Source organism: Mycena indigotica, assembly GCF_014461135.1.
Source record: "Mycena indigotica strain 171206Taipei chromosome Unknown Mind.scaff0019, whole genome shotgun sequence".
NCBI classification, from domain to species: Eukaryota; Fungi; Basidiomycota; class Agaricomycetes; order Agaricales; family Mycenaceae; genus Mycena; species Mycena indigotica.
Window position 1 is genome coordinate 87270 of NW_023503018.1, and position 138097 is coordinate 225366.

General features: G+C 54.0%; 18 protein-coding genes across 18 annotated transcripts; 11 read left to right on the top strand and 7 right to left on the bottom strand.

Moving 5' to 3' along the window:
- Positions 1-3287: 3287 nt before the first annotated feature.
- MIND_01419000 (Fe2OG dioxygenase domain-containing protein) lies at positions 3288-4522 on the top strand (the record flags this gene model as incomplete). The annotated part of the gene is made up of 4 exons (XM_037370581.1): positions 3288-3421; positions 3462-3724; positions 3857-4262; positions 4339-4522. 4 exons carry the CDS (start codon positions 3288-3290, stop codon positions 4520-4522), a joined length of 987 nt encoding a protein of 328 aa, XP_037212962.1.
- Positions 4523-18412: 13890 nt separating this feature from the next.
- Positions 18413-18830, bottom strand: MIND_01419300 (uncharacterized protein; the record flags this gene model as incomplete). Its single annotated transcript, XM_037370582.1, has 3 exons — positions 18728-18830; positions 18552-18677; positions 18413-18495 (listed from the first exon to the last, which is right to left on the bottom strand). Exons 1-3 carry the CDS (start codon positions 18807-18809, stop codon positions 18413-18415), a joined length of 291 nt encoding a protein of 96 aa, XP_037212963.1. The 5' UTR covers positions 18810-18830.
- Positions 18831-19926: 1096 nt separating this feature from the next.
- Positions 19927-21636, bottom strand: MIND_01419400 (uncharacterized protein; the record flags this gene model as incomplete). Its single annotated transcript, XM_037370583.1, has 7 exons — positions 19927-20146; positions 20197-20297; positions 20346-20493; positions 20542-20677; positions 20725-20889; positions 20942-21231; positions 21287-21636. The coding sequence occupies 7 exons, from the start codon at positions 21634-21636 to the stop codon at positions 19927-19929; spliced, it is 1410 nt and encodes a 469-aa protein (XP_037212964.1).
- A 5099-nt stretch (positions 21637-26735) lies between these two features.
- Positions 26736-29124, top strand: MIND_01419500 (Glycoside hydrolase family 76 protein; the record flags this gene model as incomplete). Its single annotated transcript, XM_037370584.1, has 12 exons — positions 26736-26810; positions 26859-26967; positions 27014-27174; positions 27286-27299; positions 27344-27516; positions 27567-27592; positions 27645-27688; positions 27740-27751; positions 27810-28055; positions 28109-28182; positions 28235-28344; positions 28390-29124. 12 exons carry the CDS (start codon positions 26736-26738, stop codon positions 29122-29124), a joined length of 1779 nt encoding a protein of 592 aa, XP_037212965.1.
- A 10362-nt stretch (positions 29125-39486) lies between these two features.
- MIND_01419600 (uncharacterized protein) lies at positions 39487-40442 on the top strand (the record flags this gene model as incomplete). The annotated part of the gene is made up of 4 exons (XM_037370585.1): positions 39487-39507; positions 39561-39735; positions 39853-40048; positions 40100-40442. 4 exons carry the CDS (start codon positions 39487-39489, stop codon positions 40440-40442), a joined length of 735 nt encoding a protein of 244 aa, XP_037212966.1.
- Positions 40443-49530: 9088 nt separating this feature from the next.
- Positions 49531-50145, bottom strand: MIND_01419800 (uncharacterized protein; the record flags this gene model as incomplete). The annotated part of the gene is made up of 2 exons (XM_037370586.1): positions 49531-49713; positions 49768-50145. The coding sequence occupies 2 exons, from the start codon at positions 50143-50145 to the stop codon at positions 49531-49533; spliced, it is 561 nt and encodes a 186-aa protein (XP_037212967.1).
- A 3217-nt stretch (positions 50146-53362) lies between these two features.
- Positions 53363-54991, top strand: MIND_01419900 (uncharacterized protein; the record flags this gene model as incomplete). The annotated part of the gene is made up of 2 exons (XM_037370587.1): positions 53363-53614; positions 53675-54991. 2 exons carry the CDS (start codon positions 53363-53365, stop codon positions 54989-54991), a joined length of 1569 nt encoding a protein of 522 aa, XP_037212968.1.
- Positions 54992-63164: 8173 nt separating this feature from the next.
- On the bottom strand, positions 63165-64491 carry MIND_01420100 (uncharacterized protein; the record flags this gene model as incomplete). The annotated part of the gene is made up of 2 exons (XM_037370588.1): positions 63165-64045; positions 64092-64491. The coding sequence occupies 2 exons, from the start codon at positions 64489-64491 to the stop codon at positions 63165-63167; spliced, it is 1281 nt and encodes a 426-aa protein (XP_037212969.1).
- A 10407-nt stretch (positions 64492-74898) lies between these two features.
- On the bottom strand, positions 74899-75337 carry MIND_01420200 (uncharacterized protein; the record flags this gene model as incomplete). The annotated part of the gene is made up of 3 exons (XM_037370589.1): positions 74899-75068; positions 75125-75250; positions 75306-75337. The coding sequence occupies 3 exons, from the start codon at positions 75335-75337 to the stop codon at positions 74954-74956; spliced, it is 273 nt and encodes a 90-aa protein (XP_037212970.1). The 3' UTR covers positions 74899-74953.
- Positions 75338-81134: 5797 nt separating this feature from the next.
- Positions 81135-81584, bottom strand: MIND_01420300 (uncharacterized protein; the record flags this gene model as incomplete). Its single annotated transcript, XM_037370590.1, has 2 exons — positions 81135-81396; positions 81454-81584. The coding sequence occupies 2 exons, from the start codon at positions 81582-81584 to the stop codon at positions 81135-81137; spliced, it is 393 nt and encodes a 130-aa protein (XP_037212971.1).
- A 413-nt stretch (positions 81585-81997) lies between these two features.
- On the top strand, positions 81998-83424 carry MIND_01420400 (uncharacterized protein; the record flags this gene model as incomplete). Its single annotated transcript, XM_037370591.1, has 2 exons — positions 81998-82832; positions 82889-83424. 2 exons carry the CDS (start codon positions 81998-82000, stop codon positions 83422-83424), a joined length of 1371 nt encoding a protein of 456 aa, XP_037212972.1.
- Positions 83425-85632: 2208 nt separating this feature from the next.
- MIND_01420500 (DLH domain-containing protein) lies at positions 85633-86722 on the top strand (the record flags this gene model as incomplete). The annotated part of the gene is made up of 5 exons (XM_037370592.1): positions 85633-85845; positions 85902-86135; positions 86182-86234; positions 86280-86425; positions 86478-86722. The coding sequence occupies exons 1-5, from the start codon at positions 85678-85680 to the stop codon at positions 86720-86722; spliced, it is 846 nt and encodes a 281-aa protein (XP_037212973.1). The 5' UTR covers positions 85633-85677.
- A 2398-nt stretch (positions 86723-89120) lies between these two features.
- Positions 89121-91477, top strand: MIND_01420600 (MFS domain-containing protein; the record flags this gene model as incomplete). The annotated part of the gene is made up of 14 exons (XM_037370593.1): positions 89121-89123; positions 89169-89429; positions 89483-89555; positions 89602-89697; positions 89745-89975; positions 90024-90205; positions 90249-90432; positions 90458-90613; positions 90664-90684; positions 90730-90780; positions 90825-91073; positions 91119-91164; positions 91214-91364; positions 91415-91477. 14 exons carry the CDS (start codon positions 89121-89123, stop codon positions 91475-91477), a joined length of 1767 nt encoding a protein of 588 aa, XP_037212974.1.
- A 1132-nt stretch (positions 91478-92609) lies between these two features.
- On the bottom strand, positions 92610-94029 carry MIND_01420700 (uncharacterized protein; the record flags this gene model as incomplete). The annotated part of the gene is made up of 8 exons (XM_037370594.1): positions 92610-92752; positions 92800-93005; positions 93052-93121; positions 93178-93300; positions 93348-93434; positions 93486-93505; positions 93562-93960; positions 94019-94029. The coding sequence occupies 8 exons, from the start codon at positions 94027-94029 to the stop codon at positions 92610-92612; spliced, it is 1059 nt and encodes a 352-aa protein (XP_037212975.1).
- Positions 94030-105830: 11801 nt separating this feature from the next.
- On the top strand, positions 105831-108167 carry MIND_01420800 (Glycoside hydrolase family 76 protein; the record flags this gene model as incomplete). Its single annotated transcript, XM_037370595.1, has 10 exons — positions 105831-106166; positions 106272-106285; positions 106339-106511; positions 106563-106588; positions 106636-106679; positions 106732-106743; positions 106791-107036; positions 107089-107162; positions 107212-107321; positions 107379-108167. The coding sequence occupies 10 exons, from the start codon at positions 105831-105833 to the stop codon at positions 108165-108167; spliced, it is 1824 nt and encodes a 607-aa protein (XP_037212976.1).
- A 1802-nt stretch (positions 108168-109969) lies between these two features.
- On the top strand, positions 109970-110509 carry MIND_01420900 (uncharacterized protein; the record flags this gene model as incomplete). The annotated part of the gene is made up of 1 exon (XM_037370596.1): positions 109970-110509. One exon carries the CDS (start codon positions 109970-109972, stop codon positions 110507-110509), a length of 540 nt encoding a protein of 179 aa, XP_037212977.1.
- A 2378-nt stretch (positions 110510-112887) lies between these two features.
- Positions 112888-113934, top strand: MIND_01421000 (uncharacterized protein; the record flags this gene model as incomplete). The annotated part of the gene is made up of 3 exons (XM_037370597.1): positions 112888-112997; positions 113044-113792; positions 113843-113934. The coding sequence occupies 3 exons, from the start codon at positions 112888-112890 to the stop codon at positions 113932-113934; spliced, it is 951 nt and encodes a 316-aa protein (XP_037212978.1).
- A 21714-nt stretch (positions 113935-135648) lies between these two features.
- On the top strand, positions 135649-136719 carry MIND_01421100 (uncharacterized protein; the record flags this gene model as incomplete). The annotated part of the gene is made up of 4 exons (XM_037370598.1): positions 135649-135705; positions 135766-135976; positions 136041-136665; positions 136713-136719. 4 exons carry the CDS (start codon positions 135649-135651, stop codon positions 136717-136719), a joined length of 900 nt encoding a protein of 299 aa, XP_037212979.1.
- Positions 136720-138097: the final 1378 nt, after the last annotated feature.

Below are 138097 nucleotides of genomic sequence, written 5' to 3' on the forward strand. Positions count from 1 at the left end.
TATCACAACCGCCGCTACCACATGTGCTTGGGACACCGCCACTGGCAAGCGTGTGCAATGCATATTGGTATCTCCTGAGAACATTTCAATTCCAATTTCTGAACGAAACTTGGGGGAATTCAAGTTGACGTACCTGTCTTTCTACTAGTGTACTGTCAGATTTTATTCAATTCGAATGGCCCGGGGGGCTGTGACACATTGATGTCCGAAAACATTCGTATGATGTTCCCCATTTGGCAATTTGGCGCGCCGAAGGTGCTGGAATTGTGAGAAATTACCATTTTGGGAAGCCAAAATCCACTTTTTGCTGTGACATACGAAAAAATTTCGTATAACATCGGTCGTGTGACATGTGACATACGAATTGAATAAAATCTTACAGTATCGCTCTGAGTCGTCTCGCTGTGAGACAAGGGTTTGAAGCAAAATGGAAGAGAGGAACGATCTCTGGGTTGCCGTGCTTGAAACGATATTGACGCGACACTGGGGCGGCGTCAGACCCTTGTTTGGCCCTTGTTAATCCTACCCATCAAGTCAGTCTCCTGTATTTTCTCAGCACCAATACGGCATACGCACCACCGCAAGACATAAATCCTCCACCGGCTGACTTTGAGTGGGACACTTGAAGACATTGCGCCGTTGTGGTGGGTGACGGTGACGCCGTTTCCGTGTAGTAGATACTGTAGAAAAAGACCAATAAACGCCAAAGAGATGAACTTGAAGCAGAGATACTGGGGAGATAATTAGCGTTACAAATGGAGACAACGCAGCACGATGAGTGCCTCCTCAAGCTATGAATGCGAGCTCTATCTGCCATGTTTTGGTGCCCACAGAATCCAGAGTCGGTGAGCCAAGCAGAGTATTAGTGACGCGCGCATGTGAGTAGGTAGAAGCCACGGTATTAGTCCATCATGGGCCCCTGGCCCACTTGAGCAATATTGGCTGACGAAAGGTGGGAGGGGAAGGAAGCAGTCGCAGGCGTCACCCATAGCTGTAAGATCTAGGCAGCCCTTCTAGTAGCTGCTAGAACCCCCATTGCCTAGAAGGCTAGATCCTGCTAGTCTAGCTACTGCTAGCAGAACTAGGCTAGATAGTGCTTACAAAGTCATCAAAAATCAGTATTGATACATCAAATTAATTGATATGACTAAGATATTACTATATATGGAAGTTTAACTCCTTTTCTTCAGGCCGATGACCCGGTATATAGTGAGGAAGGCCTGTATCAATTACTATCCTAATTGGGACAGAAATGACGTGGTATCATAGAGCCATCAAAATCAGTGATGGCTATCAAAATTGGTTCCACAATCAAAATAATACTCAGATAGCATCACTCCCATCACTAATATAATGCTAGATAAGGAATAATAATATTAATAAATAATAGTCACACATGTCACAATAAGTCACGGTGGGCTCTAGTAAGAGCCAGCAACATGCTAGCTAAAGGCTGGCTGGCAGAAGCTAGACATTTAGGCAATGGAGGTGCTAGCAGGCTGCTAGCAGATTTAGCCTAGATTTTACCACTACGGCTCCAGGCGTTGCGGAAGACAGAGATCGGCCCGAGCACGTGATCTCACCCATCTTCTTCTCCACTTCCACACGACAACCATGGCCGACTCCTTCGCCTGCAATGACTGTAGCTGCGCCTGGGGGTCTGCCCGCGATAGGCAGCGCCCTAACGTAGTGTGCTATTGGGGGAGGCAGGAGGATGGGAGATCGGGAGCGCTGGTGGGAGGCACTGGGAGCAGAAGGTGTGTCTCCATTTCCTCGTAAACGAGCTCTCGAAGCTCACAAGTAGCTAGTACCTCCGCCCTAGCTTTTGGGAGCATATGCGACTGCGCCTGGCTGCCCGCTTTCCTATTTCGACCTCACGCCATGATTGTCGATCCCTCTCCCTGGCCACTGTGCGGAGCTACACCAGGCGTGGAGACGACGGTGTTTCGAGCCCGCTGCTGCCAGAGCGGACGATTTTGGACGAGTTACGCTCGCGGTCATATGGGAACTTCGTGTGAGTTGTCTTTCTATATATTCCTGTTGACAACCCGGTTTTGACCTGCTCCTCCAAAGTCCTGCTTCCCACCGCCCCATTTTCTTGCTCCTTCATCATCTTCGTCGTCGCCGCAGGCTTATTGCGCACTTCTAACGGACCCGCCATATCCTCCCAGCCTGGCTCGCCCAACAATTCGGCACGATACAATGGACACTACAACGACTTCCGCGTTGTCGTATCTGCATGCAGCAGAACCTTCTCGGCATGCAAGTAATGCTCGCCATCAAGGTTGGCGACCTTCCCAACTTGTCTCCTTGTTTGCGGAGTCCGGACGATTCCTGTTTGCTATTGCCTACTACACAAGACCAGCCCGCCCTTGAATTCGGTCGTGATTTCCTTCTGCTTGCCACTCGTCACCCTTCGAAGACCACATATCTCGCTCCACCCAGCGTATCCAGCGTGGTACATCTCCACACTCCTATGTACACCACCATCTCCTTCTGTCGATTCGAGGAGCAAAGCCGCCGCTTTCATTGTCGGGAGCAAATAGCAGCACAAATCTTCATCCATCGCTGCGACATCATATCCGCTGACTGCGCCTGTAGTCTTGGGGCTGAATACTCGTATCCGACCGATGTCGACTGACTTTGACAGTGGGCAATTTGGGTCCAGCTTGTGGACCATTGTAGCTTCTTCTTCAAGTGTGCCTATACACCCTGACTATGACTCCCTGCTCCCCTCCGATCCCTCCCCCGTCCTCCCCGCTCACGCCTGCACCCTGGACAAGCAATCAGCGTCGACTTCCCAAAATGGCAAGTCACGTGCTTCTCCGCCGACCAAAAGACGGCGACATATCTCGCACGATGCGGCACTGGCAGCTGGCGCTCTATCGAGTGTATCTCGTTGTGCGCCATACTCTTCCGCTCCTACCTAATTCTTTCCCCACCATTCAAGGGGCAAGGTCGCTGTCGAGCGCCTTTTGTCTTGCAGCCATGTGGGAGTGGTGCGTTTTCTCCTCCTCCTTGTTCTCTCGGCATCCGTGCTGACACACTTGTTATTTCCAGTGTCGATCTGGCGACTTTCGAAGGCTGCGGGGGCGGGAGAGGTCGTTCGGGACACATAGGCGCAGGTCGGCAAGCGCTGGACATAGTAGTTGGCAGTCTAGCATCTGTAGACAAATTTCGGCGCCTTGGGGAAGGCGGGAAATGGGTTGGTAAGCGACACGTGTTACGGGCACGTGTCAATGACTCGACACGAAAAGGGGCAGTCCCTATTTTCCTCAACGACGACAATGGCGGAAGCGCACCTCTCGGCGCTGCGCGACGCGATGAAGCAGTCTACGCCATGGACATGCGGTGTGCTTGATGTCCGGCGTGAGGACTTGATGCTGTTCTACAAGCACGCTGGCGATGAACGGTGGGCTTTGTGCGTTGCTGCTGCTCCAACAATGACCATTTTTTTGAAGACTCGCGATGCTCAACTTTGGAGAGGCAACGGAGGCACAGCTGCAGGACCTCGCTGCTGCGTGTCGGCTTGTGACATTTGGGCGGGGGACGGAAGACGTGCTTGACGAGGGCTACCGCAAGGCAGGGAAACTCGACTGCAGCGACTTTGCGGCCTCACTCGATATCGGGACGCTTAATATCCTTGATGAAATCACGCCGGATTTGCTCGAGGGACGTGGGGACGCAGTTATCACGGCGGAGCTGTATAAGCTGAACGTGTATGGTGAGTTCAATGCTTGAAAAGTTCTGCCTTTTATTGAATGTCCTCTGGGCCCTGGCTCTTTCTTCAAGTCTCACAAGGACACGCCCCGTGGAAGAAGCATGGTCGGCTCGCTCGTCATTGTTCTTCCCACAGAGCACCGAGGCGGACAACTTAACTTATCACACGGCAAAAACTCGTTTACCTTTGACTCTGTGGTGCGAGTGGCCGGTGGAAGCGGGTCAATCGCATACGTCGCCTTCTTCAGCGACGTCACTCATGCTGTTGAGCCCGTTGTCTCCGGCCATCACGTCACACTCACCTACAATCTGCTCATCTCGCCAAAATCGTCCTCGCTGCATCTGAACACAAGACAGCCGCTGTTTGAGGTTGAGGTCGCCTGCCAGAGTGCATTGGCTGCGCTGCTTGCCGACCCCGCTTTCCTGCCCGATGGCGGTCTTCTCAGCTTTGGGCTCGAGCACGAGTACCCTGTCCCGCGCACGATTTCCGACCCAACCACCCTCGGCAATGTGCTCTATATGCTCAAGGGGGCGGATGCAGCGTGCGGCAGCCCGGGCCGGGCTCAAGACGACGCTCAAGCTTGTGTATATCACGCCGGGCAACATGGACTACGATAGTGGTGAGGGCGTGCGCATGGCGCTCGACAGCGTGCTCGATTTGCGGAGGGTCTGGTTGGCGGAGGACAGCGAGGTCGATGACGAGCTGAGACGTGCGGGGCAGCCGATTGTGCGCACAACCGCGGCGGGGCGCCAGGCGTGGACTAAGCTGTACGATGACGAGCAGCTGGTGTCGGTGTGTTAGGTGACGGAACCGCAAGAAGAGAGGAATAGGGCCGAGTCGGCGTATATTGCAATGGGGAACGAGCCAGTGGTGGACTATGTGTATGGGCGGGCGGTACTTTTGGTGGAGATACCGCATGCAGAGCATCCGCAGCGGGCATAGACTCGGTCGGACCAGATATTAGTTGCTATGTTAGCGCAATTGCGTTTATAATGATCCATTTTGTACGGTGTTAGTGAATCAGATTAGGATGCAGGATTAAAATACCTAGACATTTACATCCTGTTTTTAATACCTGGGGCATTTAAAAACCAATTTCAAAACAGGGATGTATTAAATTGCCTAAAAAGGCAATTTTGGGCTCTCAAACTACATCACCAATTACTGATATTGTATAACCCTCATTGGTACCTCTGAATATTTAAATTTGTATGTTATCCTTTCATAGATAATATATTTTCCCCTTTTGAAAATCTGTCAGGGGAAGCCCCCTTTCGGCCCCTCGGAGATCCGTCTGATTCCGGTCTGACTCTGGTGACGAGATGTTAGCGGAGTTGATCGCCCGCTACACGGACACAGCTGCCCTGTCGGAGACAGCAGCGGAGTCAATGGCCAGAGAGGATTTTGTCCTCCGCGACGAGTGACTGGTGTGCCCTCGTTCGCGTCCATAAATCGTTTTGCCTCCTTGTATGATGAATGCAGTTCTGTGCCCTACAATGAGCCCGAAACAAAAAAAACACACCCTCTCCTGCCCCCGCCTCGACTCCGTCTCTGACTCGTGACTCCGGTCATCGTCCTTTGCCGCCCCCCGTCACTCACCTTGGCAAACAAGACCTCATCTTGAGTTACTCCTCGCTGTGGGCTGCTCCACTTGCCGCGAGGAAGAACGCGCTGAATGGACCAAGCTGCGGCGACTCCGGTTACTTCAGAAGCGACTCCGCTCCGCCCCGTTCCCCTCGATCTACGCCATGGACCTGTCGGGCCCGACGACAGAGACAATTCCGATTCTGGACTTGACTCCGGCCTGCCAGATTTGACACCGTACTCGGACTCGGACTCGGACGACGATGACGACCAACTTGAAGATGGTGACTGCATCTTCTACACCTCGTTCCATCCCTCAGAGGAGATATGTGCTGGCAGTACCGTCTCGCAACGCCTGGGCGAAGCCTTTGCTAGGAACTCTACCCCTCTGCCCTCTGACATCCCGGACTGGGCTAAGCCGTTCCAGGACGTCTTCAACAAGGAGCCCTTCAACACGCTACCGGGGCGGAGAGCTTGGGACCACGCCATTGAACTCGTCCCCGACCCTAAGCCCACCAACTGCAAGGTATACCCCCATCTCGCCCCTCGAGCAACGTGAGCTTGACGTGTTCATCCAGGAAAGGCTGTCAATGGGCCGGATTTGTCCCTCCAATTCTCCGATGGCATCTCCGGTCTTCTTTGTCAAACAGAAGGATGGCGGACTCCGCTTTGTCCAGGACTACCAGGCTCTCAACACAATGACCATCAAAACCGGTATCCCCTCCCGTTGATCAATGACCTCATCAACCGGCTCAAAGGCACTCATTACTTCACCCAACTCAACGTTTATTGGAGTTTCAACAACGTCCGAATCAAAGAAGGCGATGAGTGGAAAGCAGCTTTCCGGACTAACCGAGGCCTGTTTGAGCCCTTGGTGATGTATTTCGGCCTGACAAACTCTCCCGTGATGTTTCAAACGATGATGAAGGACATTTTCCAGGACCTCATCCTCTCCGGAGACGTCATGATCTACCTTGACGACATCCTGATCACCCATTCCGACCTCCGGAAACACCGGCAGATTGTTCAGAAGGTCTTACGGCGACTCCGAGAGCACAAGTTGTACCTTCGAGCGGAGAAGTGCAACTTTGAAAAATCGTCAATCGAGTACCTCGGAGTTATCATCTCCCACAACCACATTGAAATGGACCCCGTCAAGGTCGCATGCGTCTCCACTTGGCCGACTCTGGAAAACAAGAAGGACATTCAGCAGTTCCTTGGGTTCGCTAGTTTCTACCGCAGGTTCATTCAGGACTTTTCCGCCCTCGCGCGTCCTCTCTTCGCGCTCACCAAGAAGGACCAGTGTTAAGTGCCGTGCAAGAACCGAAAGGAAGTAACGGAAAGTCCGAAGCAGAACCGAGTGGCTATCACAACACTATATCGGAGTGAGCGACTACACGTCTTGCAGGCCGAAAGCAAGTCTGAACAAATACGTGAACTCCTGCGGATACGTTCGGAGAAGCCGAAGGCGATAAGGCTTAGCACGCCGGGAGGAGTCAGACGAGAGCGGAGAGCGAGGCAAGAAACGTTAATAACAAAACTGAAGTACAGGACTGTAGAGTACGAGTATTTATACTAAGTGGTAAGCATAAGGCATATGACCTCGCAGGGAGATCCGATGTGGTCCGCAGGATCTCCCTGTGGGTTAAGTACAAAGGCATAGTAAGTAAGGGGAACGAGAAGACATACACGAGGCAAAGGAAAGAAGGCGAACACCTAAAGGATATAAGTAAACAAACGCAAGTCCAAATGGGTAAAGATCCGAGTTGATGGTCGGAGGGTCCAAACAGGTCCGAGGGAGTCTGCGCGCAGATTAACTGTTTGAAGGGAAACACTCGGATACCTTCATTGCGTAAAAACCCTGTTGTGCTCCTAGGATAACCTCGGAGCGTCCGAAGATGCACGGGATATAACAACCAGCAATGGACTTGGGGCGATGTGGAGGCCTCCGCGTTCCAAGCAATCAAGGACGCAGTCACCTCGGAACCGGTTCTGGCGATTCCGGATGACAGCTTAAATGATGTCCAGCACAACTACGAAATCCACGACAAGGAGATCCTTGCGATCATCCGCGCACTCAAGGAGTATAGACATTTCCTCGAGGGCGCCACCCTGTCGAGATTTGGACTGACCATAAGAATTTGGAGTACTTCAGGAAGACGCAGCACCTCAACGGGAGACAGGCCCGGTGGTCCCTGTACCTCTCCCGGTTTGACTTCACGCTGCACCACAAGCCTGGCTGCGACATGGGTCGACCTGACGCCCTCTCCCGGAGACCCGACCACGGAGTCGATTCCGACAACTCCGATGTCGTCGTCCTTCTGCGGCCTGAACTCTTCCACTTCCGTTTCCGGTCCCGGCTCTGAACTCCTCCGCAACATCCGTGATGCCCTCTCCGGTGAGCCTGACTTGGAGGAGCCCGTCGCACTAGCGGCCCGGCAACTTCTTAAGGTTCAAGGTCAAGCTCGAGGCCCCCGCTCATCATGTTCCGATGAGTCGGCCGTCTCCGGTGGTCTTCTCCATTTCCACTGGAAGATTGTGGTACCCAAGGACAAGGACCTTTGGAGACCCATCATCGAGCTCTGCCATGACACTCGAGTCGCCGGACATACCAGTCGCTTTAAGACCTTGGAGTTGGTCTCCCGGAACTACTGGTGGCCCCAGATGTCTCGCCATATTGGCCGGTACGTCGCAACCTGTGACCTGTGCTGTCGCACCAAGGCACTACGGAGATTGCCCTACGGAGAGCTCCACCCATAGGTTGAAAGCTGCACCCGATGGAAACGCCCCTGGAACGCTGGCATACCGTTTCCGTCAACTTCATCGTCGAACTCCCCAAGGCCCATGGGTATGACGCAATCATGGTCGTCATCAACACCCTCGGAAAGCACGCCCACTTCTCGGAGTGTCATACGACCATTGACACGGTAGGAGCAGCCCGTTTCTACTATCAGAATGTCTGGCGATACTACGGGACCCCGGAGAAGTACGTTTCTGACCGTGGGTCGCAGTTTATCGCGCACTTCATCCAAGAGCTCTGGCGTCTAATCAGCATCAAGGCTGCCACGTCCACCGCGTACCATCCCCAGATGGACGGTGTCAGACTGCGGATCGGGCCGTGCAAGGACCTCTCCTAAGAACGCGTGCCCGGAACAGAACAGACGGATAGTCGGGCCCGCAGGTACAGCGGGCGGGGTAGATCGAAACCGAAAGGGCCCGTGAACTCGGTCCCTTGCCGTGGTCGGTGGTCGAAGGTTCGAATCGGGTCGTGTCGGGCCCGATAAGTCGATAACGTCTCCTTGCACGGAGTAAGGTAGTTCTTCAGACGATCTAAGCGATAGGGTACAGGGTACACTATCGCTCCGTATATACGGGCCTGCAAAGGGGGGTGATCGGACACCGTGGCCTCTCCTTCTCCTCCTCGCTCGCGTTCCTGGCCGCAGAGGGGACGATCGTACATCCCTTGTGGGCCAGGCGCTACTCCTAACCTCCTAGCACTCCTCCCCAGTCCCCTTGTGTCGAGTTGGGCTCGGCAACGGCTCGACGCGTCGTTCTCGGTCACGTGCTTCCCACGTGTGCGTTCCTCCTACTGGGGCGCATGTTCCCCGTCGTCACGTGCTGCGTGCTACGGGCCCGCGATGGCCCGACACCAGCGCCCGGAGCGGACGGGCCAGGTCTTATCCGTGACAGACGGTCAGACAGAGCGCGTCAGTCAGGAGTTGGAGCAGTACCTGCGGATCTCACCAACTATCAGCAGGACGACCACCCGGGAATCCGGATGACTGGGACAAGCTGATTCCGGCCGCGGAGTTCGCCTACAATAACGTTCACTCCTCCATGCAGCAAGTCCCCTTTATGATGGACACAGGACGACTACCACGCATGGGCTTCCAACCTGGAGTCTGCTCCGCTATGGAGTCTGTGAACGAGTTCCGCGACCGGATTGCCGCTGGTTGTCAGGGGAACCCCCCTTTCAGCCCCTTGGAGACACGTTTGACTCTGGTCCGATTCCGGTTCCGACTCCGGTCCAGCCCTCCATCTCGCCCGCACAATCACCGATCCGTCAACGCCCTCCCGATGGTCACCCTGGGACCTCACCTGCGACGCCGCCCAAGCCTTCTGTGCCTGACAGCGGCAGCTACGGACAAGCAGTATATAGTCAGCTACCTAGCAGGTGGACCCTCAGAGTTTCTTCTCTTTGGATCCTCCCCTGCTAGGTCAGCTTCATTTGTATTCGCTTACCAATGTTCACGCTTTGAATCCTCCCCTGCTAGGACCTTGATCTCAGGCCTCCGGGGTTGCCCTTGCACTGGTGTTGCCGAGGCCAAGGCCGCGCTCACTAAGGCCAAAGAGGAGTACAAGCGCTACTACGACCGGAGACGCACTCCGTCTCCGGAGTTCAAGGTTGGCGACCATCTTTGGCTGGATGCCTCTGACATCAGGATGACTCGCCCCTCGGAAAGAGCCATAGTGGTAAGATTTAGGCTAAAACCAGTAGGTACGGCTAGGGAACCCTTTGCCTAGAGGATTAGCCCTACCTAGGCAGCCCTTTACTGGCCTCTGTTAGAGCCAAATGTGATGCTTTGTAACATGTGTGACATGTGTGACACTTATTTAAAAAAATATTATTATTCCTTATCTGGTATCCTAGCACCTGTGGCAATGCACCTATCTAGATAATGATTTTATTGTGGAACCATTTTTGATTGCCATCAGTACTTTTGATGGTTATCTCATGATACATCATTTTGTCCTAATTAGGAAAGTTGTTGATACAGGCCTTCCCAACTATATACCGGGTCATCGGCCTGAAGAAAACGAGTTTAAAGTATTATATTACATAATTATTAACTTATATATATTATATAATAATTTATTCCATCATTGATATTATTGAATCAATAGCCTAAATCCCTAGGTACAGCTAGCCCTAGGTGGAAATAACCGTGTAGGCAAGCACCTGTTTAGCTGTACATAGGGCTTTAGCCTAAAACTTACAGCTACGGGTGTCGGAAAAGTTCTCCCACCACCGCCTTGGACCTTTCAAGATAGTCGCAGAGATCAGCAAAGGGGCCTACAAGCTCAATCTCCCTCCGCGCTACTCGAAGCTCTACCCGGGAGCTTGATCTCAGGTCTCCAGGGTTGCCCTTACAAATACTATGAGGACAAGAATAGAAGTAATACTAGTTAGTATACAAGCTGGTTTTGTGTGAGCTGGAAACAAACAGAAACCCTTTGTTTCTGTGTAACCGGAGCGCCGGAGTCGCCGCAACTCGGTCCGTTTGACACGCTCCTCCTTGCGGCAGGTCGAGCAATTGCGGGGACACCGTGTCATCTTGACCTCCTTGGTTTCCCAATTGATCTCTGGGTTGTGTTTCCGCAACCAGGAGTACCCCAGGATGAGGTCTTGCTTGCCAAGATGGGTGACGGCCAGTTGAACTCGTTCGGCATGGCCTCTGTAGCGCAAGTCCGTGATCTGTCTCATGGAGCCGGCATCATTAGGGGTGCTGTCGACATTGAAGACCGGGATCGGCTGATCAAGAGTGCGGACCAGAATGCCATTCCGAGCGACATAGTTTGTGTCAATGAAGTCGGAGGTGGCACCACAGTCGACAAGCCCAGAGAGCGAGAGCTTCAACGCACTGGTGGTGGACTCTAGCTCCAACGGGAGGTGGAGGGAGTTTGCCCCAGGGGCAGCGGCATCTCCGGCAGGGCAGCTGTGTCCATGTAGCGGGCGATCAACTCCGCTAACATCTCGTCACCGAGTTGTTGGATCACCTCGTCGAGGATGTCCATCGAGCGGACATCGGCGGGGAGGGGGCAATCCCGGGCGAGATGGTTTGGGTCGCCGCACCTGAAGCAGGCGCGACGAGGGGCACCCCGAGCCCTGGTGCGATTCAACTCCATAGGGACGGGAGCTGGAGGCGCCGGAGCGGGGGGCGCAGGCCGTAGGTGGCACGACCGGAGCCACCGGGCGGAAGGGGGCCGGAGCCGGGATGCGGTTGACCAGAAACGGAGTCCGAATCAAACCGCCAGGCGTCTTGGGGGCGGCTGACTTGATCAGCTTGGCCCGGACCAGGGCCTCGCATTGACGGAAGGCCCGGGTGCGCCAGCTAAGGTAGTTCCGGAGGTCCGGGGGGGTCGTTCGAGGACGTGATTCCGTTGTTGATCAAGGGATCAAGTCCATGGCAGAACTTGGTGACCTTGACCAACGCGTCTTCGAATCCGGCGAGGTCCATCAGGTCCTCGAAGTCGTCAGTGTACTGGTAGACATCCTTTGTGCCCATGTGATAGGCGGAAGTCTCCAGCTTGGAGAGAGCGTGATCTTGCTCGTTCTCCTCGACGAACTGGAGTCGAAACTCGGAAACGAACGAGCCCCAGGACGGAAACGGAAACAGGGCTTTGCTTCCGTGGCGCTCCGCCCATTGCTGAGCGGGTCCTTCTGCCATAAACGACATGGCATAGCGGACGGCCTTTTCCTAGCTCGCCTCTCCGTTGACCACAAAGGCCTCAGGGGCAAGGCGGGCGTAGGTGCGGACCGCGTAGAGGAACGCGCGGCCGCGTTTCCGGTCGCCGTTGAAGGTGAACGGGGGGTTTGGTCGCAAGACTAATTTTGAGGCGAGGTTGATGTCACCAGAAAGGGCTTCGGAGTCGCCCTGGACCAGAGTCGGAGTCGGAATCGACGTCTCCGGCGATGGTGTTTGGGGTCCGCCAGCATTATTAGCGGCGGCAGTGGCAGCGGAAGCCTGGTTGGTGAGTAAAGCAAGGGCCTCGGTTAGGCTATGGATTTTCGCCTCAAGTGAGTCCAGCCGGGCGTCTGCGGTAGGAGTGACTCCGGACGGCATGACGGGTGCGGGGACCACAGGAGTAGAGGAGGAGGGAACAAGTGGCAGGGGCGGTGACGAGGGCGGAACGGACTTGTACTCCGAGCCTGAGTCAGCGCCGAACCTGGCAATCTTGTCCGGTTGATCCCGTAGAGAGTTTCTTCTGCTGTAAGGGCAACCCCGGAGGCCTGAGATCAAGGTCCTAGCAGGGGAGGATTCAAAGCGTGAACATTGGTAAGCGAATACAAATGAAGCTGACCTAGCAGGGGAGGATCCAAAGAGAAGAAACTCTGAGGGTCCACCTGCTAGGTAGCTGACTATATACTGCTTGTCCGTAGCTGCCGCTGTCAGGCACAGAAGGCTTGGGCGGCGTCGCAGGCAAGGTCCCAGGGCGACCGTCGGGAGGGCGTTGATGGATCGGTGATTGTGCGGGCGAGATGGAGGGCCGGATCAGAGTCGGAACCGGAATCGGACCGGAATCGGGCGCGTCTCCGGGCCGAAAGGGAGGTTCCCCTGACAATGATAATAGATAATATAATAATAACCAGCACTACTTACTACTAGGAATGGTATATGGTGGTTACTTTGAGCAAAAAATAAATCTGGCCACTCTGCTCCACCCCTTCCAGCCACTCCAATCTCTGGGCCTTCAGGGTTGCCTTTATATTTGTTAGAGGTGATCAAGGCACTTAAAGGAGCTTACCACTCCATGCATGTGTAGCCAAATAAAATCCCTTCAATCATCTAATTTCCATACTCTTGGACTGGTTATCTAACTTATTAAGCACTAGGCAATGGCACGGGTAAGGTATACCCGCGCGGGTACACGGGTTTTACCCGCGCGGGTACGGGTATAGATCGGAAAATCCTTACCCGCCGACCCATGGGTGCATAACCCATGGGTAGATCAGATGAAATCAGAGGATGTCTTGAATATGGTTGAGGATGAGGATGTACCAGAGGGTGAGGATGAGCCTGAGTTAGCGGATGGATGGGATAAAATTGAGTTGAACTAGGAAATATATCAGTCTTTTGGGGTTCAGAATGGACAATACCCATGAGTAAAACCCATACCCATACTCATGACTACTCATACCCATACCCATACTCATGACTACTCATACCCATACCCATGGGTATGGGTATGGTGGCTGTGCAGGTACGAGTATGAGTAAGGCTCTGGATACCCAGGGGTTTACTCATGCCATTGCCTATTAAGCACTAGGACTTGCTTTATCATCCAGGTCATCTTGAGCAGAGTGGACAGTCAGCTCCAAAGTAGACCTAGACCTGACTATTGTTTTGTTTGTGCAACTACACTTCTCCAAAAAAAGGCAATCCCTACTGGTAATAAATGCGACACACATCTGATGATGCATTTTTTTTTGAATGTAAATATTTTATACAGGTAGTGCATATAATTATGTACTATTCTTGTCAGTTACAGCCAAATCCGTCGAGAAATGCTTATGCAACGCCCTATGGTACTGTTCAAACAGTTAATCAAGTTGTCTGCAATATAGAAGGCTTGTGCTCGATTAAAACAGGCTTGCAAAATTGAATGTCAAAGGCAAGAGTCGCCAGAACGACCCAACTCTCCACATCAACGGCGGTTGATCCTGGCAAATTTCAAGATTTGGTCCAAAATGTTTGCGAGACAGTAAATGTCTTGCGATTTATTTTTTTGCTTCAAGTAACCGCCATAGGAATAGTGCCTGCTCTCTCTAACCTAAAATTCTAGAATCTAGACTCTAAAGGATTATGCATCAAAGACATCATCCCAGACTTGCACCTGTACATAATCTCTCCATGTCCTTACCCTACGCCCTAGACAATTTCCAAGCTGAACGGCGTCTTCAGTGTAGTCTAAAAAGACGCATCAGCATATTCGGCGTTTGCACAAGAAGAAAAGCCTACACCCAAACTCTCCAATGGCAGCGAATAGCTCGTCGAAGGCCACGGCCAGATGAACTGGCATACCAGCGGCGGTCATCCCAGCTACAAAGGCCGCGGATGTGATTTGATTGAAGACAACCTTCTTGCCTGTCGCTGAGAAACACAAAAGGTGAGGAAACCAAACGGAAAGGAAGCTAGTTATCTCCACTCACCCTCAGAAAGCTGTCGGACCTGGTCCTCGCTGCTCAGCATCTCTGCAAACACCGCCCACGTCTGCCTATCAGGGAAGACGGTCGCTTCGATTGCCCTGCGCACAAAGAGCCCATAGTCATGGTGGACATCGATGAGTGGTATTGGCGCCGACGGTGCGATGGGGAGGCTCACTGCCCAGACATCTGGCGCGACCTTCCGCGGGCGCATTATCGTACGCATATTGCTCGCATAGCCTCCTGCTTGGAGGACAACGAAGGGGACGCCCGATGCCCGGCCGTATTCCGACACGCGAACCTTGCTTTCGAAATGGCAAACTTGTGTGTACTTGCCGTGCGACAGAGAGGCCATGCTGGGAAGACCTGACCAGACGATGCCCTTGACTCCGGCAGCCTTCGCTGCGTCGATCATGAGTTCGCCTTCCGCCGTTTCCTGTGAAAGTGTCAACAGTTGTCTGCCGCAAAAGATTACAACTCACCCGACCCGGATCGAAGTGCTCCGCCCAATTGGTGAGCAACTAGCAAGACATATGTAAGTACACTTTGCCAGAGGAAAAAGTAGCTGTTAGTACAAAGACATAGGCAGCGCCTTCAAAGGCCGCAAAGACCGCCTCCTTGTTGTTAGCTGTCAAAGACAGGCCGACGGCTTGGACGCCACGCTCGGAGAGCACGATAGCGGAGGGTTTGGCGGTGTTGCGAGTGAATGTGCGAATGCGGTATGACTTGTCGGATTCCGAAAGGGCAAGCACAACACTGCCGCCTTGAGTCCCGGTCCCACCCACGACCACAACAAGTGGAGAGTTGGTGTCTTTCACGATGGTCATTGGCGGAAAGGTAAGCTGAGCGATAACACATACCCGTCTTCTTATATTTCGGCGTTCATCGCCCCGTAACAGCGCAATGGAGCTTCCACATGAGGAGCGCGAGCCCAAACTGATAGTTGTCGAAGACGATTGTCGTGGGGTTTATATCGGATATGGTGATGGAATCCTCTCCGGCGCCGCAGGTTGTTCCCTCGTTCGGAGGGCACGAGCCAAAAAGGGTGGGGGTATCCCGTTATAGAGCGGATGCCAATTGAATACCGGCGCAAAGTCACAGAGCCGGTATACAGAAGGAATGTCGAGTTTGCGCGGTACATAAGTCGTATTGTGCAATTGAGGTGGGTCTATTCATTCGGAGCTCATTCCCGAAGTCGTCCTCGCAGCAACCGGACCCGAGTTGTGCCGTGGTTCGTTGGGAAAGACAGGCAGAGAAGAGAAAGTATGACCACGATATTGACGCCAAGTTGGCATAGCGATGATCTAGCGGTTCGAGATGGAGAAGGGCACACCAAAAATAGACCAGTGAAGCACATACCGAGAGTCGTATGCCACTGGCATAAAAATAGCCCAGCAAAATCACCGAGGGATTCCATTCAGTGAGAATGCGCCATCTGGTTCTTCGTTTTTGCCATGAGGATTGTGCCAGTGCGTGAAACGATGCGACCGATATGAGCGTCGCTGCAGACCACACGGGAGAACCACATCGTTGGTTTCATGCAAGAGGAAGAGCCCAAGACGACGGACTCGGATTTGGAACAAGGAATTTGACTTAGATAAAATCGACTGGGAAGATGGGCGTGGAACACGTTGATAAGAAATAGAGATGAGCTGACGGTAGAGCGTTGGGGGCGAGTGTTATCGGTTGTGCAAGCCTAAGACCAGGTCATTCAGCTTGCATGTCGGAGAAGACAGAAAACAGGCACGCACCTGCGGTAGACCAGCGCTCCAGGTTCTTTCTCTTCTCCCTCGGTTGGGCGTTGCTAACTCAGAGGCGATTGAGAGTGTGGGAGGGAAAGCCTCGGATAACTTGGTGGGAGAAGGCAAATGATTCTCCGACCATTGCGTGAGGAGGTTACTCGGAGTCTTGATTCGAAGAACTAACCAAAATGCAAGTATTCCACTCTGAAGCAAGGCAGACGGGGCTCGCTATCCGTTGTGCGAGCTGTAAGCATCGTTGGTGGTCAGAAAAAGAAATGATGCGCCGTGCCAATTCCCGATCACACCGTGCTTTGCTGACTACCTCGACGAGTCGACAACTCAGCCCACTTATCGCTGCCTGCGGACATCTCTCAAACATGTTCCGGTTACCCGTCTCTCATCCAGTCTCATCGGGCATTACACAGCGGGCGGAGAGTGACGCGTCATCATCATCGGCTTTGGCCTCGATTTGAAAACGAATCCTACGTATACCCTCCGGCACGACGACTCATTGCACACTACGAGGAGGGTGGAAGGCGCGGGCGCCACCAGCGGCGCCGTCAACGCGTGTACTCGTGGTTAGTAGTCTGACGTTTTGCTTATAAAAAGCCAGCTTACTGAGCCTTACAGAGCCACCGATATCCTGACCATGACCATCACCAAGGACCCTGCTGCCCCTCTTGTCGCTGTTGTAGGCGCTACTGGGACCCAAGGCGGCAGCGTTGTCCTCGCCCTCACCGAATCCGACAAACCATATCGAATTCGCGCCTTCACCCGCGATGTCTCAAAACCTGCAGCGAAAGCATTGGCGGAGAAGGGCCTCGAGGTGGTCGCGGTGACGTTGTCGGTGGAGAATAGAGGAGCCGTATTCAAGGCGTTTGAAGGGGCGGACTATGCTTTCGTGTGTGCTACTTTCTCTCAGTCAGATTCGTCCTTATGCGTCCCGTAGCTTGTCACCAACTGGGCGGAACACGGAGACCCACCACGAGTGAGTCATTACGGTCCTTGATTCATTGCCTCAACTCTCTCTCAAGGAAACCATCGAAGGCAAGCTTATGATCGACGCTGCAAAAGCCGCAGGTCTCAAGGGCATCGTCTGGTCCGGGCTGCCTAGCATCGACGCTCTGTCCGGCGGCAAATACAAGAACGTGGGCCACTTCGAAAGCAAAGCACGCGTCTCCGACTACGGCCGCGCTTCTGGGGTCCCTTTTGTCGACATCCAGGCGGGCGGGTACGCGAGCAACATGCGCACCTTCATGCGGCCAGTCAAAGTCTCCGAGGACACTTGGGCCGAGTCTGCGCGAGCCTGAAGCGTAATGTGTCCACGCACGCGCCGCGTCCTAAGCCGCCGCCGCCTCGCACAACGCGCTGCGGCCACGCGGGTTCCTGTCCGCCGCCGCCGCACGGCGGACGTCCTCCTGCTCCACCACGTCCTCTTCCGAACGAGTACAACGTCTCTGCGGATACATTCAAAATATATACTCGCAAACGACTTCGTGCAAACCCTGCCGCTCCCCTCGCCCAGAACCGCTCCCGCGCCAGCGACGCCATCGTTAGAGCCACAGCGCGAGTACATAGACTACTGGCTGTCAGGGATGGATGACGCCGCGCCGACGACGACGAACCTCAGAGCAGTCTAGAGCCGGATACTCCGTCATCACCATGCTCCTCCTCTGTCAATGGCTCACAACACAGTCGTCGTCCCAGACGGCATAGAATGCAGCGGCGCAAATGCCCTCGTCCTCGCGCTGCAATGTCCTCCGAGAGAGGAACGCCCAAGAGGCGAGGGTTCTGACTTGCGAATAGGGAAAGGGTTGCGGAAGGGTTGGACAACAACGTCGCTCCCCTCCGCGCCGATATTCGCCCTAGCAGCAACTTCAGCACCCCGCCAGTCGCTATAACAACTTCAATACGCACCACTAAGCTTCCCCGCCCGCTCTGTTCCGGCTGCCGAGAACGCACACACAGAAGCATGCCTAGCATGCGCAGATGAGCACACGCCCGTCGATTCTGAGGAGGAAAACGCACAGTTTCCGGAGGTTTCCCTCCACCCGCGCCGCCCCACTGGCAGCGTGCCTGGCGGTCGTCCGTCTCGTCGCCGACCAGCACGCATGCCCAGCTGCGAGGATGGATATCCGGGCCGCGCTGCGCTCGCAGTAGCTCGAGCGACAGCCCGACAACGCCTGCGAAGGAACGGCAAAGCGTCAGGTAACTGGGACGGTAACTACAAGCCCACTGTCGCGCACCGAGCAGACGAGCCAGCCAGCGCCCATCTCTCATTAGTCCCCCTCCCCGCTTCTTCCCGCCCATCTCCGTTCGCATCCTACACACGACGTTGACGCGGAGACCGTTCCAACGTGCTTTCCCTCCCCCCGCGCCGTCCTCCGCCCCCGCCAGCTGGTACCCTTGCGGTCGCGTTGCCGCGCAACGTTGGGGTCGTTATTGGCCAGCAGCAGCGAGCCATTTCGACGCCGAGGGGGACGCGGGCATGCGCGCCGTTGGGCTCGAGGAGCAACATTCCTCTGTAAAGGGTGAAAGGTCAGAAAACGGGACGACAAACGAGCACGCTGTCGCGCACCTAGCAGACCAAGAGCCCATCCTTCCCGCATGCTCCGTCCCCGCTTCCTCCCTCCTATCTCAGTTCGCATCCTCCGCCGACAAGCGCTGGAGGCAGGTATCGTCGCGCGCGACTGACCTTTTGAATCTAACCCAGAAAGCTCAGTCAAGTCCACGCAGTCGGCCTCGGCAACGCACCAGACGGCCCACGGAGGTTGAACGCGCCACGCACGGGCCTCGACACGTCGCCGCATCGACGCCGGGAGGGAGGCGAGCCCATCGGCCCCGCCCCATCCGTGGTGGAAGAGCGGAAGAAGGAGCGATGACGCGCGTCACGCGTTCCCGCCGATCGATCGATCAGAACGCGTGGCGCTCCTTCTTCGTCTCGCCCGCCATGTGCCTGCGGCGCCCGAGCGCGCCTGCTGCGAGGGCGGGACAGACTGCTGCGCGGAACGACCGTGTGGACGAGGAGGATTACGGGGTCCGGACTCCGGGGTGGCGCGGCGCGTGACCGTCGGCCGGCCAGTCTTCAAACCCTTCCACCACTCTGGCTTGCCGCTGGCGCAGCCCGGTCTTCCGCGGGTTATGTATGCAGCGCACACGACGCACACGGACAGCCAGGTGCGCTGTCGTGTCCCCTACCTTGTATCTCTAACGCCGAGTTGCTGCAGTTTCCCCGTCAAGGGCTCCAGTCCCGCCCAGCAGGAAAGCCGCCTGCGTTTCTGCCTCAGCTCGCTCGCGAGTAGTGATCAGCGCACTCCCGGTAGAGAGGGGTCGCGCTAGAGACGCAGTTTTTGACTATACCGGTGCGTCAAATTGTGCTCTTGTCGGCTTCCCATTTCTTATTCCTACAGTACCACAGGCAATACGGTGGCTCCGGCGACGAGGGGCCCGGCAGTCATCGACTTTCAGAACTCTGTACCGCTTGTACACACACATCCGCTGCTCGATAACGACAACCCGCTAACTCGACTCTCCACGAATCATTGGGGACCTGAAGGGAGAAGCAGGGCAGAGTGGTGCCGCGGCATATAGAAAAACCATCCCAACGGGAGCAAAGCGTACATCCTCCGCCTTAAATTTTGACAGCAATGCTGATACCTACCTTCAAGTCATTCGTCGTCGCGCTTGCTGCTCAGCCTGAGTGCGATCCGGACGGGGGGCCTGATTTCGGACTACGGCAACGAGACGTGTGGTTCCGAGTCGCTGGGTGGAGGAGATCCAGACGGCAATATCAGAAGCGCGGGAGTCCCCACTGGCAAGGACGCTGATGGGATGCCGCCAGGCCCGTCCAAGCTCGCTCTCGTCCCAACACCCTCGCAGAGTCAGACCAAGGCAATATCATTTCATTTCGAGTACTTCCAAGAACTACCCGTGCGAAATTGGCATAAGTAATGCTAGTCATACCACTCTTTCTCCTCAGACTTTGCGGGCGATTGCGCTCTAGCAGGAGCTGCCGCTGGACCAAATATGACGTCCTGGAGCACCGCCGCGGACGCTGACGAGCCACGTTCAGCACAGAAGTACAGCAGCCTCCGTGTCATCGACTCGCGCACGGCTGGCGTGTGCAAGTTTGCGCGGAGAAAAGCGACTTGCATTGTCTTGACCTCGTCGAATCTGCAGTGCTCGTCAGTTGGAGGCAGCAGAAGAGAAGCGGCAAGGCGGACATGGCAGTGAAGTTGGAGAACACTTCGTGCACAATGGTGTCGACCGAGAGCCGCGCGCGGATCGCCTCGAACGCGAGCAGCTTGAGTTCCGCGAGGCCGTGCTGTTGTTGGATCCTCAGCAGACGTCATTAGACTGAACGCTGCCTCACCTTGTCTGCGAGTTTGTACATCGACTTCGGCGAGCATTCCGGTGCCTCATCTTCTCTTGGCTGCCTCAGGTCGAAACGCGAAGCCCTCCCGCCGACCTCACGGAAATGCACCTTGCCTGTGTAGAGGTAGTATATCAACGCTTTCCAACTATGTGCCGCTGTTAATTCGACGAGCTTTGATATAAAGACGACTCACGTGTTGTAAGCATGTCCCTTGATGACAACGCGATGGCCGCGACGCCCCTGGAGCTCTTGTTGAACAATGACATCAGGCGATGTCGAGCGCTGTATGCTCGGTCCAGCGACGGGCTGCTCTTTCTCATCCGGTTCTACTTGTGTTTCGTCTGAGTAATGGGAGAGAGGACGACGGCTCGCTTACCTGATTCCTGGCCGTGAATATCCGTGTCGCCATCGAATTCCTCGCCGTCCTCGAGGTCGCTGTCGGACATATAGTCGTACCCGTCGAACGCATCCTCGGGAGCGTGGTCATTCGTGATATCCGTCTGCCCCGACTCAGAGAATCCGCTGAACATGTCGTCAAGATCTAGACATTCAACTCCATGAGCACAAAAAAAAACAGATGAGCGAACAAGTACCTTCATCGAACTGTTTCGAAGTCCCGCGCATGAGCCTGAGATTCCCGTACAGCGGACGGGGATCATAGATGTAGCCGTTCCGGGCGCGTGAATATGCCCAGAACTTGACATCGATGAGCTCGCCGCCATGGATCGTGTCGACGAGAGAGGCGCGGACGCGTGTTGGGAGGGGCTCGTCCGAGAATGGGAGGCGGGTCTGGATGGTGACAGGCTTGGGAGGAGTGAGGGCGAAGGTGGCCTCAAAGGAGATGGTAAACTTGAAGATGGGAGGCTTTGTTATGGGCGTAGAGCTTTTAAAGCGGCCTTTTGTCTTCTTGCCACTGTCACGGGTCCACGCGCCGATACGCGCCGAATTGTGAGTGTTTTGAGGAGGCTCTGAAAATGGGGACTCGGATACGGAGCAACTCGAGGGGGAGGTGGAAGGAGAACGTCCCCAAAGAGTAATCCAAGCCATAGTCCGTCAATCCCGTCGTTACGACAGTGCACGATACGCGTCCATATTCCGCCTTAGCGACCAGGTGCGGGTCGAAGTAAACAGCGATGGGGCCATTCGAGCTGTCCCACTTGAATCGCCAGCCCCAGCCGCAGACATCGGTTGTCCCAGTGAGCGAGGAGTCCTTGTCGAAGCTGACACGGAAAGAGGATTCGACGCCGTTGGCCGTCCAGGTATCGGGGGAGTCTCTGACGAGCGCCATCGATGAGGGCAGGAGATAAGCGGCGTATGTGAGTGGCCACCTCGTGTATGCAGCATGTCTGTCTGTGGATGCAGCGTGTTTGGTTGTTTTGCTCGGCCCGGAAGTGGGAGGAAAGAGAGGAATCCGTTGTGACGTCACAGCCACTCTTCTTCGTCTTCTCCGCTATGTCCATCCTCCCCCATCCCATCTCTCTCAACTCGGACACAACGAACGCGAACGTCTGAGGCGCCCCATAAGCGGAAATGCAGCACTTGTTTATTTGGTGCGCGTGAATACTTCCACTTACAAAACTCCTGCTGATTCGCTGGACCAGCCATCTTGACTCCATTATCCGCAAGCTCGCACACCATACCGGTCTACTGGAGGGAAGGAAAACACCGTGGTTGACGGGGAGCTGCTCTTCTGCAGGCCATAGGTGCGTGATTCAAATCCTACATCTTCTCCCCCTTTCGTCGTCACTCATGCCCACTCTCCAGATAGCCCCACTCGCTCAATCACGCCCGACCCTGCACATTGCCTCCAAACTTATGCCCCCTCCACCCCGAAAGCCGTTTTTCCTGCTGCACGCTTCTTCTTCCAGTTTGGCGGGCGAGGTCACCCTCTCCAGCAAGAAGATGTCCCCAAGCTCTTCTGCATCCATTCGCGACGGGCGCTGCTGGTGCAAACGAGTCAGAGGGAGATCTTGAGTGCGTATTTCGAGCTGCCGCCCATTTTTTGTATCTCACGCAGTCTTTTAGCTCCGTTTTTGCCCCACTTCTCTTCTTTCCTCCTCGCGCTGCAAGTCGGACTCCCACCCGTCCCCCTCCCGATTTCCCCGTCTGAGAAGGTACAAAGGATGTCGACTGGTCCGTTTCTAGCCTTCCGCCAGCGAAAATCGACTGACGAGAATATACAGCCCCCGTCTCACAGTCTTTTGGCGTTCTTTTCTCTGGTGCATAGACAGACGATACACAATGAATCGCGGAGGAGGAACGAAAGAGTTGAGCTGGAGGGTGAAGAAGCCGGCCTCAAACCGTCTGCCTCGGGCTCGATGACTGGCCAGCGCTGTTGCCTAATCCCCCCTTCTCCGCTCCTCCCCTTCCGTCTTCACCATCTCCACCAAATATCCCCCTTCCCTTTCCTCCCCGCCTCCCGCGTCCGCGCTCGCCGTCACCAACCGCCATCCGCTCTGCGTCTTCCCTCGGCCCTTCTTCCCAAAATCGGCCAGGTCACGTGCCGCGCCGGCCGTCGCCGACACCCCTCGACACGTCCCAATGACCCAGCACGCCACGTATCGCTTCAGCGAGTGGATCTCGTGGTAACGCACATTTGCCTCGCCTATTATCTCTGGCCAGTCGCTATCTGGGACATTGAGCAGGTAGCCCGTCGTTGGGGACGCGTTCGTCGGCCGGCGTGGACGTGCCTGGAAGGAGGACGGAGGAGGCGGCGGCGGCGGCGGGCACGGTAGGCTGGGTGACTGGGGGTATCGCCGTTGGAAATTTGGAAGAGCTGGCTGCACAGCACCGTTGCGCGCGAGCAAGTCGTTGTACCCGCATTTCTAAATCAGTGGCGGCAAATAACACGACTTGCTATCCATTAACTCCCGCTACTCCTTCTGTCCCATTTCACCTTCTCGCTTTTCAATACCGCTTTCTCTCCCTCCCGAGTAGGGCCACATTCGATTTCCGCGTCGACAACCCACATACATTCTTACTGCACGTACTCGTTTTGGTGCTCCTCACTATATATTGTCTTTACTCCATCCGCTTGTCGCATTCTCTTTCTGAATCCTCCATTGTTGTACAAGCGCTTCGCGAATCCCGTCAGTTACCGTGCCCCTCCCGCGTCCCGGTCCATGGCCTGTTTTCCGCGCTGACACGCACAAAGGGCTCTTGGACACAAGAAGTCCTCAACCCAGATGAGGAGGCTTCTTCAGTTGCGGTCGGAGCAATCGAAGAACGAAGGCCGTTCCGGCCACAGCCTGCATTATCCTTCGCAGGCAGCTCGACGGCACCACACCATAGTTCACCCTCCCTCTCTTGCCCCGTCTTTCGAGCGCGATGGACGCCGAGAACCGGGCCGGGAGGAAACGCGGGCCCGGAATGGGAGGGTGACCATTCCTGTCTGCCTGCTCCAAGGAGAAGCCACACGGACTGGGGGGATGGTGGATAACAGAGAACGTGAAGAGCGAGTTGGCCACTGCTGCAGCCCATACCTCAGCCTCCATTTACACGCGCGTGCTTGCACGCTCTACTCTATCATCACCAATTCGTCATTTCACCTATACAAAGCAGGGAAGGGAATGGATATGAGTCTCCCGATTCGAAGAAGACAGTGACGACCGACCGAGCTCGGAGGACGAAGCTTGGATTGGTACATCCCTCGTTCGATCGCAACTACCCTTCTGACTCTGTCGTTTCGTCAGGCTTCAGTTTTCTGAAGACAAAGTCGAATGGCGCGGACACACCCTAGCGCTTCGACTTCAAGAGCCGCCAGATGGTTAACGCAAGCAGGAACGATACGCCAAAGAACGCACGTTCTTGAGATATCCCCCTCCCCAATGCATTCCGTTCCCGCTCGTTAATGGTTAGCATGCTGGCCTCGAGCCGCGTCGCAAGCGACATGCAACAAGGAAAAGGGCAGCAGTCGGCGAGCTGCTGACCAGTGAGCATCGATACAAATGAGCAGCCGCATCACGCACATTGGTAATTGTCGTGAAATAGAACTCGTGCTTGCGAGCTGTTATGGCGGAATGGATCATCCTTTCAGTTGGCGCCAAAGAGGTCGCACGCACGATTCATAAGGCTCGTTCAAGTTGCCTGAAGGAGGGGAAAGTGGTGGGTGTCGATGATGACGGGGTTGGCGCGGAGGGGCATTGAGTGGACTGGCGGTTGGTACTGATGAGGCGGGGACGAGGGAGGGATGCTCGATCCAGACAAGAGTTCTCGGGGAGTCTGCCCAAGGAGGAAAAGCAGTGAGTGAACGCGACAAGCCACTTAGCCAAGATAGCGCATTGACGCACTTGCACCCCCGCATCGGCCTAACGCGATCTCCAGCCCCTACCATCCATCCTATACCCCCTTCGGTCTGCCAGCATCAAATCCGTGGTAGTCCTGTAGGCGTTTCAAGTCGCAGGCAAAAAGCCAATAAAACTCAGCGGTTAACACATGGCGCAGTTCGCGCGTGGGTCCAAGGCGCATGACGTCTTATTGAATACCACCATATCGATGACAAGGTAGTCCCGCGGGGGAAGAGCTTGCGCTGTCTTGCGGACGATAATCCAGACAGGCGCCGCTGACCCGCAGCGCCTTGCAAGTTTGTAGACCCAGCACCATAGCCCGCCGCCGGGTAGCGCTTGTTGTCGGGGCAATTGCCTTGGATTTGGGGTTGTGCATAGCGAGCGAGGGGTAGCAATACGCTGCCGGGAGAGGTAATTGGGCCCGGTTCCGGATAGCTGTCGCTATCTTCGCCATTAGCAAAGCATTGGAGGGAATACACAAGCACGCACCTTGTGGCCTTCCTTGCCTGCAGATTCGTCGCAGCGCGTGGATATAACAGAGCGTGTTGTCTACCTCCCGCCGAAACGGGATAGACAGCCCTTGTTCCCAAGCCGGTCTGCGACGAACTTGAATCAGCACTTTCGCAGAGGCAGCAGAGATGGCGACGCACCGTCTGCGGGGCACAGCACCCCCCGGACATCTCCACCTCCTTCCTAGCCCTCTATACCCCCGTCCCGTCCACCAACAAAGCGTTCGAATGGTGCACTATCCGCAGAAATCGCGCTCAGCACGCAGGTGGCAAAACAGAAAACTTCAAGGAGTGGACTTACGTGGGGCCTACACGCCGCACTCACATTTGGGAGCGGGACCCCACTCCTGACGACAATGACGAGCTAACGTGGCGCTGGAAGGGGCGTGTGCGCTGGTCGTCATGGTGCGGAGTAAAGATCGGCGAAGTCACATGTCTTCGGGCCGATCTCGCCTCTCTCTTTTATACCACGACCATGCCGCGAACACCTGTCGCCCCGCGCAGTGGCTCTCTCCTCTACGCGCTCCCTCGGGAGGGCTGGAAGATGCTGGGATAGCCTCACGGTGCGTCTGTTTGCCATTTCGTGTCGCTGCTGTGCTGACCGTTCCGCTCAGTACGACTGTACAAGTCTGCTTGCGCTGCGACGCTGGCCGGAATAAGGGTGGGATGGATGGAGTCGAAAGCAGATGACTCAGCCGACTGCGGGCTCGGATCCAGCATCTGCTCAAGCAAAGGAGAGTCGGACGGGGAGGATAATCGAGGAGGGGCTGTCGCGAACAGCGAGAACCAACTTCCCCTCATGCAGGCGGCCATGTCGAGCCAGGTATGCTTCTTACCTTGTTCGCTCAATGCTGACCTTTGTATTGGACAGCATCGCCCGTGAGGCTAGGGAGAGAATCGATGGTGCTAGTCTTTACTCGTGTCGGACTTCCTAGCTTTTTGCTCTCTCAGTTACATCACGCTCCCAATGCCGACTCTGTTCCAAAAATGACACCCGACGACAACGACGTCTGCACAGAGTGTGAAGATGAGGCAGTCATGCGTCAAATCTGGAAACTAAGCGCTCCGTCGCAACCGGAGGATGAATCGAGGGATGGTACGACGGTCGTAACGAGGGACTGAGATTGTCGTCAATTTTTGGGTCAACAACACGCATACATTCCGCGTGTTTTTTCATTTTGCAGAGTCGGTAGGGAGATTCATTCCCGACAAAGAAAGGTGCCTGATTACTTCTGAAGGATCGGCATAACGCTTCTGCAAGCTTGTCGCTTCAACAGTTAACCACCATGCGTCATCTCTCCCCCGTGTGTATTTATATCATCTGGTATGGCGGAATGCTAACAAGTCACTCAGCAACGACTCGTCGCAAGTATGACTATCACAAAGCCTGGGAGGAATCGCCACGCGGCAAGCTTCGAATCTTTGCTCAACGAGCATTAATAGCCCTCTACTGTAGAGGTAAAGCGCACAAGAAGCTTCATGCGGGTGAGCATCATCGGGTTCCCATCTAACTACCACAGCATGTTACCAGCCCTTTGTCGGAAGTATTTCGAGGCAACCAACGGGATCCGCGCCGGCACAGCCCACATCTCATGCTTCCTCTTTCCCTCCTCCTTACTCCTCTGGTGGCAAAGGCAGCCGCACAGCTACCAGGCCCATCCTGGCGGGTTCGTGCCTTCTTTCGCTGGCTGTCATGGCTCACTCCCAACCCACAGAAACCGAGTATCACAACCTCGCTCGAAGACCGGATCAGCGTCGCCCAAGGGGCCATCTCGCGGGCTATCTCGCAGCTGGATAGCACGAACTTTATGTTTCCCGATCCAAGTAAGCTGTTGACCGAGTGCAGACGCTCACCTACAGCGTTGTACAGCCCACTCTTACCCGCGATCCGGCACGCTCTACTCTCAACTCGCGGAGTTCGATCAGCTCACCAACCAGTCGCGGTACGCTGCGGATTTGGGAGGATATTATGGCTCAGCGAAGACGGTGCTCGACAACATGGGAGCAAAGAACTTCTCGGGCTTCAATGTAGTGAGTGTACTCACGCGTTGTTTCTTGGTCTTGTTCCAACTTCAAACTTTCAGCGTCATTCATTAACATCAGGACAATTGCCAGTGATAATGCGGGGACTTGGTTGATTAGCTCAACGATGGCCTGTGTGTAGTCTCTATCTTGTTTGCGACATCTGAACTTGTTATAGGACCTTCGGACACGGGGCTGCTATCGCCTACAAAACCTACAATGTCCCTATCTTTCTTCAGTATGCGAAACAGTCGTGGTGGGCAGCAGTCCCGTACACCCTCACGCAAACAGCGCTTGACGCGGGAAAGATCGCGTCCAAGAGTTTCAACCTCAGCTCGTCATGTCAAGGCAGTATGTGCTTTTCTCCACCGAGGCAACCCCAGCTCATGGTCATTGCACAGTTAGCATGGCTGGCGGGGTATTCTGGGTGCGCTCCCCTTGTGTGTTATGTTTTCATCATGTTGTCTAACATAGCATAGAACAAAGATGTGAACAACTCTGACATCGTCATGATTGCGACAGGGTGCGTATCAGCGAGAACGGGTTTTTTGTGTGTTACTGACGCCTGTTACAGCGCTTTTTTCATGTTCGTCCCTCCATGATCCACCGCACATGCAAAAAATCTCATTTGTCCCTTCCTGCAGCCTTTCGGCCATGCTGGCCGAAGCAACCGCGGACGCAATGTACCTTGCCGCGGCAGTCCAGTCCATGTCATTCATCCGCTCGCATCTGTACAACGACCAAGGTCTCGTTAGGGACGGGATATCTGCTCGCGCCACGGACAACTGTGCGCTGGACAAGGTCGGCCTATTCGCATACGACTCGGGGCCTATGATCGAAGGGCTCGCGGTCTTGTACTCTGTCTCGCAGAACACGACTTATCGCGACATGTCCGTCTTGTGCCTGGTTTCCTCCATTTTCCCCACTGAAGGCATCCAAACAGGCTCGATGAGCTGATAAGCGCCGCTCTCAAGACGAACAGCTGGCAGAATGAAACTGGAATCATCCAGAACGGCGGTGCGTTTCGACTCTGGTGCCCATGAGCATTCAGAAATGACCGTCTTTCAAGTTGGTCACACAGGCGACATGATGATACCTCGCGCGTTGGTGGCCGCATATTCCCGCAATGCAACCAGCCCCTCCCTGAGACCATCCATCCGCGCATACCTAGCTGTCCAGGTGCGTGTGTGTCTCCTTCCAAACCGAGACCTTCACGGAGCATAGTATAACGCCGTCGCGGATCTCGCAACACAGAACAACAGTAATATTTATGGCGCGTATTGGAGTGGACCTGCGGGCACCAAGTTTGACACGGGCTACCAAACCAACGCCATCCAAGCTTTGATAAGCGCCTTTGCGCTTGATGACCCCGCATCTCCGAGCTCAAGTGGCTTCTCCTCACAAGCGCCACCCAGAGCGACCAACTCGATCTCTCCCGGGCCCACCCCGCCTCCCAAAGCCAAGGCGTCTGTCGGCGCTATTGTAGGCGCCATTGTAGGCGGAATCATTGCCCTCTGCTTGCTGGGTCTTCTGCTGCTCCGCTGGAGGCGAAAACGGAGAGATATGCGTCAGCTGACAATGCCTTTCCCCAACTCTGCCCTCGATATCAAAGATGCCTCTGCCGGCGATGGGCATTCGCCTTCCCGCCCCGCCGCTCCCAACCCCAAGCGACGCATTCTGCCCGTTCGAAGAGCTCCCTCGCAGTCCCCAAGTTCCGAGTCATGGGCAGCACCGCCGCCAACCCCGGCCAGCGGCGAGGCTCGCGCCGACTTGCAAGAATTGAGTCCGTGGCCTTTGTCTGTCAAGCAGCGCAGCGTCTCAGTAGTTGCGGTTGGTCGGGGACAGCCGGAGCTGACGACGGAGGAGCTCTTGCGCATGCTCTATAACAGGATGAACGGCGCGAATACCAGCATGCGGGTTGTGGACGAGGAGGCGTTGCCAGAATATCGTACAGCTTAGAATATCGGCGTTGCTTATCAAGGCAAGTTATAACTCAGCTAGGCATTCGGTAGCAGCGGCAAGGTAAAAGAGAAGTCGGAGTCGATGGAGTAAAAGTAACAACAATGAGAGTAGACGCAACTGATGTCGAGAAGGCACGAAGAATGTCGAGAATGTATATAAGATATCGTGGGCGGGAATGAGAGTAGGGTCAACCGGGCGATATGGATACTTATGTACCCCGGAAGCAGCGATGGGCCCAAAACAGCGAAGGACGAACACGGTCCCGAAGCAAGGTCGAAAAGGTCGTAATGCGTGAGGGTACATGCACAGACATCCGTAGATTCAGACTCCCGAGTGGTCCCAGCTTTTCATGTGCCCGTAAAGTCGATTCCTCGAATACATGTGGTCGTTGTCAAAAACGGCGACAACGAGGACGTCCTCACGCGTTTCAGCGCCCGAAAAGAATTGTGTGGCGCGGATTGGATGTAATGCACCACGATATACAGTCTAAGCCAATTCCGGTCTAAGTGTGGTCGCTGTCGAAAACGCCGTTGACGAGGACCTTCTGGACTATCGCGACGCCCAGAAAGAATTGTGTGACACCAACAGTGTGTAATGCACCACTATATCCACTCGATAGAGGCGTAGGTAATGCAGGAGGCGAGCTTCAAAGTCGGATGTGGGCAGCGTGACGGTGACACATGTGACTGGCGAAGGAGGCACCGAAAAGTGTCGGAGAAGCGTGTGTCTACTCCGCAAATGGCGGAAGTAGCAGGAGCTGGCGCTTGCGTAGATGTATGGGAGCGAGAGGCTGTCGTGGAAGGGCTGAGTATAGTATTGGCAGCGTTGCGTGTGTGAGAGGTCATTTGGCGAAAGTGGGCGAAAATGGTGAGGTCTTCGGCATATATGTGCCAAGAAAGACAGTCGGAAGAGTTTAGACAGGGTAGAAGACGTGTTGGGATGATGTGCGGGCGGACACGAACGCAGTTAGGTCGACGTTGTTACAGGCGGGTAGGGTGCTAACGCTTTCCCGCCCGACTGAGCACGAAATTAGTGTACCATTCGCTGCTCGAAGAACGAGAAGACGCACCGATTTGACCCGTTTTATACAGAGCTCCTCTTCACCCTCCCCAGCTCAAGCGGCAACTCGTTTCAGAGTCGTTGTCGTGGGACTTGCGAGAGGCAGCCCAATTCTCGCGGGGTAGGGTTCCTTCCGAGTTGTCGTTGTCCGACGTGGATTGAAGGGCATCTGCAGACAAGAAAACGTTAACAATGAAGAGGACGACAAGAGGATGCTTTGACGCACCAAAAAGACCAGCGACTAGCTAACCAGCCATGCCATGCAAACGAGGTTGTTGTCCTTGAACAGCTTGCGCGTGGTGGTGGTGGTCGATACAGAGCGATGCAGCATCAGGTTCGCTGCCGCTCACTCAGAAACCGGACGACAAACGAGCATAATAGCGCACCAACAAGACCCATATTTCCTTCTTCTTCCCACCATCTCCGCATTTACTCTTTGCCTTCAAAGGTGGGGGCAGCACGCCTTATCACCTAGCGAAGGAAGGTTAGTCGGACTTCCTGCAGTCGGGCGTGAAAACGCACCAAGAGACGCCCGCGCAGACGTCTAGTACGCCAAACACGAAGACGACAGGCGCCAAACAGGTCCGTCCCAACAGCAGTACCTTCCATCGAGCATTGCAGACAACAGTGGCAAGGCGGGTGGGAGTCAAGACTAAGAAGGATTGACGGGTGACGCAACGTGACTCCGGCCCGTCTTTCCTTCCGAGCCTCCACCACCTCGCCTTGCACGCCTCCACACGCTACACGACCTTCGGGACTCGCTGGCACTTTAGGGAGGATCTTATGGCTGGATAATATGTCGTCAAACATCTCGGTGAGCTGAGCGTCCTTGTTGTACTAGTAGTCCCTTTTTCTGACTCTTTCTCGGCAGATGTGCATCCTCTAACTCTTCGTATGGCTCCCAATCAAGATGAGCTCTGTGTCATTCAAGCTTCTGAGCCCCGCGCTGCTCGTACATCCTCACCGCCCCTGCCTATCAACGACGACCTGCGTGAATCGCACAAATCAGTATGCCCCCGCAAAAGTACTCGGGCATTCGGAGAAGGGCGGTGGAGGCGCATATACTAATAAAACAGCAGCTATATCAGGAGGGGCTGTAAGCATCTGTTGTTCCGATTCCGCATTCGCTTTCCGCACCGCTGATACTTGCCCTCTTTTACATATCAGGCTGCGTCGGATATCCCCCCCAACCCCCCGGGCCCTTGAATGGTCATCACCAGCTTGCGCGACAGTGGCGGCACCTCTTTTTGACACTTGCTTCCCCAACCATCTCGTCATTGACGCCGTTTTCGACAACCTGCCGACGAGTACTCCGCTTGATTCGACACCTGGTCGTGCCCCGGCCGCAACTCTCTAGACATCCAAGGAGCCGTTCCGGGACAGAGAGCCACGATGCGATGTGCATTATCATTCACTAACATCTCTGCATACATATTTCGTGCTGAATTGTATCGTAGGTACCGCGATCATGATCGCCACCAAACTCACCTTGCTGAAGCTGGCTTTGTCACCAACTCTCCCCGCCGCAATCATAATCGCACAGCAGGCTTCGCCCTCGAATCTCACCATTCGTGCGCCGACAACCACGGTCCGAGCAGGAGCAACGACGTCGGTTTGCCGAGCAGACCGAGAGCTTCACTGCTCCGAATTTGCTGGGCCCATTGTGGACTTGAAGGTGGAACGACCTGCTATCAAGGACCAGCCGTCAGTGCTGCAGCTCGATGGCAGGTCTTGAAACTATGCCGGCGCCGACGTTCGAGCCTGGCGGTTTGTGAAAGAAATCCAGAGAGTTAGCGGCCTCAAGTGAGTGTGTTATCTCGTGAAGCACAACCTCTCGTTTAATGGCTTCTTCATGAGCAGATATCTCATCTTTATTCCACAACCTCCGAGTCAATAACATGTCATGAATAACTGTACTATGGGCGCTGAGGGGAATATAATCGTAAGGAAGTCCGAGTCAATGATGTATGTATCGATAGCAGCATAACGAAGAGAGCGCAAGTAGACGAAATCAATATCGTAAATACAGTGTTTGAGAATAAGTCAAGGCTGGGCCAACTGGACAGACTTGTCCGGCATGAACCCAGAGAGCAGCGCCCCAAACAACCGCGGACGATGGACACAGTGCCCCAGCGCATTCGAAAACGTTGGAAATCCCGAAGGTACATGCGCAAGCATGGGGAGATATGGATTTCCGAGTGGTCGTGGCTTGCAAGACGGATGTGAAGCTAATGCGGGTGTAAATGGGGTCGTTGTCGAAAACGATGTCAACGAGGACCTCCTCCCCCGTCGCAGCTCCTGAAAAGAATTGGGGGCTTCTATTGGCATCTAATGCACCACTGCATACAGTCGATAGAGGCGCAGGCTTTGCAGAGACAGAGTTGCAAAGTCATTTGTGGGCAGCGTGACGATGACGGCCGTTACTCGGACCTTCGAAAAAGGCACCGAAAAAAGTGTCGTAGAGGCGGCCCACAAATCGCGGGAGTAGCAGGAGCTGGTACTTGTGCAGATGTGGAGTATGGCGTTTGCCACCGTGGGTGGTATTTGCGATAATGGCCCTCGTTTAGCGCAGAATACAGGCTTCCCGCCCGCTGCATGCCAAGAAGGCGCAAGCTTGGCGATAGAGTATGTGCGGGCCGACTTCAAGTTGCCGCTCACGTTGGGTAGATGCTGCCCGCTGTGATGACTCGCAGCAGCAGCGGCCCCACGCGAGAAGTCGCCAATGGGTTGGTTGAGCCACGAACTCCGTGCTGGGCAAGGCAAAGACGGGAAGGAGGAGCTCGGATGGGTGTTGGCGGGGTAGAGGTTGATGATGAAGATAGTGGGGAAATATGACGATTCGCGAGAGGTCTAGCGGGTCCTGCTTCAAACGGAGAAGAAAACGAGCTGAAAACTCTGGTTAGCACTTGACAAGGGACGAGCTGGCAAGGGCCACACACCTCCCGACTCCAATTCCAGATTCCCCCTCTCTTTTCCTCTACACGTGTCGCCGCTCGAAGCATTTGTCCTCGTTCTGTGAGCTGTGCAAGCGCTGAGTGCTTGCACCAGTGTTGTCGCGGCATTCGTTGTCGGTGAGCCAGATTAGCTTGAGAGGACGTCATTTCAGTCGCTTCAAACAGAGAAAGCGGGAGAGACGCGCGCACCGACTCGGATTGCGAGACTGCGCGTCAACACTCGACATCGACATCTTGCTCTTGTCTTCATCGTTGACCGGGAAGACGATGGTTAGTGCCTCGCGTTAGGATCTCGTCGTATAAGCCCGCAGAAGAGTGGGTGCCGTCGTCGAGACCGCCAACTGGCGGGACCATGAAGTCGGGAAGAGAGAAACGCGTGCATGTCACACACCCGCTTCTTGTTTCTCGACCTCGATAATCCCGCCGGCCTCACACTCGTCAAGCCCTCCAACGAGCATGTCGGGTGCTCGCCCTTCTCCACCGAGCACTCGGATCGCTCACCTGATGTCGGCCAACGGAGCAACGTGTGTCTTCGCGCGCATTGGCTTGTATGAATCGCTGACTTCTGGCATAGCGATGGAGAGCTCTATTCTCGCTACCGTGTAGCAACTCGAAAGCACTGATAATGACGACAAGGACTGGGTAGTCTCAGCAAGTTGGGTTAGCCTTCAATCTTGGGGTGGTTCTCAGGGGGGCAGCGGTCGACGAACGGGTATGCATATCGGTGCGCAAAAGTACACACACTCTCTCCTCAGCATCGTTACTGACACTCTCTCCCCACAGGCTGCTTGGTATTACTTTTTGGTCGCAAATAGAGAAGGCTCGGGACCTGTTTTTCTTACCGGTCATGCCCCGAATATCGCTTGCTGTCGAGACAAGAGAGCAGGCCGATCTTAACTACCCATTCACCAAATACTCAAGTTCTGCCTGCTATTAATAGGCATATATACCCCCTCGATAGTCGTTTTACCTCGCGATTCTCCCCAGTTTTGAAGCTGGGCCGATGGTGGAATTGCGCGCTTTGACTAAGCTCGCGCTGGCCAGACGACACAAGCGTCTTCTTCCCCTGTATCCGTTCAAGGCCCAAGGGAGTCACGATGTCCAACGGAAATGAAATTTCATTGTTGCTCGACAACCCCAGGCCCGTTTGAAGGTACAATCTGTTTTTACTCCAGCAGCGTCCAGCTTTCATAGCTGACGTCTCGTTTAGCTACAGCAGCGGCAATATCCGCTCCAAAACAACATAATCGTCACCCCTTTTTTCACCACCAGCTCCCCTTCTTCCTCGTCGGAGCCTGCACCACCCGCACGACCACCTCGAAATTTTGTCCAGATTTGGCAAGTCACGTGCACCTCGCTGTCCTCAAAGACTGCGACATATCTTCCCCAACACTGCCGCTCTCGCTCTAGCGAGCATATATCCTTGTACTCCATGCTACTCGACTTCTACCCAATTCTTTCAGCTCCGCTATTCGAAGGGGAAGACCGCCCTTGAGCGTGTTTTCTCCTGCGGTCGTATGCAAGGCGTGGACGATGTCTCTGCGTCGAAGGGCTATATATACAATGAACTCCGCTGCGGATGCGAGTTCTGGCTTGACGGGTAGACTCTCCTCATGCTAGATGTCTTCCCAGTCGGTGACAACGGCACGAGTCTCGTCTCTCTTACAACAAATACCCTGACGACAATGAACCCAAGCTACGACCTCTTACTTGCTGATTGCTACATATCGACTACATCAACCGCTTTAATCTGCCTTGCCATGACTTCGTGGCAAGACAATTCACATTGTGTCGCTGATTTCTCACTCACAAACTCGTGTTCGGATATCCAGCCTTGATCTCGTATTGTCAAGCGCGACAACGTTAACCAGTCGGATATTACTCGCACCCCCTGCTTTTCTCTTGCTACCAGTATTTCCCATACTACTTACCCGTTTGTTATCCTCCGCATTCGCATCTCCAGCTGCTCGTTTTCCCTTCTCGTTTACCTTGTTATTTTGTTGTCAATTCATCTGCTACTTACAGCGCTACTCTCGGATGGCTTTTGTTTCAGCTACATTGTGTCTCATTCATCGACGTTTCCTTGTCCGCACCGCGCGTTTACATTCAAAATAGACACAAGTAAGGAGAGGCTGTCCGAGAAGGTTCCGAAGACAAATAGTCTCAAAGCGGACCAGACACTCATACAAGAAGCCGCGTAGATATACTCCCACATGCACACCTGTGAGCCGATCGGTGGAAGTTCTGATACGCTGTACTACTACTAGTCGACTAACTAAAGGCGGAGTCAGCAACAGCCTGAGATAAAGTATTCCGCGTTAATCCACCCACGTTAGTCTCTGGAATCGTCCTAATACCGTCTCTATAGACAGCCCCAGCACCAATTTGTCTGCTTCTCGCACCCTTACCAGTTTTCGACCTCGCACCACTGCTCACACCCAACTCCCGCTGCAAGCAAAATGCGCACATGGAACTGAGACAATATGGTGCCCATGGACGACAGGCTTGAGAGCGTCCCCATAGAGCCGCAGCGCACGCGGGAGGTGAGTTTGAAATTTGTCCCAGGTGACGCGAAGAACAACAGAGAATGGGCGACAGATGAGATTGACGCCAAAAGTTGCTTTGGAGAATTCGGAAGCGAGGCAAAGGAATGCAGTCGGAGACTGCTTGACTCTTCCACAGTCCCAGCACGCTCTTCTTCCTCCCCAGAGTCGAGATATACGCCGTAGATCTCTCGCTTCTCTCCCCGAGACAAATCTCATGCCGTCCGAATATACACCACAATAACCGCGATGAACGACGGTCTCGCGCATCGAATTAAGGGGCCGAAAGAATCAGGTGGCCGAAGGAGGGGACAGGGAAGAGGGAGATACGGTGGACATAGCACTAGGTCGCGCGTGCGCCGCGATGCTTCGACGTCTTTGCCGGGATGTCGCTCACGTGACTTCACTTTTTAGGGCAAAGCCATCGAGTGAATGTGGACGTGATAGTAGAGGCGAGAGATGACGTGCGCAGGGGTTTGGTATGGCTTTGGAGGGCTCGGAGGTCTGTTTGAAGGAGAATAAGATGCCGGATGGGTGTTTGGTGGTGGGGGGAAGAACGCGCAGTCCGTACTACCCGCGGGATGCGGGAGATGGACGACTTCATCAGCAGCAGTGGGTACCCGCCGCCCACAGCACAGGCCCTTTCTTCGAGCCGGTCGTGCCCAGGTTTTCCCAGCGGCAAAGACATCGTCGTTGCCGGACACGATAAACTGAAGAGGGGCGCGCAGGGAAGAGGGGAGTAAGTGCCATTATTCCACGGCAAAAGGGTCAGAAAACGCACCAGATCCACCGAAAGCTGGGGTTTTGCCCAAGGTCATCCCGTTTCTTCCCCTTCCCTTCGCCTGCGCCTTGCGAAAGATCTTTGCGGACCCCACCAGCGAGGGTGCCCAGCAAAAGCAACGACGGCTACGCGCGTAGTCGCGACGTCAGCGAGGGGCAGGCATCGTCAGGAGTGTGTTCACCTGAGGCGTGGGTTGCTCGAGAGAGTCTACATTCTCGATATTGAGCAAGCGACAATTGAGAAGAAAAGCATCGACGCGCCTTTGCCTAAAGCCACGTCCCGTGCGGGCTCAGCATGTTTCTCTACTCCTTCCCAAGTATCTAGTACCGTTTCCATCAGCCTGAGACAACTGTGGAACGAGGAGCGCCTGGACCGCCATCGTCACTGAAGGGGAAGACTTGTCGTCACAGACTCACAGTGGGCTGGAGGCATGAGGGCGTTGTCTTGATTGCCCCCACATGCATGACCAGACGTTTAAGCGGTGGCGGAGCCGCTGCGCTTGCACGAGCAAGGAGCGCTGGTCGTGGTGCGGAGCCAAGATCGGCGGGTCACATGCTCGCCGGCCCGACCTTCTCTCTTTTCCACCACGACCACGAGCATACCGACTCTGTCGTCTTTCCTCGCTTAGTGGCATCCAACGCTCGCGAAGCTGCGAAACACAAGGGTCGGCCCCAGTTGAAGGCGCAGCACTCAGTGCAGGCTCAAACAAGCGTGCGTCACCGTGTTTTTCATTCTGCTTATTCTTGTGCTCACTCGTCTCGTTGCCAGGCACGACTCGCTGCCCAGAAGACCCCTCCTTGGCTTACCGACCCCTTCCTCCGCAGTTTTCCTCCGGAACCTACACACGCTTCGCTACTGGCTAGCCCGGTGTGTCCCGCCTTCGCTCCCTCTGACTTCGCTGACGGCTTAGCTTAGCTCACCCAAAATAGCGGCCTGCGGCGGAGTGGAAGGTTTAAAGGCCCCCCTGCAGGTGACTCGGGGTGACTATGCGCGAGCTCAGAGGTGCGTGGCCACTTCCGCCAACCCTCATACAAGTTCTGACTGTGTTGTCGTCAGGCCTCGCCGCCAGAACCGCGTCAACACCCTTTCCATCTCTTCCGCCACGAGCGCTGTCGTCGCAGGCGATACTGGTCAGGCTTACGTGGGCAGCGCGCATGGGCATGTTAACACTGTGACGTCCATAGGAGCAGAGCTGTCGAGGGGAAATCGAAGGAGTTTCTACCCAGCGCAGGCTCGGACATGCCCAACCACCGACACGACATGCGGAATCTTGCCACTGGTAGACAGCTTGCTCCGTCGGCACATCCTGGCCCGCGGCCGTTTACTACTGGTCGGCTTCAATACGACTCGACATTCTCTGCGCTTTCCTTGCTCAAGTCATTCGACAACACCCAAATTCACCAGCCACTCATGACCTGTCATCGTATCTTTTCTCCTGCACCCATACCCCACACCTTCCCCTCCAAATCCCCCCGCCATCGTCTCCCGGGGCTTCGTCCCGAATTGGCAGGTCACGTGCCCGCGCCGGCCGAATGGCTAGGATATATCTCGCTCCGTAGGCGGCACGTATTGCGGAAGCGGCTGTGCCTCCTGCTGGAATATATCAGTAATGTCTTGCCTGACGTTTTCGGCTGCCCTGATCAGAGCGGGCGGCTGTCATTGCGTGCGTTTTCGGAGCGGCTACCGGCGGGGCGGGAGGGCACTAGCGGAGGGCGGGCGGTGGATAGGATCCGACCGCTCGTATCTCAGAATCTCTCGCATTGGGCGCCTTTCGGGATATGCGGCCCGGAGGCCCCTCGTTGTCCACGATTGTGTCAACAGACGCAGACGTGAAGACTCCGTTGTGGCCTTTCTAACCTGTCGACGGCTGCCGTAGCTACGCACTACCAGTAAATCGTAGGGGCACATGATGATATATTGCAATTATTCACTAGTAATCGTAGTGTAGGGCGGAAGCGTTTCTAAGGCGCTCCGCGCCACATGCGACAATCGCGCCGAGACTGTCCAGCCTTCACGGAGCGGGACGGGCCCTGGTGGGCTCTCCCCGGAGCCTGAGCCTGACCCCGGCAGCCAGCGCATGTGCCGTCTGTGCTACGCCGACGTCTGCGAGTTTTTCCCGATCACGCACTCGAAGTATTGTCATTCCCGCCCCGGAGGGCACACATCGATAATGGTCGCAGCCTACTATTAAGTACTTTCAGCCTTTCAGACGCACAGCCTTTTACGCGCGCCAGGCGGTGTCTCCAGCGATACCAGCGCGACACGAAGAAGACCGAGAGGGCGAGCGCCGAGCAGTAGAACGCACAGGACGATGGCAGCAATCACTACTGGTAAAGCGTGTCTGAGTCCCCTTGCAGTCGTTGGGGCGGGCTGGACCGTGGTCGAGGAGGCGGCGGAGGCTTTATTGAAACCGGTGGGATGAACTCAAGGGGACCGACGGCTACATCTATCAAGCTAATTTCAGCGTGTAGTTGCGTGGATGATAGCTGTTGACCTCCAGAGTCCAACGTTCTTTGCCTTCAGGTTGACTGTTAGCCCATACGCAATCTTGCTGTCTTCAGCCCACCTCGCACTTGAGCCTCGAAGGAGTCGCCGGCGGCGTCCTCGCTTAGGCGTCGTGCCAGTGTCCTGCTCGTATCCAAGTCTGAAAATCGCAGGGTCAGCGGCAGGCTATCATAGCAGGTCAGAGCGGGTCCAGACCGCCGCGTGATAGATGTATGGAAGCAAAATTGCAAGCAAGCCTTCGAAAATGTTAAATCTTCAAGTTATTCCTCGTCGTGCCGAACAGCTCGCTGTCAGTTCCAGATACGCCACGAATAGCCCCCCGCAGAGCGCGGAATGCACTACTAGCATGCGCAGCGTCGAACAAGTATAGCCCGCCAGCGCCACTGGCATGCACAGAGTCAGTGGTCGTCAAGAAGCAGGCGAGTAGTGCTGACTCATCAGCGTGACACATTTTCTTCTTCTTCTTGTCGACCACGACGAGCTGGATGGTGGGACACACGCAGAAGCCGGACAGCCCATGGAGGCGCTCAAGGTTCTCGTACGCCTTGCGCTATGCTGTTTTCCAAGTTTTTCTCACCCACTTATAGATAGCACGGACACTTTTCGGCGCAACGAGCAGCGAACAGCAACGACGAGTGCGGCGACTCCGACACTCCAGCAAGCGGTGCACTGGGCGTAAGAACACAAGTAGCGACTCGTATGGGAGTGGCTCCACCGAGGGCTGAAGTCTTGGGCAAGAAATGGGGCGAGAAACAATTGGCTCAAGGTGCGTGATTGCGCTACTTCTTCTGCGGTCTTCGTTGGTGCTGAAACCCTTCTTTCGCCAGCTCCCTACCCTTCTTCGTCGCCCTAACGAAGTCTTCACTGCCTCAGTAATTGCCAGCATCCCCATCCATCGCCTCTTCCCTCCCAGCAAGCAGACAAGTCGGCTTCTTGCTTTACATGCAAAAGCATATCCTCGACTCGGAATACATAGATGGTCTCGTCAACGACTGCAGCCCGGACAGCGGGAAGAATGGAGGGAAGACTTGCAATTGGGTCTTGCATTACTTTAGAGCTTTGGTCAAGCACGGCTGCATGTGTGTATTCGGCTCTTCTATTGCCTCTCCACACGCTTACCGAGCTTGAAGACGAGTTCCTCTCCGTCGGTATCGCCTTACTCCTACTTGGAACCAGGCCTTCACCGACCCCTTCAAACGGTTTTCCGCTTCCTTTGACAACAGCTTTCTCTCAATCCTCGCTGTCGTCCCAACTCTTCGACTCATTTCCGACCACCGTATGACCTTCTTGGTCTCATTGCCTGCGAAACCTCAGCGCGAAGACCGCATTTCCCTCACACAAACTCCTCTTCCCCTTCCGTCGCCATGTTCGTTCCCCATAGCCGACACGCTAGCACCCTCCCAGTCGAAACAGGCTTTTCTGCTTGCCAGCGCCGGTGGTTCTCATTCGGGCATGCGATTGGCTTCACGATAGAATTGAGCACGACACAATGTTCGCATCCGAGGCATTTCATCCCCTCATATCGTTGGACGGGGGGCGAATTGGGTGGACAAATGGAGGGAAGTACTGTTCCTGGAGATGGCTGTCTCCGCGTGTTTGCCCCGCCACTGGCTATATTTGCGCTCGCGGAAGATAGCCGCAACGACTGCTACTTGGATTTCGCCGAATCAGGAAATGACAGGTGAGTTAGCGAAGTTTGCCTCGTTTTCTGGTAAACTCATTTGTCTGCTGCTTTCTGTAGGATCTCGTATGTGCCCTCAGTTCTCCAACAACGCTGTCCCCTTTACTCCGTCCTATTTCTATCGCTTTCCCACTCTTCAATCGACTCCGTTCATGGCACATATTTTTTGAGTAAACTTTGGCTTCTAGACTTGATACTTCTTCTACTTGTTATTCCGCTCATATACCTCCACTTATATTCGTGATACACCCCCAGCTTACTCTGTATCAGCTTCTCTTTGCGCTACATGGACACCCACCTTCCCCAGCTATGGTTTTTCCTTCTTTCCGCCATTGTGCTATGGGCATTTACTTGTTACTCTCCAAATCGAATGCGTACTTTTCCTTCCTCTCACTGGCGAGCTGCCTTGCCCATCTTGGTCGTCGCAGCACTCGGTGGGACTTGGTGGGATAGCGCTCGTTTGCCATTAACATTAGAAACTATATACATAAATATAAGGAACAGTGGCATTACTTATACTACTGAGTCACGGACAGTTTCGGGGGCAGTTGGCAGGCTACGAACTGCTGAGGTAGCGCCAGGATGTTGTCCGTTTTGCGCTCCGGCCCCTCTGTCACGCGAGCCAGGCGCAGCGCCGTATCCTCCAAGAACGACATGTTCATGTGGAGCGGAAAGACCAAGCTGTGCTCGTCCAGCCCGATCGGGATATTGAGGATATAAAGGACCAGACGGCCGTTGCTCCGCCGCGCGCGGTCGATCCAGTCATCAGCGTTGGGAACGGCAGCTCGGAGTGCGGCGTGATTGGCAGGAGTCAGCGCGGCGCTGATCACCATGTCATCGAGCTCTAGCTTGCCCCGCACGACGCTGACTGTTGTGGTGATTACAGGGCGCGGGTCGGCACCGGCGGCGGCCTGCTGCTGGCTAGCGGACAAACGCTCAATAGCACTTTGGCAGTGCAGGACCACAGAATTGTCAACGTAGAATCTGTGCACCATAAGGCGGAAGAAGCAGAGCTGTCGCTTCGAGAACGTAGCGCGTATTCCTGGAGCAACGTGGACATCAGATGCAGCATTGCAGCTGGGAGAAAGGGAAATCACGTACGCGTGAATTCGGCCTGGGTCGCAGCGCAGGTAATGCGGTGGTGACCCTCGCGCCAGTCGCTTTTCTGGCAGGCACGAGAGCAGTAAATTCGGACGCGACAGGAAGAGCACCGGCGGAAGATCGTGCGATTGTCGATGCGGCCGCACTGCAGGTAAATAACACATTCAGCGAGATAGGTACATTGTCGGGGAAGAGGCTTACCGGTGGATTATCACAGGCAGCCAGTCGAAGGAAGGGAGGCTTGTGCTTTAGGGCACTGAGCATCTGTTCTTGGTAAGCCGCGCTCCGCTTGAAATTGTCCCAGACTTCATTCAGTCTTGCGTTGGGAGTGTTGTCCAACGGTGAAGCGACGATGACTTTGATGGACTGGGTAATGAGCGGCAAAATCGATGGGAAGCAGAGGCCGGCTGGCAGTTGCGTTTTGATGAACTCCGTAAGGCACAGCAGCAGGTGTTGGTCTGGTAGGAACTGCGCCGAATGAAAAATTTGAGGAATAATGTTGGACTTGAGTGCCTTGCAGAGCGCATGGGGACTCGTTGAAACCGTTATAAGTATGAGATCGAGAGAGTATAGAAGCGTGGAGCGCCAGAACTCGTGTCCTGGATGGTCGGACCGAGAGACATCAGGCAGAGGCTCGAGAGTGCCTTTCAGTAGGTTCAGCACCTCCTTGAAAGCACGATGAGATGCCAGGCATTCCGCAAGGACCATGAGCCCAGTGGGGCTTGCACTCCTGAGTACCTCGCTGACGAGGAGCGCCAGCTTGAGTGGTCTGGAGCAGTAAATGAAATGCATAGTGGATCGGGATTGGAGAGAGCCAACCAACGCCAGATGGGTCTGGATCAATCCAACCAACATGGAGACTCCATTCCTACACGCATCCAAGATCTCGTCGAGCTGACGGTGGTTAAGCGTCAGGGGGAACATGAAGACGAAGTCATTGAACAGCTTCATGTCCACCCCCTCCCACTGTCCGCGTTGGCCGACGACAAACTCCCACGTTGGTATGAAGAGCCGAAAATACCCAGGCGTCTGCTGCATCTTGTGAGATGGCCCTTCGGCGTCCTTCCCGATACCCCCCACATCGTCGTTGCATTTGGCTTGCCATTTATGTTCCAGATCGGCCGTGAAGTGTCCCAGGGATGCTAGCAACACCGTCTTGGAAGGCAGTATGTCGACAAGCTCTTCGGTTAGCTGCAGAGAGTCGTGGAAGACGTACAAAAAGTCCACCCAGGCGACAACAAAGCCGCATAGCTCAAAGACCCCATCAGGGAGTTCACCGGTGCGCACGAAAAGATGCCCCAGAATCCAGAGCAGATGCCGAATCTGGGTCTTTGTAACTCGAGATAGAGTCTCTAGTTCAGCGGCTGGCGGGATTCGAGATGGATCCAGTATGGCGAAGAAAACGGCAAACAAACGGCCACGCAGTGTACCGTCTGCCCCTGACCAGATGCCTTCAAAGCGGCGATAGTCGAAATCGGAGCAACCGGGTTTGCATGCGGCAAGCGCAATCTCCTAAGAACAGTAAGTAGTCGTCTGTGAAGCGGTTTGGCTTCTCACTCGGTGTGAGGCCGAGAGCTTTCTGAGCTCTCGCATGTGAGCGACAGCTAGTGGATGCATGGTAGGAGTCGGGACGATACCCGGTTACCGCATCGTCACGCGCCCCTTTCCTCTCCATCGCCAAGAGAAAGGTATTCTCCTGCCTTTGCTTTGGCCCGAACGTTCATTCCACGCAGCGTAACCGACGCTGTTGCGCGCGCACAATGACAGTATTCTATGCAATGTCATCAGCGCATTCTCTGCCAGTGATTTACACGCTCTCATATATTTTTGTCCACAGCAATGGTACTCGGAATACCAGAAACACTGTACGCGGTCAGAATAGACAAGGATGGAAAAAAGGGGCAACACACTTTGAATTGCTCGGCCTGTTGCATTTTCACCCTCCATATGTTTCTCTGTCGTGCACCAGCTCATCTGCTGCTAACTTCAGGTTCAGTGCCCGCAAAAGTACGACTGCTTTTAGGCGGGTTTGCCCTAGCGTCATGATCCTGAAGCTCGACGGTGAGAGAAGAGGCGGTTTCGAATCCGGAGAGTTAGTGGGTGCGGGCGGCACTGGTGGATTTGTTGAGTATGGAGGATAGTGTCGCGCGTGTGGCGGGAGGATGGGAGCAAGGTAGGTTGACACTGCGTGTCCTTCTTCCTACACAAGGGGAAGTCGACACCAGAAAGCTTCAAGGGACATGCGCTCGGGTTTTGGGTCATCCGGCGTAGCGGAGGGGCATGAGGCAACGATGATTGGCATGTAGTATCCATTAGAAAGCTATATAACCACGCTTGAGCGAGTCTGAAAACGGAGTAGTAGTTAGTGAATGCGAAAAGGCAGGATGGCCGCTGCCGCACGATTGATCACCCAGTCCTTCCATCCCAAACCTCCTTCGGTCCGCCAACACAAGTGTCCAAAGTAGTCCTGAAGAATGAGTCGCGCTTGAGTGGGGGAAAAAAGTGAAAGAAAAAGACACACGTGGCGCCGTCCACACGTCCCTCCCAGTGGTCTGAGGCATTGGAAGTCATCTGCAGGGCCGCCGTATTAATCCCAGGGCGGCCGCGCAAGGTAGCGCGCGCCGTTTGCAGGGTCATCGTGGTGCGGAGGCAAGATCGGCGAGGTCACATGGTTTCGGGCCGACCGCCGCTTCTCTCTTCTCCACCACGACCACACTCACAACTGAGCCGTTGGCCTCGTTTGCCCTTGAAGTAGGCACTCTCCACAGGCCACTTCAAGCCCGATTGCATGGCGCTTCTACCAAGAACGACGACAAGAGTGTCAATCGGTCGGACCAGGTGGATAGGATAGCGCAGGGCAGGAGCTGGCGAAGGCAGTTGCGCTAGGGGTTCTTAGCGCGGAGTCCTTACTGCCTTGGACGGTGCGTTTTTGACTGGGTGGCCGTTCCGCACACTCATCTTACGTTTTTCTTTCCAGGCCCACATTCTCCTCGCATCTCCACGAACACCTACCTCTGGAATACAACCCGCAAAACGTACCGCTTGACAACCCCTTGCCTATATAAGTTCGCCTCATGCAATGCTGAAACCTCCCTCATTCGAGCGAGACGACCACGAGCCGATGAAGAGGACCAGCATATTGGGATAATACGCTCTGGAAGGCATGGTCTTGGGCAACTCATTTAGTGGGTCTGCAGTATTGGAGGCGCGTTTTTGGACTTGTTTTCTCAATCACCATCCTTATTTCTTGCAGACCGCACCACACGCAACACCAGCTCAATCCGTGTCGTTCTCTCTTCCTGCCAATACGGTCTTCTACCCTTTTCGACATTACTCCCCGTCTAATGAAGCCATTGCTTGCCCACGGGACACTGTCAACGCCGCTTCTCGCTGAATATGGTGACAGCCTATTATACCACAAGCAAAAGCTTTTCCCCCATGTCTTCACGATGCTCCATCATACGCCGCTTTTCCACCATGATTCCATCGCTCGTGTTAGAAGTCACTTTTGCCTTCCTCGTTCCGCGTAGTGGTCTCCCGTTCTCCTCGCGGACAAAATGACGACCGGAGCCTAATGTCAACGCAATTCCCCTCAGGACGGATGATAGCCAGACAAAAAGCAGATCGATGCTACACTTTTGTATGTCAACGCTGCAAAATACTCCGAAACGACTACTTCGTCCCAGCGGCTGTTTTTGCCCCCAACTAATCATCTTCCCGTCGTCCAATACCTTCCCTCCATCACCCGCCACACTCTCTGCGCGATTCCGAGACCTCGTTTTACTTGTTGTCATTCCCCGCCTCGTCCTCATTGACGATCTCCTTCTTTCGCTTACAACCCCGCGCGCCGTCGTGATGGAGGTCGCCGTTGTCACGAATGGCACCATTTCCACCGTTCTCTGTCTGCTTTCATGTCAACTTTGCTGGTGCAGCCGAGATGTATTCCGTGCACCACAAGGCTGATTTCGTCTCGACTCCTGCTTTCCCCGCCGGTCATTCGTGCTTCTCGCTCACCCGTACGTCTCTGGGGTGACGTCGGAGTTGATACTCGATGTTGCCTTCCCGTTTTTTTTGTGTGTCCACTCCCTCGTCCATGGTCGGACTAGCTATCTGCATCTACTTTTGTTGGATAATGATGATCATGTTTCACTAGTACACCTCGTTGCTACTTACCGAAACTACAGAAGAATTACATCACTTACATACTCAAGAAAGATACGATGCATTCGGCGGACACCCCAAACCACAGTTACCCCAAGCAAGAACGATGCGCAACACAGCAGACAGAGCACATAACGGGAGAGCAGATCTAGAAGGGAGTGATGAACAGTCTTTATATCCGAACTTGTCTTTCGGGGACTTCCATTTTCAAGTCTTCAGCACTCCATGTCGACCGTCGGGCATCCTCGGAGACACTAAAGGGGGTCGAAGAACGGCTGTTAGTGACCTGCACATTATATTCAGGCAAAGCGATCACAGCCTTGGCTTGAACTCACCGAGGAGAGCGTCATGTCGTCTCGGACACTGGCAGCATCGTCGCGAATCAGCGCATGATTGGAGTCCGCCTCAGGCTGTCGGCTTTATCAGTCCACTGCAAATGCTCGCCCGGCCCGAACGGTCAACCCACGCACCGAGCACAGGCGCCACCCAGCTCCTTCTTCAAAGCTCCACAATCTCTACATAGACCAACTGTATGCGCATGCTGGCGAAGTTGAGATAGTCCGCGACACGCACCCTAGGGTCCCCTCCGCCGCACCTCTGCAACTCAGCCTCCCTCCGCGCGAGCGCATGCGCAAACCTGAGTTTCTCCTCCGCTGTACAGAGGAAGTAAGGCCACTAGCACCTGATTCGGAGTAACAAACGACTGACCGATCCATTCGTTGCTCGCGTTGACAACCGTGCCCGGTTTACTGTTGAAGTACAGAGAATATTGCGGATCGTCGCCGACTGCATCGTCCCAGAAGCGGCAGACGGGCTCTTGCGAGGCGGTCAAGCTGCTAACTGGTTCCCACCTAAGTCGCTCGTAAGGAGTGCGCTACCAGCGGGAGTCGGACAGCCTACGTATTCTTGCTGTTATCATAACCCGCCCACTGCATCAGTAAAACTACATGTCCATCTTAGACATCTTTAGTCTTTGAACTCGGTCTTTGGTCTTGGGAGAGCATCTTTCGGTGTCTTGGGCTTGGGGAAGGCGATCTTTGGTCTTTGACAGACGATCTTTGATCTTGGGATTGGCGTCTTGGCAATAGGGAAATCCAGTCAAAAAATGTTAGCCTTATAAACTGTTTAAAAGTATCTGAAAGCACCCCTATGACCTTGTAAACAGATAGTTCACCCTGACACCCATATAGCTAAGCATTCAAGGCTGAGAGCATCGGCACCTTGTTGGACCGTTAAAATTTGCTAAGTCCATAGCCGGCGCACGTGCATCTGTCATGGTCACATCATGACAGCGCCACGTCGCAAAAATGATCGCAATTTTTGCAATTCTTCCTTCCCTCCCCCCATCATCCCCTACACAACTCTCTCTCTCAGCGCACCCCGCCCGCCGTCTGTCCCAAGGGCATGTGCATCCCCCACTCTTCAGCCGACTAACCCGTTACCAGCGTGCCGCTGCTGCATTGTCGACCTCAATGTCCTTCTCATTCTGGCGGTCAGTACTGCATGCACCGCTAACTCCCTACACTGACCAGCCGCTTTGCAGTCCTCTCAACGCTCACCCCATGTGAGCGGTGGGGCATGTCTGGGACATCAACGGCGCTCCTCCGTCGAATAACTACTCTTGTTGACGTCCACATCACGAATGCGTCTCTTCCCTTCTCTGGACGGAGCGCAAGGTCAGCGACCAATGTCTGGGGAGACTCTGAGGGCACAACCCATATGTCTTACTATGTCCCGGCGGTGCTGTGTATGTGCTGTAGGCTGTGGAAGCCGTTGTCGCCGTTGACAGCGTCGTGCACGAGATCAGTGAGCACCGAGCCCATTTCTTCTTCGTTTGGGCTGAAAACTTCAGCACAGGTAGCCTTAACACAACGCTCGAGCTCTTCCAACTCCCGAGCGAAACGGGCCAGGGGCTGGCCCTGCGCTCGCCGACCTTTTGGCTGCATTAGGTGCATGTCTTGCGAGTGGTCCATAATTAACTGATTATTCCTCAGACTCGTGACCGCTGCTCATCGTCCACTCCGCCGTCGCGCAGATTGCTGCGCTCTCCGGCCAGCCCGTGCGCCATCCTCGCGTCGGCCGAGGGCGTGATCGACCCGACTGGTGCCACCAAGCTCATCCAACCGATCCTCGCTAACACACACACACAGACGCGCTCAACTTGGTGCTCGCCGTCACCAACGCCGCGGGCGCTGGTCCTCCAGCTGCTCCTCGCCGAGGCCGGGTCGCTGCTCAACCCAATGCTCGCCATTGCGCTGTAGTGGTTTGGAGGAGGGACCAAGGAGAGGTCACGGGCAGGTACAATTTGTTTTCTTTTGTACATGATTGTGTCTTTGAGTACATTCTGCAATATATGCTTTCTTATACTTTTGTCTTGGAGCATCTTTGAGAGCATCTTTAGTAACCTACCATGATCTTGACAAAGACCAAATAGATCTTGGTAAGACCATTTTGGTCTTGGGAAAGATTCCCAAGACAAATGAATCTGCTTAGCCCAAGACCGTGGTCTTAGGCATCTTTGGGGGTCTTAGGCATCTTTGAGATCTTGGGCGCATCTTTGAGATCTTGCCCAAGATCTCAAAGATGCCTAAGACCAACATGTAGTTTTACTGATGTGTAAGTAGCGTCAGCAAGTACCACGCTAGGAACCACTGAACCTTGATATAATATTCCTATTGTTGGTTAGAACTCAAACCACATTGCTGTTTTGCAAAGAGCTCACCCATCGTGGATCACTCAGTGGCCTGAACTCCCCTGGCGCACGGCGCACACCCCTTGCCGTCCGTCGTGCGCGCAAGATGCATTCTACCGACGTTGTCTCGAGTGAGTAAAAACCGGTGAGTATCGTTTGACAAAATGCTCACCCACATAACACTCGGCCTGTGTGTAGCTGCCGCCTGGGCGGAGCCGCGAGATCGACAGACCACACAAGAGCGGCCCGCCTGCGAGCTTCGGGTGCCGCCCGCTGTGCCGTTTTCCCTGCCTCGCCATTCCAAGTTCAAGCCTGTCGCTGTGCCCAGGTGATAAGAGAGAAAAAGAGAGGGAAGGGAAGAAACACGCTGCGCTGTGGAATATATACGCTTTCCAGCGCTTCCTTTGCGCAGCTGGAGGATGCTTCCCTGTCACGAATAAGCTTTGTGTGTTTCATATTTATCACAAGACTCTACTCAATATCAGTGGCAGGCGGGGGGGAAGGTGTTACAAACAAAGATGAGCAGCCAATGGCATAGAGATATGCGACCGAATGAAAAATAGAACTTGAAAAGGAGATAGAGAGAGAATTAGACAAGCAATATACGCGAGAAGGATAAGCAATCAGGGCGAGACATGTATAGAGCATCCATCGATCTACAAGCAAAACAAGTGGCAGAAGCCAGAAGCTTTGAAATGAGTCAGCCTATTTCGAATGATTATGCCGCTCGCAAGGACAAACACTGAAGAACGAGCCCGACGACAGCCCAAATGCGGGCAGAGAAGTATTGCGGTGTGTCGTCCTACTTAGAGCCCCGCATCCACGTATTCGCGACGTCGTAACTCGTACTAGTAAGATTGTCGGCCAGAGTGAGTGACTGTGCCATAAAAGGTGTCGAAAAGGACATTCGCGCGCGTGCGTAGGCTTCAATACGGATGTGGGGTATGAGGACATAAGTGAGGTTCGATTGGGGTTGTGTTGTGGGATTTTTTCGAGAAAGGAGACTGGGGGACGATGCTCTCCAATTTGGGGGCGCTATTTTGGTTGGAAGAATGCGAGGAATGTGTTGACGGGGATATTGGATACGTAGCTAAACGTTTACAATATGCCTGCCCATTCATCGTTAGCGTCGGAATCTTTGTCGCAGGAAATTGATGACATACTAGAGTTCCCCGCCTTTCGTTCGCGCGCTCCAGACCACATTCTCCTCTGTCTTTGCGACGACCACGACAGCTTCTACGCCAGCCGACACCGCTTGAGCGCCGTTCACCACCAAGCCTATTGGTGGCTTTGCTTTCCACAAGTGGGTCCTTGATGTCGATAGCGAAGCCGCTCGAGTCGGGAAGAGGGAGGAAGAAAAGATGAAATAGGGCTGGAAAGCCAGATGGAGGGAAGATCTGCGTGGACAAGACACGCTTGGTAGGGCTTGTAAACCCTATATCTGGGGGAAAGGGCGGCAGAGACGACTTTTGAGTGAGAGATAGGACGATTTGTCCAGGAGGAGGGGGTTGCTTAGGTCGGAAAGTGCTCGTAGATGACATTGAAGGTGACTGAGGCGACAAAAACCCTGTTGACGAAGGACGGATGGTGTGTGTGTGTGTGTGTGGGCTCGTCAGGATTGTCTTTGTCAATACATGGCCAAGCCGCACGCTCTTGAGCGTGGGGCATAAAGGAAAGGAAGTATGATCCAGTGCTGAAGTCGCAATGAGCCATCGAAAAAGGGAGGAAAACCACGTCAACGCACCGATACTCCGCAAATTGCCATCTCATGTGTCCTCCCTCCTCAACTATTCTCTCTGCCAACGACCCTCTCCCAAAGTGGTATTATGTCCTTCGAGTCCGACTTCGGCGCGTTTTGGAGTGGAGACAGGTCACTTGTGCGGGGGGTGCGGCAACGACATGGGAGTGCAGACGAAAGAAGGAAATTGTGATGTCACGCATATCCTGCTTTCGTTTCGCCAAACGACAAGCTATGACGGCGCTTCAGCGGGTGTCATTATCGTCTGGGCGTGCTGTCCAGCGGATGGTGGTGGTTTGGGTACAAGAAGAGAAGACGTCACACCATGGCCGCTGTGACTCCGGATCCGCGTTTTGACTTCTACCGCCATCCGAAACACACTCGCCTCTCCGAGCGATGTCGCGTCTGGCACCAAGCGATACTCTTCAACCTCGCAGCTCCTTCAGCCTTCCCTTCGAAATCTGGGGCGCCATTTTTGAGTTCCACAGCAAGCGCCACCAAGTTTATCCAAGGCTGGCGACAGAGGGGTGGTGGGCCTCGGGCGAGGTCATCAACATGACTGCTTCGGACCGAAACACCCTCTTCAAGAGAAGCATGACGGCGCACTACCACCTCCGCCTTATCTCTCGCGCTTGGAACGAAATCATTCTCGCCAGCGCGGGCCTCTGGACGACCAATGGACGACCATTCACGTCTACATGGACGAAAACCAGACATACATGACCCCGAAAGCTATGAAAGCCACCGTGTCCCGCCATCTCCGTCTCTCCAAAAACACCCTCTTGTGTGTCTCGCTCTGGGCCCAGAACTCGAACAGTAACTTCAACGCCTCCATGCAGCAATTCGTCGCAGCAATCCGCTCGCTCAAATTCAGTCAACACTCTGCGCGATTTGCCTCGCTGGAGCTCATAAACCTTCCATGCGCTGGCATCGCCTACAATGATATCTTTGGCGATGTCTCCCGTTTAGAATCCTTCGCCCTGTGTTTCGAGAACAGGCTGTACGACACCGACGACAAGGCGCTCGCTGCTGCGGTCAAGGCGGCTCCTTTGCGCTTCATCCGCATCGCCACCCCTAGTCTTGGTACATTCAAGTGTCTCCAAAAGAATGTAGACTGGACTCGTGTGCGCATCCTAGCATGCAACAACTGTCAAAATGTGTTGCACGCCATCGCCACCTTCGACTTCAGCTACGTCAATTCCATCGAGCTCTTTACCATTTCCGCACTGTTGGGACCATTCAGACCTGAAGCGGGGACCGTAACGACCAGTCTTCCCCGACTGTACTCGCTTGTAATTGACTGCCATGTGCCGCATTGGGAGCTTCTCTTGGCCAATGTCGTGCCGCCCGTCCTCGAACGTCTTACTTTCCGCGGCCCCCTTACTCTCCATTTGGATCGCATTCCCGCTGTGCAGCACGCTATGGTCTCGGGGAACTTCGCCAGCGTCACCGTGCTTTGCTTGGATCGCATGTTCTCTGAGAACTCCACCCTTCTCGGCATTATCCTGGGTGGCCTCTCGGGCTTGCACGAGTTGCAAATCCGAGATGAAACCTCGACTGGTTCCGCGGTGGTCGCCAAGCTATGTCACAGGGTTCATCAATTCACTGGGGAACGACATGCCTTGCTCGAAGACCGAGACCACGCCCCGCTATCGCTCGAGACCAACATTCCGCTTGCGCGACTTCATACCGTCGTCTTTGAGCAGGTGGAGCCGGCTTGTAACGCTCTTCGCGCCGAAGATCTTGAAGAAGAGAACGTGAATCTGCGCCGCAGCTTGCAGCTCCGCCTCACCTTGGCTCGACTCAACGAGTTCATCTACCGCTTGAACGCACTGGTGCCCCTCGTTCCAGCGACACCTACGGAGACCCGGAGAAAGTTCATAATTCGCGGAATTCGTTCGCGCATTGCGCTCCGCTCCTGGGTTATGGCGTACAACAACGGAAGGGGAGGAGGAGAGTATTTTGCGCTGGTTTGCGAAAGTGCAGACTGAGACATCAGAAGGGGCAGGCATATACTCCTATTTATTGACATAGCATAAGTACGCAACAAGTACTTAACATGGTAGTACCCGATTTCAAGGCTCCCCTTGCATGAGACGTTGCTGTGAAGAGTGCTGTCGGCGGCGGCGTCGGAGCCCCGGCCTGGCACGTGATCCCGCCGGGCGCTGGGGGCTGGGGCGAGCACGGCGACAGGCCAGTGCGACGGAGGGATGTGACTTGGTCTTTGGAGAAGGAGGAGAAGGTGTGGGGTAGGCGGGCATCGACGAGTGGCATGTATGAAGGGGAGATGTGGGGCGGTGTAACGACAGCGTAGCGGGGGAGGCGTGCAGCAGGAGGGAGAGCGAGGCGGGAGAGGGTAGCGCGAAAGCTGTACCCGTAAGGGCGTGCAGCACGCAGACGTGGGTTTGGAGCCAACATGGCTTTGGGGTCGGAGAGAGGAGTTGGATATGCGGATGCGGCATTCCTTCAGGTTGTGGCTGGTGGGGCGAGATTCCGGGCTTATGCAGCCGGGCGTGGTCCAAGTTGGGGACGGGTGAGAGGAAAGGATGCATACGTTCGCGCTAGATGTAGGGAGCCTGCTTGTCCGCGCCGACCATGGGACCGCCGGTTGCGGAAGGAAGGTAAGAGCGTTGACGAAGAAAAAACTGAGTGGAGCAGAATCAGAGAAGGTGGGGGAGCAGAAGACTGCTACGCACCTCGATATACCCCGCTGATTACAAAAGCGCCCACCATTCGTCCATAGATCCACTCTGTGGTGATGAAGCTTTCAGCTCTGCGATACTAGTCACTTCAAAGAGAAAGCTACATGAAAAGTTAGCAGAGCGGGTGTAGGAGGAGCGAAACAGACGCACAGGCATCTGCTGGTGGATACAGTTGCTGAAGACGGGAGAAAGATGCTGGGGGGAGAAGACGGCAAGAACGGGATGGTGGTACGGAAGAGAGAAGAAAAAAGTGTGATCGATCACAGTCACATTTTCACAAGCCTTGCTTTACTCGCTCATCTTCCGTTCTCTTCATCTATGCACCGCTGCCTGGAGACCCCCGAAATTGCGCTCCAGGTCGTGCAACAACTCGCCAACTTGCCAAGAGACATGAGCGTGCCGTCCCTGGCGCGTCTGGCACGCACATGTCGGCTCTTCTCCGACTTTGCCCTCGAGGAGCTGTGGCGTGGAGACAAGTTTGTCCGCAGACCACTGTTACATCTTCTACGGTGCTTTCCGCCAGACTTGGTGGAGATCATAGAAAGAAATGACGGAACACGGACAGGAGTGGTTAGTACTCGTACCGAGTAAACTTTTCTCAGTTGCTTCAGTGTTGAAACGGTTACACAGAATCAGCTGCGCCCACTTGTCGTTGAGGATCTAGACCGTCCACAGCGGTACTTCCGGCTGGTGAAGGCATTGTCTTATCATCCTGGCGACACAACGCTCGACACGCGTATTTTGACCTTGTTTTCGACATGGATACCCTGGGACTGCATATTCCCTTCCCTGCAAACGCTCACGTGGAGTACGGAGTATGCACATGCAGATGGCGACTCCCCCGAGATCGCAAACCTCCTCCGTTTCCTGCTAGCACCCCAACTTCGCACTTTACACCTCAATGGCATAGGCGATGTGACACTCTCCCTCCTCACTACTGTCGCATCCCGGAAGCTCCCAATACGCGAATTGAGCATATCTGCAACGACTGCATCATCTCCCGCACCGTCAATCAGCGCCTTCTTGCGCTCTCTCCGCGGTCTGAAATCTCTCGAAATCGAGGCGCCTGTGGATCAACAAGCGTTTTGCCACCTCTCTTCGCTTCCGACCCTTGAGTCACTCATAGTCCAGGGCACTTTCGATATTTGTCCGTGCCACAATTCCCAACACGAGTCTTTTCCCGCATTGAATGACTCCAGCTGGTATAGCTCCGACTTGAACGACATTATCCGTTTCTTGCCGACGATTCGCGCCTCTCCGCTGAACAGCTTCTATCTCGATCCCGACCTGTCGACAACCACCACACTTGTGTCGGCGGTCATCTCTGGGCTTGCAGCGCTGCCGGGGCCCATTCAGGTGCTGCGCAAATTTACGATTATCCATCTGTTGTCGGAGGCAGAAGGGCGATGGGAAGGCGACTGGCGAATCAGTGCATCGGCGCTGGCACACCTCGCGCGGTTTACCGGCCTGACCAATGTTGCGCTGGCGGCTCCTGGCGGATTCGATTTGGACGATGACGCGCTCGCCGCGTTCCTTGGGCAGCTCCAGCAGCTCGAGCGGCTGTGCTTAACCCATCCAAAGACCACCACACGGTTAACCCTTGGCGCGCTGGTAATCGCGGCGCGACACACGACGTTGCAGTTCCTGGTACTGACTATGGACGGCGGCACTGGGCCGTTGCCGGCGGTGGGCATTTCATCCGCCAGTATGCTGACGGAACTGTATGTCGGGCACACACATGTCGGGGACCCGGCGCTGATGGCCCGATTCCTCCGCTCGCTGTTCCCGGAGTTGAAACATATTGGCAATGCGTGGTCAGACGAAGTTGACGAGCTTGATGGCGAGGCCACGGAGGCCGAGCTTGCTGCTCTGGCTGAAGCACAGCTTCTCGAGCTCCGCTGGGAAGCGGTTGCGGAGATTGTTGAACGGAGTGAGGTTGAACAATAGTGAGGCGAAACAACATTGGTGATTGATGGAGCCATAGCTAGTACTTGCAATACATTATATTCAGGTAAAGTACTGATTCCGGCACGAAGAAGAGGTCGCGTACAATAACTTGAAGTATGTAACAGGACTATGAATATCCCAGAAATTAAGACCTAACTCGGGCAAGATGGCACGAATATTGCCTTCACATCCAGTCGTTGTACGACAGCAGATGGTTATGATTCGAAGAATATCTGAGGAAGTTGTTTGAAGTAGGCGCCGAGCGGCAGCACTAGGTAGTAGGCACTCTCGCAGCAGCCACCCACCCACACGACCTCTCCACCAAAAAAGCTTCCCGCCTGCCGCACAGGCGGCCGTGCCGAAAATGTGTTTGCGATGACAGTCCAACTTTGAAGAGAGAAGTTTGTCTATCTATACGGTCGTCGTAGTAATACGTGCCGCTGCCGCGTAAAAATAGCCAACGCGGGCACGTTTTGGCGGGAGCTGGCGTGAGAGGCGCAGGAGCCTGAGGAGGGGGCAGGAATGAGGGTACAAGTGAGACGGGGGCGTTGAATTGGTTTTCAAAGGTTGGACCAAGGGAGGATGTTGCCGACGGGCGGGGGCCGTAAAGGGAGGTATAAGTATTAAGTCGGTGGCGACAGTGTATATGAAAAAGTGCGCGCGTATATGCTGGCCACATTCAGATGCTTGAGAAGCGTCGCCTTCGACACTAGCATCCGTCGCGGAGGGGATGAAGTGGTACCAGATGCTGGCGCTGGTGGGCAGTGAAAGTCTGACGAGCAAAGTCAGAAGGTGTATGAGGCGGATGGGTGTGGCCACGCACCGTTAACCCGCTATACGCTCGAATATGGTCTCCCGCGGCAGCAATGCATTAGCCCCCCAATGCGCCCAAGGCCGCTATCTCGAGCGCGAGCTGTGGAAGGTTTTTTGTCGTCGGTGCAATTGGTGGGAGCGCAAGGGGGGAACAGACCAGACTGGTGAGTGACGACACGCGTTGAAAGGCGGTACTCTTCGAGCGAAGAGAGGAGGCCCCGGGTCGCAGGAGGAGAGATGTGCTGGGCAGCGGATTGCGCCTGCGGCGGTACGCCGGTAAGCACAGACAGCAGTAGGAAAGGCCCAACGCACTATCATCCGAGCCCGCTAACCCGTTATGAGTGATTTGTCTTCGATTTCCATCCATCCCGATTCCCAATGCCATTGTTCCGGCCAGCTTCGCAGCGCCCGCAGATTCGTACAGTCGTACTGGCCGGGACGGTCAGCACAGCTGGCAGCGAAACTGGGAAATAGACACACCGTGAGGCTATCCCAGCATCTTCCAGCCGTCCCGAGAGCGCACGTCGAGAGCCACCGCGCTGGGCGACAGGTTTTCGTGGCATGGTCGTGGTATAAAAGAGAGAGGCGAGATCGGCCCGAAGACATGTGACTTCCCCGATCTTTGCTCAGCACCACCACGACGACCAGCGCACACGCCACTGCCTCCTTCGAGCGCCACGTTAGCTGGTCATCATCGTCAGAGATGGGGTCCCGCTCCTGAATCCGAGGAGCACGGCATGTAGGCCCCACGTAAGTCCATTCCATTTCCTGATTTGCCACCTGCGTGCTGAAGCGCGAGTTCTGCGGATAGTGCACCATTCGAACACTTTGCTGGTTAACGGGACGGGGGCATAGAGGGCTGGGAAAGAGGTGTAGATGTCCGGAGTGTGCTGTGCTCTGCAGACGGTGTGTCGCCATCTCCGCTGCTTTGCGAAAGTGCTGATTCGTCGTAGACCGGCTGGGGAGCAAGGGCTCTCTATCCCATTTCCGCAGGAGTTAGACCACACGCTCCACCGTACATATCTACGCGCCGCAACGAATTTGCAGGCAAGGGAGGCCAATCCGCCCTGCCGGCGACAACGTGCGTGCTTGCCTATTCCATAAGCTTCTCGCTGACGGCGAGGACAGCGACAGCTCTTTGGGGCGGGGCCCTCAGGCTATTATCTCTTGCGCCAGCGTATTGCCACCTCTCGCTCGCCATGCACCCCTTCAAATCCAATCCGATTGCCCCGACAACAAGCGCGAGGCGGCGGGGGGCTATGATCCATGGCGAAACAGTGGCGCCTGTCTGCACACGCGAGAGCGCGAAGCAGCTTGCACAATTTATCACGCAATCCACAACTGCGTCTTCCCTGTCTTCCCGACCCGCGGTTCCCCTACCCAGCCGGTATCCCTCGCTTGTCGTCGACGAATTTTCGCTGCAGCACACACTCTTTGCTGTTCCAAGCGATGATATCTCAAGCATATTCGCCCTAAGCTGCACTGCCTCTGCCGGCTCTTCCCAGGTCGATATTGGAGATGGAGGAGGAGTGGATCGAAAGCGTGCTGCACGGTGTCTTCAACTGTCTTGTGCGACAGTGAAGCCGCATAAAGGTGTGTAGCACCAGACCCGCTCGCAGTCATGATTACTTTCTGACTGTGATAGTAGTCACCGGTAGGCCAAGAACAAAGCAACACATCGCTCTGTCGCTAAATTTCAAGCCCGGTGGCTGTAAATTCAAAACGAAATTTAAGGCTCAATATAGTGCTTGACGCAAGTGCTCGTCAACGGCCTGGATTACGTCCCGGTCGGCGTATCGTGTACCGCACCACTGCCAGCACCTCCGCCTGTCCCAACAGCTCCTTGTCCCACAGCCCCACGCCTCCTTTGGCCGCTCCGCCCGGGCTAAGAAGATGGTCAGCGAAAGTTTTGGAAGGATCTGTTTTGACCCTCAGCAGCAGCGACGATGTGCGTGAGGAGGATGTGTCGCGCGGTGGGGAGCGTGGAAGTATGAGCGAGTTTTGGTGTCGTGGTCGTTGTGGAAGAGACGAAGGAGGATCGGGCCGAGGCGGCATGTGATCTCGATCTTCTTCTTTCCGTTTCACCACCACGCGTACGACGACGACTCGCACATCGAGCTCAAGCCCCTCGTTCCGGTGTCGGTGCTCGACAGCACCGCCGATATCTGCCTGCCTCAGACGAGTATGTGCGGCCGCGCTTTTGCCTGTTGTTACCCTGACATTTTACTTTTTTGCAGCGCGATTCGTCTGTGTCCTCCGTATAGCGCAGAAAGGCTGAGAAAGCTACGTGGCGCGCCGCCGAGAACATCTAGTGGGCACGGCGGTGACATACCGACGCGGAATGACAAACAGGTGGCTGAAGGTGTGTATAGCAACGGTCTCTACCTGTGGCACTTTTCTGACGGGCCACGGCTTACCCAGCAATGTCAATCCCCTCTGGTCTTTGCGCGATACTAGTTAACCCTGCGGCCATGCGAACTTCTCGAACACCAAGGGAAACCCTGCCTTGCGCTAGAGCCGGAAGGCGCAAGGTAGTTGCTGGAAACACTGGGCTCAAGGAAAGCAGGAAGGAGACGAATAAATATTGGCGAAGGAGACTGGTGTGTTGATGGGTGCATTGCCCGGCGGTCTCTCGCTGGCCTTCAGTCTCCTCAGGCTCATTACTTACTCAGGCCTCGCGGCTGCCATCCCGCAAATTCGCGACGCGTGGATTCCTTGTGCCAATACTATTCCGTCAACGACATGGCCCGCACAGTGCGTGAACTTGGGCTTATTCAATCTGTCAACGATTAAAGACGATAACTAGCTGGTCCTCCTTCTCGCTCCCTGTTATTGCTTGCGACGCGAACAAAGTCTATCTCAAAACACCTCCATCTACTCCGACTACTGCGGCATCCGGTTTGGCGCAGATCTACTGGTTTCAAGCTAGCATCGATGTCAGCTCAGTAATAGGGATGCTGATGAGTACGTCGTTGCAGTTGTTACTGGGGCAGCCGAAGACGAACTCGGCTTGCCGTTGCCTACTAACGTGGACTTGTTGCTATACACATATGCCAGTGCATAATCTACCCGCCTTTAAGTATGCCTTTTGTCTCGCCGCCTGTCTACCCATCTCAGGACCACTCGCAAGTTGCCATTGACGCAGCCTGAGTCCGGCCGCAGACGATCCAGAGACTTACTTGAATCTTGACTTGAATCATGATGTGACTTGTCGATGACTCAGGCGTGACAGACTCTTCTCTTACAGCCACGTAGCTGGCGCCGATGTCGCGTCTGACCCAACAAACTACCCCTGGAGAACAGGACGACCACTCCCGCAGCTATCCTGACCTCCACCCTGAAATTTGGGACCGTATCTTTGAAATTGACCATGAAAGAGCTCAACTGTACGCTACCGCCGATGTCCGAAACTCGCATGGGCTGCTCTACCCCATTAGATCTGACGATCTTCTCTGGCGATGCATGACGGTACACTACCGCCTCCGACTTGTGTGTCGCGCTTGGAAACAGATGGTCATGTGCAACAGCGCGCTCTGGACGACGATTCTACTTTGCATGGAGCCGGCACGCCTAAACAGACAAACCGGGCACTGGCAAATAGTGCTCGAAGAACATCTCAAACTGTCGCAGCAGCGCCTCCTTAGAGTCATTCTCTTCGCTGGCACTAACAATCACAAGGAGTATGATCCATTTGTCGACGTCGCATCACCAGTCCTGCGCACCCTCTTTGAAAACTCGGGGCGCTTCGTTTCCCTGGATCTTGTCAACATACGCTACATCGACAAGCTGAATATTCTCGACCTTTCTCATCTCCAGCGCTTCTCTCAATCCTCCGAGTCACATGTACCCGTGGTTCATGGGAAATCTTTCCTCGCTGCCATCAAGAAAGCGCCATTGCGCAACTTGAGCCTTGCCAGTGGGGACCCACTCGGCCATGCCGCCAGGGAGTTGCGGGACCACATCAACTGGGCCGACATCCGTTTTCTCGCTTGCGACACTCTTGACCTCCTTGTCTACTATCTCGCACATCCAGCTGCTGCGAAAGTCGAATCCGCTAGTCTGTTCAAGTTTATCCACCGGTCCAGGTTGATCCCGCCCGTGACCCATGCAGCCATTACTCACCGTGGGTTAAAGCATTTAATAATTGATAACCAATTACCGAGCTGGTCCACCTACTTAGCTGTGCTGGCTGTCCCATCGCTGCAGCATCTCATAATAACTGCAGGTTCCGAGAACCAGTTCTGTCTGTACCAGTACCACAGCGAACTTGCCGTTGTCGGCGGCCGACTGATGCAGAACTACAGCGGCGTTACCACACTTGCTTTGCAATATGTTGTCAATATCGATGGACCCAGCCTCATGTGCCTTCTTGACAACCTCCCGGCTCTGCGCCAGCTCGACGTGAAGCAACCATTGTATGAGCAGAAACCATCTGCGCACGACCTGATACATGACTTGTTGGCTCTAAGCTGCAGCCGGAAGCAGCACAGACTACCTGATCCGGTCTTCGGCCGCCTCCACACCATCATCTATGAAGTTGTGTGCAAGCACTATAACCTGAAACCCGGCGATTCGCGTGAACGAAAACTCTTTGGCAACATCGCGGCTTTCACGGATGTCTGGCGCAAAAGAGTCCCTCACCAGACAAAGCTGCAGAGCATTATTGTTCGTGGTCTCACTGTGGCATCACACTACTATGAGTTCGTGGAGAAGGGGAGCCGTATTGTCGCAGCGAACTGCAACGGCGCGGTCACGTTGACTGCAGTGGCGAAGAGCAAGCAGTAGATGGTAATCGTGAGGGGGTGGTTGTTCCGCAAGCCAAGTCGCAAGGGGAGAGAATTTAGAAATATGCCGAATCAAAACACTAGCAACAGTTTAAAGTTCAGCTCAATGAAGAATATGCAGATACATAGATTACTTACACATCGCTTACGCAAAAAGTATGAACAGTACCACACACTGGTAGAATCCCGAGATTAACAATTGCCCAAAGTGATGAGAGTCGATGAGCGAGAGAACGAAAGGACAGAGGAATCTGAGGAAATAGAGCATGTCACTGCCAATGCGTATTCAGAACTATCCCATTGCGAGTGCTACATGGCCCGCGACCGTTATCTGCAGTAGACAGACTCGGACATGACACAGTCGACAGATACGGCACAAAAAGAAGTCGCAACGCAGCACGACTAGCTCATCCTTGATACTTAAAAAGACATATGCAGTATATCTATGCAAGTGTCAGAGAAAGATAGGCAAACACATCCATGATAAACGTACAATGCTCCGCCTCGACGGGCCAGTTTGCCTCCCCAAACAGACACATTCTACCACCCGTCGCCTTCACACTGGCAAGAGCGCAAACCATGGCAGTCATAGAGCGATACGAGAATGAATGGTGAATCGTTCATATGGAAGCTATTCATTTCGAAAAACGGTGTCGTATCAGTAGTGTTGCGTGAATATTGCTGCTGACTCGGAAACGGGGAGTTAGCATGAGAAAAGCTGTGTGACTGTCTAGAGAAGCCACGTACTGGGATGACGGATATCGCGGTCAACGGAAGGGCGAGCGGCCGTATGAGCCATCTTCCAATACGGAGGGGGCGGCGCTATCCAGTGGCTGGTGGTGGTTTGGGAAGACGTCACGATGGTGTGACTCCGGAGTGACTGAGCAGTAACGAGAATAGTAGGAGTGGTACTCACAGAGTAGGACTCAGTCCCACTTTGATGGCCCAGTCCCATTCTCGCGGCGCCGAGAACACATAGCCGAGCCCTAACAAGTCAACGAAAATCAGAATATCAATCATAAAAAGATGGATCACGCACCGCGCAGCGGGCCTCCGTGGCGAACGGCAGCCCGCGGCAGCGTGGGGTCCGGGGCGAAGCCCTCGGTCGGGGTCCGGGGTGGAAAACCCCGGCCGTCGCGCGCAACCCTGTCAAAAAATAATGAAATCAGCTGAAAAGAGATGCCACGCTCCGCGCAGCGGGCCCCGCGGCGAGCGGAAGCCCCCGGCAGGGTGGGTCCAGGGCGAAGCCCCTGGTCGGGGTCCGGGGTGGAAAACCCCGGCCGCCGCGGCCGGCGCCGCAACCCCGTTGATGCGATGGTTGTCGATCCATCACCTGGGGTTGATATGCGGGATGCGAGTCCCATTCCGGGGCCGCGGGAGTAGGACTGGGACCCATCAAAGTAGGACTGAGTCCTACTGTGCGAGTCCCAGTCCTACTATTCTCGTATATACTGGGAGTGACTCTCCGGATCCGCGTTTTGGCTCCTGCCGCCACAATCTCCTTCCTAAACACACCTCTCTGAGCGATGTCGCGTCTGGCACCAGGCGATACTCTCAAGCATCGCCGCTCCTTCAACCTTCCCCTCGAAATCTGGAGCACCATTTTCGAATTCCACAGCAAACACCACGAAGTTTATCCAAGGCTGGCGAATGCGGGGTGGTGGGCCTCAAGCGAGCTCATCAACATGAGTGTTCCGGAGCGAAACACCCTCTGGAAGAGAAGCATGACCGCCCTCCGCCTCGTCTCTCGCACTTGGAACGAAGTTATCCTCACCAGCCGCGGGCCTCTGGACGACCATTCACATATACTGTTGTATTTTATTCAATTCGAATGCCAAAAGTGGTGTGACATTCAATACGAAAATATCAATTCGAATTATTTCCTAATTAGGAAACTCTTGGCGCCGGAGGCGCCCGGAAATGTCATAAATTGCCTTTTTGGGAGAGGATTTTGAGCAAAATGGTGTGACATACGAAAAAATTTCGAATTTTATAGCTACTGTGACACGTGACATACGAACTGAATAAAATGCTACAGTACTTGGACAAAAACAAGACATACATGACCCCCAAAGCTATGAAAGCCACCGTATCCCGACATCTCCGGCTCTCCAAAAACTGCCTTTTGCATGTCTCGCTCTGGACCGAGCGCTTCTTTGACGCAGCGATCCACACGCTCAAACTCGGCCAGCACTCCGCGCGATTTGCCTCGCTGGAGCTCATGAACCTCCCATCCATTGGCGGCATATCATTCAGGGATATCATTGGCGACGTCCCCCAGTTGGAATCCCTCTCGTTGTGTTTTGAGAACAGACTTTATGATGCCAACGACAAGTCTCTCGTTGCCGCAGTCAAGCTGGCTCCTTTGCGCTTTGTCCGCCTGGCCAGCCCTCCTGAGGACTTGCTCAAATATATGTTGCGTGTGTTGCATCAGAAAGTGTGGACAGATATGGGCTTGGGAAAGACTACGAATGAGGTAGCAGAACGCTATGTTCAGACACGTCGGAAGAGACTTGAATAAACAATGAATTTTTGGTGTATTTTTCCGGTAAACTTGAAGTTATCATGACCATCAACTACAAGTGGGGAATATAGACACTCCAATCTACATCTCTGAATGCCGCCAGTGGGAGCAGTCGCAGCGCGGACAACGGCAACACCAGGAGGATGCCCCGCGCAACCGAATACACACCGACAAAGCCCAGCATGCCCTCCGGAGAAATGGTATACAGTAGCGAGGCCGCGAGGAAGACCGGGGGTGCCACAGTTAGTACCAGCGCGGAGCTACGCCAGAGCCACATTTCGGCAGGGGAAGGGAACGCGGCGCACCACGCGAGGCAGTGGATGCCGCCAAACAGCGTCCCGGACAAAAACGGGATCGCGTCCGTGAGCGTCCACGACAGCCAATGCGCTCGCGTGGAGTTGCGGATGTCGATGTAATTGGATACGGTGGTGCACCAGAACGTGGGAACCGCCGTGTTGGACAGGGGATCGTAGTCGGCCTCGTGGTAGGCGTTTACGAATACACTGAGGAAGCGGTCGAGCCACGAGGCGCTGGCGGGGTACGGAGGGCTGGCGGTGTGGTTTGGGGGGCTGGTGCGGACAGGAAGCTTGATTTGATTGCGCACATCGAGCGGCTTACCCAGCCAGAATAGCCACGTCAGCGCGTTGAGCACCGCGAATGACAATGTGGCCACTTCGAGCGACGTTAGAGGGAGCCGCTGCAGCCTTCGTGCGATGCACTGGGCGATAAACCAAAGCCCTTGACAAAGGGCAATGCCTTTCGAGAACAGGTCCCCTTTGCTCTTGTCATCGATGTCGGACTCTTTGACGGCGTGCATTTCTTGCACCACATTTGGTGTCGACAGTTGCTCCTTCGTCACAATAGGATGTTCATCAACATCGACAAAGCCGCCCATAACGATGAAGAAGCCATGGGTCAGCGGGACCCCGTAGTCTAAAGGAGGGGTCAACACTTGAAGGAGAGCAAATTCGAGCCACACCTTGTGAGAAAGACCGCGCCATCAAGCATTGTCTGGCCGCAAAGCGAAGAATGAGCTCAGGCGCAATGAGTGCCACCGACATGAGCTTCAGCCGACGCAGCAGCGGTCCATTCTTGCCGACAACCTGCCATTTCAGCCAGCTTCGAAACCCAGCTGCATTCTGTGGTCGCGCGAGACGGGGAGGCGGGACATTTGGGTGGACGGAGACCCATATACAGAGAAAGATCGTCACCAGACAGCCCCAGACGATGTCGAAGAGCCGCCTGCAGGCGTTTATGTCGGTGCATTCGAGATCATCTTGCAAAGCGGAGCGGCGAAAGGCCCCAAGCTGAGCGCGGGTCGACGAGAGGACGGCGAGAAGAAACAGCATGATGCTGCCACGACAGCATGAAGACAGCATTTGAGGCTTGTCAGCGCCGCCAACATTGTGCGCTTCAGTCGGATGTCAGAGCGGTAAGTGGTCGTTCCGAATCAAGCAACAGATGCTGTGACACTTTCTCTTCAGCACCACCACCGTCAAGACATCTCCTCCGTCGACCACGTTATCCGCCCCAATGCACGCGGCCGTGGAGAATCCGCAGCCTCGCGCGATCATCGTGCGTGGCCGTCTTTGCCCAGGCGGATTTGGGAAGCCGTGCTGACGGAGTTACAGAGGCGAAAGCCTTGTGGTCGTTCTGTCGGCAGCCAGCACTAAAGGGAGCATTGGAGGAAACGTACTGGGCGCAGGGAAGGGCGCGAGGGCGCACATCAAGTGCGTTGTTGAGCTCTGCATTCACATTCCATGCTGACATTTTGGAAAGACACGACAAATGGGAAACTACCTACCCAGACATCCCTCGCCCGCCGGCCGAGCTCTATGTCGCCAACGGCCAGCCCAGGTCTATATGCAGAACTGCAGCCCTTGTGGGCAACCTGTCCCCCACCAAATTGACGATGAAGATGGGTGACCGACCACGATGACAGTCACCGGCGTTTCGCCTGCACTTATGCCTGCCGCGGCTCACTCACAACTGCGAGCCCTCCTTGGCAGCGACGGCTGGATCCACTCAAAGGCGAGCTGCAATGGCCGCTCATCATTGCGACACCCCAACCATCGTTAACGCCGCTCACGACGACGAGCTCTATATCCACGACGTCGCCCGCTTTGCTGCCTTCGCCATAACACGGCGCAGCGACCATCATGGTAGCAGCTCGGGGCGACGCCGGGAAGGGTGAAATCGAAGAGCAAATTCTCCAGTCCAGCATTAAGCGGCGACACCACACCACATCCTTACCGCCCGCCAAACGCCAATATCCCTATCCCAGACCTTGCCTCCTTCCTGTCCACTTCTCCTTCGCTTCTTCTGCAATCTCGGCTTGCTCGCGCCCAAGACCCGTGCTCCGCAAACGACGCCCAGCGTGGACTCCGAGGAACGATGCTATCCCTGCGGACACCGCTGGTCGCTTCTGGCGGCAACGGTGCGCACTGGGCACGGCGTTATCCTGTCAGCTCACGGAGGCGAAAAGTTGCAAAGTCTCCTGACATGCCATTTTGTATCTGACAATGACCTCGGCTACTCGCACTACTTCCTTTCGATACTCCTCTTCTCATCCATCCCCAAGTTTTTCTTCCTCATTAGTCGTTCTACTTGTTTTCATCGTTGTTTGCTATGATACCCATGCCTACATCATGATAGCTTGTAATAGAAAGCGCATTTAGAAGGGAGCGATGGTGTACTTGCACGAACCATGTCGAACACGACCGTAGAGGGATGACGCGGGGCCCACACGTGATGGACGAGGGTATATGCAAAGGGCTATCGAGAGAAAAATTCTGGGGTAGTCGTTGCTTGCAAGATGGAAGCAAAGTCGATACTAGTGCAAACGTCATCGTTATCGAAAACGGCGTCAACGAGACCCTTCTCGCCGATTGCGGTACCTGAAAGTGATTGAGCAGCGCAAATGATGTCGAATGAGCCATGGGATGCAGTCGTTAGAGGCGTAGGCCATGCGACTTCAAAGTCGACAAAAAGGTGTCGTCAAAGCAGGGATAGGCTCTGCAAATGACCCGAAAAGCAGGAGTTGGGCTTGCGCAGATTTGGAGAAACGAGTGGGTGTTGTATATGGGCGAAGTATGGTATTGGACTGGGTTGTCGCGACGGTCATCATTTGGGGGCAATGGGCGAAAATAGTCCTCTTTTCAAGGAGAACAGCGCCTCTTCCAGACCGTATTGCAGGAAAGACGGACGCAAAGGTGTTGACAGGACAGAGGAGGGAATATGACGAGGCACCAGACACGGTAATGTTGCTCATGCCTGGTGGATGCGCTACCAGGAGGCTATAGCGCTGGCGCTTTCCAGTCTGCCTAAAAGCATAGTAAGACTACTGGCAGTTGCGATAAGGATGCTAGACGCACCAACGCCGGCCGTTTCAGAGAGAGTTTCTCTCCTCTCTGCCGTACCCAGTCGTAGCTGGAGCTTGTTTCCCGGTCGTTGTCGTGGGACCGGCGAGTATTTCCTGGCAGCGCAGGCCTCGTAAGTTGGCAATATTGAATGTGCTGTCCCCTTTGTAGTCATCGGACGGGGGATTCGAGGGCATCTGCGCATAAAAGTGTCAACGAAAGAGAGGAAGACAATGTCATGCTTTGACGCACCATTAACACCGACAATCCACTATCCAGCCACACTGAGTTCCCGTCTCCCAAGAGCCTGCGCCCGTCACTGGTCGGGGCAGTAGTGCCGCTCAGCATAAGCAAGAAAGACAGTCTGCTGAGGCGGAGCAAAGTCAGCCAAACCTGGCGTGGCGAACCGTGAGACGCACCCGGCTGCTCATGTAGCTAGTGCACGATGAGTATGTGGGTAGGGGAGAAGGGGTCGACGGGTCCTCGGAGCCGGAAGGGCTGTGGTGGAGGTGCAGAAGAGGAATGTGGTCACGGATCACACTTTCAAGTTCACCACTAACCGCCATGACAAACTGCTTTGTCTGTTCGTTCCGCCCGGAGGCGATCGGCCTGCCTTCTGCCTCCCAAATCGAAAACCTCCGCTCCATAAGTCGCTCGAATCTTCCAACTCCTTCGGACATGTCTGCCAAACTCGATGCTGTGACTGCGACTATTGCCGACTACGATGCTCACCTTGCTCGGCTCGAAGAACTGCTTCGGACGGCCGAGGAAGAACGCGCTCGAGCTGTGTCATACCAAGCTCAGTGCAAAAGCCTTCTGACATCATCTATCCGCCAGCTTCCCATCGAGATTCTAGCATACATCTTTGAGCTATGTGTACTCGTGTCGCCTGCGGAGATGTGCGACACTATGGAGGCAATCATAGACCCTCGAGAGGCATTGAGGAAGGTGGTCAATCCAAACCTTCACTCTCTCGCGCAAGTGAGTTCAATCTTCGTCTCATGAGTGACATCGGCAAGCGCTGATTCCCCCCAGGTTTCCTTGCGCTGGCGGGAAGTAGCACTAGCAACGCCAAGTCTTTGGAGCCAGCTTGTTGTCAATGGCCGTCTTTTGACCACGTCAATGGCTGTATTGCAAACATCGTTGAACTTGGTTGAAATGGCTTCGTCTCGAGGCGGTCAATATCCGCTGATTTTACAAGTCAAAGCAACGTGGGCCTCCATCTGGACGGATGGTGCTAGATACACACATCTTCGTCGCTTGCTAGAGTCACTCATAAAGCAATCACCCCGGTGGAAGGACATTACTCTGGATTTCAATGCCAAGACACTGACGCTGCTCGCTCCTATCCAAAACCGTTTGGACTGCCTAGAATTTTTGGATATTACCACCCCTGACTATTGGCCGTCGCCACCATCCCCTGCATTCGACTATTTCTCGAATGCCCCGCGGCTACAAACGGTGGTGTATACCGGACTGGCAAATTGCATCGTTGCACTCCCATGGAGCCAATTGCAACACTTCTCGTTCTACACGCATAAGACGCCCTTCGATCCGGCCCATCTCTGCTTTTTGCGCCTGGACAGCCTTCCATCTGGCAGCACATTACTGCTGGACTTATATCTTGGGCTGAATAACAACCCGCCGACGGCGCTGATACAGCCGCAAAGGGTGGCGAGTAAGCTGCTGACGCTGCGGGTTCGGACAGCGGACATCCCAGATACCACCCACAGTCTGGGACGCGTGCTCGCTTCGCTCTGCTTTCCCGAGCTGACGCGATTGATACTGAAGGAACATTCGCCGGTGACAACGATCCACCCATGTTGGAACCAAGCGGAATTCTGCAGCTTCGTCCAGCGTTCGGAGCTCGGACAATCTCTATTATCCCTCAGTATCGACCTACCTTTAGCGACAAGCGACCTCTGCAATATTCTTGCACAACTTGAAGTTCTGGAGGACTTGTACCTTGTAGACTCGTACGAGACTCAGGCTGACCTTCCGCCACTCGTGACGGATGAGCTTTTGGCACGCCTCACACTGTACGCGCCGGGCAATGACCGTGTCGCTAACGGTCCGGCACTGGTGCCCCGCCTTGGTTTATTTTCACTCGCTGGTCGTTTCGCCTTCACGGAGGGAGTCTTGAAGAAGTTTGCACAGTGTAGGAAGCTGCATCTAGACGCAATCCACTCCGCATATCTCTTCCATCTCAGTTTGAAACTCACAACAGGCGTACGGTGTCCTCTGGGCGAAGACCTGCAAGCCGAGTTCCGGGAGTGGGAGGAGAACAATCAGTTTGTGCTTTTGATAGAGACACAATAGTTGTTATAACCTAGACCTGGAGACGCAGGAAGCAAAATGATGTTATTCAGTATGTAGAGATACATGGAGGACAGTAATGAGCAACGATCTTGACTGCAGGAACAACCGCCAACGTGTCTGCCCATACGCGCCCGCTTGTCAGCAAGTTGACAAGAGTGCCTACTAGTGAAAGGACTTTTCAGTTACTTCGGAGAGCCTATATGGACAAAAACACGCACCTGTCCCGCAACAACCACAGGGTACACACCCGCCAGCGACTGCAAATCGACATCTCGTTAGCCAAACACATTCAATCGTCCCACCACCTGTTCCAAACTTCACGACCACGCACACGACCAAGTCCATTTGCGAGCGAAAGCGCGTTATCCAAAGGCCTTCTCCCCGCCGTGCCCAAGAGATACGACATATATAGCATTCGTAGACGGTCGTACAGCCCGAGATATGGTCGATGGAGCCATAAGACAGGAGGTAGCAGAGTTTTATCGTCGTCTTCAAAGGAGTGATGAGCACGTGACCGCCGGCGTGGGGAAAGGACGGGGGGGGAGTCGACGCGCCAGGCTTGTTCGCGCGAATGGATCACAGAGGGTCGCAGAAAGTGTGTCCCTTGTGAAAAAAGCGGAGTTGGCTTAAAAAGGCGATCATTACTTTGGTGGCGAAGAGTATGGGAGGACAGCGCGAGAACAAAAGCCCATTCAATGTATGCCGGAGCATGTCTGTATGCAAGAGTTGTTGTGCGAGAGGCGTTAGCCAGATCGGCAGGGCCGTTAGGAGTGAGTGAGAAGCTTGGAGCTGGCGACGGCTGAAAGAGAGATTTTGGAGCGGTGAAGACCCGTTGTCGGCTTTGAGAGAGAGGAATATGAGTTGCTTGGCTCACACGCGCGATTATTTGACTCACCAACATTGCTCCCTCTCAAGTTGCAGTGGGCTCGACTTCGGACGGTGGCGCGACTCTGCTTGGAAAGCCATGGGTACTGGATATGGGATTGAGGTCGGAAAACGAGTCGGGGAAAAGATAGAGATAGCAGACATACCGCATGACGCGCTCCATCCCTCTAGCGACAAGCTACACTCGCACCCGTTGCCGACTACCGAGGGTAGGTAGACCCGCCTGCACGGGTAAAGTTACCCCTTGGTTGCAGATACAGTCAGGGTCATTGTGGTGGTGGCGGGGAGGAAAATCGGCAAGAGTTGAGAGTTTCTGCGAGCTGGCCTCTGTGGCAGAAGCGTCAGCAACGTCAAATGAAGAGAGGGCTGTTCATGCACCTGAATCAAGACCTCCTCGTTAACCGCAGGCCCCAAAGCCACTCCTCTTCAAGCTTCCACCTTCACAGTCCCGCCCTACGGTGGTCCCTGAAAACCGCCACAAAGGAGGCTCCTTCGTCCTCTTGTGGTAGCGGTTTGCCCATCCTGTGGCGAAATTGCCCCACCCTCGTTGTGTGTGCAGGTCCTTTTGATGACAGGGTAGCCCGAGCATAGAGCTGCGGGTACTGGATGCTACGCCAGAAGTCAGCCGCGAATACGAGCCAAAATGAGCGAAAGCGCACGTTTCTTCGTCTATCCCCGTCCAGCTGTCGCCCCACGGCCTTTGATTCCGAGTTGTAATACGACGGGCATTATGCGGGCTGTGAGTGTGGCGCACGGCAAGCGGACTCGGAGGGAGGGAGGCGGATGGTAATGGTGGTGACGGTAAAGGGAAGAAGAGGACCAGTTTGATCCGCATCGTCACCAGGACCCGACGATACGACGCTCGCCGTTGTTGGCTCGTTGTTTCTCGAAAGGCTTCTTTCCACCAGCACCGAGTGCGTGTGGGGAATGGAAAGACAATTGAAGAGCCTGGCGGCATTATGTCACAGGCGCGTCTTTCTCCCCTCGCTCCTTGTAACTTCACAAAACGCGTACTACTGCAGTCTACTGGTATGGGCGGCTCGACAATATACACGGACTACGACTCCAGAGATGGTCGCTATCGAGCTAGCTCACGTCTGCCGTCAATCTTGGACTTCGCAGACCATTCACAAGACGCCGAAAACTTCTACGAGTTTCTAGTGTCCTTCTCAAGATCTCACGAGCGACGAGTCAAGCTCATATTTGTCCACCACCCATAATCAAGATTCCACGCCGAAATGACTTGTACCTAGTCACCCTGCGCCCACTTGTGGGTCCAACGGAAGTGCCACACGCGGCCCGAAGGACTATAAAAGCAGACAGCATATTCCGTCTTTCCTCACCCACCACCGAGTCGGAGTCATGTCGACGAGTTCTCCCCAGAGCAATACACGGAGTCGGAGGTCCTCAGCTGGGAGAAGGCCTGCTGCCGCGAGTCCTGTTATGCCTGTTCCCATTGAGGGGGCTCCTGGTGGCGCTACTAGTGGAGCCCAGGGGCTTTTATCACCGACAAGTCCTCAACATCTTGGGACTCTGGCCGATCTCTCGCGGTTTACAAGCCCTGACTCTGACTCGGACTCGGAATCTCATGATCAGTCACTGGAAACTTGGCCACAACGCACTAGCAGACTTCATCGTCGGCTCTCGGGTAATAGTAATGTTCGTGAGCGGGCGCGTGATTTGTTTTCGTGAGATCAAATGCCATCATTCGTGAGATTGATGGCAGCTTTTAGCCGACGTCAGTTTTTCGTAAGATCACGAAGCGTCACGGTGACAGGATCAACGTGACGACCCCATCGCTTCTCTTTCCGCAACCACCACCATCTCCCCCTTCCTCGACATCGCCCCCAACACTGAGCCCACCAGCCCGATGGACCGCGCTGCACGACTGACGGCGAGAACAGGGAGGAGGTGGCGTTCCCGGTGAGTTATGTCCCCCCACATCCTCCTCAGCTGAACTCGAGCGCGATAGGCCAGCACATACGCGCAGACGTCTGGATGCGCCTATTCAACGGCTGCAGCTGATGTGCCAGTGCCGTCCGAGACGGGACTACGCCGACAAGCCGGCCCAGCTTGTCGCCGTCATGCGCAGAACCACGGGCGTCTCAGGTGGTGGCGTGGGCCCGGGGACAGCGAGGCGAAGGGGAGTCGCGCTGGGAGTGACCCGGCGTGCTGTCGATGGGGGCAAACGGCTCGCCTCGGACTGGGAGTGGATGCCCAGGACTCGCGCTGAGTCCCCTTTTCTCGTGTACCATAACTAATCACTCGATCTTCTAGCCACGCCACTCCCGGACGGCTTGCGGACGGAACTGCGAAAGCCGCACTGCAGTTGAGGCAAAATGGTGAGAAACTGGGCAGAGGGGCTGGGGCTGGCTGAGCGCTGAGAGCTCGTTGGCGGCCGGCGGGGAAGCCGGTGCAGGGCCGACTTGTGTACTGCGAGCTCAGCGCGCCGGTCTTGGGCGGCGCGCTCGCTGCGGCTGGCAGTGCCTGAGCTGGCGGCCGCGGGGCCGGCGAGTGGCCGTGGGTAGACTCGGCCTGGTGCCCAGGGCTCGCGCAAAAGCGCATTGCAGACGAAGGCGGGGGACAGGCGCAGCGGCGCTGCGAGACGCTTGTGATTGTGGGAAATGGGCGGAGGGCCAGTTAGGGAGCTCGTTAGGTAGCCAGTAAGTATGACCTGTGGAATTGTGTGTAGAATGAAGATCATCAATATACACTATACACTCAATTCCGGGCCCTTATGTGCTAAAAATAAGAAGTTTCAAACTCAGTTGATGGGATCAAAGCCAGCAACAAATGCGCTGAGCTCCCCTTCCCCAGAAACCATTCCTCCGTCACTCTTGGCATCCAACAAGCAACACATGGTAAAATGATGGTCAGTTGACAGCTCACGAAAGCTGACCGCGCGCCCGCTCACGAAGATTGCCAGGGCCCTCGGCTCTCAACTTCAGCGATACATGATACGTCGCAGCTTGAAATATGGGGAATAAACTCCAGGTATGTATCTTCATCTGTTGTGCACTGGCATCTTTCGTCTGCTTACAGTATTCTCTGGACAGTACCAGCACGCTTGTGCAGGGAAGGCCTCCGCGGGACTCCAACCAGTGGCCCGGACCATATTCCCGTCCAATCGCCGACAGGATACCAACGTAGGCAGGCATCTTCAATTCATCTATCGTGTTTGCTGACTATTGCCCCTTGGGGTAGTCCTTATCCGGTCCAAGTGGTAGAGGCACCACCATCGGCATATACTACTGGTAGTAATTACTACCCAGTGCCATACGACGGAGTTTTTGGACCTGGAATTGCAACGGGTGCCACCAGCCATGTCAGACATATTCCGCCACGTCATACATCGGCGAATCTTGCTAGTGGTGGCGGGCAAGGATGGCGCATTCAAACGGAGCCAGGGCCGCTGCCCCCACTGGCAGACCATCTTGTGCACGACCACATGCCTGCTGGTCCAACTATTCATGCCCCAAGGCAGGTTGCCACTGTCTTCCAACCAGCGTATCCAGATTCAAATTTGCCATGGAGTCCTAGCAATCCGTACGGAAATCCACATGACGTAGTCGGCCCCGAGGGTTTCGATGGTAGATACATACCCCCATCTTGGGTCGACCGTTCAGCGCGGCCAGGATGGTGGGAACGGTGCCGGAAGTCAGTGGCATATCGGATAATGTGGTACCGCTACAAGCAACGGCGCTCTTACACGAGTTGAGTATGATCCAAGGTCGTACCTAGTGCTTGTATATGTATTCCCTCTACAACGGCTTTTGCAAACTTGAAAGAGTGCGCGGGCATACAACTTGAATCGCATTATTCCGTATATCTGGCAGTTATTGCAAGTTTGCAACAGAATGGTCATCATAAGAAAAGGAATAATAAGTTTTTATACTTGGTAAGTAACAACATACTTAGATATAGCGGATGCCTCGCGAAACTCTCTTTAGCCGCGTAGCACAGCGCTCGCCGCTGCCACACGTGTATGCATGCGCAACCCATCATGGGACTCGTGATCAGGGAACCGACAACACTGGCACCAGCGCGTAATCCAAACGATGGCAGCCTGAGTAGGGGCGGAAGAAGGCCAGAGAGGAAGAATACGAGAAGCATCGCGACAGGGGAATGGCGTATTGAAGTGACTCGTCTTGAATGATTTGGATGCAACCGTGACGTCTGAGTGACAATCACATTCACAGGCAAACGTGCTCCAACTTGGAAAGGTCGGAGCGTATTGCAGTAAATCTTGAAAGTGACAACATGTACGGGGGGGACCGGCTAGCACGTCTCGCTCATCGAGAGAATGAAGCAAGCCCATTCCGGTTTTGAATAAGTATGGTCGTTGTCAATACCAGCGTCAACGACAGCCTTCCCGCCCGTAACAACATCTAGAAAGAGTCGAGTAGCTTGGAATAGCCTAATCGTACCGCGGGATAGGGCTCATAGAGCAGCAGGTGCTGCACGGACGACGCCACAAATGCCTGTCCCAAGGATATGGTGGAAGTGACGGTAGGGGAAGAATGGGTGGGGAAAGTGTTGAGGAGCGAGATCTGACTGTAATAAAGCTCTAGTAGTCTCAGATGGGGCATGTGTAGGTGGGAATATATAGGAATGTCGCAGAAGGGGTGTAGGATTCGGGAGTCAAGTTAGAAAAATCGAGATATTCATGCGCCGATTCCTTCACATCTCGGAGTCAAACTCTCTTGCGAGTCGCCCCGTCCCTGAGCAATTCGCTGGAGGCGCCCTCACCCGCGTGCATTTCGCTCCTCGACGAAGAAACGCCGACCATGCCTGCTCAATGGCCATATGCATAGGAGAAAACGCGCTCAATGGCGGCCTTTCCTCAAATGGCGGGGTATGAGAATTGTGAAGGAGGAGGCGCAAGGCATACTACACAGCGAGATACACTTGACAGTCCGCTAGCTTCCGAGTCGGGCGAGGTATGTTGACGTCTTTCGGCGGGTGGGCGTGCACGTGACATGCCATATCTGAATAAATTCTCGATTGGCTGGGTGGATGGTGCAGGCGTCGACGGGAAGCGTAAGAGCCGTCATTTAAAGAGGAAATGATGGTTATGGCGCTTCCGGATGTATGTTGTTGTCATTGTAGCTAGAAGACGTTTCAGACGGAGAAGCTGAGGTGAAAAGAGATTTTACCTTCAAACCTGATGGGGGGGGAGCAAAAACAGGAGGTGGGATGCATGCGAGTTGGCCATCGTATATCCTTGAGCAAATGCAAAAGTAAAGTGGCGTCTCTGTCGATGAATGACGACACTAAGCTAAACCACGCGATTCTGCGCTGCTGGAATAGATTCACAACCACAAACGCAGTACCGTTTTGCAGTGGCGGAGGTGAGAAAGGGGAGTGAATTTCCCATTCCGAGCGGGGAGAACCTTGAGAATGCTTAGGTCAATGGACGAAAACGGGTAGGTGGTAGCCAAACACGCACCCAGCGTTTGCTCCCTCAACACCGAACAGTCTACGTGATAGATGCGAAGGGAGGTACCGCGTTTTCCAAGTCTTTCTCGCAGAAAGCGTCGCTGGAAGGCCATAATTTCGCGGTACTGCAAGGAGCCTGCGAGGAAGAATGTCAGGAATAACCTTGGTAAGATGAGTGGCTTCTCGCGCACCTATAGTCACACCCATCATTCATCCGATCCATTTTGGCCTACGTGTCCTTTGCGGAACGGCCCACTTTGGACAAGGTTCTTCGCTGGGATGTGGTTGTCGCGGCCGTTCTTCAAGTTGTTGCTGGATCGACTGCGAAGATGTCCGCCGTTTTGAGCCGCGGCTGTAATTGGCGCCGGGAGATGGAGGGGTTCAGGAGTCTTGTTGGGCGGGCGACTGCTCTAACCGTTCAACACTGGGCCACCGTTATAGGCAAAAGGGGAGTTCTGTCGACATAACCGGTCAGGAGATGGGAAGACGCTGAGAAAGCGGCGGGACGCACCGGGCTAGTCCACCCCCTCCTTCCCAACCCCATCCCTCTCTTCTCCTCTTTCCGCGAGTGGCAATGATGGAGGTAGCGCCCAGCCGCATGCGGCAGAAACGAAGATTGCCGTCCTGCTGAAGGAGACACTGTCAGCGTCAAGGACACCATGCGGATGGTCGCGCAGCTCACCGGGTCACTTGCGTGTACCATGTGCAGTTGACGCGAGGGAAAGACTGGGGGGAGGGCGGTTTACAGACGGCGGTAAGCAGAAGTCGTCGTGGAGAAGCGGAAGAAGGGAAGACGGGCCGGTCACACCGCGTCACTGTCAATTCCTTCTCTCCTCTTGACTACCACTCACCTCAACACTGTGCTCGGCGACGCTCGACCTCACGACAAAGACGAAGCATACGGCTGGCGCACTAGCAATTCATATGCCGCATCCGCTTCACTGATTTGTGGCCCGCAAGGTTTCAGGTTCCCGAGAGCCTGGGCGAATTCTGGCAAATGGGAGAACTATTCCGGCACGCAATACTCGTATACACACAACGAATAACGTTGCAACAATTCGTCTCAGTTTCTCCCTCTGCGATCTCCCGCCGCTTTAACTTGAAGTTGGCGCTCGTTCTCCCCCCCGTGCTTCCGATTCTTTCTCAGCGGGCGCTCGTATGCTAGATGGGATATTATTCTCCTGTGAGTTGTGCAACCAAACGTTGCAGACGCTGATTATCGTTGCCCCGTCCAGGCTGGTTTCCTTACTCGAGCATTTCTTCTGTGCGACGACCACGAATAACACGCATGCTGCTTGCCTCTTCCCCATGGATGGATGTGAATATCTAACGCATGGTCCGACACCTCTTGAAAGGCATGTGCAGCACAAGTGTGTCGGCTTTTCTCCCTTTCTTGCTCGTCTGACAATCGCGACCGTGACCTTCGTCCTTCGACTAGTACTAGCTTTTGCAAACGAATCGGCAATGTCGATGGGGTGGAAGCATCCCAGTCGGCTCGATGGGCTGGCAATTATACACTAATGACGCGAACGTGGGTGGACGTCGTTTTTTCCTCTCGTACCGCACTGACGATTCTTTTTTCATTTCCAGTAGTTTTGTTTACATTCTTTCCTCCGACAATGACGCTTCACAAAGGCCGTTGTAATCTATCGCAACCGCATCGCCCTTCCACAAGAACGACACCTTTTGCCCTTGCACTCGACAACTGGACAACAACGCCAGGTTGCCAACAAGCAGCAATCATGCATCGCTCCGGAAGCTCACTCGCACACTCCCCCCGTTCTCCAACTAGGCCCATTCCCTCCTGCTTTTACCTCTTTGCTCGTCAGCTAAGCCGACGGCACACGCGATATTTGCACGTCCAGGAGGAGATGCGTCACGGTCGACGACGACACCGTGTACTTATGCTTGCGTCGAGTGGATCGTTGTTGCCGCCCTTCCTTTCGCTGGATCAACTGAGGCTGCGGAGACGTCTGTCATCTTCCCTTTCCGATCCTCGTCGTGATCGGGACACTAGTCATTGGCTTGTTGAGGACACCGCGAGGGGTGGGAAGAGAGGATTACAGGTAGGAAATATATGGAGATAGACCAGAATGGTAGTACAGCGATTGAGCAGATTGTATAAATACAATCTATTGAATGCATATTATAATTCTTGAAAACCCGCAATGGTACATACTTGTTGCGATGCATACATGGATTCCAGAGTTACTGGTGTAATTGATATATATTCGCGAAAGCCTTCTCCTTCTCCACGCAACCAATGGCCATCTGTCGAGGAGAGGGGGAGAAGAAACCAAGCCTTCGCATCACCGAATCGCGTGTCAAGCGTCCTGCTCGAGCGCCGCTGGTCCGACGGCCAGCTCCTCTAGTCCGCAAAAGCTTCCCCTCCCCCTAATCGGCTCAAAACGCTCTACTGAACTCCCAGCACCGCTGATCCCTCTCCCCAACTCCTCTCCGCTGATGCATGTCGCCCGTCGACAAAGAAATGTCCCCCATACCGCTCATACAACTGCAGGAGAAAACACGCTCGACAATAGCCTTGCCCCTCGAATGGCGGGGCAGAAAGAATTGATTAGGAGGGATGAAGTATGCGGCATGCGGAGATACACTCCATAGAGCGCCAGCTGCTGCGTTGGGCGAGATATGTGCCCGTCTTTCGGTCGGCGAGCGAGCACGTGACCTTCCATTTTGGGAAGTCGACGCAGATTGCTTGTTCCGGGTGCAAGCATGGGCGGGTAGGGGGGAGAGGAGAGAAGGGAGCATCGAAGTATAAGCCAGACCTATCGCCATCGTTGAAGTCGCTTAAGCTTGGCCTCGATAGCCCATCTGTCCTCCGTCGAAGCGAGTCGAAAAGGTCGGATATCCAGCCCCACGACCGAAAGCATAGTCGTCGTGACGCTGATCACGGAGATGATGTCGTGGCGGAAGATAAGAATGTGGGCAACAGGATATGCTGTTTTGCTTGACGAAGAACCGAGGAAGATTGGCGCGACGGCGACTTTCCTCCTCGGATTCACAGAAGGAGAGGATCCCATAGGAGTGTGAAGGTGTACCTCGCTAGACACGTTAGTCGGAGGGCGATTGCGCGAGACATGTGGTTTTCGAAGCGGGTTACGCGCCACCGCAAGCAGAAGGAAAGCAAGAGGGAATCGGGGGCGGGCCGGTCTTGTATAGCACGTAATATGTGATGGAAAGCGGGTTCATCGAGGCTCCGCAAACAGGTAGAGGAGTTTCGCAAGTGGGGATATGCATGAAGATGTCGCAGAAGAGCGTAGGACGGGAAAATGGGAGGATTTTTGACATTGCTTGGAACTTGAAAGCGGGTCTTGTGGTCCACCACAGGCCGAGTACGACGCATGGGAGGGCTTTGGGAGGCTCCCCAGAGGTAGAAAGCAATGCCTCTGCGGACGCAATAGCCTTCAATGTGTTTGCGGCGAATGCCATGTCGGTGCCAACGAACACCGCCAAGGTGTGCCGCTGAGGAGGCAGAATACGCAACTGGAAGACGGGAATGAGCAGATGCTAGTATAGACCTGAATAGAATACGCACGATGCACCCCGTCTTCAACGAAGTTCGTCTCCTCCCTACTAGAATCCCTCGCTTGTGAGTCAAGCAGTCGTTAAAGGACATGGAGGTCGTCATTGGCAGGCAGCGGGTAGTTCCAGGCCGACAGCTACCTGTCGAGTTGGTGGAGCCAGCGGTTTCCCTAGGATACACCCGTCGGAGGAGGAGTCAAAGAACATCTGCGGAGAAACAAGGTCAGGAACAGCGCGCAAGATGCAAACACGTTTTGACGCACCGAGATTGCCACACACCCACTTTCCCGCGCAGAGTCCGCCAACGCCCATTGTCGAGGCCGCGTTACCCAGCATGACGTCCAAACGGAGGCTGAAGGCAGGCAGCGGGACTTCGTGTTCGTGTGCCTGGCTGTAGAGCCCACCAAGCTGCTCGCAGACCTCATGTTCACCAGGTGCGATGGTCTGGCGGGGTGAGAGATGCGTTGCGGAGGGCGAGTAGTTGTAGTCGCGATCCGTGGTGGAGGAGCGGAAGAAAAGAGATTGGCGGTCACATGTCATTCAAGTATTCCTCATCTCGAGGCAGTTCTTACTTACCAGTACTCCACCGACTATATTTCGCAACGCTCGACAATCTGAAAGGCAGAAACAACAAACGCAGGCAGCTCATTAATCATCATGATTCGCATCCTCGACCCACATTTCAAATTCTCTGCTACCTCGCTTTAACCGGAGTAATTGCAAGTACTGTACGAAACGGTATATCATCTTCATTTGAGCTGGTATTCTGTGGTATGCGGGAGTGTAGTCCGTGTAGTAGTAGCAAACCTCGACGAATCGATTGTCTTACGCGACTGACCCCTTGCGGCCGGTAGACATTCCTTCACCCAGTCCTCCGTGCTTCGAGGTTAAACTCTCTTCTTCTTGAAGACAGCCCCATCCTTCACCGATATGCCACAAGCACCCTCACCCGCGTGTATTTCGCTCCTCGACGCAGAAAAGCCGTCCAAGCCTCGCAACACAGTGGTTGAGGAAAACGCAGTCAACGAGAACCTTGCCCCTTGAATTGCGGGCGAGGAAGAATTGGGGAGGATGCGAACAACGTGACGCGGCCGTAGGTATGCTCGCTAGAGCGCCAGCCGCCGCGTCGGGCGAGATATGTTCACGTCTGTCGGTGGGTGGGTCTGCACGTGACTTGCCATATCCGGATTATTTTTCGATTGCTAGGGCGGCAGGAGTCGACGGGGGGGGGGGAAGAGTCAACGGTGAAGGAAGGAATAATGCTCGTGGCGCTTTGGTATGGATATTGTTGCCACTGTAGCTAGAAGACGTTTCAGACTGAGAAGCCGAAGCGAAAAGGAGACTTCACCTTCAAATTAAAGCGATAAAGTCTGAATTTTATCAGGGCAGCCATCGTACGTCATTGAGCAAACGCAAAGCAAGGCCTGTGTCGATTGGCCAGCGTGAGTAACGACACTCATCCTGCCTGCATGTAAATGATCAATAAGCAGCGAGGAAAGGTATGTTGCAGCTTTACATACATACATGTAGACTCCCCAAGTAGAATCACGACAGGTTTCTCCGCACAATGAGTCGACGGGTAACGAACGCGAGGAGAAGAATCTCATCCCCTGTGTCTTGAGAAACATGACCATCTTGCTTGAGCGCTCGCCCGATGGGCGACAAGTCCACATACGCTTCTCCTCTCTCAATTAGCTCAAAACTTTCCCTCGAGCTCATCCACCACTTGTCCGTTGCCCCGAATCACCTCCCCCGACGCGTATGTCGCCTTTCGACAAAGAATCGCCACCCCTGCCTCCCATACGGCTGCCAGACAAAACGCGCTCGACAACAACCTTGCCCCTCGAATGGCGACGTAGAAAGAAATGAGTAGGAGGGGACAGGCATGGGGCACAACGAGATACACTCGATAGAGCTCCAGCTGCCGCGTTCTGCGAGATATGTTGTGGTCTTTGGGTCGGCGAGCGAGCACGTGACTTGCCGTTTTGGGGAGTCGGCGCCGATTGTGTGTGGAGGGTGCAGGCGGGGACGAGGAGGACGGGGGAGGGGAGCAGGGAATTATAGTCAAGGTGTGTGGGCGCATTTGAAGAAGTTGGGATGGTCCACAAGCTTGACCCAGTGCTGTTCTCTGTCGAGGTCGGCCAACAGACAAGCTCAGAAATTCAGCCTATGAGCACAAGCGTAGTCGTTTGTACGCCGATGTGGGGATGATATCGCAGCAATAGATGAGGATTTGGGCAGCCGTATATGCTATTGGCTCCCCGACGATGAAACGCTTTCCGCGCAGAAAAGCTGGTGCAGCGGCGGCCTTCCTCCTCGATTTGACAGAAGGAAAAGATGGTGTAGGAGCGTGGAGGTGTACCACGCAACTAGATAGGCTCGCTGGAGCGGTATCTACTGCGTTGGGCGATATATGTGGTTTTCGAAGGGGTGACGCCGCCACAAGCAGAAGGAAAGCACGGAATCCGACCGCGGGCTGGTCAAGCAGAGGTGTTGGGAAGGTTGCCAGCCTTGACGGCGAGCATTACTTGCGTGTCGGGGAGGTTGTGCTGCCTGCAGACAGGACAGCGCGAACGCCGAAAGTCGATGTAGTGTTTGTCAGGTCGTGCCTCTTTGCGGAGTTGTTGCGTGAGCCAGAATGGGAGCGTTTGGCGGATCTGTTTGCGTTTGGACTGCGCGAGAAGCTTGGCGGTGGCAATAGATATGACGAGGAACAAGAAAATTGGCAGGTGAGAAGCGGGACTTTGGAGGAGAAGGTCAAAACCAGGGTGTCGACAAGAAAATAGATCCACGACTCACACAAGTTCCTGCCCAGACGAAACCGAGCCCGTAACCCGTCCGAAACCGTCCGCCCTGGCAGCAGCGGGCTCGCCACGCCATCGTCTCCACGCCGATATGACTCCACACACTGGGGATTGCCACGCCGACATCGATTATGGCGCTACTTGGTAATGGGGATGCGGGCAGCCAGGCGCAGTCGAATAGGCTCCCAAAAGCCAGTGTGGAGGTACTGGGCATGTTTGTGAGTTCGGAGACCTCGTTGACGAGGAAATTAAGATCGCAGACACACCTCCTACTCCCACCCGCGCTCCACACCTCTCATCTGCCTGCCTCCCCCAATAGCACACTACGTTTGGCGCCACCTGTTGCGTGCAGACACCCAGGCATGACTAGAGTCGTCGCCGGTGATGAAATCGGCCATAGCTGTCGTCGTGGAAGCGGAGAAGAAGACCAGTGTGGTCACATGCTCGGGCCGATCTTTGCCTTCCGCGACGACGACACCTGCGACTCCTTCCCCTCCCGCCTTTCGCTGGCCAATATTGCTCAAGCTTCTCCCATTATAATGACGTGTCTCCCTCCAGAGCTCCTCGAGTCCATTGTCGCTGCAATACCTAAAAATAATCCGCGAACGGTAAAATCCTGCTGCCTTGCCGCATCTGTCTTCCGCCCTGTATGCCAAAAGCGCTTATTCCGGCGCCTCTTCTTGGCCTCCCGGCTGATAATCGGAGATGTCGACGACCCAGAGCCCAACGAAGACGAATTCAGCTTTCCTCGGTGCTGGCGCACGTACTCCTCCATTATCGCGCTCTGGAGCAGGGCGCCTCGTCTTGCCGCATACACAAACTCCATTGTCCTTACAATGTATAACTCCTCGTCTACCACAAAATCTAACTGGCGGGCTGAGCGCTCCGCGGCAGCAACCGTGCTCGCGCAGCTGATGGAGCTGCAGGAGGTCAAGATCTGGGACTGTGGAGAGTACAAATGGGGGCGCCCATGCGCGGACAACGATATTGTCGAAATGCTGCTCCACAAATACTCCCACCCCCAGTGCAAACTGAAGCGGTTTGAGCTGGACAGCTTATTCGCTACTCATGTCCCATCGGAGACGCTGCTGAAAATGCTAGCTGTGGCCGACTCCGTCAAGTACTTCGCGGTCGAGCCAGAGAATGACGATACATGGCTGGAGCCAACACCCATCGAAACAACGCCGCTTCAAGTTGTGGCGCTAGTGGTGTCAGGATCCATGCTGGGCCCGAGCTTCCTTCATCATGCCAACCTCGCTCCTCACTTGAGCGCCCTTTCAAGCCTGACCCTGCACAGGGTATACGAACAAGAAGACCTGACATTATGTTTCCGTGCCGCAGACTCGCTGGAAACCCTTAAGCTAATATTCTACAGTATGTCCCTCCGCTCAGCCTTCCCTCAGGCTCCCAACTCACTTGTAAACTTGAAGATCCATTTGCGAGTACTGAAACACAGTTTGTGCTCCCAACGCACTTCCCGCGGCTTCGGCGACTCGACCTCCATCCGGGTCCGCTACTACCCGGCCATATAGAACACATACCGATCCCGATTATTGACATTCTCCAACCCCTTGCTGCACCACTGCTTACCGGCGTGACTTTACGCTTCTCGCTACCCTTCTCTACTGGTTGGCTCCTCCTAACCGATTATCCGTGGCCGACTCTAGCCAGCTTTGTCGACCTATACACCCTTGACCCCGTTTTCTTCACAGCGCTCGACGATGCCATCGCTGGACACCCGTCATTGAAATCCTTTGAGTATGCCTTCAACTGGTGTCATTCTTCAAGTTCCGTTTACCCTGCTCCGCGCTCACTGGCCGGCTGGCAGGACCCCCCGATGCAGTATATCGACGTGCTGGCGACAAAGCTGGCCGACGCGCTGCCAAAGACGGCAAAGTTGGGTGTTTTGAATATTGTGAGCAAGGAGGAGCGTCAGACCTCGCACCTTGAGGAGGTTTTTCAGTAGTCGTCGATGTAATAAGTACATAAGTATTATTGAATTATGCGTGCCCAACAAGACGAAGAATTGGGAGTATCAGCACAAGGATTTAGGAAGATCGGAACGTGATCATGATCATTGGATAAGCATCCATTTCTCTTCTGCTCTCCACCACCATAGATGGCCACTTCGCCCTCCGCGCCCCGAGAACCTCTCGCTTCACTCTACACACAGACCCGTAGTCCTATGCACGAGTAGCCAGGTGCGTTTTCTGGCTCGCCAGACGAGGTTCTGTTGACTTGACTTCGATCCAGTAGACTCTGTTTCTCGCTAATACCTGCATGGCACTACTGCCTCAACCTACCATCCCCAACCTTTCGAAGGAGAAGGACCTGTGGCGACGTAGCGGCGTAGCGAATCTCTCCTTGGTGCGCCAAAACACGATTTTGTCTTGCTTTCTTTTTGTTAACCTGCTCTCTCTGCAGAAGCTCTCCGAATTCCCGTCCGATTGCAACAACGGGAACAAGGCACTTTTTGCGAGCCTTATGCTCCTCGGAAGCGCTCGGAGGTCCCACGACAACGACTCGCAAACGCGCGGGTGCGATAACCTTGCTGGCCCGGGTTGGGTTGCTGCTGCCACTGGGTGGCTATGGCGCTGGGGATTTTCAAACTGCCCCAAAGGAGAACGAGAGCTCACTACCAGTTGCGAAAACCAGACGCACAAATTCAAGCCGCTTCAGACGGAGCCCTGCCCGCCCTGCCCGCCCGCGCGCCACCTTATACCCTTCTCTACATTCTGGACACTCTCGCGCCTATGTCCATCGGCATGCAGCGTGGGCTTCGAAAAAAGGACTTTATCCCGCCGATGACCACTCGCAACTCTTCCCAATACCACCTACTCCTTCCCGATCGTCCTCCCACCTCTCCACATATGTGCAAGCACTGCTCCTTGCTACTCCTACCGTTGGCAGAGTCAGCTCCTGCTGGGTACGACACTTTTTTCATCGCCTCCTTCGAATGTCACATCCGTCACCGTCACGCTGCCCACATACGAGTTTGCAGCTCTACCCCTGCACTTCCTACGCTTCTACCGACCCTATCCAATGGTCCATTACGTGCAAAATAGAACGTCTAATTCTTCTCAGGGTCTGTCATGAACGAGAAGGCTCTCGTTGATGCCCTTTTTTGACAACGACCACATTTACATCCGAATCGACTTTACATCCATACTGAGAGCCCCGACTACTCGAAACCCTATATCTCCATATGTCTGTGCATCTATTCTTGTGCTTTTAGACGTTGGCGCACATGCTTGGGCCCCGCGTTCGTCCTCCGTGGTTGTTTTAAGCACGCTGCTTATGTAAAGGTGATTCCCTTCAGCCCAGTTCCGTTATCACACTGGTGCCCAAGACCGGGATGGAAAATCAGCGCTGCCTGTCGTTGTGTCGATGGCGGACTAGGAGCAACAACCTTCGTTTTATTTGACTCTTAATTCCTCTTGTTTACGCTAGTCAAATGCATTCCGTACGGTTATGACAACCAGATAGGCGAAGACTTGTAACTTGTTGCTGTACGGAAGTAATTCTAGCTCGTGCCGCATGGCATTGTGCGTCTATGCAGCGGATCAAGGGCACCGGGAGACAGCAGCTCTCTCTTTTCCAGCGGGAGCGCTACAACTTGAAGCCGACGGCGATATGCCAATGGGTGAATGGGCCCCGCGGCCAGGATATTGCCCCGCGTCTTGAATGCGTGGAGGGGATCCGGCTGCTGCTCGAGTCTGCCGCGGTCGGGCGCAGGATCTTGTAATGGTGTAGCTTGCTGCCGATGCTCCAGCTGTTTCAATTCAGGCTGGACGACCCCGGCGTGTCGTCGGCGCTGGAGAAACGACAAGCGAGGGAGCCTGGCGTTCCAGGCGGAGGCGGTGAAGGCTTTGCCGACCATCTTGGGCGAGTTGGTGAGATAGCCTCGGGCCAACTTGTAGAGCTACACACTTCTTCGAGTCGGTCGCCGGCGGTTTAGTACTGACCCTAAACCATAAGCAGTACTCGTTGATAATCTTGTTACTTGCCTATAAACTACAAGCAGTCCTAGGTGCTTCTTTCAATGCAATATGTCCCTCAAGCACAAATCTTTTTTTTTGCCTGCTCCCGAGCGCCGAAACCATCTTCGGAGTCAACGTCCGGAGTGAGAATTTTCGGTGCTGACATAATCGCCTTCCTCGCTCCATTTTCGCATGATCATCGTGTCGTCCTCCTTTCCTTCCCGCCTCCACGACAGACGATGTCGTGCCCCAATTGCTTCACCGGCGAGGCCTTGGAGGGCACGCCGACCGGAACGATCTCCGACATTGACAACGCAGCGTACTTCTCCCCGGGCCCGGGCCCGCAAGGCGCCTCCGCCAAACGGGCAATCATCCTGCTGACGGACATATTTGGGCTCCCGCTGAACGTGCGTGTCTATTCTCGTTGTGTTGTTGCTTTGCTATCTGCTTAATTACTCGCCAGAATGCGCGCATCATCGCGGATAACTTTGCCAAATCGCTCGAATGCGACGTCTACGTGCCCGACCTGTTTGCGGGCCGCCCGGCCGTGACCCCCGAGCAGATGTCCGCCATCCCGCAGAGGGCGGGGCTCAAAGTCGGCTTCCTTGGATACCTCAAGCTCTTCTTTAAGGTGTTGCCGAGCCTCTTCGCGCTCATCCGCAACCGTCCACCCCAGGGCGCTGCACGGGCACTTACGGTGCGTCGCCTTCCCACTTTTAACTACCAAGCTCATGCGTTTCTAGTTCGTCAACAAGCTGCAGGAATCGAAGAAGTATGAGAAACTGGGGGCTATTGGGTGCGTTGCTACTTCTGGAGTCCGACACTCGTCTCATGGCCCAAGTTACTGCTTCGGTGGCGGCGTCTCCCTCATTCTCGGCTCGCAACACCCCGCGCTCTTCAGCAGCATTGTCATCGCCCACCCGTCCCCGCCCAAAGACGCGCAAATTCTCGGTATAAAGGCGCCCACTGCCTGGATCGCGGCGGAAGGTCCATGGAGCAGCAAGTTTCTGACCAAACACTAACGCTAACACGCTTCTAGACGATTTCGCCATCTCGAAAGCGCGGCTGGACCAGATCGAGGCGCTGTACAGGGCGCGGGAGGGGAAGGACACGTATGTGGAGTACAAAATTAAGGTGTACCCTGGTGCGTGGCGTTTCACGTTCTTGTGCTCTCTGTTGACTGTGTCGTTACGGCCCGCGCTGCAGTACCCCGAGGTCAAGGAGGCGTTCGAGAAGGCGTTCCAGCAGGCGGTGGATTGGTTCAATCGGACTATTCCGGTGTAGAAGGGCTGTTGGGGATTATGTGTGTCGTCAGGATGGAATCAATGTGGTTTATTACACTGTTGCGACTGCTGGCCGCGCGGGCAAGGATTTGAGCTAAATATGTAAAGGCAAGACCTATTTATTCTCCCTCGACATATTATTAGTTGTCAGCTGATTATCTTCCTATCTCCTTGCGAAGTTATTTAGGCTTGATATCGAGTTTTTCGTCGCATGGTAGTCCGCAGAGGCCGACGCACAAGAGGTGAGATACTACGGGTAAGTAGGCTGTAGGTACTCAGGACAACGAATATAAGTAGTTCCTCTGACTACTACTTAGTTTAATGGACAATGATTCAATGCACAACGGACGCTGTCTTCTCCTGCCGGTATGCGCTGGTCAGCGGCCCTTCTTTAGTTCTTGTCATGAACGTTGACGGCGGGCGAGAACGACGGCTTTGAAAAGGGAGCAATTGCGGTGAGACACTGGAGCGCCACGATCTTCTATCGTTTCGGCACTGTCTGCGACGACAGCGCTGTCCAGCACAGTCAGTGTTGTTCAGCTTGGCAGCGAGACACTGACCTTGTTGAGCAAGGACGGCAACAACAGCGTCATCTCGTCGAGCACGCTGGAAATCAAGGTCAGCGAAAGGACGGGAGCGAACAGGATAGTGCAGACTAATGAACTGCTATCGGCGGTAAAGGTGAGTATATTGGACTTGTTGAGGATTTAACACCACTAACCGTCTGTTAGAATGCTATTAAATGGTAAGCATGCGTGAAGCGAGACGAAAGACATTTACTTGTAGCGTGACGAACTTGAAAGAGTCGCGAGCGAGCTGCTAATACACAAAGATAAGTGCGGCTCCTTGACTTGGACGGTACCTGCTTACCATTTGCTCGCTTGACAACAGCAGTGTCTTGAAGACTACTTTGGGATTGTCTTCGGCGACAGATCCTGCAGCTCCTGCACGAGTCAGCAGCACGACCTTCAAGTAAAGAAGGTGAGTCAGCGTCCTCAAACAACATGACGCGACGAACTACCTTGACAACTTGGATATATCACGAGAACAGTGCGTTCTTCGCGCGCAACACGCCCCATTCAGGAGTGCCAACGGCCGCACAACGCTGACACGACCCGCCGAACGGAGACGGGACAACCAAACTTGACGCGCGCGCGCGCGAGCGCAATGAGACAATACTCGTATTTGCGGGCGAGAATTTGCCGTCGTAGAGCGCTGTGATAGAGTGCTGTGGTGACTGCGGTGAGGGCAAGCAGCTTCAGATTAAGGAGTGCTGATTGTTGGGCTGGAGTCGGGGACTCTGTCGAGCGGGGAAGAGTAGTGCATGCTCTTCATCGTCGACAACAAGGAGCTTATGAAGGAGAAGGTGAGCGCGAGATACTGCAGCAGTAGATAGCACTCACCTAACGCGAGGCAGCCGTGGGCCGTCCACGGAAAACTGCGCAAATTTGTCGAAAAACAAACGAGAGCCTGCGGGAAACACTGTACGACTTATGAGAACTCGCCAGTTACGATACGACCCAACTCACCGACTTCATTACCCGGCTATGGCTCAGTGGGCCCACTAGCGAAACTCCATGGTGAGCGTGAAGAGGGAAGCTTTGCTCCCGAACTATCGTCATCGACAGTACCATCTCGAAAAAATCAGCTGGCAGGCATGGGTTAGTCTGTGTATACGGTCAGCGACTGGAAAACATACCAAAGACCCGATACGGGTGGAGCTCTAACGCAGCAACCAGCAAGGTGGCGAAATGGTGGGAAGGGCCATCGTGGACTAGTTCATCGTCAATGGTGTGTTGTCGGAAGAAGCCTTCTTATGTCCGCTTTCTAGTCTGAGGCATATCTGAGAAAGCTTGCCGCTACAGAAAAGTTAGCAAATGAGTGCGGGAGAGACCAAGAAGTTACACACCTTTTGGCCAACCGAACCATATCCTGCACTGGTTATAGCCTCGTTCTAGCCCTTCCCGGTCTCGCAATACACGTCTTACGCCGAGCAAGGACCAGCGGTTCAGCGCCAACCAACGCCAGGTAGGCAAAGCAAGGCGAAAAGAGTCGGACGGGTAGCAGACATACGAGGCAAGAGCAGTGATTGTGAGTGAGATACGAGGGATTTATGAGCATTTGGGCCATCTTCATGCCAGAAGGACATGCGTCGTGGCTGGAGGAAAGAACCCCTGATATTTTCGGGTCACAATTGGTCACACTGTCTTCCTGCTGCTTTCACGACTCACTATCTTATACATATCTCTCTTCTCTATCGTGTGTCTCCCTCTCTCCCTTCATTCACAACGGACCCGCCTAACATTGTACTCAGTACTCTGTAATACCACGGCCAGCAACCCGTTCCGTTTCCTCGACAGCCAGCTCAAGCAACGCTACGATCTTATAATCCCAGCTCTATGGTGAGCAACGGCTCTTTTATATCAACCTACATTGACTCTTTCCAGCCAAGCAACTATGCACCCCTTCCCAACAACGACCCCGTTCTTCTCCCCCGCGAATCCGACGAGGAAATCACAGCACATAGCTGCCTGCTCCCTTCCCTTCAAACAAACGCGGATTCTGGATTGAAAGTCGCTGAAGACTCCTTGTACACTTACAGTTATGGCCCTCCCGGGCTGTCTGGACTGTGGCACAACTACTACGCCTTCTTGTGTGCGGTCTTCGCGTCCATAGGCGGGCTGAGCTTTGGGTATGACCAGGGCGTGGTGTGTCCCAACCTTCTGCTTCATATACATCGATTAACTCTTCTTCTCTCCAGATTGCCAATGTACTTGTAATGGAGGACTTTGTAGGCCGATGGCCAATAACACCGCTGCAGAAAGGCGCTCTCAGTGCGTGCTCTACCTTTCGCTCATAACCGGCCCTTACTGTTTTCAGCTGCTGTTCTTGAACTGGGCGCCCTGATTGGCGCTCTCACGTTCGGAGTTTTGGCCGATAGATACTCCCGCCGACATTCCATCTTCATTGCCTGTGGTATGTTTACGGTAACCTCCGTCCGTCTAACTTCATATCGTCGCTAGTCATATTCAACATTGGCGCGCTCTTCCAAACATTCGCGCGAACACTTGCAGACCTTTTCATTGGTCGCGCTGTTGGCGGCATTGGTGTCGGCGCTCTAAGCATGCTTTCACCACTTTATATATCGGAAATCAGTACACCCGAAGTACGCGGCTCGCTCATTGCGCTCGAACAATTCTCGATCGTCCTTGGAGTTGTTGTCGGGTTCTGGATTGGGTTCTTCACGCGAAATAGTATGTGGTGGTCGTTTCATTTGACTCCATACTCAATTTCTCCTCCAGTCCCAGGTTCGGCGTCATGGAGGATTCCGCTTGGTGTCCAAATCGGCCCCGGAGTCCTTCTAGCTTTCGGGGCGTTGTTCCTTCTTCCCGCTTCGCCTAGATTGCTTGTGCTGAAAGGCAAATATGACGAAGCAGAAGCCAGTTTGGTCAAGCTGCGTGGTCGCGATGACGTGCTCACAAAGGTTTTATCTTGCTTCTTGAGGTCTGTCGCTGACCTGGCTCTAGATTGAGCTTCTCGAAATGTGTGTCGAAGCAGCCTTGATTTCCCAATCCAACTCGGATTCGCCCAAACCTGGTGCCCAGAACGAGTTTTCGGCGTGGCGGCAGTTGTTCTCCAAGAAATACCGCCCGCGCACGCTGGTGGGGGTTCTTATGATGTTCTTCCAACGCAAGCTACAGTTTCTTTTGCGTCTCTCCACTGATATGACTCTTAGAATGGAGCGGAATCAATGCATTACTCTATTATGGTCCCACTCTTGTGAAGAGTATTGGTCTCAAAGGCGAAACTATCTCGCTGATTGTTTCTGGGGGAATTGGAATTGTCCAGTTCATTGCTGTTGGACCCGCTGTCATATATATCGACCGAGTTGGTAATTGTCTCTTTTGCTCTGTTTATATATCCTGTTGACCCTGCAATCAGGACGCAAGCCTTTGTTAAGAGGTTACTTCTGCATCGTCCCCTATCCATGTAGTTAACGCGAAAAAGGTGGTAGCTCGTTTATGGCGGCCTCTCATCTTATCATTGCCGTCCTCGTCAGTGCTGAACTTCCTTTCTCTTATATAATGCTGACTGCCGACCAGGTAATGCAGTTCCAATCAGACTGGAGCTCGCATGCAATAGCCGCATGGACCGCTGTTGCGTATGGCTTTCTTTTGTTTCCGCCTCAGCCCCTCTGAAAACTTTCCCAGTGCAATCTACATATACATTTACGTTTGCATATGGCGTCTCGTTTGGACCCATTGGATGGGTCCTCCCGAGCGAGGTCTTCCCGCTGTCGATGCGCGGCCGTGGAGTGGCTCTATCAACTGCCTCCAACTGGAGCAACAACTGTCCGTCATTATGTCTACCGTGTTGCGTCTCATGACCTGCTTCAGTCTTCATCGGGCTCGTAACACCAATCATGATGGAATACTCACCTGCGTCTGCCCTTTCTTCTGCCGACATCACCGTCTACTGACAACTTCTCCAGCGGGACGTTCCTCACATTCGCCACAGCGTGCTTCGTGGCCTATCTGTGGGCCACCTATACGGTGCCGGAAACAGCGGGCGTGACGCTCGAAGATATGGACCGCGTGTTTGGCGGGGACGCAGGAAGAGAGGACCGCGTCAGGCGGAGAGAGGTACGTTGTTGTTCTGCGGCTTGACAGATGCTGATATGGCTTCTTCGCAGCTTGAGGAGGAGATGGGGCTGCGTGCGATGGTGATGGAGCTTGCTGAAAATAATGGATTATGACCCACATAGAATCAACTTGAAGGGGGGTTGATATTTTTCAGGTTTGCACATATCTGGCGCGAAAGACGCAGGGTATGAACGCCCGCAGGGCCGCAAATGACAAAGAGGAGGTTAGATGTGGTAATCTGGGAGCGTCAGGCGACACGCCTTGTTTTGACTCGGGAACTGGAGATAAACCCCAGATGTGTCATGTGATGGGTGACAAATTTTCTTCTCGACCACGACAACCACCTGGAGCGTTCCCAGCCTGCAGACACGTCGGCACCCTTATTGCAGCATCCTAACGACCTATTCGCCTCTTATATCACTCAGCTCAAGCTTTTCTGAGCTAGTTATAGCCGGCATCGATGTATCCGACCAGGGTACAGGTGGCGACGCTGACAAGCGGTAAGCACGAGCCTGTTCAAACAAAAGCAGACTCACCAAGCCCATAGGCAGTGCCCAGGCCAGACAGCGCGCGATCAGGCGCAACGCCAACGACGGCGGCTCAGGCTCATGGAGTAAGCGACAACGGGCCTGTCGGGTCTCAGGCTGTTTCCGCAGCGCAATCGTTAGCCTCTGTGGTTCTAGCACGCGGTAAGCGCAAAGATGGGGATGTGAAGAGTGAGAACAGGGAAGACGAGATCTATGGAGACAGTGAGTGGAGCAAGAGGGCTCACGCTGGCGCGAGGCGGATGGCCATCGTGCGTTTCCACTCCACCCGTGCTTCCTTCCGCTCTCATTCATTTGCGCTAGCCCGTTACTAGTAGAAGGGGCGGCTATGGGAACATCACCATGCCCGTGCGCTCGCTGCGACACGCTCGCAGTATGTAGACCCCGTCCCGTCAACACCCCGACTGCGATGAGCTTCCTTGTCCCTTTACCCCTCCCCGGGTACCGCGCGCGGCCCAGGTTGCATGGCAAAGGTGTGTGGCGTGCTCGCAGCGGGTTTCTAAGCTGACCGCCTTGTGCAGAGTGTTATTATGGCGCTGACGCTGAAGATTACGAGTCGGATTCAGACTACTTAGTCTTTGACACAAAACAATGCCAAAAGTCGACACGCATTGTACGGAACGTGGCCTAATCTTTCCCCTTACGCTACCCCCGCGACCAAAACTGTAATGCCTCAATGTATTCCTACCTCTACATCTGCCTATGAATCGACCTGCTTTCCAAAGACCTTGGTCTTGTCCACTGCGTCGCCGTCCGTTTCCCTTCCCCCCGGGTAATATCGCCACGCAGGCAACAAATAATACTCCGTTCCCGGCTGGTAGCTGCCTATCGACGCGCATAGCACTGAGAGGGGCTCAGCAGCAGTTCGCGGTAGAAAAAACAGGCCCCACAGGCAATCCAGATGGCTGCCGGAGCGAGGTTGCGCTGCAGCAGGACAAGACACCACGGCCATTGCTTAGTGCACTGCTGCATGTCTTCTGACGGCGCGCGGAGGAGGGGCCACAGGCCGGGGACGACGCCGCAGCAGAGCCAGAGGCACACGTGGACGTTGATGGTGCCAAACTGCAGCGGGTCGGGGCGCTCGGCGGGGCGGATCCTTTGCGCGGGGTAAAAGAAGAGCTATGCAGATGCGGTGGGCATACCACAGGGTTGTTTTGTAAACGAGGCATGATGCGTAGATGGGGGTGAGAATCGTGAATACCAATGGCACCGCTGGGAGACAGTGTCAGGGTTTGCGGGCGGGGGATTCGGGAATGCGGAGGACGGACCGAGATGTGTGTTCACATATGTGTCGTCGACGGCTTTGCCATGGCGAGCAATTGCGAAAAGGATGGGCAGCTGCGCCGAGGCGGTGCATAGGATGTACGACACGGCCAGGGCGCGCGCGACATCTAGAATGTGGTTAATCTACTCGTAGCCTTCAAGTTGTGGCGCTCACGATGGTAGAGTCGTGGGGACAGTGAAAGGGTGGAGGTCCGGGGGGAGAGCATGATGTGGGTGGGAGAAGGGCGGTGGACGACGGGCGCTAAGACGGGTAAGTACTCAGCCCGATCAAGTTTCAAGAATAACTCGACACTTGTAGTGTCCAGGCCCGAGCTATCTGAAGGCATCAGCGCGCACGCATTGCCCAAAGTAGCGGTCGTCTCAAAGACCATGCGCAGACGCTGATGCGCGCGGGCAGCGCCGACGACAACGACAACGGCGGTGGTGGTGGTGAAGTCAGAAGGGTAAGCGACGACCGGTCGGGCCCGTGACCCGACGGCACGTGTCGCTTATCAACTCTCTCCGGTCCTCTCACTTCCCCGACTCGGACCCGCCCAGCTGCACGGGCCACATGACGGCCTCCCGCTTCAAACAGCGCTGAATGCACGGCCGCGAACCCCGCAACAGGCCGCGCTCGATCGCTTGCCGGGCCACCGCTCAACGGGCAAGACGCGGAATCTGTATCCAGCATGCCACTAGGACTCCGTCCAGCCGTTTGCAGAGCGGCTCTGGCACTTCCTGAGCCACGCTTTCCGGCCCCACCGCCTTCAGAGCCCGCTAAATCAACGCTTGAAAGCAAAGATTTGTCAGCGCAATCTCGAAAACGAGCAGGCCTAGGACACCCACCATTTGGGCATCGCGAGCGGGATGGGGCGGCCAGGCTGTGAACGAGGGTGAGCATCTCGATGGCGGGGAGGGTTGAGGACGGTGCGTTTGTCGCCCGCCCATAGCGCGTCTTTTGCTAACTGTCAGGTTCTTGTAGACGTTGTCGAGCGCGCGCCTCTGTGGGGCGGTCAGCAGGCGCGAATGGTGATATTCGATATGTCACCCGCACCGTTTGCTGAGTAGTGGCCCAGCAAAATGAGGAGGGAACGGGCATGATTCGCATGAATGAGTGGGTCGTGGATTTGAGTCTGCGAGAACTCGAAGGCGCGGACAAGCGAGCGCGGCTGGCCGGTGAGTACAAGTCAAGGGCTGAGAACGAGTACTAACCTGGCTTGCTTAAAGGTCTGCGAACAAGAACGGGGCTATAACAAGGTAAGCGTTCAAGACAATGGTAAGGATGTGAAGCTCACCTTGTAGAACGCGTGCATGTCGAGCTTGGAGGTTGCATATATGTCGGATAAGCGGTAAGCACAAGAGTCTTCAAACAAAAGACTCACCAAGCCGCAGTGATGCCGACCCTCTGCTTCAGCCCAAGTACAACTTGAAGTCAACGGCCAAAACGAGTACTAGTACTTGAAGGTTTGCGAATGACATTGGCTTTCGAGCGGAGGTCGAGGGCCTATGCAAGGTAAGCAGACATGTTCTGGATGGAGATTGGACTTACCCTCTTCTCCAGCTTGTGGTCGGCGGGCACAACGGCGATGACAGTGGGGACAAGCAAGAACGGCGCTATAACAAGGTAAGCATTCAACAAAATGGCGAAAATTTGAAGCTGATATTTGAGCAGGACCGCACAAGGCGCTTGTCGGGTGGAAGTTGTCAGTAATATAGTGGCGGCTTCAACGAGTCGGACCAGCGGTAAGCACAAGCGCCTTTAAAAGAAAAGACAATAGACTCACCAGTGCCACAAGCAGTGATGCCGACTCGCTGCGCCAGCCCGAAACAGGCCGCGCGCGCATGGCCAACGACGGCGGCTCAGGGTCGTGAGGGGGTCGAAGCTGTCTACACTGGTCTACGACACTGACTTACTGCTCTAGCCGTTTGTCAACCTAGCGAAGCACGTTTCCCGTCCCCGCCGCCTTGAAAAATCTTCAAATCGCCGCTAGAAATAACGAGGGATCTCGACAACAAGGAGACAAATTTCCACGAACCTTGCACAAGACGGCAACGTTGCCAACGCCAGCTTCCTAATACCACACCCGACTGCCAATCTGACTCAAGCGGCTTGTCGAATGCAAACTAACACAACTCAGCATCGTCAAACGCGGCAAGACCACACGAAACACACCTTGCCGACAATGAGAGCAGTTTGTTTGGCTCGCAACGAAGAACCCGCCATCGAGTAAGTCAACGTTGCGCCAGTCTATGGTAGTATCAACTGTGCTGTCTGGTTGGCATAGTCAAGACCACAGGCAAGTCAGCGATACAAAACAACAACTTGAACAAAAGTCGATGCGTATCGTCCGGACTGTGGCCTACTACCTAGTCGGACTGGTCCTAATCTTTCCCCTTACGCTACCGCCGCGACCAAAACTGTCATGCCTCAACGTATTTCTACCTCTACATCTGACTACATCCGCCTATAATTGAACTTTTCCTTTTGACTCCGACCAAATACTAGTAGAGCCAGTTTACAAGCAACACAAGGGGCAAAGAATTTCCTATAGGATGACATTACTTGAGACCTGTTCTTCTCTGAGGATGCCAGCGCTAGCAACATGCGCCATCATCCAATTCGGCACTGTTATCCCCGCTTCACGGACGACCTGCCTTTTCACGGGGTGGACTTCTCCGAGCTCGAGCAGCCGTGGCGTATCGCCGTGGGACGCCATGGCATGGTGGCGGATGCTCGTCGCAGCACAGAACACTAGAATCTTGTCAACCACGATATCTCCAGCCGTTCTCAGAGTAGAAGACGTCCCACACGCGACGGTGATGGCGGACGGCCCCAGGTTGCTCTGCACAACGACGAGACACCACGGATACCACTGCCACCGTTCAGCGCACTGCTGCAGGGCTTGCGGCGGAGAGCGAAGCAGAAAGTACAAGTTGGGCGTGGCGCAGATGATCCAGGTGAAAGCGTGGCCCTTGAGAATAAGGAAATGCCGGCCGGCACGGGACAGCGTTTGTGTGGGGTGGGGCAGCTCGGCGTATCTGATCCTGTGGACTGAGGATAAGCATGCTATTGATGCAGCAGCTCGGAGCCTGAGTGCAGGTGAACACACAGGATTACGAGGGTATAGAGCAGAAGCAGCGCGTAGAACAGCGTGGCGAACTGGACGGCGTTGCCTAAGAGAGAGAGTCAGCTTCTGGACGGGGCCACGCCCGACTCGCAGAACGTTGACGATTCACGAACCTAGTCGCCAGAGTCGCTGCTCCACATCGTTGTTGTCGAAGACCATGTCTTTGGGGAACACAAACAGGGATATGATGTCGGGCAGCCGCGTCGCGAGCGTGCATAAGACTACGATCAGAGCACGCGCAACCCCTACAGTACTCCTCGTCAGTATCAGCTACCGGAGAAGAACAGTACTGACGGTGGTAGAGACCGGGGGTCGTTGAAAGCTCGGTGAAGCGCATGCCAGTGGGGGATGAAGAGTAGTGTGGGATGGGAGTCGGAGCTGGAGCTATATACTAGTGATAGTGACGACATGGTGAATTGGAGGTTAAGAATAAACTGTGTCACCGGTGACCGGACTCACCCCAGGCGCTGACCTTGATCACCTTCCATGGTAACCGTCCGTTGCCTGCCGCCGTTTTGTGATGTTTTGAAATGAAATATCGTTACTAATGGGCAAAACGACTCGGAGGCAAAACGAGTTTTAAACGACCCAAAATTGTTACTTGAATGGTATGTGTCGGCGGCAGACAGCACAACTCACCTGTTCGGAGTGTGAACAGCGCCAAGGCCGCTAGGGAATACGGAGTCGAGGGGCACAATCTGGCGTGCACAGCAAGAAGGCGTCGAATCGTGTCAATGGACATTCTTTTTTTTCAAGATGCGACAGGCTCGAAGTCGATGATTGCGTGGTGGTACTTCCAGCAGATTGAACTCACTTGCATAAGAGTGAAGGTTCTGATTAACGGTCTTCATCAACGCATCTCGAGAGTCCTTGATTTCATCCACGATGCTCCACATATCTGTCGGTGGCACAAGCACACAGCGCTCAAAGATGCAGGCCAGAATCTCGATTGGAAGCTGGCGGATAGGCGACGAAAGGAGGCTTTTGCACTGAGCTTCATATAAGACGGCTCGGGCACGTTCTTCCTTGGCCGTCTGAACAAGTTCTTCGAGCTGAGCAAGGTGAGCGTCATAGTCGGCAATGGTCGCAGCCACCGCATCGAGTTTAGTGGGAATATCCGGAGGGGTTGGATGATTTGAGCGAGTTATGGAGCGGAGGTTTTCGATTTGAGAAGCAGAAGGCAGGCCAAGTGCCTCCGGGCGGAACGAACACACAAAGCAGTTTGTCATGGCGGTTAATGGTGGAAGTGTGATCCGTGACAAATTCCTCTTCCGCCCCTTCACCACAGCCCTTCCGGCCCTGGGAGCGCTTCCCTCCCTTCTCCCTACTCACATACTCATCGTTCACTAGCCACACGAGCGGCCAGGTGTGTCTCATGGTTCGCCACGCAACGTTTCACTGACTTTACTCCGCCTCAGCGGACTCTCTTTCTGCCTTATGCTGCGGCACTAGTGCCCCGACGAGCGATGGGCGCAGGCTCTTGTGGGTCGGGAACTCAGTGTGACGTGTCTGGATCGTGAATTGCTGGTGATAATGGTGCGTCGAAGCACGACCTTGTCTTCCTCTCTTTCGTTGACCCTCTTTCTGCACAGATTCCCTTCAAATCCCCGTCCGATGACTACAACGGGGACAGTACATTCAATCTCGCCAACTTGCAAGTCCTGTGCTGGCAGAAAATACCCGCAGCTTCCATGACAAGGACCAGTGACGCGCCGACAGCAGGTGGAGGCCTCCAACTTCCTGTGCAAGGCGGAGTGGAGGGAAACGGGGAAAAGCGGGACGACCTGGGGAAAAGCGAGCTGTCGGTGGTTGTGGTGCGTTTTCCGGCACTTTCTCTACTGAATTGCATTACTTACTCCCTCTTCCTGCTCATGTTACCTCAGCCTATCCGACTCAGTCAAGCCCAATGACAAGAATACAAGAATATCTGTGTCGGAGGAAGAGCTTTAGTTGGGAACAGCTAGTTGTCACAGCCTCCGAGGACCTGGCTGCGTCTCAAAAACCCACAAGCAGCCAATAACCTGGCAAGACATTGCTCGTTCTTCCCCTGTGCCAATTCCAAACGCCAATCTAGTAGCCTATTCGCTCCCGAACTAACTGTCGAGCCCTCGAAAGCGATATCAACCGACCGTGCACGCAATTTCTCCCACCTACTCGCAACATTCCTCCCCATCCACACTCACCAGATTGCCTCGTCCAAAAATGGAAGTCACGTGCGCGACATCCCTTCCACAGACGTCGAAGTATTGCCGCGTACGCGCCACCTAGCGCTATATTGACCGTATCTCCACCTCCATCACACTCTCCTTACGCTACCCAATTCTTTCCGCCCCACTATTCGACGCGCTAGGTCGTTGTTAGACGCGTTTACGGCGCAGTCTATCCGGACGGCATGAGCTTTGTCAGAAGGGCGAGGAGCGAGATTTGCGGAAACACAGGTGTATACTCCGACTCTTTGGATGAAGAAGAGGATGTTAGGCATGTCTGGAGGGACACTGTCATTAACTTGGCTGTATTAGCCTCGCTTCTCGCGCAAACTATCGACGTCAATTCGATCTTCCTAACCCTCAATAACCTTCCGCACCATCACCGCTCTCCTCAATCAACAGGCCTGTTCTAGCGCCGACACCATTTGGCGACACCGTCCTTCCCTCGAGGTCATACCGTCCAATCCAAAGCTCATATTTGGGCCTGCAAGGCCGTCGTCAAGCCCATTTATCAGTGTTTGCGTTGGCGCGACACAAACGACATGCTTCGTTGACATCTGTAGCGAGCAATTGGTCCTCCGCATGACGCTCTCGAGGGCTATATGTCGCAAGCTTGAATCTAGCTGGACTGGACACGGGGGAATTATGTCGAGCAAACCGTCTTTCAAGCGTACATCAGTTATTTCTCCGGCTTGACTACCACACATGTGCTTCACTGTCCTTTCCACTTTGTGTTGCCTACCTCACGTTTGGACTTTGTATCTGTGGACTCAAATCCAAATCTTCTTTCGTTATGTTCCTCCTTGCTTATATTCACTTTACTTAGCCTTGCAAGGACATCGCCTGGAGATGAGATGGCCCGAACTCTGAGGAGCCTGAGCATATCGTGGTGTAGGGCCGCCGCCCACGCATACGACTTTGCGGCTCATGGCCTACGCCTCTACCCATTGCAACTCATATCTTATTCGACATTATTTGCGCCGCTCAATCACTTCCAGGTACCGCAATCGGCGAGAAGGGCTTCGTTGACACCGTTTTCGACAACGACCACATTTGCACTTTGCATCCATCTTGCAAGCCACCACTACCCCAGATCTTTGCGTATAACCTCGCCCGTCTGGACCCTCCGGCCTCGCGTTATCCCTCTGCAGTCGTTTTGGACCCATTATTGCTACTTCCCATCTCGATCTGGGCCACAAGTCTGAGCCGCACAGTTGTCCCGCCATGCTGCGTGTCGAGGAAGATGCTTTCCGATTTGCTCGACAAGCAGAGTGTTCTGCAGCCGATTGGGGCTCCGAGTAAGTTACAAGGACACAAGTTATTATCTAGCTTGTGCAAACTCTCCTCTAATGCGCTTTGTATTCGAAGATCATGACATATGGATGTGTAGCGTAGTAAAAAACAATGAAATAAAACAAATAATGACAAAAAAAACTCGGGGATGGATGAGGAGAGGAGTATTAGTGTCGAAAGGAATCAGTGCGAGTAAGTAGCAGGGGTCATCGCTGGGTACAATTCCATCTTTGCTGCCGATACAGCTGGTACTGTATGCCCCGAGATAATGGGGTTGGCCAACCCGCAACACATCGTCTAAGCGCATGTTGATGCACCGGAAAAGAAGGTGGGCCCATCTTCTCCGGCAAATGCAGTCCTCCCTCGCGTTGGGGCAAGGAGAAGATTTGGTGGAATATGGGGGCAAGGAAACGGGTAAGGAAGGGAGGGATCGGAGAAGAGGAAGCCGAACAAAAGATTTCTTCATCCTGGTTAAGTGTAAGTAGAGTCGGACGGAGCAAGTAACTCCTCACACATATGCTAATCCTTCAAAATGCGTGAAAAATACCATCTCCCAAATGCCCCGCCACCCCGAATCACCTCACCCGACGCGTACGTCGACATTCGATAAAGAAATATCGACCATCCCCGCCAAACGACCGCAAGCGAAAACGTGCTGAACAGCGGCCTCCGCCTTCGGATAGCAGGCCAGAAAGAACTGGGTGGGAGCCGAGTGGTATGGGACGCAAGGAGAAACGCTCGCTAGAGCAATAGCTGCGGTGCTGCGGGAGATATCTCGTAGTCTTTTCTGGAGGGCGGGTGCACGTGACTTGCCATATCTGGACGAAATGGCCAATCGGCCGTGGGGGGTGGTGCAGGCGTTGACGAAGCGGGAGAGGAGCTGGCGCTAAAGGAGGGGGTGACGGTTATGTTGCTTTGGAGTGGATCTCGTTGTTGTTGTAGCTAGATCTATGGACGACGTTTCAGACAGAAAAACTGACATGAAAAGTGGCCTGTACCTTCAAACGCGCTTGTCGCGCGAAAATGAGGGGCTGAAGGATATTGCGGTCGGCCATCGCAGTGGCCTTGAGCGGATACAGGTTGAGGATACATATGTGTCGAGTGGCCAGCGCGAGAAAGTGGCGACGTATGACTAAATGGTACGATTCTGCCGTCGGACTAGCTTCTTAACCAAAAACGCGATGCTGTGGCGAAGGTGAAAAAGGTATCGTGGCTAGAGAGAGAAGCTGAGCACTAGTACTTAGTCGACGACTAAACACGCACCCATACTGCCAACTCTCTTCTCCATGGTAGGGTATGAAGACGTTTTAAGAGCCTTCCCTGGAAGGGAAGACCGGGGAAAACGTCAGCGCGCGTGTTGAAGCAGGAGAGTGAGGTTCCACGCACCTAGACCCGTTTGTCGCCCGCTACCGCCCCAAACTCTGTCGCGTCACGGCTGCTGGCTGCAGACGAATGTGGTGTCCTCTTTTGCTGGAACTACTCAGTTGCTGTTGTAGTCGTAAACGCGTGTTGGAAGGTGGCCGACGTGTAGAGCGGACGGTTGCGGCTATGGCAGAAGTCAGCCTTGAATACAAGCCTACGCGAAGACACACGTTGCTCCATTTCCTGACCAGAGACCCATTTCGCAGGCCTTCACTCAACGCCCCGCCCATCGTTGTGTTGCTCTGCACATTGTGTTGGCAAAACAAGCAGAGCATGCTAGCCCACACGACTGGCTCAAGCGCTTGCCTCCTTTGCGAAGAACAGCCGTCGTCCGGTCGGCTGGCGTCCCTGGCCTTCGATTTTGAGTCAGAGCGAGTGGAGCGCGCGGGCGGTGGACTGCAATTGCCTAAGGAGGTGGGTATGAATGGTGGTGACGGACAATAGAAGAAGAAGAGGGATCTTACCGATGTCGCTCGTTCTTTCTCGCAGTCGCCACCAACGCTGATTGCGCGTCCATTTTGGGGATCTGTGTACTCCAAAGTGGTCCAGCACCGTGTAGACCCCTTCGAGCCACCGGTTTGCTTCACGTCTGCGCCACAGGTTAGTATTTCGGAGCGGACGAGAAGGCTTGCGGAGTACCTTGCGGCCCTCATCATCTGAAAGACGCGCGAGAGATGCTTGTATTTAGCGGGTCGGAGCGGGGACAGAGTGCGAGAGTGTGGGGATGGTGGGCGTTCATGACAAGAAGACGTAGAAGCTTCGAGAAGCACAGTCGGCACGGCGGCTTCGATCCGGCCACAATGTGGTGTCAAACCGTGTCATGCCTTTCGTGCTTGTCCGCCACAGCGTTTTGCAATGAAGGTAGCATGGTAGGCTTTCAACCGCTCGCTGGACGAACACCCGTGAAAATACATCGTGAAAGCAATTATATACTTAACGGTTCAGACTCTTCAAGTTCGAATCCTCACTACTTAAGTATATGTTGACGACGCCGACCCGACACCCACACAGACATGACTCTACTTTCGTCATGTGCTTTCGACTCATCGATCTGTGGGCCCACTGGATGTCAGTCGCCACATGCGGCCCGCGATTCCCCGGGGGGCTATATAAGCCGCTGCGGCCCCAGGACCAATTGCAACTTGCTTCGGCGCTTGAGCCATGTCTGGGTTCGTCTTCTACGCCACGTCCGTCTGCTCGTATGACAATATATCCAGAGTTATCCCCTTGCCGCTGTGTGCCTTACCCCAAGAATTGCCCACTGGCAGGACAGTCCTCGACGCCGACTCCAGGGAGGAGAGCTCTCGCAGTTTGATGACCACAGACGCGGACGAGTACCCTGATCACGCCGCTCATCTGTGGTTGTGGGAAGACAAGGAGACCGTTGACTCCCAGTCAGCACAACTGTACTCGGTCCGCCTCTCGTAAACGTCAACATTATTAACACACAGATTTAGAAGAGATCTTTTATCTCAGCCCTCGGCTTGCATTGGGCCGATTGAGCTCGATAAATTGCTGCGGGACCCCTGTAGTTTTCCCGATTTTTGACTGGACTTGTCACTATTCACGACGGACGAGGGCCTTGATGCATATTTTGAAAGCCGCGGTCGGAAGGCGGACTTGTACAGGGAGGCCTGTAGTCCGCCGATAAGCCGGCTTGATGTGTGCATTCCCACAATACAGCCTCGACCCTTCCGCATCCCTGTGGGTGTCGGCCCGGAATTCGATCCTCTGAATCTGAATCCGCAGACGCTCACTGTCAGAGATGTTTTCCTAGCGATTCATCGCCGGCTGCGAGAGTTCGACATGAGGCTTCATAATCAAATAGTTGATCATCTTCACAGTTCGGATGGCAGACCCAGAGTTGCAATTGATGCTAGCACGCTAGAGAGAGCGAGGCGCATCGTGAATCGCAGGCTTGATGCCGTCTCCCAACGCTATGACCCGGTCAGCCTTATTCCAGTGGCAGTTTCGGATAGATCTAGAAGCACTCACGTATAACTTAGCAAGGCAAAGCTAGGCTTGTTGATCGTCTTGTGGGGTGGACAGTGTTTGCTGGCCTAGCCCCGCCAACACCAGAACTGGAAACCGATAATAAACGGGGCATACCACGATTCCTATTGCGCCTGGGTCGTTCAGGGATCTACGAAGATATATAGCTGTTGTTTCCGTGATAGGTATACTAGTATCTTTCGCAAATCTTTCGCATTAGCCCAGAGAAAGTTCAAGGAGAACAGTAGGCTCGAGTGCGACGGAGGCTCTGTCAAGAGAGACCAGGATAACAGTTATGTAACTTCTGGAGTACATCCTCAGTCCGAGAAGCCACTCCAAGCCGAGCTTGGATAGAGTATGATTGACCGTCAGAGGGGAGCGGTGGGTTGAGCGGCAGTGAGATATGTCCTTCAGACTTTTGCCGGGGTATTTATCGGACATCTTCTGAGAACGAGTCAGAAAATACTACCCGTACAACAAGAAGTTAGAACGCTCAACTAACTGAGATCGTTGACGACATGTTATCCAGTCAAGTATCCAGTCATAAAATCCCCACAAGTGACTGCGAGTCCAGAAGGTCGTGCAGCATGTGGAGGCCTACAAGACAGAGTGGTGGAGGAACGGAAGGAAAGAGGGCCAGTCACGTTCCGTCACCCTCAGTCCTTCCTGCTCTTGACGACCACCTGCCTCACCACTGTCATTTGTGATGCCACACGGTGGAAATTCTGCTGGTGCAGGCCTATTCGGCGCGTGCCATTCGCGTGTTTAGCGTGCGCGGGCGTCTATTGGTGCGTTTTCAGTTGACTGCGGGAAGTCCGACTGACCTTCCTCCGCCAGATGATGCGTGTCGCCCTCACTTCTAAGGGCGAAGGATAACGGCGGAGTGCTAGGAGAAGAAGGAAAGATTGCTCTTGGTGGTGCGCTATGATGCTCGTTTGTCGTTTGGTTTCTGAGTGAGCGGCAGCGAAGCTGATGCTGCATGGCACGACTGTGTCGACCACCAACACGCGCAAGCTTTTCAAGGACAACAACCTCGTTTGCATGGCTGGTTAGCCAGTCGCTGGTCCTTTTGGTGTGTCAAAGCATACTCTTGTCGTCCTCTTCATTGTTAACGTTTTCTTGTCTGCAGATGCCCTTCAATCCACGTTAGACAACAACAACTCGGAAGGAACCCTACCCCGGGCCCGCGAGAATTGGGCTGCTCGCAACACTCGCAAGTCCCACGACAACGACTCTGAAACGAGTTGCCGCTTGAGCTGGGGAGGGTGAAGAGGAGCTCTGTATGAAACGGCTCAAATTGGTGCGTCTTCTCGTTCTTCGAGCAGCGAATGGTACACTAATTTCGTGCTCAGTCGGACTGGAAAGCGTTAGCACCATACCCGCCTGTAACAGGGTCAACCTAACTGCTATCATGTCCGCCTGCACATCATCCCAATACCTCCTTTACCCCCGTCTACATACACTCGTGCATCTGTCTTTCTTGCACGGGGGTGTGCCGGAAGACCTCTCTTTCTCCACTATTTTCGCGCACTTTCGCTAAATGACCACACCAAGACCACACACACAACGCCGCCAACCCCATACTCCCTTCTTCCCCGACGGACTCTCGCTCCCATACATCTACGCAAGCGCCAGCTCCTGCTACTTCCGCCATTTGCGGAGTAGACACACGCTTCTACGACACCTTTCGGTGCCTCCTTCGCCAGTCATATGTGTCACCGTCACGCTGCCCACATCCGACTTTGAAGCTCGCCTCCTGCTCTACCTACGCTTCTATCGAGTGGATACCGTGGTGCATTACACGCCATTCGTGCCACACAATTCTTTCCGGGCGCCGCGATGGTCCAGATGGTCCTCGTCAACACCGTTTTCGACAGCGACCACACTTAGACTCACGACATCTTCCGGTATACAGTATCCACCTTCTTGTGCCGGTTCTCAAGAGCCGATACATACTTATTGGCGGAGAACGCGGGAACGAAGCGTGCGAGACAAAGGAGAAACACCACATAGCTGGGAAACGTAAACGGTGCGTGTGCTGTTTCTGTCTTTTATCTGCCATTGACCATTGTCTGTAGACGACTTGAAAAGCCCTTCCTCGTTTACCCCATCGATGACCCAACTTTTCTATGTGTCCTTATATCTTCTCTCCCATACGCCCCTTCCCACTTTCGACGCGGCAGCGCCGCTTATCCCCTTCTCTTCACCGTATTCCTTTCCCATCGCTCATTTCTATGACTCACTTTTCCTTCCATAAATATGATCTTCCTTCTTGCTCATCCCACGCATGTTGTTTCCCTTGTTACTTCCCTTTTACTGATATGTTACTTTGTAGTAGCATATGCGAATGGTCTTTCGGGTGGGCAACAACTCCACATGCGTGCAACACCTCTTCTCATGCGAGTCTCCATCCCGATCTCAAGTGCGGGATTCCATCTGACTGCCACCTGCTACTGTTGTCAGAGGTCATTAAGGGAGACGATGGCACTGCCCACATCTTATGCGCTCTCTTCCCCTTCTCGTGGTCGGGGTTGTGGTGGCACAGGTCACCTCGCAGCCGCAGAGCTCGTCATGGCGGGTTCGTGTCTTATATTGTCCCTTCGGCTCTTATTGATCATGGCCCCCCAATTCACAGAAGCCGAATATAACCACCTCGCTCGAGGACCGGGTTCGGCTCGCCCAAGGGGCCATCTCGCAGGCCATCTCAGAGCTGGACAGCACAACCTCGATGTTTCCCGATCCCGGTTCGTGTTTCCGCGCGTGCCAGCGCTTTCATTGTCGGAGGGGCTCATTAGCAGTTTAGTGGACACCTATGGTTTTTCTGGCGCTCTTTACTCCCTGCTCGCCGAGTTTGACCAGCTCACAAACCGGTCGCAATACGCTGTCGATCTTGTGGGGTACTTTGGCGCGGCGAGCGTGGTGACGGCGGTAAACTACTCGGGCCTTTATGTGGTATGTGAAGAACTTGCGTTGCCGCGGAGGATCATTGACATTGACTTTATAGCGTTCCTCCCCTGCTGCGAGGAGATTCGAATTGACAACTGAGGTGGATTGCAGCTCAATAATGGCCTGTGTGCAACTTCCAGTCCTTTCTCGTGATATGCAGAGGCTGAATTGGCTACAGGAACTTTGGACACGGTGCTGTCGTCGCATATAAGACATATAACAACTCGCTGTTCCTCCAATTCGCTGTCGACGCGTGGTCGGCGGTGGTGCCCTACACACTCACGCAGGCGGAGCTCGATGCAGGCAAGACATCGAACAAGAATTTCACGTTGAGCTCTGACTGTCAAGCGGGTATGTGCATCTCCCGACTAACATAAGTGACGTCGCTCAAGATCCACACAGTTAGCATGGCGGGCGGAACATTCTGGGTTGCTTCTTATTGTAACTCATTGCTCTATTCTGACGCGACAAGTAGAGCACGGACCCTGCCGATCCTCAGCTTGTTGTTCTCGCAACAGGGTGCGCTCTATAATCAGCCAGTTGTTATGTCGGTACTTACCTCCTGCCTCAGTAGTTTCTTCGTGTTTGTTCCCTCACCGCCCGACATCGCTCTTCTTAATTTTCATACAGCCTTTCTGCTTTGTTAGCAGAAGCGACCGCAGACCCGAAGTATCTGTCTGCGGCAGTCCAGGCTGTGTCCTTCATCCGTTCCCACCTGTGCAACAACGGGGACGTCGTGCTCGACGGGCTGTCGGTGAACACGAATGACAAGTGTGCATTGAACACTGCGGGCCGCCTGCCTTATAATTCTGGTCTCGTAATCGAAGGACTGGCCGTGCTGTACTCGATTTCACGCAACACTACTTATCGCGACATGTGAGTAATGTCCCGCTGTTTCCCAGCTATTGCTTACTGAATACCCTCCAAGGCTTGATGACCTTATCACTGCCTCGCTGACAACGACTGTCTGGCAAAATGACACGGGAATCATCCAGTGGGGACGTGAGTTTTTGTTGTTTAGCCTTTCGCATTTGGTTTTCATCGTTGTTAGCTACCAAAAACGGCGACGGATCGATTCCTCGTGGGCTGGTGGCTGCGCACCTGCGTAACGCAATGAGCCCGTCCTTGACGCCGTCAATTCTCGCATACCTCGCTGTTCAGGTGTGTATTCCTTTCATTCCCTGCAAATGATGTTAGTGATGACCAAGGGTGTTGTAGTACAACGCTGTCGCCGACCTCGCGAAACAGATCGGCGGCCATATCTACAGTGCCTCGTGGATTGGGCCTCCAGGTACCACGTTCGACGCGGGTTCCCAGATCAACGCGATCCAGGCGTTGATCAGCTCGCTCGCTCTCGACAACACTGTTTCGAGCTCGACCTCGTTCTCGTTCTCGCTCGCACCCGCACCAACGGTAACGAGCTCTGTCTCCCCCCGGGCCCGTCCATCCTCGGAGAAAGCAAAGCAGTCTGTCGGCGGCATTGTCGGCATCGTTCTCGGCGCGCTCGTTGTTCTAACCTCGATGTGCGCGCTGCTATTGTGCTGGAGTCGGAAAAGGAGAGATAAGAGGCTGATGACGCCTTTTGTTGAGGCGCCGAGTTCCGCTCTTCAAGTTGATATGAGAGATCATGATAGGCACCGCCCTGCCCCCCACAACTCCAAGCAACGGGGTGGTATGGCACAAGACAGCAATTTGCCCGTGAAGAGGGCCTCCAGCAGCAAGGTTTGGACAGGTCCGCCACCGACCCTGGCACAGGTCAACGGCGCGGGACGACAAGCAGCACCATCGTTCACCCCCGATCAAGGTGTGTTGGGCGTTGCCTCGGAGGAGCGGACGAGAGAGGAATTGACGGGGATACTGAGCAGTAGGATGAGTGGCGGCAGCGCTGGGGGGTTTCGAGGAGACCTTACCAGAATATCGTACCGTGTATGGAGGATGAATCGATGTTATTGCTTTGTAGGCGGCGCGACCTGGACCATCTGCGGGAATGATTCTGCTGTTGAGTGAGGCGCAAAGATGCATTTCCAGAACAACTCTCGCGGCGTGGCCAGGACAACTGCCATAGGAGCGGTTTTGCGATTGGTCGTATTGGGTACTAAGGAGCAGCCGGACTCGATACGGCCCGGAGGAAGTATTCGAACTTGCTGAGCCACCGTGACCTACTAGTACAGCAGGTCAGCGTTGAGTAGGAAGACAATAAGGGCTTTATGACCGCGCGAGCAATGTGTTGGACGACAGCGTAGTCCCTTTTGCCTAACTAGCAGGACTCCCTGCTGGGCGGCTGAGGCTCCCTAGGCGGCTCCGCGACAATTGTGACTTGTCGCCCGGCTAGTCTCCCGGTTAAAAGCACCGACAGAACGACCAGTGGGGGACCCCAACCCGCGCCACACGGCCCCGCTTCAGGCACGAGGCGCCATCCCGCCGCAGCGGCGGGGTCGATGGCGAGGGAGGTGAGAGTGTGAGATAAGAACCGGCGTGCCGGGCCCGTGGCCCGAAGCACGTGTTGATGACAAACCACCTTCGCCTCTGCCTCTTCTTGCTCGCTCCGCCGACTAGCCCGCCCACAGTCTGCCCCGGAGCGCAGGGCCGCGCTCCGCCGAAGTATGCGTCACTAGCGCCCCTCCTCGCTTCGAGCTGGCTTGGTCGGTGGACCTTGCGGTGGACAACCTCGAGCGTGAAAACGGGAAGCCAGCGAAAGCGCCACATCTACGCCACCAAGCACTTGCCAATGCTGCTGCAACGAGTCAGCGCAGAAGCACCGTAGAGTCTATCGTCGGTACCGCGCAAATCGATGCTGTTAAGCAAGATCTGGTGGTCAGCAACCGTGACGATGTCAGGAACAACGAGCGCGACACGCACTCGTCAAGAGCGGCGACAAGATAGGAAGGAGGACTAGGCACGAGGGGTTTAAATCTGGAGCGGGAGGATGACGGGCAAGGTATGTGTATTGTCCGCGCCGGGGAGCATGCTTGGCTCACTAAAGCTTTCAGCCGACGACAACGTTAACGCGGCGTTGTCAACGCCGGTGAAGCTGCGGGACGAATTGAAAGGGCGAAATGGTGCGAGTGCTTGGTGTACTTTTGCGAACTCTATGACGACGACAACAGGGACAGGGCACTAATTCACAAGGTTTGCGCTGCTCGAAACGCTCGCGCGTCCCACGAGAACGACTCGAAAACAGGCGACAGGCGGCTGGGGAGGAGAGCATCTTTATATGGAGGGGTTTGCATGTGTATCGTTCGAAACCAGTCATATACTGACTTTGCTCTCAGACGGGCTGGAAAGCGCCAAGGGCATCGCCGCTGGTAACCCAACACAGGGAGCCAGCTCAACGTGTCCACATCCTCTTATCCCCTGCCCACACTTGCGTCTCTCCGTCTTGGCACACGATGGGCCAGAAGCCCCACATTCCTCGAAAATGAGCACCTCTTTTTGCCGATGACCACCCACCCTGCCAAATACCATGCTCCCTCTTTCCACGATATCTTTTCGTCTGCACAAGTGTTAGCTTTTGCTACTCCCGCCATTTGCAGAGCCGCATTCTCGTTGCCGCCTTCAAATGTCACCATCACGCAGCCTACAGACGATTTTGCGGGTCTGGCCCTGCGCTTCCTACGCCTCTAGCGCCTGTATCTAATGGTGCATTACGTGTCATCCGCACCCCACAATTCTTTTCGGGCGCTGAAACGCGCGAGGACGTCCTCGTTGACTCCGTTTTTGACAACGACCACGTGTATTCGAGGGATCGGCTTTGCATGCATATGGCAGGCCAGAACCACTCAGAAATCTGCATCCACACATGCCTGTGCATGTACCCTCGCGCATTACGACCTTTGCGACCTTGTTTTGGCACCGTTTCCGTTCTTCGCGGCTGTTTTGGGCTTGTTGTCTCTGCTTTCTGGATCCAAGCCAGACATATCGCCCAGTCTTCGCTGCGGGACGCGCTACTACTTGCGCGGCCAGTACCACTCGCGCTGCTTCTCGTGTCGAGCTGGCTGGGCTGGTGGACATTAAACAACGGCGAGCGCAAAAGTCTCAAGCCAACGAAGGACCATATGTGTGCCATCCAACACTCGACGAACCGAAGCCGAACCGCCTCTACTGATGTCTCGGCCGTCCGTGTTTTTCGAATCCATTCCGCAAAGCAACGCCTGGCTCTAGTCAGCAACGGTGTCAAGAACGACAAAGTCGGGAACGGGCAGAACGGCAATGGTAACAAGAAGGAAAGAAGACTGAGCAGAGGGTTAGCAACTTGGCATGCGGAGCAGGGGATGGGAGACGAGCAGGGTATGCGTGTCATCTGCCGGGAGCTTACTTTTTTATTGGTCGACAGAATCGTGACTCCGTGAGTCCTGGCTATTACTCTCGGTGGGACTGCTGACTCGTTCCTCTATGTAAGCGAACATACCACTGCGCTCAAGATGCCGACTCCCATTCTGACGAGAAGGCGTGAAGCACATTCAGCACGCGAGAAACAAGTGCATCGCACAACGTCCGAATAGTCAAAGCGCTCAGATTCTATGAACTTCATTTGTCTGGCAATTCATACATGTAAATTGTGGCCAATGAATAGATGCTATTTATTGAGAACCATTTGAATTGGTGCGATTCAGGGAGGGCTTCAAATACATGCTAGTACTGCTGAGGAGACCTCCAATACCTCCGGTGAATGGCTAAATGTTCGCTCGAGAGCTGGACATGTCTGAGTCGGAGACAGCATAAAGCAGTGTTGCTAGGGAGATGTTGAAGTCAGATCGAGTGGTATTGTTGGGGAACAGTTGAACGCATAGCTATAATGACACCACATCAGGCTGCGGAGGTTGGGCATCTGGCTTCGACTTGAATACCATATATGTGGCCTTCTCCTGCTAGCCAAGCACCAGCTGTCGAGGAGAAGGAGAAGGGGAAGCCCCACCTCCGTGTCTCGAGAAGCATCGACTTGCTTGAGGGGCCCGTCCGACAGGCAGCTCCCCACATCCCCACAGTCCGCACAAAAGCTTTCCTCCCGCTCAAAACTCTTCCCTGAGTTCATCCATCCATTAAAAATCGCTCAATGTCAACTCCTCCAACGCATATATCGGCCTTCGACGAAGATATATCGGCCATGCCTCTCATATGGGTGCAGGGGAAAACGTGCTCAACAGCGACCTTCTCCCTTGAATCGCGGGACAAAAAGAATTGGATAGGAGGGGAGCATATTAGGCACAATTGGATATACTCTATAGAGCGCCAGCCGCCGCGTTGTGTGAGATATGTGGCCGTCCGTCGGGGAGCTAAGCGCGCACGTGACTTGCCATTTATGGAAGTCGATCAATCGGAGACGTCGATTGCATTTGGAGGGTGCAGGCGTGGGCGGGGAGGGCGGGGGGAGGAATAAGAATAGACCGGGGAGGTGTAGTGAGGCCGCAGTTGAGTCGCTACCATGGTCCGCAAGCTGTAACCCAAATTTTCCTTCGTGTTTGTAGTCGGCATCGGTCGGGTATTCGCCACAAGCAGATGCATAGTCCTTGGTAAGCTGCGCAGATGATGCCACAAGGATGGATCAGGGTTTGGGCAGAATATGCCATTCTTCTCGCCGACGAAGCGGATGAAATATCTTGTGTGGCATGTGGAGGAAAACTGGCACGACAGGCGGGCCGTATCGACGACGATGAAAGAGAGTAATTTGTCGCGCGCCTATATCCAAACGCCTCCAGCGCTTGCTGCCTTCCTAGGTCTACGCTAGAAGTACCGAAGATTCCATCCTCATGTGTGCTCTGCTGCCCGAGCGCAAAGCTGCGAGTATGATTGCTACGCCAGAAGTCAGCTGCAAATACAAGGTCAAAGCACCTGAAAACGCACATTGCTCCATTGCCAACTAAGCTCGTCCCGCTCATCCCCTCGTTTACTCTGCTCCCAGCGGCGCCTGCTATCTTGGCAGCTCTCTGAAAGTCTCCTTAGTTAACCCCTCAAGTTCGTCCGCTGGGCTGTCGCCACTTAGTCTTCGATTTGGAGCAAGGATGAGAGAAGGTTTTTGCGAGCTGTAGACAGAACGGCTTAGGGAGGTGGATGAACATTGCGGTGACGGTAAGAGAGAAGAAGAGATGTCACCGTGACCGCCATGCTCGACCATGGTTCCTCGCCAGCAGCACTGATTCCGCCTCCATTTCACGGTCTCTGTCTTCTACTCTCAAGCCATTCAGTCAACCCACTCGAGACGAGGTTGTGTGCTCTATATTGTCTCTTGCGCACAGGCTAAATAAAAATGATTTCCTGAAGATACTGATACTTACACTATCCTCCGCCGGGCGCTCACTGCCCAACGAGTTCATAATCGTCAAAGGTGGTGACCCGTGAGTCGTGGCTGTTGCCCGGGGCCATAGCAAGTTTGAAGTTGAGTGTATTTTACTTTGATTGACGTCAGTGACGGTTATGCGACATGCTTTTAGTTCGTATCTTTCCTCGGATTTCAGGGCCCGCGTGTTCTCTTGATTTACCTCCAAAGGCATCCGACTCCGTTGTGGACTTCCTTGTCCTTATGTCTCTCCCTTGAAACAGGCTACTAGTACCAGTCGAAGACTCGAAACTTCAACAACTTGGAGTTTATCGACTTTTCTTGAAACACTTTCGTTTCCAGGGTGGGAAATGCAATCATGCGAGTGGCGCTGGTGATCGCCACACTACGCCCACGTCGAGTGTGCTGTTGACCTTCCTGCTGCGCTCTTCCATCCGCGATATCGATTGCAACATGGGTCGCTTTCCCCCGGAGCTTGAGCAGGCCATCCTCAAAATGTGCGCTGAGGATGACTGGAGTTTCATCCCCACACTTCTCCGCGTCGCTCAGCGCACACATATATGGTATGTATAACTGAAATTGCGTCTTGAGCATCGCTGACCTATCTAGGCTCGAACCTCTCCTGTACCAACATGTCTATATCAGCACCGACCTTGAACGAAAGCCCGCGCAAGACGCTTTCTTCCATGTCGCTGTTGCCCGCCCACAATCATTTCTCGCAAAAAGTGTGCGTGTGGTGGTGCTTGAACTGGCCCATTCTGGAACACCAGCTCAAGACCTTTTGGAGCGCACCTACAATGCGTTGCGGTCCTGCACTGGGATCCAGGAATTCGCCGTGAATGGTGCTGACAAAATGGACATTGGCCCAAGATTATTTCCAATCTTGGCCACCATGCCGCTTCGCCGCCTTGGGGCTTTTCTCGAAAATCTCATGCCGCACCCGATCTTCATGAAAGACCATGCACCAGCGTTCTCGGCGCTCACGCACCTCGATGTGTTCGACAGCGAAGGCCACAACAGCCACTCCCGCGACCTCATTCGCATTGTTCCGTTCTTAACGGCGCTGCCCAGCCTGACCCACCTTGCACTTCAGAGCCAGCCACCAGCCCATTCCGTCCAGCAAATCTTGGATGGTTGCGCCTTTCTTCAGGTCCTTGCCTTCATGGAGCCCTCACAGACCTTGAACCCCTACCTCGTCCCTGATCTCCTGGAATATCTCCACGGCTTACCGATCCGTGACCCAAGAATTGTCGTATCCGTCTATGACGAATGGGAAGAGGTCATTTCCAGCTACGAGCCCTCCTTCTGGACGGCAATCGACATTTTTCTTGATTACAGGAAGCAAGGCCGCATCGACAGTGAGTGGTTAGGTTACTCTCAGACATGATGCTGCTGACGCATTTTCCAGAGGACCGTATTTACACGGGCGATTTTCATGATGAGGATTCGACAGATCCCACAGCGCAGCTCATTAGACAGCAAATTCTCGATGTAGCCTAGCGGATAGTGATTCATGAATCGTTGTATCTATACTGGTACCTTCTAGTTTGGAAATGACGAGTAACTCAGCCTGAGTGCTGGTGGAATTTATAGTAACTATGCTTTCTCCACGGGCAAATAGAAGTGGAACGGTAAAAAGTACTCTTCAGAGTCTTCACAAACAACATGCGACTCGCTCGTCATCAACAACAATTCTGGTCTATCTCAACCCGCCGGGAGCTCAAGAAAGGATTGTCACTGGTATACAGGCATACGTGCCTAACAATGTACAAATCAAATCCGCGGGAGAAGAACTCTGTCTCTGCTCAAGCACTGCGAGGAACGGGGTTTGGCACGCAATCGTCGTTTCAGCGGCGGGCGAGCAGCATCAGATGCAGGGGACAATCATTATATGTGGCCCGGGACGGGGCTGAAATAGCAGCGTGAGCTTCATGTGTTGAAAGATATCATCGACGTTGAGCTCCTCTCCTCCCTTCTCCCGATATTTTATAACACGCGGCTGAAACCTCTTCCAAATTCGCATCGTCCTGGACCGATCCATAGGAAGTGCCCGCACCCGCGTATATTTTTGCCCCTCGACAAAAAAAACACCATGTTGCGCCACATAGGGCGGTCGCTTTCTCGTGTCTCGAAGGATTGGCGGAAACTCAATCAACGAGGGCCTTCTGCCGCGAGTGATGAGGCGGACAGGTTTGGATGGGAAGTGAGCAATGCTGTCCAGCGTGAGATACACTTGGTCGAGCGCCAGCTGACGCGGTCGGCGCGGTATATCGATGTTTTTCGGTGGGCGAGGCTGCACGTGACTTTCCATATCTGGACGAAGTATCGATTGTGTATTGTGCGGATGGTGCGGCGTTGATGGAGCGGAGCAAGGGAGCCGACAGTAAAGCCCGGAAGTATTGTGAGATTGCTATGAAGCAGAAAATGTTGTCCTTGAAGGGAGTGTTTCAGACCTGAGAGAAGTTGGAGTCAAAGGTAGGTCGTACCTTCAAAAGCGCATCAAGTGACAATGAGACAGAGGCCGTCGTTGCTGCTGACGACAGACGGTGAACAACGGTTCTTTCCCTTCGGTCGTCTCGAATACGCATAAAACCAGCGCTGAACTGCTTGAAGTCGTGTAGTCGGTACAGCTAGGCATTCCATCCCGCGCAGTAGTTCCCCACCAGCAACCATCGTCGCATCAGACCAGGTCGCCCCGTTGTTTGTGGATGACCGCACGGAAATGTCCTGGTCGGAAGCGCTGTTTTCGGCAACGTAGTAGCGCCACTCTTCGCAACGCAGATGAATGGTTCCTGCAAAACAGTTCACATTGACAGTAGGTTCCCTAAGCAGATACCACGCACCCAAAGCCCGTTATTAGCTGCTGTCGGCGTCCTCTGGTCCATTAGCGGCAAGAATTTCCATGTCTTGCGGTTATCTCGGAGAAAATGAGCCCAATATATGGTGGAGAAAAAACGAGCAAAACTCACGCGATAGAAAGTATAAGCCCCCCGCCGCATTCTTGTCATGGTCTCTGAACGCTGCAAGCACGTCGCCGTTGGGCAACTGCTTCAGATGCATATTGTCCCAGGTCTTCCGTCCCCGTAATAACTGTGCCCCATGCTGCAAATGTCCTCGCCCCGTTGGTAGAGCTGGTGATGGTCGGGATGTGTGTGGACCCGCGGAAGGCCGTGAACGCGCCTCAAACGCTGCCATCGGCTAGTTGTGCGAGGCGAGGATAGGTGCCGCCGCCGCTGCCGTTGATGGAGATACGAGTGGTTGGAGCGAGGAGCAAGACCGTTTGCGTGAGCGCTGTTGCCAATGCGGCAAGGATGGGGGGAAGAGCTTCATAAGGTCAGAGAGCGGTATCGATAGCGAGGTAGATAAGTATATCACACCTTCGAGCCCAGCTGATTCTGCCTATCGGCGGCGCGTGGTTGCTGGGTACCAGATAATGACCATGGATCGGTTCTCCGGTTGCGACGAGGAGGTTTATTATTGAGTGGAGGGTTCGCGAACAATGGGAGCGACGATATGGGGAGGGAAGAGCGCTTCTGAGAGCATTTGAGGCAGTCAGATGAGTGCTGGGAGGAAAAGATGTATGATCACGAGTTTAGACGATGACTATTACACCACTGAGCGCATGGACTCAAGCACCAATATATCCTCCCCGAGACATCCATAACTGCTTCATGTGTGTGTGTGCACCGTGCGTCGAACATGAACGAGCTCACAACAAGTTATACTAAAGCTATTTACAGCCTCGAGGTTGTACTGACTACCTGGGTAAGAGACAGATTTTGAGCCTTAGAATGCAAGAAAAAGAGCTGTGAAGAGCGTTTGAGAGTAGAGTAAATGTGGAGAGACGGATTATAGGTATCGAAGACGGGTGTAAGTATGGGTGTAAGTATAGGTGTAAGTATGGGTGAAAGTATGTGTGTAAGTATGCGCGTAGGTATGGAATGGTCCAAGACCACAAGCATATGTAGCCCCAGTGGTCCATATGCTTCTCTACCGTCGACAAGTTTCCTGCCCATGAACTCGCCAAGCTTTTGAGGCTCTTCACGAGTAAACTCGGACTCTGCGAATCACTTGCAGCGAAAATCTGCTCAAAACGACCGCGGAGGATGAACGTGGGGCCCAAGCATATGCGCCAACGTCCCAAAGCACGAGAGTATATGCACCGACATATGGAGATGCAGAGTTCCGAGTGGTCGTGGCTCGCAGTATGGATGTAAAGTCGATTCGGATGTAAATGTGGTCGTGGTCGAAAAGGGCGTCAACGAGAGCCTTGTCGTTCATTGCAGAGCCTGAGAAGAATTAAACGTTTTATTTGGCATGTAATGCACCATGAGAAATGGTCGGTAGGAGTGTCGGTAATGCATGCGCAGAGCTGCAAACTCGTATGCGGGGAGCGTGACGGTGACGGATGTGACCTTCGAAGGAGGCGACAAAAAGTGTCGCAATTACTCGTACGAGCAGGCACTGACTCTGAAAACGACCAGAGCAGCAGGAAGTAGCGCTTGCACGATGAGAGAGCATTGTGGAAGGTGTATATAGTATTTGGGAAAGTTGCGAGTGGTGATCGGCGGGATAAAGTTCTTCTAAGAACACACCGCATGCCAATGGACATAGGCGCGAGAGTGTCGTTAAGGGTGGAGAAGGGTATAAGGTGGCACGCGGGCGGACAGGGCGGGGAGGAACTCCATCGGAAGCAGCTTGAATTTGTGCGTCTGGTTATCGCAACCGGTAGCAGACTCATTCTGCTTTCGGGCAGTCTGGAAATCGCCAGCGCCATAGCCACCCAATGGCAGCAGCAACCCAACGTAGGCAGGCCAGCAAGGGTATCGTACCCGCCCGCAGGCTGGAGCGGGTTTCCAAGTCGTTGTCGCGTGGGACCTGCGAGTGCTTCCGAGCAGCATAGGGCTCGCGTTGGTGAGACAAATGTCCTGTTCCCGTCGTCGCGATCGAATGCGGAGTCGGCAAGCACTTGCGGAGAGAACAGGTTAAGAAAAGAGAAGAAGACAAAATCGTGCTTTTGCGCACCAAGGAGAGATTCGCTACACTCCGACGTCGCCACAGGTCCTTCTCCTTTGAAAGGTTGGGGATGTTGAGTCAAGGCGTTAAGTAGTCCCATGCAGCTATCAGCCGGAAACAGAGTCTGCTGGATCGAAAGTCAGCAGAACCTTGTCTGGCGAGCCAGAAAAGGCACCTGGCTGCTCGTGTGTATGATTACAGGTGCATGTGAAGTAGAGCGAGAGGTTCTCGGGGCGCGGAGGGCGAAGTGGCCATCTGTGGTGGTGGAGAGCGGAAGAGAAATGGATGCCTATCACGTGTCGATCTTCGGACCGTTCTTGGTTCTTGCGTTCATACTCCCAATTCTTCGTCTTGCTGGGCACGCACAACTCAAGTCTTCCACTCATATCTATATACGACACCGCACACCATTCTCAATGGCACTTCGAAATAGCGGTCAGACCCACGCAGGGAGCCATTGTTCTCCGTCGCGGTCCCCGTGGCCAACACTGTTTGCGCTGTGGTCGAAGAAAATCACGATGTTAATTTGAAGCTTTAAAGACGGGTCATGCGAGTAGTGTTGCGACAGGTGTGTGTCTCCGCCCACATTCGCTTTCAAAGTAGCTGAAAATGGCGAAAGGCCCCACCAACCCTCTTTTGGCTGTGTCCTCGCTCCCGCTCCCCCGCCCCGAAGGTAACATCTCTATTCAGAGACGCACTACTTATACCGCCGCAAACAACCGTATCGAACACGCGCACACGGCTTTGCGAACGAACGATAGCGTCTGTTGAGGACATGCCTCTGGTGTGTGCGAAACGATGGTGTGTTGTTCTCTGTAGTTTTTTGGCGTCTCTTGCTGAAGAGCTATCACTTCTTCTTAGAACAAACTCCACCGCCCCACGTCTCAGAGGCCATACCTGCGATATATAACCCACACATTCAAAAACACACTCCAGTCATCATATCGTCCACAACACATCTTTGACCTCTCTTTTATCATCCGCGACACTTACGTCTATTGCATCTAGCCTACTTTTTGCCGTGCTGGACACGTCATTGTTACCCGTTGAGGAGAAGATCGGGCAGCTTGTTGTTCATCTGGCGGTGCTGCTTCGGAAAAGATTCCCGGCAAGAACCGAATCGTGAACAGAATCCTTTCGCGGGACCTCGGTAAAATGTGGGGTGGCGGAGTTGGTTTGGGAGCTGTTATGGATATAGTGGAAGAGAGAGTTGAGTTGGTGGAATTCTTCAGTGAGAGGGAGAATCAAGTGAAGACCGTGACGAACAACGATCCGATTATGATGGTGCGTTCTACTGCTCTTTGTCTCTACTTCTGCTGACCCGTACATCAGCTATTTTTCGTGTCTCTCACATGGATGAGCGTACATAATCACATACTGCGCTAGTATACTAGTACTCTCAGGGCTGTCTTCGACTCTTGTGTTTGCTAGATCAGTTCGACTCTTGTGTTTGCTAGATCAGTCTTCAACTCGCAGAGCAACACCCCATGAATATAATCGAGATCTGTAAGTATACTACTTGGAAAGATTTGTGAAGCTCCTTCAAGTTTCCTTCTTAGTCTGGTAACAGTCCTCGCTGAGGAATTCATATAACCCTAGAGGATGTTGCAAGGTCATACAATTGACTCGCAAAATATAAGTGATCAAGTACCTGAAAATGCTTCATTGCCGCTTTCCTGGCGCAAGAGATCCTTTATCTTTGCTGCATAACCCAGACGCTGGTTGCTCCCTTGCGGCAGTGATATCGAAGTCCGATTTCGCGACTCACTTGCTAGTTGCCGAAGTCCGGTCATAAGCGTGCCACTGGGGGAGCATAGTAGGAAGAAGTATTGCCCTTGCTTAACGGGAATTTCGTAACCCCGGCGAAGTTGCTCCAGCGATTGCGCATGCGAGTCCGGCATTTCAGGCGGCGTCGCCCCCAATACCAATGACACTGCAGGAAGGCGGAGGTCGAAGACATGTAGGACTACGCGGCCACGCCTGAATGCCACGTGAATCCCCGCCGATTCATTATAGACAAGTCCCAAGTTATCGCGCCCGTTTGTCACGATGGGCCAGTACCTAGAGCCGCCCATCACGGAGGTATCAAGGAGATCAGTGTCCGTATCAAGAGTGGCATTGAGCCAGATCCAAGTGACAATCGGCTCTGCTTGCGGATCTTGACAGAAGAGTTGGAAAATCTCGTTGGCAATGTTTTCTCGATTGGCAAGGTATTCTTTGAAGAGGATCGCGCACACGAAGGACTGATTGCGGAAGTTAGAAAGGGCACCACGTGCTCCAAGGAGGTTAGTAATTGCTGGAAAGAGAGAAGGAACGAACCATGACTTGAATGCGTTTGATGCTGCCGACATCGGGCACGATGGCCACCTATCTTCCAGTCAAACTTCTGGCATGTTCTAGAGCAGTATGATCGTGATGCGCAACAAGCACATCGCTTCAGTTCATGGCGGGCGAGAACTCTCAAGCACTGCCAGCTCTCCTCAGCACATGTAGGGTCAAGCAGAACACAGACTACTCGCCGCAAAGTTTGAGCATGCTTGAACTGCAATCCTCGAGGAAGGTAATTTATATTCGGCGAGGACTTGAGAGCGGAGTTGCCCAATCTTGACCAATGTTGTCCATAGTCGTGCTAGTCCTGCGTTCGCATCAGGGCTCTGATTTGGAAATTCTTGTGAAATGTGCGTCAGAGCCTCTCCCAGTGCAGTTGCGACGTTGGGAAAGACAGAGAACGCGGATAGAACCGCGCTGATGAAAAACGTTAGATGTCCGACGATACCATCATCCATGCTGGTCGCGAGAAAGACAAGTGATAGAAGACCCGCGCGAAGTGCTTCCCCGATGTAAATTTCTGGTTGAGAAACCGCAAAGCATTGCCAAGTTGCATGCATGAAAGAATTGAGGTATTGCATACGAGCCTCCCTATCGGCACGCGCGGCCGGCCGAGTTTTCGCGAGGTACAAACAGGCTTTGGACAACTGTGTGACAACACCCACTTCGTTGAGCTCCGTTCGCAGATTCAGAGCAGCAGACACCATTATCAAGGCGATACAACAGTCTCGTCTCAAATCTGACTGCAGTTGAAACGGACTTGCGCTGTTGAAGGTCAGCCGGAGTTGTTTTACAAACAGATTGGCAAGGCCCCTCCGACCTCCGGCACCTTCAATGAGTTGCGGATACACGGCAGGACCGGGGGCGTTCCAGTCGGCGAGAACAAACATTGCTGATGGCACGAGACTGAGCATAACACTCTGGTTAGGCCCAGGCTCCGTTGCCGCATCGGTTTCAAGAAAGTATTCCCAGAATTCTGCAAGTATGGTAAGAATACCAGGAGTCTCGGCGATAATGTTGCCCTTGGCGCCACAGTATTTGGCGGCTAGTTGGCGGATGAGAGTTAACCATGCGCCCATCATGAGATTCATGACTGGGGATTTTGGTGACCCCAGCTCCAGCTCAAGACCCCACGTCTGGTTGAAAGTATCCAGCAACCGAATCCAAGCCCAGGCCCGGGGCCATATGTCCACCAGAGCATCGGTCGTTATGGATTTCGATGATTCGGCAAGACCGTTGAGTGCTAGGATGGAACGATGAAGGCGATGGCGTAGATGTGGTGCATCGGGATTGAAGTCGTCTGTTGTTAGAGAAGGAATGCCATTGGGGTCCAGAATGTGGTACAAAACGCAGAGAAGCAGCGCTTGATGCTGGTTATCCTCCAGGTTGCGCAGAAGGGGCCGTGGGTCGTACTGTTCACTGCTGATAACCTTCTCAGCTAAAGCCTGGGTGTGGTTAACTTCGTGACTCGTCACCGTCTGGAGCAAAGACTCACGCGAAGTCTGGGTGGTAGGGCCTTGATGTTCGAAAGTTTCAAAGAACTATGCATGGCCCGGGTTAGACTGCTGATTGTGCTGAATATCTTAGTTTGCAGAAACACTCCGGAGGCCAGATTCGCAGTGACATGCCAGTGTCACACTCGGCGCACACTTTCTGTTTTTGACTACCATGGTCCGCCGGTTTCTCTCCCTCTTCACCACAACGTCGAACTTCATGCGGAAAACAGATGGCTGGTCGCTACAGCGGGTACAAATAGACAAGGAGCGATGGTTGAATGTGCGTCGACTTTGCTTCTCGTTGTGGTTCCATCTCATTCCTATTCCTCATATCGCTTTGACTATCCAGCCCTTTCAACGGTCATTCAGCTCACAAACCAGCAGCCAATCGGAAAGGGGTGCCAGGAAGCGATAAACTGGTCTGAGGAGCTCGAATGGTGCGTGTATACTCGCCACTCAAGCCAAAGACTTACCTTTGTTTTCAGTGTCCTCACCTTTCTGTATGTCGCCTAATCAGACGATCCATACGCAGAGTCTAGCTGCGGCGTGAAAAACTCGCCTCGTCTTCTTATGCTTGTCAAATCTAGGCCGGCGGACGATATTTTTTGCATCTGGGAAGGACTGTCGGGCAGAAGATGCGTCGCTGGCTTACACGGTGTGTGCCTCAGAGATACATCTCCTTTGCATTCAATGCTGACATTGCTTAGCCCTCCTTCCGCCCTTCTACATTCGTCATAAAACCTCTGACATTCCTTGGCGAGAGCCCGTTCCCCACCACAACTCCCAACCACCTATAAGTGGCGCGCTGAGCGCTTCCTGTCCGGGTTTACCAAGGTTCTCTCCGGGTCCGCCAAACCCACTTCTACCACTATCCGAGAACAAACTCGAGACAGCAGAATAGGTCGCGACTGGGGGTGTACTATCGATAGGGCAGAATTCGGCAAAGGTAGCGTCCGAGGCAGGAAGGTGCGCTTGGCGGGAGGAATATGGGGGACAAGCTTTGGTCTGGAGCACCGGACAACGACAAGGAACAAGTCCTTAGCACGAGTAACAAGAATTCATTACTTGCTTATTGAATTCCTGGTCCTTTTACATATACCCTCATGATAACTCCACGCTCTACGACTACTACTTCGGTATAGGTTTAAGCCTGCTTATTCGGTACTGCAAGATGTATCGTATCCTCTTCCATGAATCATATAGTGCAGTTAGCATTGCCTCCAGTCAATGTGGTGAACGAACGGAGAAGACGGGGGGTGTTGAGTGGGTGAAATCCACTCTGTGCTTGCTCGCTTCGACCCGATTCCGAAATTCCGAGCCCAATTAGGGTCGTCGCACAAAACAGCATCCAGGACGGCCTTCACGGACGCTGCAGCTCACGAAAGAAAATGGAGGTCCAAAAGCACAGGCAATGCAACAGGGGATACCATCGATGGAAGTGTAGCTGGAGCTGGAATGGCGTCGCAAACGTTTTGGCGGGGAGCGTGACGGTAACAGGTGTGACTGCGGAGAAGTGTCGCGAAGGCGAGCGCCGTGTCCGTAAACCCGTTGACTGGTAAGGGTAGTGCCCTTGCAGGTGATGATTACGCGAGGCTGTTGCCAATCGCAACGAGGGATAATGTGGGGAAAGTGCGAGCAGCAGCCTCAGCATGTCGATATTACAAGGCCGATTTTAAATTGGATGTGCTGTGGTGCCAAGCGGTCTCTCCTTGCCGGCACCACCCAGAGCAGCCGGCTCCATCTCTCCGCCCAAAGCCAAGGGCGCTGTTGCCGCTATTGTTGGCGGAATCGTGGGCGAAATGGGCTTCCTCGGCTTGCTGGGTCTTCTGCTGCTCTGCAGGAGTCGAAACGGAGAGAGATTGGCGCCTTGCCCTAACTCTGCCCTAATGTATGGGCCTAAAAACACGCGTGGGGGTCGAACCGTTGAACGCGGTGCCCAAGCGAGGTCGAAAACGTTGGAAAGCCGGAGGGTATATGCAGAAGTATGTGGAGATACAGATTTCAGAGTGGTCCTGGCCTGCAGTAGGGATCCAAATTCGACTCCGGTATAGATGTGGTGGTTGTCGAAAACGACAGCAACGAAGACCTTCTCAGCCATTGTGGCGCCTGGAAAGAATTGGTTGACTCGACGGATGTGTAATGCACCATAAGATACACTCGATAGAGGCGTAGGTAGTGCAAGAGGACAGCCACGAAGTCATGACGGTGACCAAAAAAAATGTCGTAGAAGCGGATGTTGCGGATGTCTACTCTGCAAATGGCGGGAGTAGTAAGAGGTAGCGCTTGTGTAAACGTAGAGGAGCGAGAGGTTGTCGTGGAAGGAGGAAGTATGGTGTAATGGTGGGTGGTCATTGGCGAGAATAGGTCTCATTTTTGAGGAATACTGGCCCATCATGTGCCAATGAGAAGAGACACAAGCTTTTCGCCAGAGTGGGGAGGGCATACGATGATATATGTGTGGATGGACATGTTAATCTGGCTCCCTGGGTTGCGTCAATCTTGCTGCCGGGCGGCCTTGGCCTTGGCCCTTTCCAGCCCACCTGAAAAAGAGTAAGTATATGACTGGGTTCGATAGAACTATGAGATGCACATATTCGAAGCCGCACTTCATACAAAGTTCCTCTCCGCACCAACCGCTTGTCGCTTGTTTCCGAGTTGTTCTCCGGGGATACGCAAGCGTTTCAAGCAGCACAAGGCTCGTAAGTAAGTACCTTGTTCATTTTGTCCTCGTCAAGCAGGGATTCAAAGAGCATCTGTGGAAATAAAAATGTTAGCAAAAAGCAAGGGAGACAAGGCCGCACTTTGCGCACCGAGGAGACCAACTATTTGCTATCCAGTCACATCCCACTGAGCTCTTGCACTCTAAGAGCTGGCGCATATCGGTTGTGTCGGCAGTCGTGTCATGCAGCATTGGGCAGAAACAGTGTCCGCTGATCATGAGGCGAAGGCCGCGAAGCTTAGGGAAGTTAGTAGGTCCTCACGCAGCGAACTGTAAAACAGACATGGCTGCTCGTGGGCCTAGAGTAGGTATGGGTATGGTTGAGAGCGACGGATTTTTGAAGAGCGAAATGGCCATGTGTGGTGGAAGTGTGGAAGAAGAATAGGCGGTGTCATGTGATTGGCACACTTCAGTCTTTCGCCTTGTTTTCGCCAATAACCATTACTTATGACAAACTGTTTCCTCTGTTCGTTCCGCCCGGAGGCTCTCAGCTTGCCTTCTGCCTCTCAAATCGAACACCTCCACTACATTACTCGATCCAACCTTCCTACTCCCATGGATATTTCCGCCAAACTCGATGCTGTGTCTGCGACTGTTGCCACCTATGACGCCCACCTTGCCCGACTGGAGGAACTGGTCTGCACAGTCACCGAAGAACGAGCGCGGGCTCTCCTCTATGCATCTCAGTGCAAGAGTCTCCTCTCGTCGCATATCCGCCAGCTCCCGGCCGAGATTCTGGCATCCATCTTCGAATTGACTGTGCAGGCGTCGCGTGCCGATATGTACCGCACCGTGGAGGAAATCAGGGACTCTACCGCGGCATTACGGAACCTGGTCAATCCCAACCTCCATTCTCTCATGCAGGTGAGCTCAGGTTCACGAGCAGCAGGTGTCGTTGTTGATCCCCTTGTCAAGGTTTGCTCCCACTGGCGGGAGGTGGCATTGTCGACGCAAAGCCTTTGGAGCCAGCTTATACTTGACGGACCATTCTTGACTCGCTCACTAGTATCCTCGCAAAAAGCCTTCCATTTGACCAAGACAGTTTTGGCCAGAGGTGGTCAATGTCCGCTGGTACTGCAGTTCAGGGCCATGCTTGCCAGTTGGACAGAATACAGTGAAGATAGAAGTATTTCTCGCCCACTAGAACTCGTTGTAGAGCACTCGGGTCGATGGAAAAATGTCACGCTGGACTTTGACAACAAGACGGTTTCGCTGCTTGCTCCAGTTCACCACCATCTGGACCATTTAGAATCTCTGGAACTTCATATCATTCCGTCGCTGTCTCCTTCCCACACCATCGACTGTTTCGCAAATGCTTCACGCTTAGAGAGTCTGATGTTCTCCGGGACTGCGAAGGACTTGTCGATGTTCACGCTGCCATGGCACCAATTGCAACGTTTTGCATTCACCACTAATTATAACATACCGTTTACGCCGACCGACTTATCTTTTGTCCCCTTGTACAACCTTCCGTCTGGCAGCACATTGTTCCTCGACCTGTTCCTCGGACCAAATGAAAACCTGACAGCGGTGACGCCCCAACAGGTGTTGAGCTGGTCGCTTAAGCTTCAGTTCCGGGCAGCAGTCGGCAACGCACAAGCGGCCACTCATAGTTTGGGGCGCATTTTGGCTTCGCTCGTGTTTCCCAAGGTCACGACATTGATCCTGGGAACGTCAACTGAAAATCCCGGGAATGCGACCCATTTTTGCTGGAACCAAATAGAATTCTGCGCCTTCATCGACCGCTCAGATATGGGACAACGCCTGACTTGTCTCATTGTCAACATACCTTTCAGGACGACTGAGCTCTGCGATATTCTTGTTCGGCTGGAATCGTTAGAGGATCTGTGTCTCACAGACTTATACACCGCAGAGAGTCCGCCGCCCCTCGTGACGGACGAGCTGTTGCACCGGCTTACCGTCTCTGCAGACTCGGATCCGGACCGGATGCTGATTCCCAAGCTCGGCTTACTCGAGATCTCCGGCCGCTTCACATTCACGGACCACGCCTTGGAGGAATTCGCACACAGCAGGATGTTGCATGCGAAGGCACTGCCCTTGCCAAACGTCTTCACCCTTGGTCTATATCACCACAAAGGAGTCGAATGTTCAGTGGGTAAACAGCTTCAGGCCCAATTTCGACAGTGGGAGGAAGAACGTCAGTTTCGCGTTACCATAGAAGAGCACTGACTCGGCGGTCGCTGGTGCGAGAGGCATTAACGACCTTCACGTTCCAGGTGCAGCTTACCTATCGTATTCTGACCGGAACCGTCTCAAGCCTTCAAGTTTTCATTCCACCTCGCAACCTCTCAAAGCACGTATTGCTGGATTACGTTTCTGTACCGATATGTTCATGAATTCATTGGTTTGAGAGATACCAAGATACAACGATACTTCCAGTCATTGCGTCAGAGTTAATTTTCAGGTCCGTTTTTGCTCGCCTCGCCAAGGTCGACCCATTTCCGAATTCTCAAAGACGGCGTCAACAAGGGTCTCCCTGCACGTTGCAGTGCCTGAGAAGAAATAGAGAGTCGGAGGGAGGTGTAATGCAGCACGGGATACGGTCGATGGAAGCGTAGCTGGAGCTGCGATGGAGTTGCAAACGTTTCGGTGGACAGTCTGACGGTTGAACGGGCGTGACTGCGGGACGAAGACACGAAAAAGCAGCGCTCGGGCGGGCGCTGCATTCGTCAATCAAGCATGACGCGAGGTATAGTCCGTTTGGAGGTGAACATGGACGTGTGAATATGTTGGAAGGGGTCATCGGTGTTACGGGCTGTCGCAATTGGGGGTAATGTGGTATCATCGTGAGCAGCAGCTCCAGCAGCTCCCTGTACAAAAGATACAGCATGCCCGCCGAGAGTTGGAGGAATGGATAGGTTTCAAGTCCCGCTGTCCGTCGGGACAGTAGTATTGCTTCTTGTCGACAAGCCAATGCCTATTCATCTTTTGCTTTAGTTGCAGCGGCCGTACTGACGCGACATTGTTCCCTGGAACTGATAATAAGTAGACCGGTCGGGTGGCCAGGATGATATAACACACCATAACAACTGGTTCTGTCAGTTCGCTCTTGTTCTTCAATATGACACGCAGGGGGAGATGGATCATCCTATTGGCCACCAGTGAGTGAATCTGACTGTGGTTCCGAGAATAACACGTACGATAGAGCCCGATATTCGTTCTTTTCTTCGAAGTCTTTCGTTGTTGTTGTCAGAGGAGAGATGTATCTTCATACAGTCATGTGTCGATAGAAGGTGAGTGGGTCGATTGACTTGAAGGGCTTGAGTCCGCCGGAGCACGAATCTACGGACATCTGCAAAAACAAAAGGTCAAAAAGAGAGGAATGGAGAGCGAGGCGGCCATGACACACCAAGAGGGCCCACGTCGCCACGATTCCGAGCCATCATACCACCATAGCCTCCCACCACCCAAGAGCACGCGCTTGCTGAGCGTCGAAGCTCGCGCCAGTGGCGCCCCGTAGTATAAGCGGACACACTAACGGGGACTGGTGAGCAGGCTTCCGCTTTGCTGGCTGTAACACGTACTGGGTAGCGTGCCTTCGCTATGGGTAGAGGGCTTGAGCGTGTGGGCGGAGCAAAAGAGAGTCGGGTGCGGAGGCCAGACAGCGATTGGTCGTCATTGTGGTGAGCGGAAGAGGAGTGATGCTGGTCACGCGTCGATCGCGATCTGGCTTCGTCTCGACGACCACCGGCCGCTTGGCTTATACGCCTCTTTGAGCTTCTGCATGCTTGCTCTCCTCAACGGTCGCGCCCCGCGCTCTGAGACATCTAGCCAAATCCTCAGAATTCCTTGTTAATGTCATGCTCGGGCTCCGCCTTCAAGTTGCCTGCAGTTTTCAGTTCTTTTAGTCAGATCGCGTGGACACTAACACTAAGCGGCATTCTTACTGACAACACCCTGGTCTTGCTGGCTCAACAGAAACTGCAGGCTTAACTACTGCGTCGCCATCTGACTGCGGTCACCAATCTCAAGATTATTGCTCCGACTCTTCGTACTCAATGCACGCGCCCTTCCAGTGATTTCTACCAATTGCTTGAACGGGCTGCGCGTTGAACGTTCGGTCCAGGCTGATTGCACGCGCCGCGACGGTGTGGGTATGCTGCAACTATTGTCAGTGGAGTTGTAAGGCTTTTTTTTTCGTAGCTCTTGTCAATGATCAAGTTCAGGCGGTTATTTGGGGAAGATACTCAAAAATTTATGTATCGATATCGCGCTTTCTTCATCTTGCTCATTCGCTTGCAGCGGGCGATGGTATGTCTCATTCTGTTTAGGAATGGTATGCGAAAGCAGCAAGGTAAAGGAAAGCTCGTGGTACCGAATGGTGCTAACAGTCCAAAGTGGAAGTAGAGAAGGAAGTCGACATTGCTCGGGAGACCATCGAAAGGCAATATCGGAGTAGCACAAGTAAAGTAAGAGAGACCAATAAAAAACGTGGGCTTCAGCAAGGGTAATGCCACTGGCAGAAGATAGTCATATTGAACGAAAAAAGAGGGAAAAGGTAGTGTGCAAAAGGAAGAGGGGTCGATATGTATCCGAGGGAAGGAAAGACAAGAAGAGGAACGTACAGGAGAGTTACACGAGCAAAGCATCCAGCCAGCCAGCAGCAATCGATCTCGCTCTCCCTTTTCATCCAACTCCACCTGGCTTTAATCCCCAACCCAAAATGTGGCCAGCGTTTCGCCCTCCGCTGCGCAGCGACCGCAGACCAGGACGTGCACAATAGGATGGAGGCAGGCTGCTGTACTGGAGCAGCTAGCGCAGGCGAGGACGCGCACACGAAGCTTGGCTGAGCCACAAACGCCGTGCCATATCTGCTCCTCGACGCGCAGCCATTAACCACACAGGCCAATATCGTGGTAGAGGTAGTCTTTACTCGTCTGCTATGCGGAATAGCTTACGCTGTAGCCCTCTCAGTCGCATTGGAGAGAAAACATATAGGGATAGACGGACCTATTGCGAGACCGAGAGTCTATACTTGACTCGACATCGATGATTCATCGCTGACCACAAAGACGGAAGGTAACGGCTCGCAAGTGCGGCGGATGACGATTGTAGAGCAATAGGTGCCGTTTAGACCGCCGACTGGAGGCGCGATGGAGATGACAAGAGAGAAAGAGGACATGTCACAAGAGAGAAAGAGGACATGTCACACGTTCGCTTGTTATTTTTGACCTCAATGATTCCGCCCACCTTAGAGCCTTCAATCTCTCCAATATCCCGGATGAGAGGCACCAGTCTACTTCTGCAGTCACTCATACCGGTAGCGGAAGTCAACAATAAGACTCTGACTCCCGCGCGACACCTTGCACACTCAGACCGCCAACTCAGCATATTGTTCTATACTGTCTACTATCGCATGAGCCCCAGAGTCGGAGCTCGCGGTATCCGCAAAGCCTCGAGTTTCAACAAACACTACCCTCTCGTGCTATCGCATCTCCATCACGAATCTAGATGCTCAGAATGCGGCTCTCGTCCTGAAAGCGGAGGCTCTTGGATCTTCACACACTGGTATCACCGGTCTTCTGCACTGGCTTCAAGTTTTCTTCTGATAGATATGCCAAACACAGGATCTCAGACTCGGACGCCCAGTGCTGTGGAGTCATTGTAAGTGCTATGGCCGCAATGCTCTTCCTTCTCGCCCTCACGTCCATCCACTCAGACAGCACCTCGACGACTAACAGTGTCTGCACCGACATAAATGACTGTCGCACTTTCTTCGACATCGTTTGGGGCTGCCTTGCGACAATATTCTTGTGCATATGGGTGTCGGTCCACCCTAATGTCCCTCCACCACGCCCCGTGTCAGACAATGACGCGACGAGTGGTAAAACTATTCCTTGATCTAATCTGTACCGCATTCCGATCTTGCATGTATCTGGAACCTGGGCGATGGGAAGAGCTCCTAAGCTCTCTCTCATCGTACCAGGTATGACTCCTTATTCACTACTCATGTACATCTTTACTAAGCTCTCTCTCATCGTACCAGACATCGAATATACTCTATTCCTCACAGGTTATGGGCCCCGCCTGAAATCTGCGCACCGAAAACCACACATTCAGGCCATACATCATTCACAGCTCCTAAGACAACACTACCAGCCAGTCCAACTCGCCACCTGTGTCTAAACCAGTCCCTCGCCCAAATAAACATTTTCTGCAACGGCATATCCATATCAATCTCTGTTCGAAATGAGCACAAACGACAACGACAAGGAATGGCGAGCGCTGAAACTCACCCCTATCGTTGAATCCACAGACGGTAGCAACAACTATGCTGAGTTCCGAGCCAAAGCGATGAGAAAGCTTGACGCCGCTGGGTTCTGGCAATACATTGATGGCCCAGACTATAAACCACCGGTTATTCCAACACTGGTTCAAAGCCAGGTACATACTGGGGTTGACCAAGCAGGCAACACAACGACAATTACCACACAAGGCAACGAAGTGGCTGTAAATGTCGCGAAGAAGGCCGCCGAAGCCTGGTTGATCCAGGACAAGAAAGCCCTGTCGACAATCACCGACGCCGTCCCGATGGCGAAGTTGTATGTCATCAATGACTGCGAAACAGCACGGCAAGCTTGGATGGCGTTGAAAGAGGCATATGAACCGACAAACACCCTGACAGCCGTTACTCTCAAACGGCAGATAGCCTCGTTCTTCTGCGGAACAGGGGATCCAGTAGCTTGGAGGGTGTCGATGCTCGAACAATACCAGAAGCTCCGTCGAGCAGATCCCGACATGATGCCGGACCACGAGTTTGCAAAATGCCTGATCACAAATATGGCACAAACCGAAAAGTGGCGATACTGTCGAGACTCGCTCCTCCAAGAAATGACGTTGGCGGAGAAAGCAGGCAAGCCTCTCAGTTCTGCAGATGTGTCGACTAGACTGCAGAACGAGGAGGCATTCAAAGCTTCAAGTTCTGCGGCATCCACAAACATCGAAACTGACAGTAGTGCAGTCGCTACCGCTTCATTAGCACAACCAAATCAGCAGTCACAACGGAGATTCCAACAAAAGACGTACCAACGAACAGAGCGACGTCCCATGCCATACGACCGCCGCAATGCCAATGCTCCACCAAATGACTCTCCACATCGTGATCGACAGCGTCTGTTTTGCGAGAACGTTGAATGTGCCACGCCAATAGGTCATTGTCAAGCCGATTGTTTTGCTTACAAAGGAGGGAAGGAAGGTCAATATCCAGACAACTATCGTGGCTCGCGAAACATTCACCTTCCACCCGCCGAGAGAGTCGCCGCATCGAGACGGCAGGCACGCGAGAATCATGGAAGGAACAGAGGAGGAGGAGATCGTTTTGTCGGTATGTTGGATTTCACCGAAGACGGCGAAGAAGAAATTTTGGAGGCGGTATCTAATGAGACTATTGGTGCCGGCTTCGTCTTCATGGCTGGCCAAATGGAAATCGATGAGGAAGATGAAGAAGGAGAAATCTGGGTCAACGCGGTCAGTGTAATGCCTAACGATGAACCGCCACGCACCGACAACGTCTATCATGATACTGGTGCCTCCCGACACGTCTTTAATGACATTGCCTCGTTCCAAGAATACAAGCATTTTCGAAACCCCGTGAACGTACACGGTTTTGGCACCAATCTGACTACACACGCGTTAGGCAAAGGAAAAGTATTCTTGCAGGGTACTCACCCTACAGATTCCAATTTCGCGCTGACGAACAGCCTCCACATCCCTACCGCTCGTTGCAACCTCATCTCCGGCACCCAGCTAGACTTAAAGGGGCGTCCAAACGGAAACAGGGGGAGGCCGCATTGACTATTACAATGCTGAAGGTGTTCCGTTTGCGTCAGGCAAGATCGTTGGAGGGTTGTACAAGATGGGAGTCAAGATCATCAAGAGCGAAAATCCGGAAGCAAATTTAACCCAAAATCTGACCAACTCGACAAATATTCCCGCGGAAGCTGATTTTGATGCAGATCTCATCAACACAACGACGCCAAACACCGTGGCGGTCCTTGGGCCTGACGCCGATGAGGCGTCAAAGGAGGAGGTTTTTTCCATCGTCTAATGGGGCACCTAGACGTTAAAGGCCTCCTGCACGCCACCCGTGGTTTGCCCGACACCATGGACTCTGTCAAACTCAAGAACTGCCGAGTATGTGCTCTAGCCAATATCAAGCGACTAAAGTTCCCTTCCAAAGCTTCAACACGCGCTGAGCGCCCTCTTTTTCGTATCCATTCGGACATATGTGGTCCATTCCCTGTCGGATACGGGGGACTCAAATATTTCATCACCTTCACCGACGACTTTCGACGATACACATCAGTTTACTTCCTGAAAACAAAAGATGAAGCCCTGAAATGCTTCCACGACTTCCGTACCGGAGCAGAAAAACTACTGAACGCCAAAATCATCTATCTACGAATTGACAACGCGCCCGAACTCGTTCATGGCAAGTTCAGTACCTACTGCAACGAAAACGGGATTGCGTACGAGAAGACGGTTCCTGATGCCTCGCAACAAAATGGAGTTGCAGAACGCCTCAACCAAACAATCGAAAGCATGACACGTGCAATGCTGGTCGATGCATCCTTAACGACGTGGTTTTGGCCCCTTGCCGTTCAGGCCAGTGTTCACATCAAGAATCGTGTTCCCCACGCAGCTAACGTCGACGGCTCCACTCCATTCGAAAGCTGGTTCAAGCATCAACCAGATCTTTCACACCTTCGACCCTTCGGCGCGCTCGTAACAGCAAGAAAGCCCGACTCCACGGACCAAATGAAATTCACAGCGAGAGGGGAGGAAGGGAAATTCGTCGGGTATGCTCGAGACTCGAAGGGCTATCTTATCTGGTTTCCAACAAAGAGAATCATTCGTCCACGGCGGGATATCGAATTCCATGGCTTTCCCGACCTCATTCCGTCACCCTCTCACTCCGAGACGCTCTGGGAAGACATGCCCTCGGAGATTGAGGAGCACTTCAAAGACAAGACACCGATTATGCCGACAACATCGCCTGCGACCACGGCTCCCGCCATCGAACAAACTCCAGTCGTCGAGCAAATTCCTGCCGCCCGAGCAAACTAGTGCCGTTGAGCAAACTACAGCCATTGAGCTTAACAAGTGTGTCCTGTCGTTAACGACTACACAACTTACTTACCTGTTTAACCAGGCGTCCTTCCGAGATGGATGAGACACGAAACAACCACAGTGCGACCCCAGAGTGCGTTTCATCGTGCATGGGGATCCATTCACTGATGAATAATAGACCCGTGCAACGTCTTCTAGACGAAGTGATGGAGGACATAAGATCCAAGCCAAGAGCTACTCCGTGCGTTAACGCACTGGGATTCCAGAGGAATACCCTAATACTCTAACAGATTATTTGATGAGGAGGTACCAACCCCGAACGCAGACGAGATTGACGATACCCCGCTGGCCCAACGTAAGGCCTCACGAATTCGACGGATCCCCGCTCGCCACATCATCAACCATGCGACATTGGACGAGGGGGGGAAGGATTTCATCATCTCCGAAGATTATCTCCTCTCCGTCCTGCTGTCGGGCGACGAGCTGGAGATCGAATGTGAACTCGAGGAACTAGTCGAGATTGCCCACGCCTTGGAGCAAGCTGAATCCGCATACTCAGCCCTCGCTGACCCGATCGACGATCCTAATGCAAAAGATCCAAACTCTATACCGGAAGCCAAGGCATCAGCCTACTGGCCACACTGGCTCATCGCCATCTTCGAGGAACTTGAATCACTACGAGCAAAAGGGGTCTACGTCGAAGTCGAAGAAGTACCAGCGGGTCGGAAGGCGGTCGCATGCAAATGGGTACTTCACATAAAGCGAGACAGAGATGGGCGTATATCTCGATTCAAGGCTCGATTGGTTGCAAAAGGGTTCACACAAATCCCGGGCCAGGACTACACTTACACATTCGCCCCAGTCGCCCGTTGGGAATCCATCCGATTCGTACTCACGCTTGCCGCCACACATGACATGGTCTTGCGCCAGGTTGACGTCAAAACCGCGTTTCTCAATGGACCATTAGACGAAGAAATATATATGCGCAAACCTGAGATAGCTGGACCGGGTTACTGGCGACTTCTGAAAGGTCTGTACGGGTTAAAACAGGCCGGACGACAATGGTATCTCGAACTCAATGCGAAGCTTGAGAGCATACACTTCAAGCGAGTCGAATCGGATTGGAGCGTCTACATCCGGAAGATGAACAACGAATACACAATAATCACCACAAGTGTCGACGATATGCTTATTGCTTCATCAACCCAAACCGAATCCGATGCAGTTGTGTCAGCACTCTCAGCCCAATTCGAGATCACTGATAATGGCGAACCCAACCTTCACCTGGGTTGTGCAGTCGAGCGAGACCGGACCAATCACATTATACGCCTCCACCAAAAATCATTCACCGAAACAATCCTCCGCGACTTCGGTTTCGAGAAGAGCAATTCGGTGCAAACTCCGATGGACCCGAGCACACGTCTTACCCCTCCTACCGATGACGAAGTCGAAAAGGCGAAAGACTATCCATATGCAGCAGTGGTGGGACGCTGCATGTACCTATCGACTTGTACTCGGCCCGACATATCATATACTGTGCGAGAACTGGCACGATTCATGGCTAGGTATGGGCCGACTCATGTAACTGCGGCAAAACACCTCCTTCGGTACCTTCGCGGAACCTCAAGCCACGGCGTCCTACTCGGAGGCAAAAGCGAGCTGGAGCCGATACTCACAGCACTGAGCGACTCAGACTGGGGAATGGGAAACGACAGAAAATCTATTTCTGGTTTCGTTATCTTCATTGGTGACTCTCCGGTGTCTTGGAGTTCCAAACAACAAGCCGTTGTGGCTCTGTCTTCTTGTGAAGCTGAGTATCTCGCCACGACACACTGCGCCGAAGGATATACTCTGGTTCCGGAACATCATGACCGAACTTCGGTTTCCCCCAGCGACAACCAACGTCCTTATTTTGCGACAACCAAGGCACTGTGGCTTGCACACATGATCCACACGCTCATTCAAAAATGAAGCACATCTCGATTCGCGAACATTTCATCCGCGACTGTGTCTTGAGGCGGCTGATTGATGTAATGCATGTCGCAGGCAACGACAACATTGCCGACCTGTTTACAAAGCCTCTCCATCGAGTCATGCACGCTCGGTGGGTCAGGTTACTACGACTAGACGCGCGTCAAGGGGGGGTGTCAGACAATGACGCGACGAGTAGGGATGAGCACGGGTCAACCCACGGGTGTCCGGAGGATGACTCGGACCCAGCCCTGCACAGCCACTGATCTGTGACCCGCGGCTCCGGGTACGGGTCACCCGCCGGGTTGCAAGGTGGAGGGAGAATTTGGCGACAAATAATACCGATAAAAAAGAGGAGCAAGAGACATAATTGAACACGGGACCCCTTGGTGAAGTTCCAACCGGCAAGGCAACAGTAAATCACCATAAGCCAGCTAGACTGAGTAGGCACGGGTTAAGGAGCAGCTGACCCGGATCCGTACCCGCACGGCTCAAACCCGCCAACCCGCGTGGGTCAGCCGGACCCGTGCTCATCCCTAGCGACGAGTGGTAAAACTATTCCTTGATCTAATCTGTACCGCATTCCGATCTTGCATGTATCTGGAACCTGGGCGATGGGAAGAGCTCCTAAGCTCTCTCTCATCGTACCAGGTATGACTCCTTATTCACTACTCATGTACATCTTTACTAAGCTCTCTCTCATCGTACCAGACATCGAATATACTCTATTCCTCACACCCCGAGAAGCCAGGATGGCCTAGACATGCCGGTGGGCTTTGGTACTGGATTCGCTGGTACCTCATCGATACACACGGACCAATTTTGCAGCGCCTGAAGCTGATGGTGGTCGCCCTCGTGGCACCGGAGCTCATCAATGGATTTGCCGCAAGACAATATGTCAAAGCCCGCGGTCTAGCTCAAGGTGTGTGGTGATTTCATTGGTCGATCTGCGACTGGTACTTCGGTATCTAACATCACATTTTTAGAGAACAACCTTTCATTGACCCACGGCTTTTTTATCGTCATGGGTGGCTTCGTCGACGCCGATGGTATTCCAATTGCAATAGATGAACAACTTTCTCAGCCAGGGGTTGTCGGCGCCATCCGAGCTATCCCTGAATCAGCTCTGGAGGACAAGAGCAAAGGCGATGTGTTTTCAAAGGGAATTGCGCTCTGCCAAGTCCTGTGGTTCATCCTACAGTGCATTGCCCGCCGCTCGCAGCATCTCCCGCTTGCAGAGCTGGAAATTGCGACACTGGGGTTTGCAGTCCTCAACGCCGTCACATGGCTGCTCTGGATCGCAAAGCCGCTTGACGTGCGCGACCCCATCCTTGTTCCATTGCCCACTCAGGCTACTCTGGAGTCTAGGCACGGCCCCATCCCGCCAGCACTTCCTCTGCACATGAGTGAGGCTCCTCAGGTTGTGCAGACCCCACTGGGTGGGTACCGGCACCAACGGCTTCTGCGCTACCTCATGTTAAACTTCTACCACGACTTCCGGCCCCGCTTTGCTACCCACGTGCCGACATTTTGGCGAGGATACACAGATCCCACATGCCTTCGCAAAGACATGCGCTTTTTGACGTCAACGCAGTATATTTGCGGCATGCTGTTCGGAGGACTGCATTGCCTCGCTTGGGCCGCTATCTTTCCGTCAGCCATTGAGATGTGGTTGTGGCGTGTGTCAGTCCCACTCCCATCCAATCTGTGGGACCCGAACATCTCAGTGGGACTTGTAGATGATTGTGGTTGATATCAAATCAGCGATCAGACTTAGCAGCCCGCGGCAGCGTGGGGTCCGGGGCGAAGCCCTGGTCGGGGTCCGGGGTGGAAAACCCTGGCCGTCGCGGCCAGCGCCGCAATCTACTCATCGAAAGCCTCGAACTCCTTCAAAAAAACCCGAGAAATTAAGGAAAAAATTGTTATACCTCCGCGCAACGGGCCACGCGGCGAGCGAAGCCCCCCCGGCAGGGTGGGTCCAGGGCAACGCCCTGGTCGGGGTCCGGGGTGGACAACCCCGGCCGCCGCCGCCGGCGCCGCCACCCGATCAAATGCACTGTTTTGAAACAATCACTCGAGTCCCACCACATCTCACTTTGATGGGCTGAGTCCCACCAAACTCGTCTAGCCGACGTCAAGCTGCACCGGGAGTGGGACTGGCACGAGTCCCACTCCCACCATTCTCGTATATACTCCCGCCATGGTCCGCCATTCTCATCACTGCCCTACCTCTCCCTCTGTTGTGGTTCATGTGGACACAACCAATGGGGTATAGTGATTCACAATGGGATGACCCACGGCTTAAGCCAAGATGGCTGGCCCGCTACGCAACGACATTGCGACAGGTGCTTGCACCACTCGATGTTGCACTGTACTGCATAGCGCGGATTATCTTAATCATGTTATCCTTGTCTACGCTGCGCTCACTGCCCCCACAGGCATTTGTCGATGTGAACTGGAGCACATATATTCCACGTTTGTAAATTACTACTATAGCTATTTTGCCAACTTTGTACCGGCCCGGAATTCAAGTTTACATATAACAGTGATTACTTCAAACAATCTTCACTCTCCATAGTGGTCGTGGCCAAAGTTAACAATGAATATCGAGACCCCTGCAGTCACTCTTATCAACCGTTTTTGAAACGCCGGCGCTTTTGGCAGATATTTGTGGAGCTTCATCTCCAGGGATGCAACTTGCTTTGGTATATCGCGGACGGGGCCCTGGCGGTAGTGCACGAGAAGATGCCATTCGACGATGCGGATGGCGGGGTGGCGGTCCAGTGATTTGTCAAGAAGCTGGAGTGTTTCTGCACTCTCGGTGAAGGGGTAGTCCTTGTTGACGGCTGCGAGATGCTTGAAAGCGAGTTGGACATGGACCAGTGACGGCGCGCTGTTATGGGAGAGAACATTGTGGAGGGCAAAGCACCGCAGCTGTCCATGGGCTTGTAGGATACTCAGGAGCGAGATGACGAGGCCCGATTTCAAGCTGAACAATGGTGGCAGGCTGTAGATAGTAGCGCTGCGAACGCAGGTGAGCCTC